Here is a 121,267-nt window from a genome sequence, read left to right as displayed (position 1 = left end):
TGTTGCCAATATGCTACAAGGTTAAGACAGTTAATAGTGGCTTCTATTGCTGCCTGCATAAAATTCAGAACTCTGACACTTGCATTCAAAACCGGAATGAAAACAGCTCCCTCCTAGCTGAACTCTCTCATTCAGGTGTACACTCCCTCCAACCAACAAAAGGCTCCTGATTGAGCCACCACAACAGGTCTGGTCCGTAGCTACTCTCTTCTTCTCTGTGGTTTCCTGGTGGTGGAACAAGTTACCAAACTCTGTTTGATTGGCAGAATCTCTTTCAGTCTTTAACAAAAGACTGAAAACCCAGTTCTTCACTGAACATATTTGCGCTTGACAGACTGCAAAAGAAAAAATAAACATTGTGTTTTGTCTGCACTGCTTGCAGACACCACGGTCCTATTGTCACAGTTGACCTTGTTTTATCCAGGTTGTTTTCTCCTGACTGGATCTTTGCTTGTGTTGTATCTACACTCAGATGTATGTCGCTTTTGATCAAAGCGTCTGCTAAATGAAATTGTAGAAGTTGTACACTGAAAATCCAACATTTCAAAAATTCACTGAGCTATGTGTTGAAATGCTGTTTGCAATGCATGTGAATTGTACTAGCCTTATTAATTAAGTTCTACAATTTCATTTAGCAAACACTTTTATGCAAAGCGATGTACATCTGAGAGTAGATACAACACAAGAAAAGATCTAACCAGGAGAAAAAACCTGGATAGGAGCCATAAAATAAGTTCAAGTGTTCTTCAGTTTTGTAGACAGTAATATTTGGGTCCGAACTGCGATATTTTAACTCGTTAGGTTGTAATGTTAATGTTCTTCTTTGCTGATGAGCACTTTGGTTCAGTGTCTGTTGTTTTGAATGCTATGCTATGTAAATAACAATGACTTGACTCATTGTGCTCTGTGGTTTTGCAGTCTCTTAACTGAGCATCCATAGGCAATTTATATCCAAACTCTTGTGTGGACTTGACCTCATGACCCATTCCACTGCATTTATAATTGCATATAATTTCAAAGGGCTGACTCTCCTTGCTGGCTGCATTTGGTGACAGCTGACATTGACTATTTGACCTCTCCAGTAAACTACAGGCATTGATCCATATTAAACTAGCAGTCATATTGGAATAGAGAACAGTGATTGCGCATCAGAATGGCCCCCGTGGTGAAAGTGAAGGCCTTTATCCCATTTGTTGCTGGAGAATGGAGGGTTGAATGCTTTCACGTGAGCTTGACTCGCAGCCTTTATCAGTGATGATTATACAGTGTGTTGGCTTTGTATCGTGGTGTGAAAGCTGCCATTCATCATGACAAACACAGCAATGATGCAGTTCCTCCAGACAAATAAAGCGTTAGGGTATCTTTCAGCTCTTTGTTAATTAATTATTACTAAATATATATAACTAACAACTAGGGAAGGCATCCAAAGAGGAAAAGCTGTCACTCAATAATATCATTTAACCTATAAAATGTAGGTGTACAGGAAAATCGTTTTTTAAGCTGGTCATTCTTATTGTGTACCATTTTAACTACACAGTAAAATGAAGTAGATGGGAAGTATTATTGTTAACTGTTTTCCCATTTTTACTGTTTAACCCACCACACAAAAATGATTTCATGTTTGAATTATGTACATTTTTCACTTTTTAACAGATGTTATACATTTTGATGATTGAAAAAGAAGAATATTACACAGAGCAGCAATAGAAGAATGTCAGCATCCATTTTATTGACATTTTTCCACTCTTTTCCACCAACTATTGCTGCTCTCCATCCCTCCAAGTCTGTGCATTGCATCACCTCTTTTATGATATTGTCAGTGATAAAGATATAGTAGTAATACAGATATTATAATTTATTTGAAAGTGTAAAAGATCATTTAAAAATGTAAATGGAATGATATGAAAAACATGTTTTTGAGGAATAGCTGGAAAATGGAATGATAAAAGGAAGAAACGTTTTTCTCCAATTTCTGTTTTGTTTTCCAGTTCTGTAACCCTTCGGTACTTGATAAAAATTCTGAGAAATGTATAATTTGCTTTCCTCTAAAATGCTCCCCTTATTCCCGTAGACGTGCTTTCTTGCACTGTATTTTATTGATCCCTGATTCACAAAACTAAACAGCACTGTAAATGTTATTGTCCTCCCAATTTCCCTTTAGAGCAAAAAAAAAAAAACCCAAAACAAAAAGATCCTTGCTTTTATTGGTCGAGGTGTTTGATTATTTCCCCTTGCCATTTTTAATTTTATTTTATGATGTATCTTTCTTCGGGTGACGGTAGTTTTTGAGGGCAGCGCATGTGAGCTAAAAGAACACATTTTCTGTGGGATGGGTGCAAAGTGATAAATAGGATAGTATAGAAGTGAATAGTATAAGAAACACACATGCTCAGTCACACACGCACAAACACAGTGGGACATACTGTGGTGGCTCTGAGTCAGTGAGCACTTGTTAGCGGTCAGGCTCTTTCCCTCCAGTTGGCACAAGCCTCCAGTGACTCAGGGAGACTTGTCGAGCCAGAGCGAACAGCAGTGTCAAAATGCACCAAAAGCTGTGGGAAGAAAACGCAACTTGTACTGGAAGCTTTTCCCAGCATCACACCAAACTGAAACCGAGTCTAAATATTATGCTCCAAAGAAACAAGTGTGTCCACTGTTGACTTCCATCACTCTCTTCCGCGGCTCACCTCCACCACTGTATTGAGAGATTCCTCTGGTGGTGAGGAGCTCTGACAGGTTGTTTTGAGTCTCAGCTTCGGAGTTCATTTACAGCCAGTCAGGCAGGAGTCCTCTGGGAGTCTGATGATTTTTGACACCCGGACAAGCAGATGTTCAGAGGACATGAATAAAACATGCAGCCCATCTGACCACGGACCGGAGGCTTTCCGAGTGTTTAATGAAATCTGAGGCGTGATTTCAATTCACAAAGAAAAAGAAAAAAAAAAACCTTTGTCAGATAAGTTTGATGCTGCATGAAATATGTATGACCTTTATGTAGCCTGACCTGATTGGCTAAGCAGGGTTCAACTGTCGTTATGACAATCAAAGCCGAGACAGGTTTGTCAAGGAATTTATGTGGTGAATGAGAAGGAAACTGAATGGACCTCTCATAACCAGCCAGGAATATAAACAGAAATATTATGTGACCGATGACACCCGAGCGTTTATCAACTGATAAAACAGCGTGTGTGCAGAAGGGGGCCTGTGAGAGGATGCATGGCCCTCAGCAATTTGTCACATTCTGCTCTTTCAGAATTTGGGTGTTTATCTTTCTTTCCCACAGAAGAGCCGGTGAAAAGGCTGGACTCGACAGTTCAGCTCAGCGGGGGGGTAACCGAGTGCGTTCCCACACCACCCACTCAAAGCTGGTCCTGTACTGTATTTAAGATGGAAAAGCAGTCACAGTTGCCCTAGGTGGGACTGTAGCTGCACACTTGAGCGCAGGGCTTTTTTCATTCAAGTGCAAATCAAAGTGTGATTGCTTTCTTCGATGTTTTTTCTTTGCTTTTGTATCATTGTCCTCCAGTTGACTGGCTAACAACTGCTTTAAAAACCTGTTGGAATTGTGCACATGTCCTCGTGTCATTGTGCTACAGTGTTGTTTCCAAATGTTTTATTTCACCAGCAGTGTAGGAGGGAATGTTCTCAATGTACTCAGTGGGTGTCCTTGCATGCACGTCTGAAATAATACACTGAATTCAGATTTGTGCATGTATAAAAGCACTAAGGAAGGTCTCAAAATACATTTGCAGCTCATGCCTCCCACAAGTGGAAAATAGGAAGAACAGGGAGACTGTTCAGACAGAGCTTCAAGCGCACTTTGGGTCAGAAAAAAGAAGTCCTGGATGACAGTTCATAGATTACACTTCAGAACTCATTAATGGAGGGGTGCAGGGTGGAAACTCTTTCAGCTGTAGATATTGTAGCTCTGGGCAGTACAGAGGTGCAGTGGTTAGCGCTGTCGCCTCATAGCAGGAAAGTTCTGGGCTCAAACATGCAGCCACAGCTTCTCCCTGTACCTGTGTGTGTTTCCTTTCGGTGCTCCAACCCTCTGCAGGATAAAGTGAGTAAAAGTAATTGATGGATGTTCTAGCACCTTCTACAGGCCAGTTTCTGAACTTTCTTAAGATGGGACAATAAGATTTGCAAATTACTTTTCATGTTTTCATTTGGTTTACCTGCAGTTTAACAAAGTGAAAATCTCATTGTGATGACGTATGTCACTGAGGACAAACTTTGCCAAAAGGGCATCACAAACAGGCATAAATGCAAACAGAAGTATGAATCATAAAGCAGTTTAGACAATACGCAATTGAGATGCATAAACAGGTCAGTTCTTTGTTTTAACCGTGCTTTTCATCTGAAATTTTTGTTGTCAAATCCATTTTTTCCTTAACCCTTAGATGCATAAATAGGTCAAAAATGACCCAGTGAGGTTGTTTTTTCTTGGAATGTCTTTGTAATGAAACATTTTCATCTTTTAATTTTCCAGCTATTCCTCAAAAAACATGTTCTAGATATGATTCCATTTACAGTTTTTTTTATTACCTTTTACGCTTTTAAAGAAGTTGTAATATTTGTATTACTACCCAAGCTCACAAATGGTGATGAAGTGCACAAACTAGGAGGGATGGAGAGCAGCAACAACTAGAGGGGTGTGAGTTCCACTAGAGTGGAAAAATGTCAACAAGATGGATGCTGACATTCTTCTATTGCAGTTCTGTGTAATATTCTTCTTTTTCAATTATCAAAATGTTCTAAATCTGTTGTAAAGCGAAAAATAAACATACGTCAAACATGAAATCTTTCTTGTGTGGACAAAAATAAACCACAAACAATAAATCAAATTATTATTCTTAAGCAAAATGATAAAAATGGCTTAAAAACACATTTTTGACCCACCTGTGGAAGAGTCTAGGGTCAAGTCACTCCGTGCATCTAAGGGTTAAGCGGTAAAACAATACGCCAGCGATTTCTGCATGTTTTGTTCGTCGTACTTGTTTCTGATGAAAGTCACCTTATTTCATGTGTTTTTCATTTTATTCTTTTTGTAAACCAATGCGGCGACCTTCCTCATTATTTCAGAATATCGTTCTTTTACATTTTCACTTCTATTTGTGCCCTCACCAGCGATGATACAGAGCCTGACATAAAATAAATGCTTCTTTTGATACAACCATGGTAACAACCTTTTTTTTTTTCTGTGCGGCAGTTCTTCTAAACATTAAGTGGCAAAAAATAAAAAATGAAATGTTTTATGAAAGTGCGGCAAATTACTGATTGTGTTGTTGCACTGATGTCTGCAGCCCTTCATGTTACGAATTCAATAACCGTGTTTGTCTCTTTGCAGCGTCCTCCTGTCCTCCAGCAGGAGCTCAAAGCCAAACATGTCATCATCTCTGAATAAGATGTTGAATCATGAGTTGCATCCAGTGAGAGGTTCAGTAATAATACAGTAAGTCATCCAAATGGTTTACAGAAAGAGAAGAAAATGGTGATGGCGAGAACAGTTCACTTTAGAATATTTTAAAAGTGCGCCAGAATTACTTGATACAGGTTGATGACATTCGATTAAGATTGTAGAGCCTGATAATCCACCTGAGTTGTGTTAGATACCACTTCACTAGAATTGATGCAGAGCTGTCGATTTTAGCTTAAATTTTAAAGGTGGATTGGAATATTTTTTGAAACAAAACGTATCACATATTTTGTGGATATTAACAATGGATTTCAAATTTTTTGACATCATATTAGAACATGGGCTGCACAGTGGTTTGGTGGTTTGTACGTGGAGTTTGCATATTCTCTGTGCATGTGTGGGTTTTCTCCGGGTACTCCGGCTTCCTCCCACAGTCCAAAAGCATGCTGAAGTTAATTGGTAACTCTAAATTGTCTGTAGATGTGAGTGTGACTGTTTATCTGTATCGGTAGCCCTGTGATAGACTGGTGACCTGTCCAGGCCAAGGCGTCCCCTGCCTTCACCCTAAGTCAGCTGGGATAAACTTCAGCCCCCCCACAGTCCTAATGAAGATTAAGAAGTGTATAGATGATGTACGGATGATATTAGAACATTAAAATGTTTTTTTTAATACAATGCTTTCATGCCCCTATGTGCACTGAAGCCATTACTGGTCACTGTAATTGTTCCTCCTGCCAATGATAGCAATGCAGGACAAACTCCCCATTAAGTGAATAAACGCCTCTGAAGTTTAGCTAAAGTTAATATTAGGCTTCGGCAGTCTGAGAAAGACAAATAAGTGGATTTTCTCCAGAGATGTTGTCCTTTGTGCTGCTATCCATCTGCCTGCAGCTCAGCAATAAAACAGTATTTGTGGAAGCACAAAGAGGGAATTACAGCATTGTTTTAAGATGGGACTGAGTGAAAAGAGAAACTAGTCTACACAGTCTCCTTATGTCTAATTCAGAAGGGAAACTCAAGCAAAAATAAGGTTTAACACACAACTAAAAAATGTGATGGGATCAATATGAGTATATTTATTGAATCAATGCACTTGAGTGAGCAAATCTGATCTACTCAACTGAAGTGTTTTAACCTTATACTATGCTTTGTACTTCTAATAATGTCAAATAATGTACTTTTCTCTCCACTACATCCATTTGACAGTATTACTTTTTCTCTGTTGAGTATAAATTATTGCACCACCACTTTAACAAAGTAAATGAAGGGTTTTAATTGCGTTGCTCACCACCGGTGATATCAGAAGTAATCAGAAGAACTACCTCCCTAATCGGCAATGTCTACATACTTAAAGGTCAGTGTCACTAGGTATATTGCAAGTATGCTTAAAATATTCTGGGTTGTGGATATAGTTTATATATTATATAGTGAGCAACACGTAACTGAAAGAAGACGGTTTTTGAGTAACACACTGGAGATGTTTGTCAGTTTGTATCTGTCTGCAGCAGTGACTCCCTCTGTTTCCGGATGGTTTTGATTGCTCTCAATAAAACTTTATGTATTGCAACCTGGAGTGCAGGATTACAACAGAGGATTATGACAAAAGTAAATCCCCAATGCAACACAAAAAAAAAAATTAAAAAATAAGTAGATTGATTTTCATCGAGATGTCAATCGATGCTCTGTTTCGCTGATGGCATCAGAGGGCGGAGTGTCACATTTTCTGCCGATGAGATTGAGCGGCAGTGAGGGGCTTAGTGGCAAATACAATCGAGGAGTGTAAACATACCGAGGGCTACAAGAGGCCGATCAATGGCTGCAGTCTGGGATTGATTAATTACCCCAAGAAAGAGACTGAGGTGTGAGGGCACCAGAGAAACCTGATCAGAACAAGATTTATCACCCAATCTCTGTATCATCACCCCATCCCTCTCACTGTTTTCTCTTTTCATACCCCCCCCCCCCCACACACAGATCTGCCTTTCTTCTTTACTGACTTGAGTGTGCCATGTGTATCAAGCGCGATTGACTCCTTACCATGTTTTAAAATCTTTCTTTCGTAGAGGTTAAAACCAGAAAAGACCCAGGTCATCGTAACCTTAACAAAGGAGAACACACAACTCACACAAAGAGTAGAAAGCATCGAGGAAAACACGAATGCACAATAAGAGCCATGAAAATATACCTCCTACTGTATAATCCTTCAGTGAAGACATGAACATAGCAGTGCATTACATAAGGTACAAGGAAATTATTTCAAACTCACCCAGAAAGGTATAGAAAATAACAGCTGAGGTTTTGGAAGCACAATTTATTTTATTTTACACACATGGATGTTTCTGTCATCTTCCAAAACAATGTGGCAATACCTCCATTTCCATTCAGTTGCTGCTGTAGTTTTCGAGTTCACGATTGTGTGAAACAACGTTCTCTCTCTCGCCCCGTTTGGACACGAATCAGGCTCACATTCAGACACAACTACAAAGGGGGAAAAGAAATCTCTGCCTTTCGTCAAATCTGCAATTACACCACAACTACATGCAAATCATCGTCTTCAAAATAGTAATTGCAACTACTGAATTTAGCTCAAGCTGAAGTGGTAACCGCACGTCATACCATCAAGAAAACAATGCAGCTGTTGATTGGGTTTCTGATGGTTTGTGTGACTCATCTACAGTTCTCACTATGCAGCAGGTCCACTTTCAGTCCATTTTAATGACAGGACGTAGAGAGAAGCTTAGTATCCTGAATACAAATATAAACGCAGTGTGTAGTATTCTGTTAAATTCTATCCCTTCTTTTTAACGTGAAAGACAAAGTATTTAATGTTCCAACACCAACACACTACATCTCAACAGAATGGATGTTTTGAAACAACCAGGTATATTGTAAATGAAGATATAAGGATGGAGAGTGGGATCCTGGTCAAGAAATCACATGTCAGCAACAAATTACACATCTTTGTAGCAGATAAGTTTGTCGATTGCACCCGTATAATGCTGTCCCATGCTTTCTAAAGGGCTCTGTGAAGTTGATGGAAATTTTAAGGAACAGGATCAAGTTGGTGGATGTGATATCCAGAGCTGTGTGAAGGGATTTCTTAGACAACAAATAGTGGAGTTGAGGATGTTTAGATGTCTGACTTTGATCCAACCAAGCTGTAGTTTACCTCATTCTTTGAGAATTTTCTTACCAGCTGAACGGTTCAAAAACCTTTTCTGCACAATTGGCTAAATTGAACCCTTTTCAGGCTAAAACAACAGAAAATGCATTTTTAACTTTTTTTTCCAAGTCTGAAATGCCGCATTTATACTTTTGCTCAGTATATTTTGGGACACTTAATGTTTTTTTTTAGATTCCTAAATAGGCAAATTTGACTTAACTAAACAACAAGTGCATAAATGCATGTAAGAACTCACAAGACAAATCTTTCCTGTTACTGCACTTTACAAATCTACCTGATATGGTCAATGCTCTAATTTGTTCAGAGAACAAACTACTTTTGACAGCTTACAGATTTAAATTTAGATGTGATTTTTTTTAAAGCAAAGGCGTGCAACATATAAAGTGAAAGATGGTGCGAAAGTCAATCAGACTGCCTGTTGTCGAAAGTTAACAAACCCGTGCTTGTCCTTCACTTGAATGATGTTGGTCCAGCAGAGAGGATACAACACAGGGCCCCACATGAACCAACTGCTGCTTTAACATATAATCATATCATTCAGTATGATGCTGCAGTGACCAGTCAAATACACTACCGTTCAAAAGTTCGGGGTCAACCAGGCCCATCAACACCCTCCTCAGTGCTGAACATACCACTTAATTAGCAGGTCATTGCAGTCATGAGATATTACGATGAAAGCTGTTTTTGACAAGTTTGAACAAACACACTAAAGTTAATAAGACACACAATGCCATCCAATATCAGCGTGTAAATATAACTTATTTTCTTTTATCAGGGCTGCCAACTTGTGACCAGACAATAGAGTGAGATTTGGTATGTGTGGGATGCTGACAGGGGGTCTGGGGACCATTCCCCAGAAAATTTTGAAAATTATTGATCCTATTTCCTACATTCTGGTGTAATTTAAGAGCATTTTGCCTGTTAAAATCTTATTATAGAGATAACATTAAGGGATAATTTAAAAAAAAAAAGCTAAACTTAAAAAAACAGAAAAAAACCCAGTAAGGGCAGACAGTACTGAAAATGTTTTTTCTTGTAAAATATGGATGAAAGTTCTGTGGCTGGATGTGCACAACACAAATCAGTATTTTCCATAAATATCTGCATAATTGGAATAAATTCAGCAACCACTTTGTAACATTTGTCTTGGAGGATTTTAATGCACACACTCAACAGCTTCAAGTTGACCACATCAGCCAACTAAACAATAAAAAGTGCTGAAGCAAAAACAAAACATATCTTCATAACTTCAATTATCCATTCACTGAACAGAGTAACAATCAGACACTAAACTCTCTATTAAATGACAAAACGATCCATGTGACGCTAAAAACTCAACAGCTTTACAAACTCTAAGATTAAACTCTCCACAAGGATCCAAAATAAGTTGGACTTCTACATGAGAGCTTTAGTTATTCTTCATCTACATCCTGAAAAGTTTGGTCAATAAAAAAGACAAAACTAATATTTTCAGCTGAACTAAAGACAGACTTTGCGATTTTTATGCTCACATGTTGTGTTGTTGTAAACTTACTCTTTCAAATAAATAACCTCCTAACCCCCTGGATACCAGCGTTTGTCCTGTTCTTGTGTTGCTTCTCGGTGACCCTATACAGCTGGTTGTAATGTTTTTTGAGCAACACACCATACTATGACGTTCTTACAGTGAAGGTTCTACTATGAAACCAGTTTGACATCTTCAGGCGTTCTTTGTGTGAAAACTCAGAGGTTTCAGGTATCTGAAGGTGGTTTTCAACTTTCTTTGTTAACTTTCTGCTTCAACTTTAAACTAAATTTACTTCACTAAGCCAGCCCTCTGGACTTCCAGTAAGCTGTGTTCCTATTGGCTGTCCAGGTGGCTGCTTGGTGTTATCAGGAACATCTGAGCAGCTCAGTGGCTGAATCCCAAACCGCCCCCTACACACTCCCCCTCCACTACCGAGTGTCACTCCAAAAGAAGTCACACTCGCAGCTGTGGAGGGCACCTATTATTGAAGGGGGAGGGTATAAATACGATCGTCAGGAATGGGATGCCCTGTCGCCTCACCGGAAAACGGAAGACGTCATCGCCATGGTAACACAAAGACGCCTACTGTGCATGGCTGTACCGCTGTGGCACAGGTTGCAACTAACAAGGATCTTCCAGAAGATGAAAGCATCCCACTTTTTTTCACTCATATTTTTTCCAATCCTATTATCTGGCATTTCAAATCCAACAAATGAATAAATGAATTCTGTCAGTTGTGTTCAAATTTCAAGGTGTCAGGGGGCGCACAATTAAATCAAACGTCAGCAGAGAAGAAGATTTGTTTCTTTTGATTTATCTTTTTACATCACTCTTTTTGTGATGTTCTGTCAGTGTGAAAAAGGCGTGGGAGAAATAAAGGACGCACGTGGAACTCACATCAATATGTTGTTTCCTCCTCCATTTCGACGTTGCACTTCCTGAAAAAGTTGTCCAGAGTGAGCATCGATGCAGACTCGCTATTTAAGGGCTGAACAGTCCACTCCCCCTCCGCACTACGCGGTTTGGGACGGCCCTTAATATGGAGGACCCTCCACGGGAACGCGCAAACGGAGGGGTAGTGTGTAGGGATAGTGTGTAGGGGGCGGTTTGGGATTAAGCCAGTGTCTTCCTGCTTTATGTCTGCAGTCAAACATTTCCTCTGCATCTCTTCACTGAACTGGGTTTGATTCTGTTGCTTTAGTTTGTTTTTTAGGCGTTGGCTTGCAGCTTCCAGCAGTAAAATCGTCTTTAATATGTTTCTTGGTGAGTTTTAGGGCTTTGTACTGGGTAGTTGTCTTGGTAAATGTGTTTCTTTAGCCACAGTTAGCACATGGTGCTCATGTGTGCAGTGATTAGTGGATTTGGTGCAGCTGAGTTGTGTCTTTATCTTGGCTGTAGTGAGTCTATAGAGGTTTCTGGTCAGACACATTCTGTATTCTTGTTTGTGAACCAGCGTTGGTTGTCCAGAAGGTAAGAGTTCCTGTCCTGATTCTGTGTTTAAAGAGGTTCTCTGGTAGGCTGTAGGAGACTTTAGTGTTTGGGTTGTGCTAGTTTGGTTTTTGTACGGTTTCATTTGGACGACTATCTTGAGGCCCCTCCATGTGGTTTAGTGAGGTTTTCTGTAACAGTTCTACAAAGCAACCTGCAGCAGAAGAGACTTTGAGAGTTTTTAGGAAGTTCTGGAGATCAGACTTGAGAGCAGCAGAAACATTTGTCAGTAGTTTGAGCAGGAGAAGGTGAGACACAACCATCCCTCAGCGCAATAATGCCAGTTGTTTTGGATGACATTATAAACATGACCAGTCAATACATCAGGTTTCCTTACACTGTGGGTGAACAGGCCAACATTAAACGGCAATTTGCAGCAATGTCCGGTTTCCCAAATGTAATCGGCGTAACTGACTGCACTCATGTTGCTGTAAGGGCTGTTATAACTTAGGTATAGGTTCTTTTGCTTGAAACATGCTCCATCTGGACTTTTTGAGTTGTGCAGTTATGCTTTGCTTCCCAGCTTCAAGCAATGCCAATTCTGATTCATTCTCATAAATTTCATAGCCTTCATTTCTTCAGCAAAATGAAGCTCTGAAACTCTGCTTAACCCTTGCACCAAACAGCAGAGGTAGCAAGGAGCTGGTGATAGCTTGTTACACGTAATGTGTTAAAGTACCTCCTGGTGAAAATCTATCAGGTTTGTAGCTGTTGCACTTCAACCAAATGGCTAAAAAACTTTGTCAAATTGGATTCATTGTCAGAGAATTGCTGTAATCCTGCAGTCAATACTTAAATGCTGATAATTTCAAATATTCCATTTCACAGGTACAACTTATGAGTGTTTAAAGATACATTTCTCATCAACAGTTAAGAGAAAAGAGCTAACAGTGAGTTAAGATATTGAAAACCTTTGATGTGAGTTTTTGTGACATTTCCAATGGAATCACCTTTCATTTCCATGCTAAATGTCAGCCAAAGTTAAGACTTCGACCAGACAAAAGGCTTTTACGGCCATCGCTGTCCACACCTACAGAATAATGAACACAATGTCAGCTCACAAACAGCACCGAGTCTCAATAAGCTGTTCCGCTCAGGCATATGAATCTCAGGCTGTACACAGGGAATAAAGACTGGTCATTGTCAAAAGCAGGACAGCCACATGACAGTGGTGAAGTCTGACGCATCACTGTCTCCCTGTCGCCCTACATCCTCCCCCGAACTAATGATGACCTTTGATTCCCAAAAGATGTCAGGAGATGAGAGAAAAACTGCAAACGCACCCAATTAATTTTGGGTGAAGAGGACTGGAACGTGTGAGTGCGTCAAGCAGCTGGAGTGAATTGTGAAGGGCTCCAGGAAAAGACAAAGCTCGGTATAATTAGGATTCAGGAGGCCCTTTGTCAGAGATAATTAAAGCTGACAGCCACTGTGGAGGAGAGAGGAAGAGAGCAGAAAACCCCTTCAAACTACAATCTTCACTTTTAACACACACTCTACGTAGTCTCTTCGTCTCTTTCTGCCTCACACACACACACACACACACACATAAACCTGCGGAACCATCCATCATCCCCACTTGCTCTGAAACTGCATACTAGGCAATAAAAAATGACAGATTAGCGGAGACAACAAAAATAGTTGTGGTATCTACATGTACAAAGCCAGAAACAACTGAGTAACATTATTAGAGGTGACAGTCTTGACCTCACTGTTAGAATGTAAATTTTACCCATTACCTGCCTATTTATCAGTTTTATCTTAACATAACAAGGGCCTACATTACATTTGACCCAATAATCCAAATTTTCCTCTTGACAAATGGATTTGTTTGATTGAAGCAGCCTTTTGTGACTGCTGCTGGCCCATTGAACTTTATTGACTAAATTAAAGATGCGCCTGTCATTAATTTTATATTAGCAATGAATTAAATGACAATATGAGGAATTATCTTGCAGTAAAGGACTTATGTATTATCACTCCACACTAAGCTCTGTGGATCTTTAGCTCACTGTTCTGGTTTTCTGCTCTGCCACTATTTGCATCAACCTTATTTTTTAGCCGTAGGCGCGATCAACTCAAACCAAAAGAGCAGAGCTTACCAAGCAATCTGATGAACACAGAGTTAAATGGACTCTTTGAAGATCCAGATGTTTTTCTTAGAAGTCAATCAAGGCCAGAACAGACCTGAAAGGAGAAGAAGAAAGACAGCTAGATATTAATGTCAACGTGGCTTCATAATAACTGGAAGTATAAATATGTGTTCTCTGAGTAGTGATGAAGAAAATAGCACACCTTTGGTACCATTGTCACATGTCACCCATTCATTCAATGTCCCATGGTTATCCACAATTCCTACATCCTTTGCTATTTGCAAGTATTTACCAGATTCATCCTTTGTTACCGTCTGTTATACCCCCCGTCTTACCTCCTGTTATCCAGTTGCCCTTTTGTTCTGTTGTCTTACCCTTGATTCAACTATACACAAATTATCCACTGCCTACCTTAGTATTTACTTACAAGCCCCCAACCCTTCCTCTGAGATGTTCCTTTTGTCTTACCCTCTGTATTTGCACACAGCCCCTCCCTACCCTCTGATCCACCCTCTGACATCCCTATAAAATGGGAAATCTCCAAATGTTCTGGGTTGGCTTACCTTCACAGGCTCATGCTCTGTGTTGGTAAGCCCACCGTATGCCGGAATACCAATAAACACCCCACTACAGCAAACTTTGCAGAACCAAGAGTGAAATTTTCTCAACAGTAGCATGTGCCTGAAGAACAGGAGGCCCCATTTTCAGAAGCGCATTTGAAGGAAAGCATTATTAGGAGACTTGTTTTTCATGACAACACCAACTACTGAACTGGATCATTAAAGAACAAGTACGTATTGCATTTCTGGCCATTATGTGAATCAAGTTGTAATTGTTTGACATTAAAAACCCTTCTATAACTGCCAACATGGCAAGGACAGTGGGAGTGGTAGATCTTCTGGAAATATGACTTGTATTTTAGGGCAGTCTACAGGTTCTTGTTGAGGTTTAAGTCAGGACTTTGAGGAAGCCAGTCTAAACCGTTAATTCTAGCCTGACTTAGCCATTTCTTCACCACTTTTAATGTGTGTTTAGGGTCATTGTCTAGTTGACAGTCTAGATGATTTTAGGTGTTCCTGAGGAATGTAAAGGTAATCCTTCTTCTTCTTTATTCTATTTACTTTGTTTAAAGCACCAGTTCCACTGGCAGAAAAACAGCATGATGCTCCCATCATACTGCTTGACATTGGGTTGTTGAGGTTAAAGACCTCCTCTTCACCCCTCCAAACATATTTTTGATCACTGTGTCTTAAATTTTGTTTCATTTGACCACAGAAATTTTCTCCAGAAAACCTTTTTACTCCACTAAGGACCGCGGCGGAGTTATGTGTGTGTCCTTCTGTTAATCTGTCTGTCTGTCTTTTTAGCAGCATTACTCAAAAACAGACAAAAGGATCTGGATGAAATTTTCAGGGAAGGTCAGAAATGACACAAGGACCAAGTGATTCGATTTTGGCAGTGATGCAGCTTATGGTCTAAATCCATAGATTTGCTAAAGGTTTCTGTATCATTGCTAAATAGTGGCACTGCATCACTGTAACTATGACAACCAGTGAACACTACATGAGTGCTGATGATCACGATTGTGATCCTACTACAAATCGACCGCTGTGGACTTATCAGGACTTATGTGTCGGAAATGATACAACTGAGCAGCCTTGGCTGAGCACTGCGCTTTCTGAGTGCTTTTCTTGGTTATGCATGTGATCAGAAGCAAACTTCAGTTGAGCCTTAAGTGGCTGCTTCAGAAGGAAGGACTTTCTCTTTGCATGGCAGGATCTCAGTGATGTAAAACATACTTGACACGGTGACACTGACACTTTTTTATTCATTGCAGACCTACTTTTTGGTGATCCACGGTTGACTCTAGACCATCCTGGCCAGTTCCCTCTCAGCAACAGGTGACAGCTTGTATTTTTTTCTGATCATGACAGGAACACAACTATGCCATGCATTTTATTCTTACAAATAAGTGTTTGCACAGATGATTTGAAATGGCTCAAAATGACTCTCCCAGCTTGTTCAAGATTGTGATTCGCTTAATCAGATCTGACTTTACCAACGTAACCTTACCTTCCCTAAGCTCACCTTTAAAATCTTTACCCATTAGTTAGGAAGTACAATAAACTTCTAAAACCGTAACTCAAAATGGGGTACTACAACTGTGCTCTTGAAACTGCAGCCTCCTCAGCTTATATTACAATATATACATTGATTCATAGTATTCAGCTTGTTCAGTCTTCCTCATGTGGTCTAAGAAAGAATAATCTCCAATACACTTACAATGATGACAGCAGTAGTTGACCTGCAGTGACAGTGATTTAGCTTTTTCTGATATACTTGTAAGATCCCCGTTCCTACTTTCCTGGGATCTTTCTCCATGGAGTTTGCATGTTCTCTCTGGGCTTCCTCCCACATTGTAAAAGCAAGCTGAAGTTAACGGGTAACTCTCAACTGTCCGTAGGTGTGAATGTGAGTGTGATTGTTTGTCTCTATATGTAGTCCTGTGATACACTGGTGATCTGTTCAGAGTCTTCCCTGGCTTCACCCTACTGTATGTCAGATGGGATAGACTCCAGCCCCCGCGACCCTCATGAGGATTAAGCGGTGTGTAGATAATGGATGGATCGATGATTTACTTGTTTAATGAAACAATATATATTTGCTTCGATGACATGTTAAATAGTAGAATCCCATTCAGTTAATTGCTTCACTACTATCGGTTACACAGCAATGTCAATCAAAAGTTAAACCTTAAATTACACACAAGCTATGCACAACTAAACAGGGCTTACAGCAGCAAAAATATCGGTGTATTTGGTTAAACAAGGTTGTTTCTTTGCTTGAAATCAAGTTTTCAATCGAAAGAAGAAAACTGTTATCTTTTCTTCCAACATTATACAGCCTTATTTTAATGTAACCCTCCCGTTATCGTAAACCACTCACATCTTCTGAGTGAAACATTCTCCTTTGGCCTTTAGACGATATAATGAATACAGAGGCAAGGATGAAGATTTTGGTGTAGGCTTGTGTTTGACATAAGAATGAAAACTGAGGTTAAGAAGGGTATGTGTTTTCGACAATTTGTTTGCAAGTATTGGACAAACCGATTTCCATACAAGAGAAATTAAGTTAAGTGAAACGTGTTTTTAAAAAAAAGTGTGCTTTGCGACATAAAACACCTTTAGTCAGCGGTGAATGCATGTAGTATAAAGAAAGCCTAGAGCGCTCTAAGAGTATTGAAACAAATGTTAAAGGTCAAAGAAAAAGAAAATGATTTCTCTTATTATAAAGTTTAAAAGGATCTGAAAACTCCCTCCAAAATAATGAGATGAAACATAGACTGTTACATTTATTTTGACTCTAAAAATGATCTTCTAGTGAATCATCATGCAAATGGGTCTATTTCAGCATATTCTCCCTGTCAAGTACAGCCTGCAGGAATGGAATATTTTAACCAGTTATACACGTACCCAGGGTTCATAAGCAGCATCCTTAGTCGTACCTTCTTGATTTAAGCTTAGCATTCACATAATTCAGCTATCTCGTAAACTCAAAAATTCACAGACCTACAATATATACATCCCTCAAAAATTAAACAACACAGGCAACAGACAAAGCCATATTTTTTGTACCCAAACTGACACAGGTCTCTGAATTAATTTCTTCATTTCCAGTTTGGTTTTGTTTTCTGACACAAAACGGTGCCTTGTGAGTAAAGTCCCCGAATGTCCAAACGTGACAGATGTTAAGGCTGAAGTGCGTCATCACAGAGACGCCCTGAGCCACCGCAGAGAAGGCACTTATCAGTGACAGATGAATTCTCATTGGCTGATACTTTTTGTTGTTGTTGGCAAGCTCCTCCTTTTGCGAATGGAGGGGAAACAGATGTGGCAATTTAAGAGTACTGCTGGGTGAACCTCTGGTGGAACTCCTTGACTTTGTCCAGCAGGATCTTCAGTTTGTCTGGCGGTGGCAAGATCGTCATTCTAGGCAGGAGAGGGGGAGAAAAATGAAGGACAAAAATTAACTTGAGTGATGTCAAAAAACAAAACAAAACAAAACAGCAGATGTCTTAGTTTAAAGAGTCACTTGGATTTAGGAACAAACTATATTTTAAGCAGTCAGCTTAGGTTAAAACTATAGCGATCGAATACAACAGTAATGCAATAAAGTCAACCTTTATTATCACTGACAGTTTTTTTGTTTAATCAAGTATTCAGCTGACAGATTATTGTCCTATCACTGCAACCATTAACTACAGTCTCTGAAGCGACATTTACCTGAAATGGTAGGTTCCATCTTTCTGGCCAAAACCACTTCCAGGTACAAGGCAGATTCCTGTTTCCTCCAGCATCTTCATGCAGTAAAACATATCTGGCTCCTGTCCATTTTCCTAACAGAGAAGATAAGAAACATTATATGTATAAAGCTCAGTATTCTGGTGGCATGATACTCACAGTAAGTATCTGATTAGGCAATGAGCGACTTCTTTTTTGATACACTACCGTTCAAAAATCTGGAGCCACTTAGAAATGTCCTTACTTTAGAAAGAAAAGCATTTTGCTTTTTCTACTATAATTTCAGTTAAAACAATCCAAAGAGTACCACTGTTGTTACTTTCGTCTGACAAACTATTGGTGATTATTTTTCTCCATTTGTATTTGTATTTGTATTTATTCTGAACTCCACTAGCTGCAACATGTGCAGCTACTCTTCCTGGAGTCAGTCCAACAGCATTACAAAGAAAACATTTTGCACCTGTTTTTCACCACATAATACCAAAATGAAAGTGACCCCCCCACCCCCCAACCATTCACACCCACACACACCTACTTAAAGATCTTACAAAAGCAAAGACAAAGACAAACAATAACAAATACCTTTGGACCAAAAAATTAATCTAACAAAAGATGCCTTTTTAAAAGAAATTTAAACTGCCGTTTACTGTTTGCATGAGTGACGTCACTTGGCAAAGAGTTCCAATTTATCATAGCCCTGTACATTACACTACTTGTTCCCATATTTCCTTTTACTGAAGGTAATTTAAATTTGCCCTCTGTGGCATGCCTTGTTTCATAACAGTGAACATCGGAACTGAAATCTAATCTTTGATAGAGTATATTTGGTAATTTGGATTCAATAATATTTCTTGTCAAATTTAGCAGTGATGCTTTAAATCTCTCATTTATCTTTAGCCAAGACAACACATTATGCATCCAGTTTACATTCATTCTAAAAGGACATCTGAGAGCACATCTAGCTGCTCTGCTTTGAATTATTTGTAAAACGTTTAAATCTGATGCAGCGGCACATGACCAAATTTCAGAACAGTAATCTAATTGTGACAGCACAAGTGTTTTTATAATATCTGTGATCATGTTCAGAGGTAACATGTGAGAACATCTTCTAACTGTTGAGAGACCTCTGCCCATCTTACGGGCCACAGTTCTAATATGTTTAGACCAGGATAGCTCATTATCAATCCCAACACCAAGAAGTTTTTTCTCCATGACCTGCTCAACAGTTGTATCTTTGACCACCAAATTCAGTTTGGGTTCATTCAACAACATATTTCTGGTTCCAAACACATTATTCAATAGGAATTTTTACATTTTTACCAGTCCAAGGAAACAAAATCAAAAACTGACCCTTGGTCTCATTCAGAGGCTCTTGTATGCAGGAACTATTTTGCTTTAGACATTTTAGTCATTACTGCCAAATCAGAAAATGCTTTACATGATGCATTAATATCTAAGATATAGTTTCATTCTGCACAGCTTCTGCTTCCCTGTATTTAAAAAGTAAAGCTGATATGTATGTATGTAGACAACCGTTCAAAAGTTTGGGGTCACTGAGAAATGTCCTTATTTTTGAAAGGAAAGCTTTTTTTTTCTTCAATGAAGATAATATTAAGTGAATCAGAAATACAGTCTAGATATTGTTAATGTGGTAAATGACTATTCTACCTGGAAACGGCTGATTTTTAATAGAATATCTCCATAGGGGTACAGAGGAACACTTCCAGCAACCATCACTCCTGTGTTCTAATGCTACATTGTGTTAGCTAATGGTGTTGAAAGGCTAATTGATGATTAGAAAACTCTTGTCTAATTATGTTAGCGTATCAATAAAAGTGTGAGTTTTCATGGAAAACATGAAATTGTCTGGGTGACACCAAAGGTTTTAATGGTAGTGTACATATATAAGAGCAGTTACTTCTGGCTATTTTCAAAAACTGTGACAGTGGAGCTTTCATATTAGAAGAGCTGTATGTGTGTTTTTGCCACATTGTTCTCCTTCATTATTGGCCTTGGTCTGCATTATGTTTTTGATTTGGCAAAACAAATTTCGTAGAAAGGATTTTCAATTGAAATAAAATCCATTTAAAAGCTGGACCAAATTAAGGGGAAACTGCTCAATTGAGCATCTCGTTGTAACAGACAGTTCATTCCTGCACTCAGAGAATGGAAATGAATCGTACTTTATTATACTGTGCTACAATCCTGCAAAAACTTCTCGAAACCTCTTCAATTTGTTTTTTTTTGCTGATAATTTCATTCTGCTGTTTCATGGCAACAATTTCCATTTTGTTCATGCTTTCTGTAGTTATTGCAGCACAGATGCCCTTCAGATTGTGCATGGCTCCAAGCAACATATGAACACAATTATTTCAGGAGTATAAAGACAACTGGGGTTGATGTCAACGTAACAATAACAGATGAATATTGATTTGAGGGCAAGTATATCAGGTATAAATCTAATTTCCATAAAACACTTTTAGTATGCTATTTAAGTCTCTCAACTTTAAAAGTAGTTGAATATTAATAATGACATAAATTTGACAGACAGCACAGCAGCTCTGTTTGAAGTGCCAATAGCAATGCTGACGTAAAGAAACCATCTTAGTGTGTGAGCTCTGGGGTAATGCTACAAGTGTGTGATCAAGATGGTGAGCGGAGTCGCTGGGATTGATCAGGTGTCAGTAGGTCAGCTTTACCCTGACCTTATCCCCTGTAAGGCTAATCGGATTCTCAGTGGCTCGGCTCATCCGCAGTCTGTGAAATTCCTACAGAGCAGTCAGCCGTGGGACAGAATTGAAAGCACAAGCTATCGGAAATCATTTGTTCTCTTTAGCAAACAGGGAGGTGGATGCACAATGTTCTGCACTTGTTTGAAGAGCTATTTAGACCAACATGGTGTTATAGTCCCTACGTTGTACTTAACATCATCTCTAATTTGACTTTGTACAGTGGAGCACAACTATTAGTGAATCTTAAGCTGCTGAGGCCATGAAGAGGAATAATAACTGAACTAATAATAAGTGGAAGAAATCACGAGTATTAGATTAGAGAGTGTGTTTCTCTCAGTAGTTCTTTTAGAGCTGCGTCACTCATTTTATTTCTCTCTTCTTGGCTGCTCCTGATCAGCGTATTTACCCTGAAACAATGCAGTGAACCTTGAATCACTGAAGCATTTAAAATTTTTTGAACTGACCGTAGCCTCTTTGACAGCCTTTTCAGGGATGGTTATGCGAGGGAAGGAGTACATGGCACCCTGCACAGGATTGCAGCTGATGCCTTCAACGGTGTTGAGAATCTGCTCTGTAAGTTTGGCCTTCTCTGCTAAGGCACTTAATGTGGCTGTGCGCTCCTGGAAGTGGGAGAAAGAGAGAGAGAGAATTAAAAAAACACAGGCGAAAAAAGTAAGTAAACAAGAGGGGTGTCACTGGAATCAGGAAACACCCACAACAATTGTGATGCTGGGGTTGACTGTAGTGGAATAATTTATCTCGTGCTCTATCGTCAAGCTCAAGGAGAGAATCTAAAGCAGCGTCACAAATAAGCAGTTTTGTGCCTGAAGCTAAAGTCGTCCTCAGTCTTATGTTATTGGAAGACCTTGTCTGGCCTTTTCTAAAAAAAAAAAAATCTGTTTGAATTTTCTCCTGATTTCTCTGAGCTCCATAAGACTGATGACAGGACACACCTACACCGTACAGTTCTATCAGATTAAGCAGAGATCATACCAAGAATGTTTTCACACACAAGACCATTCCAGACCTCCTATATACAGTATATAGACTCTACCAAAAGCTGCTCCATGCATACTTTTGGAAGCACTATTGTGATAAACTGACCATCCTATATACACCACAAGTTACTGAAATAAATATAAAATAAACTTGGGAAACAAACAAATTTCTTATCATGGTACATTTGGGTATAACAAAACATAAACTACCAGTCAAAGGTTTGGACACACCTACTCATTCAGTGCTTTCTATTTATTTGTATTGATATCTACATTGTAGATTCATTCTGAAGATTAACACTTTTCTGTTTACTACATAATTCCAAATGTATTCTTTTGTAGTTTTGATTTCTTCAGAATTAATCTACAATGCATAAAAGATTTTAATAAAAACCAAACTGGTAGTGTAACACGTGTTCACTGTATCAGAAACAAAGTGTACACTGTCTAGGCCATTTTAACTCTCTAACTTCCATAACCTATCAGTGGGTTTGAAAGGAACAACAAAACTAAACATATAGCATTTATCAGAGGAAAAAACTGCAATTCACTGATCTTGTATTAAATATCGAAGGAGAGACGGTGCTTCAATATATTAGTGTTATATTATGGATACTTTGTCACACCACTGCTATAAATGAGACTGTAGATTGTGCTGCAGACTGTGTACCTTGATAAAGTTGTCATAGGAAGGCTCCCCAGGCTGTGGGGGGTTGACCACAAGGTCCATTAGAGCCTGTCCAGGAACAGGACTGCATAGACGGACTGACACCAACTTGATCAGCTGGTCCTTCACCTCATCGTCCATGTTGATGATCTCCATGTAGCCTCCACGGAAACCGCACCTGAGAGAGAGAGAGAGACATGGACGTGGTCGAGTCAAGAGAAAAGAAAAGTACAGCAAAGCAAAAAACAAATGAGACGAAAGAAAGACGGAAACACAAGATAATACTGTATTCACTCTTTCTCTCTATGAGGTCAATTCTGATTAAATTTCCACTTCTAAACATTTAAGCAAGTTACAAAACCCACAAAGTCTAAGTTAACACTGTTTGGACGTGGTCAAATGGATTTATCCACAGCATGGAAATGAGATGACTTACTCTCCCATATAACACTTTGAGGTGGAGTGGAATGATGCCAGTTCCACTGTATCTGAGTACTCAGGCCCCATCTCAAACAGAACCTTCTTGAAAGAGTGGAACTGGCAACCGTCAGCATACACATTATCCTGGTACACCTGGGGGACGGGGACAGAGAGACAGATATTACAGGGTGAACAAGATCATAAAACAGGTAAATCTTTTAAGGGATGCAGAGACATTACCTCATCAGCCATGAGGAAGAGACGTTCCTTAGCTGCAAATCGGATTACATCCTCAATGCATTTTCTGCTCTGAACCTGACCTGTGAAAAAGGAGGAGGCTCATTATAGACAGTTGTGTCATTGTGCTGCCATCTGGTGGCTTTTCTTTGAGTAGTACATGAAATGTATGATTACAGAACTACTGGTAGTAGGGATTGGGAATAAATGGGTATCTCCCACAGAAAGGGTTTAAAATAAATCATTCGTAATCAGGTTGTCATGGAGATCATTGTGGTTGAGAGCATACACCATACAGCCACAACAACCCCCTGTCTGACCTTCTAGCTGGGAACATACACTACCAGTCACCCAGGTAATTTCATGTTTTCCATGAAAACTCACACTTTTATTCATGTGTGAATATAATTGCACAAGGGTTTTCTGGTCATCAATTAGCCTTTCAACACCATTAGCTAACACAATGTAGCATTAGAACACAGGAGTGATGGATACTAGAAATGTTCCTCTGTACCCTTATGTAGATATTCAATTAAATATCAGTCATTTCCAGCTAAAATAGTCATTTACCACAATAACAATGTTTAGATTGTATTTCAGACTAATTTAATGTTATCTTCATTGGAAAAATATGCTTTTCTGCCAAAGTGACCCCAAACTTTTGAACGGTAGTGTATGTTGCATGGTACACCCCTGCTCTCCCTGTGTTTCGTGGATCCATCTCCGTTGACTGACTGGCTAATGAAGGCGTAATACCCCCAAAAGAATTTAAAATAAGCAAGTCATAAGACTAACTGGGAATGCAGCTGTCAAAATACACAAAGTTCATAGCTTTAATATCTACTGGCCTCTTCAACAGACTGAGTTTAGTCAGCTGTGAGGGACACAGCTCAGTTATCACCACATCATGGCAGCTAACAACCATTCTTGGGTCCTGTAATGACAACTGAGCATGGGTCGACCAATTATCGGCTTGGTCTGTTGTTGGATCCGATATTCAGCATTTCTCCATTACCATTATTGCTATTTTTTTCTTTTTTTAATTGCACTAATTTGGCTCTGATGCAGCCGCCTCTCTCTGCCTGTAGTCATCACTCTGTGGTCTTCAGCACTGCCCCATCCACAGCACTATCTGATCTAACAACACTGAAGGATAAAAGTTGAGAAGGTATGTTCTAATGAAACACAACAAAACTATGAATAAACCAAGGTCGTTTGATTAGGTTTTGTGTTGGAGTTTGTGTTGTTTTTTTCTTTTGAAATCAACATTTTTATTTTTATTACAGAAGTATGTCTGGTATCAGTCCCTCCGATTACTAGCAGGACACATCGATATCAAACCTGAAAAAATAATGTCTGTCGGCCTCTACAAATGAATCTTCTTCAACACAGCCAAACAAACTCCAGGCTCTGAGAAAGAGCAGCAGCACATAATTTAGGTGCACCCAAAAGTGTTCACTGCACCTTTTGTCACCACAATAATAAGTGTAACTAGTGGGCTTCTGAGCTATGTAATCAGATGCACACTCCAGCTCCTCTCCCACAGAAGAGCAGCACAAAAAGGGCCAAGAATGTGCTTGGACAATATGTGTGGAGCCAACAGCAGAGACTAGTGGTAGCTTCATCGCTGACTGGTCAACAGTGCATTCATAATTACTGGGGGCTCGTGGCCTACCCCTACCAGATGACAAAATCTGCTGACCCCTCCCCAAAACAAAAGTGACCTGATGCCTCACATGATTTTGTTCAGACATGGTATCAGCATCAACAGTACACAGTGTAACTGCAAGAAACACCCAGAGCAAACCCAAGTTAGCAAAGAAAGTCATCACTATTACTAGAGGGAAGTAAATTCCGATAAAACACATAAAGTATGCTACTTAACTATTGTCACTAAAAAAAAGGAAGTGTTAAAAAACCTTGAATTTCTCCGACAAATCATTATGAACAAATGTCATAAATATACACTGTCGTTCAAAAGTTTGGGGTCACCCATTCAATTTCATGTATTCTGTGAAAAATCACACTTTTATTCATGTGCTAACATAATTACACAAGGGTTTTCTAATCATTAGTTAGCCTTTCAACACCATTAGCTAACACAATGTAGCATTAGAACACAGGAGTGATGGTTGCTGGAAATGTTCCTCTGTACTCCGATGTAGATATTCCATTAAAAATCAGTTGTTTCCAGCTAGAATAGTTATTTAAGACATTAACAATTTCTAGACTGTATTTCTGATTAAGTTAATGTTGTCTTCATTGAAAAAAAAGATTTTCTTTCAAAAATAAGGACATTTTTAAGTGACCCCACACCTTTGAATGGTGGTGTATGCAGATTGCAGCTGTACAGAGATTATAATGAGGCTAAACTAGAATACCACCCTGTGGGGACTCAATCTTAGGTGCCAGTCACAAGCAGTCATAACAATGGCCATACCAGGTATCATTTAAAAAAAAAAAAAAAAAAGTTTACCAGTGGGGTTTCCAGGATTGATGATGCACAGAGCTCGGGGGTTGCAGTACTGTCTGGCCTCATCCAAGGCGCGCTGCAGCTCAGGGATGTCCAGACTCCAGCACTTTTCCTCATTAAGGTAATAGTTGATCTGCACAGCGCCCAGTTCAGCCAGTGCAGCGGAATACAGCGGGTACTGAGGTATAGAGATCATGACACCTGTACGGCTCGCACCTTCACCACAAACCAGCAGCTTCAGCATTGTCTAGGAGAGCAGGACAAGGAGGTTAAAAAAAGACATCAGACACATTTCAGTTCAAACATTTCACCTACTGTATACACATAATTGTATTTGAGAATTACATGCTAGCTTTATCTGCATCCACTTGGAATATACACATGCACTACCAGTCAAAAGTTTGGACACACCTTCTCATTCAGTGCTTTCTATTTATTTGTATTAATGCTGAAGATAAAACTTTTGTTATTTACAACGTAATTCCATATATATTCTTTTCCAGTTTTGATGTCTTCAGTATTAATCTACAATGTATAAAATAACAACATAAAAAACATGAAATGAGAAGGTGTGTCCAAACCTTTGACTGGTAGTGCACATGTAATATGTTATACACAACAAAAGCTGTTCTGCCTCTGCAGCATGGAATGAAGCTTTCAACAAAAAGTGAGTTTTCTTTTTAAATAACACATCATACAGCTTAGGTTAGGACCACCAACAGGATCCTTCAGTAGATAGTTAATGACAAAACATTACTACTGCACAAAATGCTTTTAGACTTTTTGTCTTTTATGAGTCTACAAACTTTCCCTGTGAAACAATGTGAAACTGAATAATCACTCTTAAAGTCATGAGCACATTAGTGATAGAGTTATTAGAAAGTAAAACCTGTCTAACAAGCAAAACTATGTGGGCCTCTTTGATCTAATTTTAGCACATGGTTAGATCTTGTTTAGCTTGAATGCTTCATTGTTTTCACCTGTATTTACTTCCCTGCTCGCTGTAGCTTGTGCAATGTGTCAAATAAAAGACATTACAATATGAGGTAACATCTTTCATTGTTACTGGAATGCAACATTTTCTTTAGTTGTTTTTTTTTATATAAACAAGCAAGGATGATTAAAAGTACAACAGAGGCACAAAGTCAAAATGAAAGAGGTGTTGTACCACAATGCCATCGCTGGCTCCTGTGGTGAGGTAAATGTCATCTGGGTCGCAGGGCACACCGCCATCCCGTCGCTCAATGTAACGGGCAACATCCTCACGCACAGAGTGTATGCCTTGACTGGCACTGTAGGCACCTGAAGGAGATTCATAAGGGGACAATACACGCTGTTACAGCAACTCACCGCTTTAGCACAACAAATCACCACAAGAGAGCTTATAAAGCACTAAGTGGGTGTATAAAGACACTCAAGGTGATAATTAACCAGCACGGTTATATAAAGCTTATTCTGTTTGCACAAGAAAGACGTCACACTCATACAGACCCATACTGCGCCCTCCACAGGACTGCAGAATGCGGCAGGCTCTACTTTTAGCATCTTCTGGGAATGTGCTGTCACTCAGCAATTCTGGGTAGGAGCAGAGGGCCAAGACCTAGATGTGTGGGCATAACGGGGTAAATATCAAGCACGCATTACTACATAAGACAGGAAACTCACTGACAGCGGCTTATTTAAAGAGGAAGACATCAGTTTCGTATACTTTGAGAAGTGAGAAAAAAGCTGCTATATTTAGATGAGAAGATGGGGGAAGGGCTTTAGGAACAGACCTGTCGGAAGAAAGTGATTGGCTGCTGGCCCATGGCGTGGGCATCACCGATGTTGGCCTTTATGACCTCAGCAAAGGGCTTCTTCATTCCCTGGCAAACATAAACACAACATACAGAAAGGTTCGATGAGCACAGAAAAGTGTGAAGGTCGACACTTGCATAAGTGAAATAATGTCATCTTTTTTGAAAGTGACGGTCTGAAGTGTACTGCCAGTTAACAAACCGACATCAGTTTGTCAAAAATAAGGTCGGTTTGACAACCTTGACATCATATGTAAACACATACATAACGAACACTGAGCATGCCTGCCAAGAGGATGAGAGCATGGTAGCTGCAGAGCACACATCCGGCAAGTGGTTTACTCATAACTACCTACATGGATTTATCATAATTTCTGTTTCTTGGACTGAACCAGTGACTTCCCTGCTGATAGAATGCAAAAAGAAAAGAAAAAAAGACATAATTGTCCACTGTTTGCTTTAAAGTCCTTTGGAGCCTTGCTGTATCTGGCAGTGAATGTTATCCTGTCCTGGATTCAAATTTGACAGACATTTTCATGGGACAGAACAGATTTTATGCTACTTTGATTGATGCTGCTCAGCCGCAGGCAAAGCCGCATTATTCGGCACATTATGAAATTTCGTAGTTTTTGAAAAACTCTGACATAATTCAGTCAGTAGTTATTACAGAAGCTTGGTGTTTGGGAGCGGTTTCCTGTTTTGTTTCTAAGCACACACACATGTAACACCGTGCCAGCAAAGGCAAACATAAACAATGCTTGCAAATATTGTAACGTAGCTTTCTAACGCTTTAAAAAATAAGTCCTGGAAATGTTTTTTGAGGAAGTAAATACATCTACAGTATTCATCAGGTGTCAAAGACCACATATTGTGTTTTGGAGAGAAAAAACACCGAATAAAACATAATTTCACTTGCAAAAATAAATGGAATTTCCAGTTTTCTGATTAAATTTCACCAGCTAAATTTTTGTAAATAAAATATAAATTCCATAACAAGTAGTGCACATTATGTCACCTGTTACCTGTGGCATTACTGCATCTCCTCCACAAAATACTAGGCGTTAAGCAAATGTATGTCTACTCTTCATAGGGAACTGGATTTATTAGGGAGGTCAGGGAAGAAACATAAAAAATCTGGCCACGTTGGGCCTTTCTGTTTGGAAGTTGTAGGTTCTCACTGGCTATTTTTACCCCATGTTTTTTCCTGGCAGGTTAATTCATGATTCTAAATGGCTGTAGGTGTGAATGTAGGGATGCATGGTTGGCTCTTTGTGTTTGTACTGTGATGGACTAGTGACTCTCACCCAGTGTTAGCTAGAATAGGCTCCACTCCCCATGACCCTCCACAGAATAAAGAAGAATGTGTCAGTTGATAGTGAGGGCTTATAGTTTTTAGAAAGGCTGAGGTAACATTGTGAGCACAAATAGTGTAATTTATGAACATCAAGTAAGCAACACACTGTGAGACACATACCAGCACCCACTGAAAGCAGCTAGCTGCCTTTAATACCCTCCCTGATAGAGGTGGTCAGCTGGAGGAGCTCACTGCTGGAAGCACAACCACGTGAAGCCCTAACTATTTACACAAAACCAACCCCATATAAAAATGGAGCACATGAAATAAATATTTAAATGAGCACAGACTCCTATAAAAAATTCATTAACATATGCTCAACATAATTACACAAGTCAGCAATGCTTCTGTCTATACTCCCCCTTTCTGACATTGGTTCATTCCAGGAGCTCTAGAGCAGGTGTGGGAGTCTGCATCAGTTTTGTCCCCATGTTCTCCTAATGACACAATCAGAAGGGTACTGGCACTCGGAGACCACAGTACTCCGCCAAGGCTGCTCAGTCATGGTACGATTTCTGACGGAATAAATCTTTAAAGAATTTGTGGTCTGCAGCGCTCGATTTGTAGTAGGATCGCAATCATGGGATCGTCAGCAGGCAGCTGATGTAGTCTTCACTTGTTGTCATAGTTCCAGTCATGCTGTGCCGCTATCTCGTAATGATACAGAAATCTTAAACAAATCCACGGATCCAGACTATAAGCCACATCACTGCCAAAATCTAATAACTTGGTCCTCGACTTTTCTGACCTTCCCAGAAACTTTCATCTACAGAAACAAACAGACAAACCAACGCCGATCGTCACATAACTCCGCTGTGTCTCTTGGCAGAGTAATTAACTGAGCATATAATGGCAGGAAATGTTGGCGAAATTGTGAAAAAGACTACAGTAGATTCATGTTTACAGCACAATATACTGGTTAGAAATTGTGAACAACATTGATTACAACTTTTTTTTCTCAGCGGGCAGAGTGGCCAAACCCTCCATGTCCTCAGTTACCCTATGGAATCTGTCACCACAAAAGAATGTTCCAAAATGTTTGCCCTAAGTAAACAACAACAAAAACATGACGAATACTACGGCAAAATGCAAGGTAATGGCACTTCTTTTCTCCATTACAAAAAGGAACAGCCTTGACGCAGACAGTCTGTGCAAACACACGCACAAAGTTTGAAACTGACCAAACCACCTTATCACTAATATACTGTCAACCTTCTGACACATAAACCCAGAGACACACGTCACACAGAGGCTCTTAACCTTGGGTGTGTAAACTGAAAAGGAACAGGACGTACAACATGAAGTAGCAGTAAGGCAAGTGTCAGAAATAAACAGGAGAGTATATTATTAAAATGGAGGTATTCATTTACTGTCTTCTAGCCAATAACATAATATGTCTGAAAGATAATCTGTTGAGCAGCTGAGACCGCTGACAGCCATGTGCACAAACAAGCAAGCACGCGCATGCTGTGAACACCAGATGTTAGGGACAGCATGACGTTGCAGGAAAGCCACAAGTGGAACATCAGGCCACTCCTGGCACAAATCAAAGCAGCCCGTTTGTTGGATTTAGCCAATTCAGTTGAGATTTTAGGAAACTTGAGTCTCTAGCTCTCATTGGTCACACAGGAGAGGCGTCTCTCAGGCAGAACCAATAACATTTTACTGCGTGAATAACGCCCCTGGGACAGACGAACCACCCCTTCACTATGGGACGTTTTACAAACAAGCTGACCTCTGCTCCTTTGACCAGACTTAAAAGTGCTGTGTTTTTCTGTCATCTATCAGTGATGAAATAGTCTAACACGTGATGCTGAAGATCTGACAGAAGATGCAGAGGATTTTCTGCTTGGCTCCACAATGAACCACGTGAAACCATGTGAAACAGACAAAATCAGACATTACACTAATATAAGAAAATTCCCCTTGACTTTGTTATGTATGTTTCTTTGGTTCATTTATCAAACTTGTGTTATAATAGGTTATCAGTAGGTTCTCATATCAGTGTGTCTGAAAAGCAAACCATTACATCTTCTACAGTGGAAAACTTTTTTTTTAAGATGTTTCTATATTACCTTTCATTCTGGTGGAATATGTGAAAGGCATTTGACAAAATGAATAGCTTTGTGTCTCGGTCCTCATGGCAACTCTCTGAAAGGTCCCCATTCCCAATCAGTTAGCTGTTCATTAAGACAAAACAAAGACCACAATGTGATAACTCCATGTGGAGCCTTTATCGGTGCACTTAAGTGGCACAGTAAGTCAGCTCAAAGCCTGTCGTGCTTCTTTTTTTTGCTTCTGCCCTCTCTGAACAACACATACTTTGTATTAAGAGGGAAAAACAGGAACAAGGTAATACTTGTAATGTAGGCATCTCGGTGAAAAAAAACTAAATGTGTAGGAAACAGGAGTAGGGGATGACTGTGTGCCGTCTTTTGTGTGTGTGTAAGTCTTAGACAAAAGACAGAATACCATTGCGACCCGTTTCCCAGAGTAATCCAACACCATCCAAACCACAGTTCGGAAAAGAAGCTTCTCATAAAATGGAGAAGAGTATGTGTTGCCAAAACCTACAACCACATTTTAGAGTTGTAGAAGCACGGTCCGCTGCTTCTAAAAAATGTTGACTAAGCTGAGAGGACTGTGAATGATTACTTACGGTACATTTCTCCCTTCTGGCTGTGTTACTGTAGTTTACAAAAGACTGGCAGTGGGACGGTGTGCTGTTAGTGAACAAAAAATGTCTGTGTACCCCATCCTAGATGGAAATGTGATGAATAGTTAATTAGCAGTTGCATAAAGTATGAGACTCCTCTTGTCTCTCCCCTAAAAAAGCTCCTATCCCTCAATATCTTTACCGGTTTTTACCAGCTGAATCCAACTGCAATTTCTTCTGCTTTTTGAGCATCTACATATCAATTCAGTCACACTTGATCAAACCCGTGTGCAGCTGAGAAGAAAATAAATGAACTGGAAGAGAACAGAATAAATCCAACATGGAGAGTGAGATCAGCTGCGGATATGCGTCAATCAGAGTAAACAGAACATAAAATCTTTGTGGCCAGTGAACCATCTGGTTAAAAGGTGACCACTGTCATTACTGCCACTGCTGGTCCACGCTGCTGAGTCTTTCACCTGTGCAAGAACCTGTTCACATACTCATCCTTTCTAAGCAAAGCACTCAAGAGCAGACAGTTTACACACCAGACTGCCCTCGGTACACTAACAGCTGGTTGCCACATCATCATAAACAGTGTAAAGGAAGAGATTGAGCAGCACTTTGAAAAAAAAAGAGAAATTCACAAATGGTCAATATGTATAGTGGCAATATGGTGGAAATAGGCTTTAAAGACATAGATTAAAAACATCTATACTATTCAATTTAATTTTGCATTTAAAGTACTGGATACAAAAGCTGAGAGCTGTATTTTTATGTTCCTGTATATGTCCTGACTCTAAAGAGGACAATTAACTAGAAAGGCTACAGTCACTAGGTGGTCAGACAGTGAAATATAGAAAAACAGCCTCTGGTCGATGGACTTTCACCTCTCGGTCAGGATCCTTCCATGAGCAGAAGCAGGAAGAAGTCAAAAACAAATAGAGAGCAGCTTAAAAACATGTTACAAATTAAAAGTGCACATCAGAGGGAAGCGGCTGCTGGATCACACTGGAATAGAACCTGTCTGACATGATCATTCTCAGGAATTAGTAACTTAGTGATGTACTTTGATGAGAGGATGGCATAATTTATTGAGAGGCTTTTGTGGAATGCTGAATGGTAAGACCATTATCAAATTCTCATTGGAAAAACTGATTAAAAAACTGACTTCATTCATGCTTAGACAAATAAAAAAAAAAGATTAAATCATCAGGAAATAAGCCCCCTTTAGCTTAATTATATACACTAGCATTCAAAAGTTCAGGGTCACGCAGGAGTGATGGTTGCTGGAAATGTTCCTCTGTACCCCTATGTAGATATTCCATTAAAAACCAGCCATTTCCAGATCGAAAGTCATTTACCACATTACCAATGTCTAGATTGTATTTCTGATTAATTTAATGTTATACTCTTGCTTTTCTTTCAAAAATAAGGACATTTCTAAGTGACCTCAAACTTTTAAAAAGTAGTGTATATTTTCATAAAGCCCAGTTAAAATTTAAATTCCCACCAGGGTTGAAATGACATGAGCAGAGTTTGTCATGCTGATATTGGCCTACTACAGACAACAGGTTTTAGTGTGGAAATGTAATACAGACAGTTAACACAACCAACACTCACTACACGAATGAAACATGCACAGATGAGAAGTGGGTCTACACAGGAGATGAGACAGTATGGTCCACAGAGATTTAAGCTGGTCCGGACACTCAGATCACACTGCCTGTTGTACAGACCTGAGAGAGCTCCCTTTCCAGCTCCACGGCTCGCTGCACGATGGGCCCACGCACGGCGTACTCCACCTTCTTCACGGTGGGGTTAATGGTGTCGATGGTCAGCACCTTGGCCCGGGACATCATTCCATTCTCGGTCATTTTCTCTTTGGGAAGTCCACGCCGCGTCGCACTCAAACTGGACAGGGCTCTGCCGGGAGAGGAGGACAGAGGGGGAGAGGTCAGTGAGCGGACCCCGGGGCCGACGCCGGCTCGTTGCGCTCCACCACTACCGGCTAACAATTCGTTACGTCGCCGGCTTAGAAGCCGGACGTTTCTGGGCGAGAGCAGCTGCATCCGTGTGGCAGACATTATCGCAAGACTTTTGCTCAACAGGTTGGTTAACTTCTTTTAAAGACTCCGCAGCGAGTAGCGTCCTGCACCACGCCGTTTGCTTCCCTCGGGAGGAGTGAAATCAAAGTGGTGTAGGTGGAGGCACCGGGCGGTCAGACCTTTGGACCTGTCAGTGGTGATGCAGTGCTAATGGGCTTCCTTAAAACTTCTGACTGTGGGGAGCCTGGCTGCCTCCACGCGTTAACAAGGCGGCACTGTGAATATTTTGGGGGTGCACAGAGAATACCATCCCTCCCCTTTGTGTGGCTTCATGACCACCGTTATTCAACTCCCCTCCCCGTCCTCCGTTATCCCCACGCACCGTCGGGTCAGGCTTCTCCGGTTACCGAGCCTAAACAGCTCCACGCTGGTCTGGGACGTGGTGATATAACGGCGAACAGGGTGCAGCTTCCAGCTTTGCTCCGAGCTTCCAGCACCGCGCCTTTCCCTTTGTCCTCAGAGCTCCATGCGGTTTGGGAGGAGGGTTAGAAGGGGACTAAGTACATCTGAATGATCCTGCCCAGGCAAGTTTTCCCATAGAGATGATGCAACATAATGTGACAACTCATACTTATTTTGTATTACCTTGTACTATAACAACATTCTGAAAGATTTTACATGAAGCACACAGTTTTTTAAAGTCACTCTTCTTAGAGTCTCTGTAAAGCAGGGGTGTCCAACTTATTTTAGTTCAGGGGCCACATACAGCCCAATTTGATCCTAAGTGGACCTGGCCAGTAAAATCACAGCATACTAATCTATCAATGACAACTACTAATATTTCCCTATGTTTTAGTGCAAAACAGTACATTCTGAAAAGGGTCACATTTAAGGAACTATCTTTTTATGAACTATTTATGAAAATGAAATTTCTTAAGAAAAATAAATTCAGTTTCAACAATAATGTGCCTCAGTTTGTCATAAACACATTTGCATTACAACTTACAAATCACAGAGAACATTTTGTCACAGGCATCTGGAACTGAACAAACGGTCTAGTATTTTACTTTATGATCAAAACAACCTGTCAAGATCTAGAAATTATGTTAAATTTACAGTTTTACAAAATTGCAACGTGCAGCTGATGTCTTCTTCGTAATTTTTACACTTTCCAAAGTCGTCCCGGGGGCCGGATTGGAGCCTCTGGCAGGCCTGTTTAGGCCCACAGGCTGTATGTTTGACACCCCCTGCTCTGGGAATCTCTGGGGAGGTCAGACCAGGTGACACTGTTTCAAATTTCCCATTTCACTGATTAAACTGGGAGGTCGTGTGAGAATGTCCTGTTCCCTGACAGTGTATCGCCACTCGTTAAAACCTGTACATTAAATACAAAATGAAGATGAAGTGCAGAGAGTTGGATGATGAACCAAGATTAGAAACTACTTACTGGGAAGTTCCTGATCCTCAGTGTGACTTTCAGTAAAAGTCTGTCTTCACACTGAAATGTGAGAAAGCAACAGGTTTCTTGAATTTCCCAGTGCTGGTATAAACAATAAAAAACTATGTAATTACAATCACAATGACTACCTATTCAATAATGGTGAGTGTGTTTTGTTAGCAGTCACTGCATGCCACCATTAGTATACCACTATGTGTTGTGAAATATTGTTTTTGTAATTCACATATTGTGTAAGTTATAGAACAACTCTTGACAGATGTTTCTGCATTTTTTGCAAACGACAATCTATTTTATCCATAGTGTCCACTAACGATAAAGAAAAAACTGTTTGATTTGTCAACTGTTTTAAGACTGTTACTAGCTTTGACTCGCAAGCAGTTTACAATTAAATAAAGAAATCATTTTTGCTTCTTCTTCGGGAAGTGGTTTTGAGGTATTTTTGCAGTTACGTACACAGTTGTTAAATTTTGCAATGAAATACTCAGCCAGCAGTGGGCGAACACTGTCATTGTCACATCAGCAGGAAGAAAACATGTGAATAAATCACTCGGTGATATCAAGAACCAGCAATTAACCAACTATATTTAGGAATAAAAGAAGAACAACAAAAGAATTCACCTTCTTTTAAGCCAGAGCATACAAAATGTCAAAACAACAAACCACAAGCACTTTTTCTTTATCCCAGTGTACCATCTTCACATTATGCTCTATTACATTTTAGATTTTCTTTCATTTTACATTTGTTACAGTGCAGTCCTAGTGATAATGTTGGTATTCATTAAGCCAATCAACTTTCAGTACAGTGACAGAAATGTCCTTGAAGCCAGTAGTGATACAATTGTGCAACAGTGGCTTATCTTTTTAAAGGCAAAACAAAGCTCAAAGCACTTTGGTATAACATGTTCACTTGTTTCAGAATTAGAGCAGCAGTTCAGCAAAAACTGTGAGAGCTTTAAACAGTGTTATTTTTCCTACAGTTCATCTCTTACCATTGGTCTGGTAATCTGACAGCAGAGAGAAAGATGGAAGCTTAATAAATATAATAAAGCCCATATAAAAAAATAATTCGTGAATTCACATTACAGATGACTTCACACTGCCTTCATCTATTATGAAAAGTTATTAAGTTGAAAACTGCTGATTTGCTTGGAAATGAATTTGTTACACTGCTGAGTTAAAACCCTGTGGCTGTAATGATGTCAGAGAGAGTTTGTGTAGCTACTGTACGCAGTGCAAAGGTAGGCACAGATGGTGAGAGGAGCAGAAAGAGCTGGTGTTGTGGTGTTTGAAGTCCATAACTTTTGCACTCTTCTGTAACTAGATAGCACTGTTGTGGTTGGTGGGAGAATCCAAGGAGAAAGTCTTCAGTGTTGCCTCTCTCAGCTCTCTCCTCTGGGGAGACACATAGTGTCTCCTCCTGTGTGAAGTAGCGTGACATGCTGAAGATATAGACGAGTTTCAGTAGCTCCCAGCAGCGGGCCTTGGAGAGTGAAGGAGAGTCACCAGGTGGGTGATAAGTGGAAGTCCATACGCAAGAGACTGAGCGACGTGTTTCACGGTTAATAAGAAGAAGTGCCAGTACATCAGGCCGCAGGGACACGGATCCTGGTAAGCAGCGCTCTCCAACAGCCAGGCAGTCTCTCAAGGTCTCCACCAGCGGTGACCAGAAACGGCCCACCAGTCCAGTCTCGGCTCTGTGCAGGGTAGGTGTAGGACCACACAGCACACACACATCTGCTCCAGGGAGCAGCTGGAAGCGCAGCAGGCGGTGAGCTACATTGGGGCTGCCCTGAGGAAGGAAAACTGGGTAGTCACAAGAAGCTGATGCAGAAGCAGAGAGGGAGCGAATCAAAGCAGAGAGTAGGACAATTTCCTGTGGCGCCAGGCGCCACCACTTTTCAGTTGCTGTAGCTATCCTCCCATGGACAATGAGGCAACCAAACTCACTGTCTGCAGCCTGAGTAAAGCCATCCACAGCCTCTTGAAGAACAGTAGGGTTTGGGGGCACCAGTGAATCAGCACAGTGTGTGAGGTTTCCCAGGATACCCTCTTGCTTCTCATCCAGCAGCTGATCGATGAGGCTGAAGCAGGACCGCAAATCCCTCTTCAGCCTCTCCACATTCCTGACATTGACCAGCTCATCCTGTCCCAACACCAGAACCATGCAGTTCCACACATTCTCCAGGAGGCGTTGTAAACGAACCTCCTCCTCTTTGCTGCTGCTTGCACCAATTTGTCCCCCTCCACTCACAGCTATGAGCATCACACTGTCTTGAAAAACTCTCCACACCACCTTCCCCCATTTTCAGTCTCACAGCAGGACAAAACTACTCCCTGACCACCTCCAAACATGTGAACACCATTCAGGGAGCCGATGACAGAGAAGGGCAGCTGTTTGGAGGCTCCCCTTGTGAAAAGAGGAACCCCGCTGCTGGCTGTGAGGCAGAGGAGCTGTGTTGACCCGTCCTGGAGCATCATCATGGGGATAGCTCTGGTTCTATGTACCGTCAACAAACTCGTCTTTCAGCTGCTGCAGATTATTGAGCCAATCGGCTAATGGGTATCAATGAGCCGATAGTATAAATAGAGTCAGACAGGCAAAAAAAAGACCAGCTATTACTAGCATCCTACGATTGCATCAGCAAGGGTGAGCCGTTAGCATCACATAAATCATTTCCCTGCATCTCACTGAAGATGGTACGAATCACACAAAATACCATGCAGCTAACCTAACTATGATAAGTAGACACATATCCCCGGTTCACTAACCTCTAGCTTTTGTTAGCTAATGGTATTTAACATGCTAGGTTAACAAAAGAAGTTACCGTCGTTTCCACAGTAACGCTGTCCCATGATTCATTCTTCACACTGGCGAGAGCGGTTTCATTCGGCTGGTCGAGCTACAGTTACGAGTTACGAGCTCTGTGGTAACCGCTAAAGGAGCGGGACATGGAGACAGACCTGGGTTCAGTCCCGGAGTTCACCGGGAAGCGTAGTTAGCTCACAACATGGATCTGACAGCCATAACTCACATCTCGCGAGAGAACAACTACAACTAAACCGCGGTGAAACGATCGCGAGATGGCGCTCAGAGTTCTTACTGTTGCTTCCACAGTGCAACGCGAAAATAGATTCCTGAAAATGTACCCATCAGTTACACCGTGTCCCCGTATTACTGCAAAATACACAAATTACTACTAACACCTGCAAACTAGAGAGCATTTTGTTGCCATTACATTTTGAAATACATTCACTTAAAAAGGGTTATTCACAAGGTTTTTGTTACACTCAGATGTATTCCATTACATTTTTTTTTTTTACCAATTGTTGTAATAAGTTGCTGTACAGATCAACATTGTATACACAAAACAAATAATGCTCACAGACTTTGCTAGACTGTAAACAAAGCAATAGCACAGAACTCAGTTCAAATAATATCAGTTGTGCATTAAAGCATCGACAACAAAACTGAGTAAATTTTAAAACGCAAAACATTTACTTGTCATTTGCTAGCCCTAAATGTTTTTTCTTTAGAAACTAATTTTGCATTGTGGTAATTTACACAAAATATTTAAAGAGAACCTTCACAATGCACTGTCAAAACTCAGTTGTTTCAGCATTTATTAAATAAATAAGGCTATGAGGCCAAAATTAATTTCATTCTTTTTCTCATCCTTTTTCTTTCCGTTTCTCCTCCCAATTTTTAAGAGTCCCTTCCATGAATAATGCAAAAAACAAAATTAAAATAGGTATTATCGCCTTCAGAGTAAAGCTCGCTTTTTGCTGTTTCGTTCTTTGTTTTCGGCAGCACCTATTTGCTTTTAATCCCGTTTCCTGTATTGTTCCGATACCTTACCGCATATTTCAAAATAATTCACCGCCTACTAACTCTGGTCCCAGCGTTGACTCGTTTTCTTTGGTCACTATCCGGCAATTTCATGTATACTAAACAAAAAAAGTCAATCAATGCAACCTTGGAGTAGTAAAGAATGTTTTTATTCATTAAATACAAAAAAGTCCAGAACAGTGATGACTAAAATAGAATAGAAAAGGCACAATAATTTACTCAAAAATCACACTGTGCCATGAAAAATAAAACTGTCTCCTTTCTTTACTATGACTGTGGCTGAAAATAGATGATCTTCTTCCTGACATGACTCCAATGTGTTCTACACTTGAGAGATCCCGTGGCAGTATAATGGCTTGGCATGAGGAGCAGTGTTGAGGTCAACTTTTCCCTGTAGCATCAAAATGAAGGCCTGTAGAATGAATAAAAAATAAATGCATAAATAAAACCAGATCTAAAAATGGAAAGACAACTCGTGGGATTTAATTTTGTTCATTTAGGGTCACAGATATAAAGCAGACACAATGAGTACACAAAAAGACAGCAAGGAAGTGAAATTTGCTGCAGAGATCTGACAGGTTGCTATGGATGTTTGGATATTTTCCCCACTGACAACACTGATACTGAAGCTGACCACAGCATCTGTTTTACTGAGGGAAACTAAAAGGAAATCAATATTTACTAGCCACTCAAATTCAATGGTTTTGATACAGTGAACGGGTATCATATCACAGAAAGCACCTTTTATATAACCACAAAAGGAACACTTGTCTCATTCAAAACACATTAAAGAAATTCTAAACTGTACATCAGCTACTTGCCAGATTTTTTTCACATAAAATCTTTCAGAAAATTATAACAATTGCATGTGGTGCTGCATGTGACAAACAACGTGCATAAAAAAGGTTAGTACACTTACCAATGAATGCAGTAGTTTCACAAGAAGGAGCAGACCTTCTGTGGTCTGAAGGGGTTGGTGCTGGAGGACACACCGGTGAGCAGAGGGTCCTGCAAGGCATTCTGCATGCAAAACTGTTGTAGGTCTGCAGCTGCCTGGGAAACCTGGTGATACAAGAGGAATGAAAACGTGCATGAGATCACACAGGTTTCGCTTGAGCAGGAGGGTTAAAGCGACACTCAACCAGGCTTAAATCCACAAAAAAACTGAATCCTAGAGATCGGATAAACAGGATGCAGTGTTGAAGCTGAAATTATTCTATAAATGAAAAGTTTCTGTCTCAATTTGATTGCTGCTAAACTGGAATTGTAGCTATACCTAAAAAATGGATCATGTTCATTTACATGGAAGTACGACGATAAGCGAACATTACAAGCACAGCTGAACTCTTTCAGTGTTTGAATCAGCAAAACCCTCCAGAGCACATCTGCATAGTCACCCGTTTTATTCTGAATACTTAGTTTATTTCACCTCAGCAAATTTCCAAAGTATAGACTGGTGACCATAGACTGTCTATGCTGGTGACCTGTCCAGAGTGCTCCCTGCCTTCACCCTAAGTCAGCTGGGACCCTAATGACAATGGATGGATGGAAGCTCCCAAAGTTGTATTTCCTTTTTTTGCCTTGTGACTTTGTTTTACAAAGTAAAATGTGAGCAATAAGTTACATGAATTAAATGGAGAATTGCGGAAAATCTATATATCCACCAGTATAATGCGCATGAAGTTATTGTTCGAAGACAAGTTAGCAAACAACCCAGAGCTACAAGTAATCTTCGGTTAGTAACTTAAACACACAGTAGCAACAACTCGCTTGAGATGTCGACTTCATCTTCTCTTACTGGAGTGTTGAGTGATTAACTACATTTATGTCACTTTAATACTTCCCCTTCGGTCTAAACAACGCCGTGCCCCGCCTGTTGACTGTCGGCTAACACGCCGCTAGCCTCTGGCAGCGGCTAGCGTTGTTAGCGGATCAGGGCAGCGGTCGAGATTTCTCCGTTATTTGGCAGAAAACCAATGAACCAGTTGATTACCTTCACTCTGTTTATGCTCGCCTCGAAACGGAGCTGCTGTACCACTTTTTTCATGGCTACCAGGTTGGAGGACCCCGACATTCTTGGTGTGTTTATGAAGTAAAATAACCGCTGGGTTGGTTGGTGGGTGGGAGACTATCGGCTGGATGCTGAGACAAAAGCAAAGATGATGACATCCGGATTCCGGCTGTTCACACAAGAGTGAGTGCAGCTCCCATGAAACACAGCAGAGGGCGCCCACTTATAGAGAACATCAAACACCTAATTTAAAAAAATCTTTATTAAAACGTACACCTGCAAAGCAGATCATTATCAATCTAATGTCAATATATTCTTAAATTAAAATCGACAGTTACACTTAATGAATATGTAAACATTTAAAAGTTACTTTCAATATAATCGATATTTAGGAAGAAATTTCCAACTACCATATGTTTAAATACAGCTAGCTAGACACCTTCCCTCTAAATATAGCTTACAAACTGAATTGTCAGTGTTGATCTGTTCATAGGAAAAAGAAATTAACAATGGCAGACTCATAAAGGGCTTCCTTGTTTGATCAGCTTTGGTGTATGATTTGTGCGTGTCCAAAGAAAATTGTTTATTAGTGCTGATGGAATTCAGTCATGGATTGATGCTAAAGTCCATCCCAGTGGCAAAAAAAGTTAAAGGCACTGGAGGTTCTTTAAGTGAGGCTGTTTTCGTCTTCACCCAAAGAGAAGATACTCATGTCACCAGGTCGAAGTCCGTTTGTTGGCCTGACCCGAGTTTCACCGTCTTCGATGTTGCTGCACTCTGGCCAGCGTCCTCGATTTGAATGTCTGGAGGAACTATAAAGGGAAAAGAGAAGATTAATGATTAATGTGCGACACACTTTAAGCAATGAACTGTGATCCTTACTCGTACACTAGTCTCGTACATTATTATCATTCTACTGTATGGTGGGGAAATATAAAGCATAACACTCTAGCTTGTTTGCAATTCCTTAAACTAATCATAATGGGTGGAGGTAAGTGAAGGATGCAACCTCCATGTTCCCTAAATGTAGTGACAGAGGAACTGTCTTGGTGGAAGATTCGTACACAAGGTGGTAAGAACTGTGATTAAAATGGTTATTGTACAGAAAAAAAAATAGCAGTGCTGCCTTACTACACAAACTTTAAATTTTTAGTCTGAAAGCATGCGAGCCCCGGGATTTTTCCACCAATACAAGCTTGAGGGGATTTTGACAGTGGTAACAAACACATGAAACATGCGTGACCAGCGGCAGGTTTACAGCTGTTGCCTACATCCGGTGAGTGACTACTCATACACAAACACAAAATGCATTAGTAGTACTAAATGGTACTTCAGATCTGTTGTCACTGAATCGCAGCATTCCTATGAAAACAACGCTGCACAAATCAGACTCTAGGCCTGAAAACATGAAACACTCAATGCACGAGCAAAGTGACTGAATAATACCTGCTGTCTGGTATCAGGCGGAGTGTCCGGTAAAGTTCAGTTGTGGATGGCACAGGAGCACTCCGTGATGGTCTGGGAGTGGAGAATGTAGTGTAGGTTGATGATTTGGCCAGCTGACCGTTAACTGAAGACATCCTGATCTCTGGTTCACTTCCTGTAAGGCAGGAAATCATAAAAAGGTGTTTATATTCAAATCTTAGAAGAAAAATGCTTCTTTTTGATTGGATCTTTTGTTCCAGCAATACTGTTTGGCATTTTACACTGTCAACTTCTCAAACCATTAGATGCACTCAGTTTGTGCTTTTCTTTTTCATGTCCCTAGGCAGCTGGTAGAAAGTGAAAAATTTTAATTGTGCAACATACTATATGCATTATGAATTGTGTGTTGATTAAAAAGAGGCTTGTAAGTTGGAAAAAAAGTATCAATTTTATTATATTAAATTACACTGACTTACTAATTGATAAGGCACTTTGACCATCAGACGAGGAACATCTCCTACGGTGTCTAAAGGGAGTCATGTTCAAAAACTGATTTTTGAGCCAAGAAGCACGATCTTCCTCAAAGGCCTTTTTCTGTGGAATTCAAATAGATTAAAATAAACAAACTACACTTATAACCCTCACAGTGAACGGTTCATTAAACTGTGGTATCATGTCAGAAGACTCGAGTACCTCTCGCCCCAGGCGAATAGCAGCTTCAGTGAAGTTCTTTCTCTCCCTCTCAAAGTTTCTCTTCTGTTCCTCAAAGAGCTTCCATTCCTCTTTGAGACGCTCTTTCTCTTCCAGTGTGTAGCAATCATTAAGTAGAGCTGCAGTCTCATCATCAAATGATGTGTTGAGTTGTTGCTGCAAAAGCAGAAACAGTTTTACATTGAATTATTCTTTATCATTACTAAAAAATTCATGTCTGACAGACAAGGGTTCATTGATCTAAGCTGAAATTTCATTTCTTAAATTGCACTCATAAGGAGACTCTTGTGCTGGTGTGTAATCTGCAAAGCAACTTTTGTACATGAGACCATTCATCACCTTAGGAAAAAAAAGCAGATACTGACCTGGAGGAGCTGCTGTTGTGCGTGAATGAACTCTTTGCACTGCTGGACTTCACATCTCATCCTCTCCATCTCATCCTCGTGGGTTTCCCGTGGGATCACCTCTTTAGACTCCAGCTGATTCTGTGCTTGGGAAGCTTGGCAAACAAAAACACTGTTGATAAGCTGACCATCCCTATTTGTTTCCAGACTTAATATGTCAATAAATGCTGAAGGGGAACAGTCACACATTTTTTTTCCCAGAACCCAGCTATTAATAACCTTACTTACAGTGAATCATTTGCCAAAGACAAATTTTATGGATCAAAATGTACAGTGTCTAAGACTTAAGAACTTGAGTCATTTTTACAGTACAAGTGAGAGTGCTGCATGTACCTTGGCTATCTAGTCTCTCCACATGGTTCCTCAGTTTCCTCCACTGCTGGCGGATGCTATTGGTGAGCTGTTCCCTAGCATGCTCACAGTACTGGTCCAGGGATTCCCTGCTGGTGTCACCTCCCTTCTCCCCATCCAAGTCAGCCTGTAGCAACACAGCAGAAAGTATAGAATTATTTTCTCATCTCACTTAATCTAACACATATGAACATGCTCACAGGCTAATCAAATTATGCATTTGGTCAGAAAACCACCAGCAGTGCTCCCATCAGTACAGTCCTCAGCTTAGTAAACCCATCTTTCTTGTTTGTTTATTGGCATGTGTGTGATTCAGATACCTGCTCCTGGCTCTCATCAGCAGTGGCTCCTCTGATGGAGGGCTGGCGTGGGCTTAGGATATGCATCATCTCTTTCTTCATCTGCTGGAGAACTTTCTTAAGCTCAGCGTTCTCCAGCATCAAGGACCTCTGGCTCGCTTCGTAGTCACTGAGCAAAGACTTGTACATCTCGTTCTCGTGGCTGCAGATAGTCAGCAATTTACAAATTCATTTATGTAATTATTGCACAGTCTAGGTTTTAACAGGTGACAGGATGACTTTCATAATACCTGGATGTTGCTTTTGTAGTCTTCCAGTGTCTCCTTTTTCCATCTGCCCGTCCCAAGCAATTAAGTACATCGATAGCTGTTTGGGAAAAACGAGGAGCACAAATTTAACTGAATTGTTCTGAAATGATGTACACCAAGATCTACTGAAGACTAACGCCTTTACCGAGTTTCTTATCCTTTCGGTCAACCAGCAGCTGGCTGAGGCGCTCCTTGAGCTTTACAGCTTCTCTCTCTTTTCTCTTGGCATCGTGACTGTATTGTGAGGCACGGCTAGCAATGACACTCTGGAGCTTCTGGACCTGTCCAGAATGATTGAACCATTAGAGTTTGCATTCTCACATAAAATTTATAAATGTGATTAGAGCATAAAGGGAGGCTCCACCTCATCTTTTTCTGTTTTTAAGCAGCTCTGCAAAGTTTTAATTTTGAGTTGTAGCTGCCTCTCCGTTTCATGTAGGCCCGACTTCTCCCTTATGGACAGTTCCAACTGATCCTGAAGGGAAATATACACAATAGAAGCAATTAGTTGAAGGTAAAAGCTACATGAATGGAATTCTGAGCAACCTCCTTCAGTCCTAAATCTGGTATGATCTATTTAAGGATTTATTACAGCAGACTGTCATGTTAGAATTACAGGATGACTTAATAAATCCTCAGATATGTAGTCAATCAGTCTGTCATTTTAAATTATTTATCAAGACACTAGAAAATTATATTGCTGCCAGTCAAATCTTCATTTCTTCATCTATAAGTTTAGACAAAAGAGTTTAACCGAGCAAGCAAATGATATAAAGCAGTGAGACGTCCCAGCACAGTACTTTGTAAGAATCGTCATTTTGTCTTTGTGGTATAGTAATCATACTCATTTCTTGTGAAAGATTAGGGGGTTTACTATGTGCACAATTGTGCCTTCTTTTCTTCCCTCTTGTGGTTGAAAATTGCATTACTGTCCTTTACTCGAGGACAAAAGCTGCAGATTAAACTGTAGTAGGTATGCAGAGCTGGATCCACTGAGAAATGAAAAAGACACCGACTTTGGAATCGAACTAAAAAAAAGAAAAAGAAAAGAGACTGCAGATCATGCATGCCTTGAGTCTGGTGTTGCTCATCTGTACATGCTCCAAGGTGCTGGATTTCCTCAGATGTTCTCTCTCGAGCTCCTCTAAATTGCACATATTTCGTCTGTGAATCTGTAGCAGCTCATACATGGCATTCAGAGCTGGCACTGTGCTCAGACCGGTGCCCCCTGGTGAGATGGCCTCAATACATGTGGAAGAGAGGCCCAGCGAGGCAAGCTCCTGTGAATGAAAGAGGGCTTGTGTCATTGTCCTGTGACTGAGTCAAGTTAAGTCCAAAGAAAATAAAAAGGTCAAGTATAAATCACACACGGAGAAACAGAGCATTAACAAGGACATAAGTGTCAAAATGTTACATCAGTAAAGTTAAGGTCTTGACTGTATGAACAGACTTTAAAACACCACATACTATAAACCTAGGCATTTCCGTACCTGATTGATGTATGAAATACATTGAGGAATATTATCCTCGATGCAAAAGGCACTTAGCTCACTGTAGGAGCTTTTGGAGAAGGGAAAAGAGTACATCGACACAAGATTGTTCCGTCTCGAGGGTGACATTGTCACATGTGATATGCTGGAGATCTCATAGTTTTCTGAGAACAGAGAAGAGAGAAAGGCAAAATATAGCAAACTGTATGAATATCATACCTACCATTCTTCCTCCTGCTAAGAGGCTTGAATTAGGTTGCTGCTCTAAACGAGAACAAAAATGTGGGTCACCTTTAGCAGGTCCCAAAATAAGCATAGCTGAGGGACTGTCTATTCTTGAAACACTCCACCAAATGCACCCCATTAGGTGAGAAAATTACCCATAGATGTCTCAGTTGTCCACCACTCTCCCATATTACCGATGCATCAGGACACAAGGATGTGAGGTCATGAGTTTTCACCAGGGAGACAGATTAGCAGCCAGCCGGTGGATCAGAGAATCCCACAGGAACAGAGCCCTGCAACAGAGCAACAAGCCATGAGATAGACCAGCAATGCATAATCTGGGCCGATGCATCACCCACACGGGATTATCTGTCAGATGTGCGTGTGCCAGTGGGGTTTAGATTGTGGTTTGAGAAGGCCTTCCTATTGGCAGCTGGCAGATAAATTCCTGGGTAGTGAGATGATCTCAGCCGCAAGCCAAAGGATTTACAAAGATAAAAATGAGAGTCCATTACAGTGGGACTGAATCAGAGAGCCGTCTGTGTGTGTTTTTGTACTATTCTGCCTTTAGAACAATCCCATGATATAAAAATGCTCTGGAGAGACAGGCTGGACCAGATAGCAAACTACACCATGAGCCGCTCCCACAACTATACTATGTACTGTTCCTACTTGTGCTCAGGGACTGCCAGGTATATTATGTTGAACAAAAGGGAAAACAGTGCGTCCATGTTCAGTAATGCCTCTAATACAAGCTGGAGTTAAAGTAGAAATAGAGGTTGCTGCTTCTCCGCGTCAATGAGTCTTAAAAACTCTCAATACTCTTATCTAGTGAACCAGAAAACATACAACTTCTATCTTGAGTTGCACTGACTGAGATAAAGTCAAGTGTGTTTTGGTGTAAAGTAGTCTTTTCTGTAACGTTGCTATTTAAAACCCCCATACGTTAGCACGACATTCTTACGTCGAGCAAACTTTGTAACGACTTAGAAGGTAACGTATGTAACGTTTGCTAACTTCAGCCAATTTGCTAAACCGTTTGTAAAGCAAAGGCTACAGTTATGGTGAAATACATTTAGACGTTCAGGTGCTAAACAGTATAACTAAGCCAAATATGTCTGGTTAGTCATGAATTTCATGTTAGCCGAACTGTTTACAAAAAATACTGTCACCTTTTGCGTGTAATTTGCTTAACCTGGACACAAGCTAAGCTAAGTTAACACACCATAAACACACTCACAGGTAGGGCGTGAAACGGGTCAACTAAACTAAATCCGATAGTTTCCGATTTCGGTGGTGTTCTTAAAATTAGCAAAATCCTCCTTCATCGACAACACCTGCAGCCGTCCTGAAGAGTCCGGTCGTCATATTGTCCAAGCAGCACCGACAACTGTCAGAAATCTCACCTATTTTAATGTGAGTGCAGCCGAGCACAAACACACCGACAGATGAGATCAGCCTACCTAGCGCAGCAGCTGTCTGTGTTTTTTGAAGCCCAGTCCTCTGCTGCCGTCCAACCAAACTGCACTGTTATTGGACGCAGCGTTGTTAGGCAACCAGTAAGCGAGCCGTGCATTGGATGTGAACATGTGAATTATGCAAATGAGAAATGCTGTCAGGTGTCCTGCAGCACTGCAATGCACCCCTGTGTGGAGGCAGGAGGTAAGTGCAACCTGTGGTGCTGCAAGACACAACCTCACTGTGCTGTCCCACAACTGCACATGCATGCACAGACACACTACTGCCATCTGAGTGCAATGAAACAACATTTAATTTGATTGACTGTTACCTGGAAATAGGCCCAATATTGGTTCCACGCGTGGTTTGCTGAGACATTTGAGACAGTGTGGGATATAGAGATGGCATTTTGGCTCTTTGAAGGGAGCCGGATCTTGGGGAGCCGTACCTTTCAGAGCCGTTCAAAAGACTGGCTCGTTGTGATATTCATTTTTATTTATTTTTTTTAGAAATCAACCAGGGGTAACTGTTTTTTTCTTTAAATCAGGGAAACAATCACAGGTAGCAGTTATAAGATACGATATGGATCAGAATAATTCAAACTTACACATTCCACCACTATATACTCTATATATACTCTACTCTGAGTTTTATTTATATTTTATATACATATAGTTCTTATTTATTATTTTTATATTTCTATTATTATAGGCTACTTATATTTTTAGGTTTTTATTATTTTATTGTTATTGAACATATATATATATATATATATATATATTGTACTGAGTTTTATTTAAATTTTTGTATACATATATATGTATATATATATATATATATATATATGAATGATGGTGAAAGTTGTTTGTTGACTTGAAAGAGATGCTTCTCTGACAAATATTCCATTGTGCTCTACTTTGCTTGTCATCCCCAGAAAAGTGCATCCAAATACCAGCCAGTTGGACGCAAGTGACGCTCACACTCCTCCTCCTCCTCGAAGTTAGTTGCACATATGTAGCTGCCTTCATGTGAAGGGAGCATGCTGTGGACAACTCAAACTCATGGGGCACGCAGATGACACGCGTGGGCAAATTGCATATACAAACGGCTCACAACCGTGAACCGGTTCTCATTGTTCACTTAAAAGAGTCGTTCATACGACTGACTCGTTTGTGAATGTTACATCTCTAGTAGGAAACAGATTCCTGTTTTCCATAGTGGTCAGTGTACATGTTTGTGATTAAAAGACAGACTACACCAGATTCAAGATCAGTTTTACTGCCTGATACTTAAAAAGGGAATGCAACTCTACTTGTAAATAGTTCTCAATATTAAATAATCAACACAAAAATACACAAATTAATCCATGTAGTTTATATGTTGATATACAGCTGAGGAAGATGATTGCAGCACAAGCTGAAGTGCAATCACAACTATAAAATTTCTGAAGAAATTCTGAGTGTATCAGTGCTCATTCTGCCAGTTGAGACGTCCTGCTATAGTTATACATTAAGTATAATTTGTGTTGTGTTGTGAAAAGGCAGTGTTGTATGTCACAAACCCTGATCAGTTTCTTCTATACTGTATAGAAAAGATGTATTTTAAAAGTGGTATAAAAAGTATTCAGATCCTTCAGTGAAATAAAAGAACCACTACTCTCATTAAAAAATATTCCAATAATAGTTAAAGGCCTGCATGTTCAAGTGAAATATTATTAAAGTGCTTAAAATATAAAAAATAAAAGCACATTTTACGCGTTATGACAATATTGGATGTTATTGTGTGTAAGCAGTCTGTTGTTCTCCATTGTTAAAAGCCTTATTTACAGTTACACAATCAAGTTTAGAACTTCAGCTAATGGTTATTTTCACTGGGATTTATTTTGTCTATTTTCTGGATTGTCTATGTTTTACTTAATTATAAACTGGTAAAATTATATAGAGAAAAACGGAATTAAAATAAATCAGAAATCTGTAGTTTTACAGATTTGTTAATTTACATTTAGTCATAAAATTACACTATTTACTTAAATCAGCAAAACTTTCTATTATACAGATATTTACTGTTATTTTACCGGCAAATTATGCATATGAAGAATGTGAAAGAAAGTGTTTGAATTTTAGATTTTTCCGTTTTTTAAAACCCGTTTGATGACTTCTTACCAAAAGTCGCAGCACAACAGTTCTGATCGAGCAGCACATTGATGAAAAATCAAAAATCACATAGGAATTAACCCAAGATATAGAAATAAGTCACACTTAATGATGTTTTTTTTATGCTGTGCTGCATTCTGGGTTACATTTCAGTGAACTGACTTTGACTTAGAGTTTAAATGAAATCTTGCAATCCAGTGCTTGTAAAATCAAAAAGCCTAGTTACGTTGTTATAGTGCAGTCAGGAGGAAATTTAAAAGTCGCCAGCTTAGAAGATCTTTTTCCCTGTTAATGTTTGAGAATTTTTTCTTAGAAAGAAAAGCTGCCCACTGCTTTTGAATGCATCACTGAACTAAAGCGAAATTGACTCGTATATTTATACAGTATACTCTAAGTATTAAGGATAGAATGGCGCATGGTGGTGGTTTGATCATTCAGTCTTTTAAGCAGTCTTTACAGAGAAAGTCTGACAATTTACATTTCAGCAAGTTGAATAAAAGTGAAGTAGAAGTACTTCTATCTCAGTAAATAGATATTCTAGCATTCTTAAAAGTCATTCACATAATCAAAGCTCCAAACAGCCTATCAGGACTCTGTGGAGCATTCTGCAGTCTCATAGTGCCAAGTCTTCGCTCACTTAGGGACAAGTAGGCACTATGTCCTCTTGAGTTATCCAAAGCAGCCACATGGAGATAAGCAGCAGGTCGATGGATCATCATCAGTCTGGTATCTTCCAGACTCGGGCTGGTCCCTGCACTCTGCAATGAAGGCTTGAAGCTGGGAAAATGGCTCCTTGTCTTGCTGGTGATGCTGGAAATGAACCAATGTAAAAAAAAACAAAAAACAAATAAATAAAAATGAGGACATTTCATTATAAATAACATCTCTGCAGGATAACTGTGTGGCTGATTCAGACTGACCTTTATGGTTTCGTAGGTGTCGGTGATGACAGCAATGAACAGGCTGAGCACCATGTAGATGAAGAGGGAGATGAAGGAGTAGAGGTAGAGTCTGCTGAACAGCCACACCATGTGCGTCTTGTCTCTCATCTGCAGGAAGGTGGCGTACATGTCGTCCCCGTTGATGAGAGAGAACAGACACTCTGTCACCTTGTCAAAGGTTCGGAACTGGAACAAAAAGGTTTTCTTAATATCAACAAGCACCTGAATGCTTCAGGAAACTGATGAGGTCACAGTGCCACTTTAAATGGATGAATATTACTGTCATACTTTGTCATGGTAAGGCCCAAGGACGATCCAGCCACAGAAACAGTACCCGAGGTAGATCATGATGGCACAACAGCAGAATCGGAAGACGTTAGGCAATGCCGCCCTGAGGGTTAGGATTAAAAGCTAAACAGAAACAAAAGGTTTCAGTTCCTCTGGATCTGCATTTGCACCTTACATGTTGGCTGATGCATTATCCTAAAACAGGAAGTAGCTTCATTCTTACATTGTATTTCTTGAAGAAACCAAGGTAACGAATCACACCGACCCAGACAAGCATGGTGGCTGTTCCCAGTAAGATGCTACAGACATCATAGTTTGTCTGGAACTGAAAGCAGAAAGGAGAGGTATACTGAAAGCATCTGCTAATTTTCAAGCATCGTGGATTATGAGTGCTGATTTCAGACTAAAACTGATTCCTGCAGTGAGTATATGTGGCAATACAGTACAAGAACAATAAAAAAACGAACCTTTGCTTGTATTCCGATTTTCAGTACTGAACCAGCAATGGTGAGTGTGTCACTCACAATGATAAGAATATACCAGCCATTCACAAACTCCATGCGGTCTGACCACGCCACATTTTTATTGTAGTAGGCGTGAAAGAATATGTTGAACTCCTGCACAAGAGAAATACAAAAGCAGGTCAGCTCAATAAATGCACACAAACCATGGATTCAGTCCTACACACAGCAGTTGGATTGTTTAATATCCACGAAGAAATGGCAAAACATTTTTAAATGTGAGCTATATGTTTTACTGCACGAGGAGGCGGTGACATTGTAAGGGTTTTATAATCTCCCTTTTTAAACACTAATACAACTACCAACCATCAAAGATGACGAAAGTAACAACAAGAAAAGTACTCAGAGAGCGCTGTCAGCTCTGCCAGCTCGGCCAAGGCTGCTCAGTCGTATCGTTTCCGATGGATAAGTCCTGATAAGGAGGGCTGCACAGTGGAGTAGTGGTTAGCACTTTCGCCTTGCAGCGAGAAGATCCCGGTTCAAATCCCGGGCTGGGCCTGGGATCTTTCTACATGGAGTTTGCGTGTTCTCCCTGTGCACGCGTGGGTTTTCTCCGGGCACTCCGGCTTCCTCCCACAGTCCAAAAATATGCTGAGGTTAATTGATCACTCTAAATTGCACGTAGGTGTGAATGTGAGTGTGCTTGTTTGTCTGTATATGTAGCCCTGTGACAGACTGGCGACCTGTCCAGGGTGTCCCCTGCCTTCGCTCAAGTCAGCTGGGATAGGCTCCAGCACTCCCTGTGACCCTAATGAGGATAAAGCGGTGTATAGAGGATGGATGGATGGAAGTCCTGATAAGTCTGCAGTGATCGATTTGTTGTAGGATCGCAATCATGTGATTGAGCTAACGTAGTGTTCACTTATAGTTACGGTGCTGCTATCTCACAATGATCCAGAAATCTTTAACAAATCTGTGGTTTCAGACAGAAGTCACAGCACTGCCATAATCTAATCATTTGTCCTTGTGTCATTTCTGACTTTCCCTGAAAATTTCATTCAAATCAGTGAATCTGTTTTTGAGTTATGTTGCTCACAGACAGACAAACAGACAGACAAACCAACGCCAATCATCACATAACTCTGCTGCATTCCTTTCGGAGTAGCAAAAATTGACTATTAGGATATTCTAAAAAAACAAGAAAAAGTTTGAAAGAGCTCTCCACATTGCCACAATTTACTTTCTGGTGTATTTGTTGCTTTAAAATAGTTATAGTTAATAATACTAAATCTGCAACTTAAACAGGTCAAAAATGTGTACTGCACAAAATCAGTATCATTCAAAAATACAGAGAACATCACCTGAGTGTCTTCAGCAGTTGGAACTATAGCTTTGCATCAGATTTGTGTGCGTGTTAGATGTCGGGTCAATAATAGATCAAAAGTTGAGCCAGTTGCTAAATGTAGCAAAGATCCCACACCTATGACTTGTAAAGGAAATGTAACATTTAGTTATTGCTCATGACGTAACTTACAAACTGGAGTTGGATGCCGTTGATGACGGATCGTGAGCAGAGGATCAGAGAGGTGAGACAGGCGAGGATGACCACAGAATCAAGCAACAAGAGGAGATAATTGTTCTTCCCAGCTAGAAGCCAGAATCAGAGATTTCAGATCAGTTTGTGCCATCACATTTTTTGTTACTGCTTTTACTACAAAAATAGATACATTTCTTAGTCACACCTGGTCAAGTCAGTGTTATTTATCCAATACATGATCATTCAAAAACTTGGGGTCACTTAGAAATGTCCGTATTTTTGAAAGAAAAGCACTTTTTTTCAATGAAGACAACATTAAATTGATCAGAAATACAGTCTAGACATTGTTTATGTGGTAAATGACTACCGTAGCTGGAAACAGCTGATTTTAAATGGAATATCTTCATAGGGTTACAGAGGAACATTTCCAGCAACCATCACTCCTGTGTTCTAATGCTACATTGTGTTAGCTAATGGTGTTGAAAGGCTCATTGATGATTAGAAAACCCTTGTGCAATCATGTTAGCACATGAATAAAAGTCTTCATGGAAAACATGAAATTGTCTAAGTGACCCCAAACTTTTGAACCGTTGTATAAATCCTTCAAAAAACAATTTAAAATACAGCTTTACATGACCATAATAAACAGAGGATTTATGGAGATTAACCAAAGGTCATGCATAAACAAACATGGCAGAATAGATCACTGTGCCCTCTGCTGGCTTTATAAATAATAACAGCTGCATGCATTTCATTTGTGGATGTCACACAGCTGAACTTACACGAGCCTTCCACGTTCCAGTCTCTGCATTCATAAATCCTAACATCATTTTCAATATCAACCTTTATCTTCCCGCTGTGTGCGCGATTGTCAAATACTATCTGTGTAAAAGCATATGAGAGGATTTGTTAGAAGCATAGCAAAACAAAATGCGCAGTAACTGTCACTTCACTTATTAATTGCTTAGTGTTTCCCCTAAAGCTCAGCTGAGGGTGTGGCAGTTTTCATGTTAGTCACCAACCATTATATGGAAGTCATAACAGTCTGGCAGCTCGTGGTGCCGCACCGTCTGCAGATTGATGGTTTTCAGGTTCAGGTAGATGTTCACTGATAGCAGCCTGGACACACAAACACATATTAGCAGGCAGGACTCTCACCACCTGGCATGAAGCTAGTATTTTCAGCTTAGTCACCTTTTGAAATCTAAAGAGAAGTTGACAGGTGCTGCCAAGCTGCTGTTGTCCAGCAACTGTTCAGGGTAAACGGACATACAATCTGTGAGAATATATGGACAATGTGTGGATTAGTAGTTCAGTTTAAAGCGATAGTTTAACAAAAGAATAATTCTGCAGAAATACCTTTAACCCTCGTGTTGTCCTGCGGGTCTAATTGAGTGTGAAAATGTGGGGGGGAAAAACACACTGTCACAGTGAAATTTTCCACATTTTCAACATTTTTGGGAAATTTTTTGAACATTTTTTGGTGGAAAAAAAAAGAAATGTAAAAAATATTTCTTTAAGAACATTCAGAAAAAAATCAACCAAAATCCAGTGAAATTCGCTGGATTTTGGTTGATTTTTTTCTGAATGCTCTTAAAGAAAATATTAGAGGTTTTGTTGATATATATGTATCACTTTAGATATTTTTAGGATTTCTCTAGAAGATTTTTACTCATTTTTTGAAAATATTTACAAGAATTTTCTTGTCAAAATTCAGGGGATTTTTTTAAAATCAAACTTTTAAGGGAAACTTTTAAGGAATTATTGGAATTTTCTTCCTGAAGGTTTTGAAAATTTCTGGTAATTTGAGCAACTTTTTCGCTGATCTTTTTTTTCAGACAAGGAAACAATAATTTTGGTGCCTGTAAATGAAGACAACAGGAGGGTTAAATAATATTTAGCAGCACAAGCTTCCTCTTTTGGTGTCACATGTAATTCCACACTGTGATTATATCCATGAATCAGCTTCCATAAATATATCCTGCATTAAACATTAAACATGGAAACAACCTAAGGCAGCTCTTACACTTAAATACACAAGTTCCACATGGCTTGTTTGCTTTTGTACCTTTTTCAACATGTGGATCAATGTCAAAGGTGTCATTTCCAGGGTCAATGCTGCTGTTTCTATAAAACACTTGACAGAGAGACAGAGGACTGTATTCGCCATCAACACTCTCGTAGGCAAGATTACCCACAGACAGGTTTTGGAGGCGGGTGTACTGAAAGAAAGAAGAGTGATGCGCATTTTAATGCCACAAAGTTATAAAGGAAGCACTATAAAATCTTCATATTTTCAGTACCCTGTTGATAATGTAGTAGATGTGATCGTACACGTCTGCTTTAGTGTACAGTGCATAGCTTCCCAGCCGGGGATCCTTGTATTCTTTGAGAAACAGATGTCTGAATGTCATCAGGTTTTCATCTTTGAAGGTGACCATCATTTGGTTGCTCAGGCCGAAAGAGACCAACTGATTGGAGAAAAGATACTGCAGATGAGGCAAGCAGCTACCTATCTTCAGTAAACAAAAAAAACAAGTAAATTGTAATCCACTGATTGCTACCTGCACTGTGATGATGGCGATTTTTAAGATTTGTAACATCAGTTTCCATGGTTTCCGACCCCTGGCCCTGTACTTCTCACAGGGGTTCATGAAGAAGTATTTAAGCCTCCGTCTGAAATCCTCCACAGCCTTGGACTCCAGAGTGTGAGCGCTCCATGTGACGTGGCCGTTTGTCCTCCTCTCCTCTGACCTCGCAGCCAGCAGCGTCTCACGGTCCTCCATCAGACTGAAGTGCAAAAGACAAACTATTTCTCCGAGAGGACATTTCTGGTATGTCTGTCTTCGTGCATTTGTTGGACTCACTGTACGTCTGACATCTTTTGGAGAGGAGGAAAGGCCTCTGCCATTCCAGGCATTCTGATGTTTATCAAACTGGTTCTCCTGCATGTATTCACTGCTGCTATCATCTCGCCTGTCTTTCAAATTTTACACTGCGGTGTATAGTAATTGTGCTACATTAACCTACAGTATAATGTCAACCATAAAAAAAAAGTTGGTTCCTCCATAGCTGATTGTAACAGAACTGCCCACAACAGACAATAAATGTGAAAGCTGTTGTACGGATCTCAAATACACCATCAGTAAAAAGTCTGGACACATCTTCTCATTCAAAAATACAGAGAACATGACCTGAGTGTCTTCAGCAGTGGGAACTATAGCTTTGCATCAGATTTGTGCGCGTGTTAGATGTCGGGTCAATAATAGATCAAAAGTTGAGCCAGTTGCTAAAATATGGACATTTCTAAGTGACCCAGTTGAGCCAGTGGAATTACAACATAATTCCACATGTATTCTTTTAAAGTTTTGATATCCTCAGTAGTAATCTACAATGTATAAAATATGTAAATAAAACGCAATGAATGAAAAGGTGTGTCCAAATTTTTGACTGGTAGTGTGCATCATACTGTTAAATGTGTTGTTTTTTTTGTTTGGTTTGTTGTGGAAAAACCAAGACAGCAAAGAGTAACAACCAAGACTTGTACATTTGATCCTATTTTTGCAATCTTAGTGTCATTATTCAAAATGTTCACAGCTTTCGGCAAATTGCATTTATTAAAAGTCAACATATCGGTCTCTCTACATAATAATGATAAGAATAAATGAGTTACCTGCCAACACCTGCTGTGCTCCAGTGATCCAGAGAGCAAACAGTCTGACGCTCGAGGCTTCTCCGCGCTTTATGAGGAGCAGGTGGTTCAGTCACCACGATGACACGGTCATTCCTCTGCGTCATCTTGAGCTCTTCCAGTTTTTCCAAAACATAAGAGCGACCAGCTACAGAATCCCTGCACATTCAGAAGCTGAGAATGTGTTGATGTTTTCACTTTGAATCTGACTTTCTAAATAAGTACTGTATTTCAAGAGATATGAAAAGTCTCAGACACTATTTTGCTTTAAGAATTGCTCATTATCTGATATGCAATTGGAAAAACACACTTTCCCCCCTTCAAATCAACCACACAGCATCCAGTAAAAAACACAGCATTTGAACTTATATATAAAGGCTTTAGTTTGCATTATGATAGAAAACCAGAGAAAGAAGGAGACACAAGCAGGACATGGTGTGCGCTTCACATTACGCGATTCAAGACTTCTGTAGTGACAAAAAATGTGAAGCACATTCTTGTTGACTTGATGCATCGCAGAAAGCTAGAAACCATTTGGTGCTTTGGTCCAAGCAGACCGGCTCATTACACACTCTGAAGCAGTCACTCCAGTGTAAAAAAAAAGTCAAAAGTTCATTAGCACTGCACATAAACCGTAGCTACTGTGTCATTGTACCTGAGAGTTCAGCAGGCTTTTGATACGAGAGGAAAACGCTGAAAATGTTAGACAGGGTGAGCCCAGATTTTCTCGGTTGAGATCTAACCATGATGTATTTTATCCTTACATCTTTACAAACTACTGGGTGATACAGCTTGCATTAAATGTACGCACAGATTTCTAATCTTATTCTCTGATGAGACCATTTCTGATTTAAATATTTTTTTCATATTTGACCTTTAGGGTGTCGCTAAAGTCTGGACACACGGGAAATCTCCAACTATAATTTGTAGAAAAGATTAAATCCATCTGCTATCTTTTGATATGTCCATCCTTCACGCCTGCTGACAAGTAACAGTTCAGCTCTTTCTTCTTTCAACAAAGCAATATTTAATCTGTGGAGGCAAAAAAAATATAGTTAATGACATTTCCTTTGAGTCCAGACTTCAGGGACACCCAGTATTAAAGTTCTTGTACATCTTCTCATTTTTAAACATTTGTTGAAAAGACGTGTTCATACTGTCAAAGCTAAGGGATCTTAACCTTTCACCAAAACTAGAGTAACCAACTGGCACCAGTATGAGACCCTGAAACATGAGCCCAGCCCCGGTGATAACATGTCCCCATTTTCCCTCTACAGAGTTGACTGGTATTGTGGTAATACGTAGTACATCTCATGTGCAGCACGTTCTCGTAAACAGCCTGATCTAAGGCATGGGGGGCACCGAGCAGACAATGAGAGTGTTTGTGTAAGAGCTGAGGGTTCTGCTGGTTCGTCTCTGTAACTGTCCCACCGAGATGTGAACTTAAAAGATGTTCCTGTGTGATGTCGGAGTGAGCGAGCGCGACCGGAGAGGCTGGAAGTTTGGATCTCCTCCGCTGCTGGTGCACCCCGCTGCTCCGGCGTCTATGTTGGAGGGCGATTCCACCATCACCTCGTCCGGCAGCGCAGGAGCTCCGGGGTCTCCGGGCTTCGGCAGGCTGGAAGAGGTTGAGGAGGACGCTGCGGCGACGCTAGCACCAGCCACAGAGGGAGGGTTTCCACCTCTGTGTATCGACGGCAGATTAAGGGACCCTGCTACGTCGGAAGTGGAAGGACTTCGCTCTCCATCTGGGTGGAGCACCATGGTGGAGTTGTTAGAAAACGTCGTGGGGAAGTCGCTGGTTGTGCTTGAAGGGCCGAAGGTGCTGTCAGATGAGGAACTAGAGGCGCCTGCTGTTGAGTTACAAAAGCATGTAGTTAAATGGGGACAAGATTAAAACGTCGACAAGTTGTCACACACGTGAGCTGCACACGGGCTTTGTGACTAACCTCTGCGAGACTCCATCTTCTCGATTTTGGCCTTTTGCACCTCGTCTGTGATCTTGGTGATGATGAAGTTTTGCGCGCGCATCTCCCGGATGGAGTCGATCAGGGCGTCCAGGCCGCGCGGGTTCTCGGCCAGGATGTCCAGCAGCATGGCCGTCCTCTTGGTCTGCGTGGTCCTGCAGCTGATTTCCTCGGCGTCGTCTCGCGTCAGGATCCGGCGAGAACGCAGGTAGTCGAGGTGGCGGTCTGCCTTGATCTTGTCGCAGAGGTAATGCCGCAGTCTGGTCAGCACCTGGAGATCCACAGAGAGGAGGGAGGGGAACAGAGAGAGCGGTCAGGGATGTGAACACTCTGAATGAGTTTGTCTACACTACAACAGGCGGTGTGAAACCACTAGTGTGACCTAGTCTGGTTCTGGACACACTTCTGACTGTATTTACAGAGAGGTTCACTAAACCTCCAGTCTGTTGTGGTAAAGTAAATCTGGAGGACTGGGAGTTGATGTGGTCACACAGAGGGTGTGGTGGGGGATTTCCTCCTTTCACAGGCCTTTAACTAGACAAGGTACAGAGAGTTCATCTGTATAATAACTATACTTCCATTTACCACCTTATCACAAAAGGCTTTATCTGGACACCAGCTTTTGTCTGAATAATAATACTCACGTCTTTCTTTATGTCTGCCATTTCATCTTCAGTGAGGTGAGGAGCATCCATCCCTGTTAGTGTAGTAAAATCCAGGTGTTCCGGGTAACGAATGACGGCTAAAATACGTTAATAACAGTCTAATAGTGAGATAAACCGCACCAATTAATTACCCGGAAGCGTTAAAGAATGAGAATGCTCATTATTTGTCGCTAAAAGGTACCGTATCTACAGCCCATTCAACTTTTGCGTTTCAAGAACCGAAAAAATATCCCCGGACTTCCTGATTGTGTGTCGAGGTTTAACTACGTCGACAAGAGAAGAGAGAAGTTCACACAGCAGAGCGGTTATTTTAACATTTACAGCTGCTTCACACAGCTCTCCGTGAAGAAAAAAGTCTGCATTCAAGCCAAAATCTCTGTCACGATACCGGAAGAGTGAAAACTGTCCAACTTTCCTGGCTTTGGTTGCGGCTGCTTCAGTCCTTGTGCTTCGCAGGTGGAGCGCTGTTCCTGGTGGATCCACTGGGTGTCGCTGTGGCACCTCAACTCACTGTTCACATTAAAACCAGTGTCCGCTGGACGTTTACATGTGATATATTTCAAAGAATTAAATGGTTAAACAAATAGATGTACTCGATGTGAAAACCACAGGAATCAGTTAAATTTAAATCAGCTCAATATGCTTTACTGTCGTGGATGTCAGGGTAGCAATATTGACAGGTATTAATTAAAATAAATAAAATCCCAAAGCAAAAAAAAAAAAAAGAAAAAAAAAAGAATTTATCTAGTGAAATGAGGAAAACAAAGTATTATGATCAGGTTAGCGGTATAGCCAGCACAATAAGGAGGGTGCAATTAAACAATATTTGATGAATTTAACAAGAAAATTGAGAAAATCAAAAAACTAAATCTAATTTGTCTACTAGAATGAGACAGATGACTACAATGATAAAAACAACAGAAGGATGGAAAAAAACAAGGAAAAATAATATGATGCATATTAATACCAAAGTAAGAATATTGCCAGTTTCAAGGATGATGACTGATGTTATATGTATGTTAAAAAATAAACAGAAAATGAGAAAATTGAGTTGAGAAAAAAAACACTATATTTTAGCTGAAAAATGATTAAAAGGATAAGAATAACCAAAAAAGCAGAAAAGCAAGTAGTCACAGCTTCTTGTGTCATCCCTTCCATGTTGCTGAACTGCGGAATGAGCTTGAATATTCTGAATTCAGTGGCATTATCAGCTAAATTTGCTTTTATAAGTAAGGAGAGTGAAATATTTGCTATGCAGAATGATCCATTATTTCTGAATTATCAGCTTTACTGTTGATGAGCTGTAAAGATGCAAAACCAAATTATTCTAAAAAGTCTCTCTGCTAAAAATCAAGCTTTAAAAAAATGTTAAAATTATGTTTGTTTTAGATGCTACGAGAAATAAAAGAAAGTGTTATGCTTTTCTTTCACAAATGGGGGAATGAAATTGCGTTAAAATGTACAAAACAGTGAAATTTATCTTGCCTGGCCGGGCACCTCTGGGTGCTCAGCACCCCTAAACCTTTGATCCTAGAATCGCCCCTGCTGTGTAATATTCTTCTTTTTCAATTATCAAAATGTTCAAAATCTGTTATAAAGTGAAAAATAAACATATTTCAAACATGAAATCCTTTTTCTGTGGACCAAAATATAACACAAACAAAATACAAATTAGTATTTATAACCAAAATGACAAAAATAGTAGAAAAACACAATGATTCTTATATGGGTCCAATCACTCAGGGTTAATGGTGTTTACTGTCGTATTGTGCTGCATTATTTTTAGCTGGTTGGATAGAAGAAATGGTAAATGAGTGTGCTTTGAATGCAACTGTAGACCCACACATGTCTACTGAGCCTGATCAGACCTTTGTGACAGTGTGGGTGCCACACATCATACTGGATTAACATCTACCTCACTCTCCTTTGACACCTGACAAAGTGGAGCATTTAACATCTGTACTGTTCTAATGAAACATTTTTACTGCAATTTGAGGTCCTCATTGATGCAGATTAGTCTCTTTCAGATTGTCATATTTTGTATACTGTGTATCATATGTTTAAGTTATTATTACTGATGCTTCAACTAGTAGAGGTATTTAAATACCGTAGCAGGCTGAGGTGGAGCTGATTTTAAATATTTTTTTGTATAAACTATTAGTTCTTAAGCTTGTTAAGACCAATAGTGGTAGATTTAGTCAAGACGGGTGCTCCCTGAGGAGGCTGTTGTCAGGCTTGTTTTGTCATGTTCTGCAATGTAGGATGTTCTGCTGAAAACACCACTGCACAGCAGAAAGGTACGTTATCTGCAAATCCGGCCATGGCCTTCTGTTGCTCCCTTGAAGATTTTCTGTGTCAGAAATAAAGTCTGTGGTTAGTGTGTGACTGCTGTTGCATCCCAGCAGCTTCTAGAAGAAAAGTGTCTGTGAAAGATGCCCTTTAAATGTCAGGTGCTCAAAGGTCAAACGCTGTGTGGATGGCTGCCTTTACATAACAGGGTTTTGTTAAAAGACCACAAAAACTGACGACACATGCCCAGTGTTTTCCCTTTGAGACTTCATGAAAATTCACATCATTCAGGAAAAAAAGCACTATCAGGTGTGAGTGTCTCAGACGAAGCCAGTGCTTTTGTAAAGAACGAGACACAAAGAAAAGGAGGCGTTTATAGAAATGATGTAATGAACTGGATTTTCAATCACATCCACGCAGCTCCTACGGACATTCCTGTCTGTGCTGCAGAGTCCGACCTGCTCTCACATAGCAGCCAAAACAAGCTTGTCTCACACCCTCTGCGGTACCACTGGGAGGTATTTCTGCCTTTCCATCCTCTGAAGCCAATCTTAATGCCACACTGAATTTCAATCCCATATTTTGTCTATTTTTCTCTGTGTTTATTTTAGCATGAATTTGTGCGGTATCACCAAAAGACTTTTACTATCCGCCACCCACCTTACTCATTTCACCACATCCCATGAACTACCACAGAGATATGAACATATACTGTTTCATTGGATTATGAAGGTATAAGTCTCCCTGTCAGGATAATCTCCAGCATGGGTAATAACCTGTTGCTCTGTAAATTACAAGATGAAAGAAAATGCTGAAAATATGGATGTTTTTGCTTTTCTAGTTATAATCTGTAATTTAACAAAACAAGGAAAATCTTATTTGGTAAGTCACAAATGTGCTGATATACCAGCAGTATGTTTCACTAACACCGTTGTTTCTTTGCCGGTACAAAGCTTGAAGTATGAAACAATCCAGAAGTATGAAACTTTTTTTTATGTTTATGTTTCAGCACTGACAGCACTTGGTTGAGTTTAGGGAAAAATCACAGTCTGGTTTATAACAGAAACAGTTCATAGTAAACTGAGACACAATATGATTAATTATATTTAAAGGTGTAGTCTGTGGTTCTGGAGAAAGATGCTGGTTAGCATATATAGATTTAGTATTGTCTTGAGCCAGATTTATTATCGCTCTCACTGGTTAACCAAAAACTTAATAATTATGACAGAAAGGTCAGAAATGTAACCACACAGAAAAGGCCAGCCATCCAGTGAAACTGTCTTAGGCTGCCGTAGCTTGAAAAAGTTCCAGCCAAAGTACTTCTGTTCAGACGGGCGATGCTGCAGGCCTCCCTGGACCCAGACGCTATCTGCCCGTTTCCAATGCAGAAATGGAGAAACCTTCAGGAGGATGATGATGATGATCGAGTCTTGCAAGTGTAGCCTCGACTGCTCCAGTGCATAATGATATTCGTTATTGCTAACCAAGTGGCCTCTAAACGTAATCCAATCAGCAGTTACCTTGCACCTAATTGTAATAAAGAAAACTATTTCATCTTTCCAGAGACGCTTTTTGGCAAAACAGTAGCACAAATCATGCATTACACATGCGGGAGAAAAATCAGTTCCTAACAGTTGAATTACCTCAAGCATGATTTAACTTCCAGGGGCTGAAGTTAATCAGTTTTAATTCTTCATTTTGAGTTTAACCTTCCTTAACTGTGCTAATTTACACCACCAGTCAAAAGGATGTCAGGAGAGTTTAAACTCTCATAGCTTATCAGCTGAGTCACACCTGCCCCTTTTATTTGTTATATAATGTAAAAAGGAGAAATACATTGCACTTATGAAACAGTCTGATGATACAAATTCAACAGTTGAATTCTGTGGGGGCTGCACAGTGGCTCGGTGGTTAGAATTAGAATTAGAATGGCTTTATGGTCATCATACATGGCATGACGAAAATATAAATAGCTTCCACTGGACGGTGCACAAGAACAAGCAAAAAGAAATAAAATGTCAACATTAAATAATAGAATCAAATGTACATATATGACAAAACAATATTTAAAATGACAACATCTGCAAAGGAGGCCAGATATATATACTCCTCTGCCCATAACCCTAATGAGTATCAAGCAGTGTGTAGATAATGGATGGATGGATGAATTCTGTGTTGCTGCTGATCTCACAGCGAGTAAGTTTGCTCACTAGCTCATTACGGAATAAAATGTTGTCCTTAACATAGGAATCTTTTATCATCCGTCCCTTTTATTGTGATTCCCACCACAGCTTATAGATCAGTCTTCGCATCTGTCTCTCAAAAAGTAAGTGTATTCCCCAAGACCAAAAATGAAGTTGTTAGGCTGACAGCTTCATCAAACTAGTGGCCTATTCAGAGAACTGAATGAGTTCAAATCAGTGCACTGGCAAACTTTTTCTAGCTGAAGTGCCCTTGATTATGACACTGACTGTAACCCTGAGCGCTGACATTCAGAAATAGGAAATGATAATCCATTTTCTCACTTATACACTCTTATTAGAATTCATGCAACTTCAAAAACATTCACATGCTGCTCTGTGGGAACGGAACATGCAAAATCCTCTCCCAAGTCCTCCAGCTGCCTGTTTTATATCCTGTGTTCCTGTTACCTAACATGGTTCTGCAAATTCTCTATATTACAGCTTTGGAGGCAAAAGTTTCCACTCCAAACCACAACAGTCAGCGATTTCCAGGCATCGGTGCATTCACCAAACTCACGCTTGTTCGCTCTTCAGCTGCTTGAGCTGGCGCCGACTCAAACTGGCCTTTGTAACCTCAGTTAGATAAGAAGGAGTCCGTGCCAGTCTGCTCCACACTGCCTCTTGTTCTCACAGGTTATAATGAAAGGAAAGGCATTTCTCCCTGATCATTTTCATTGTTCTTTGATGTGGATGGAAGAGGATGCTTTTTATCCTGGCAGCTATTTCAAAGAAACCTACAATGTTCATCCTGAGAGGAATGTTGCTCTAGGCATTGCTTAAGTTTTCTTCTTTCTTTCTTCTTTTTTTGTGTGTGTGTTTCTCATTCTGGACACTCTCAGTCAGACTGAACAAAGGGTTCCTGAGGTTCAAACATTCCAGGAGGCTCTGCTCTCCTTTTTTGAAATACTGCACTCAAACACTAATCCAAACTCTAATCCATCCACACCCTAATTGGGGACTGATGGGAATTTCACCTGTGACTTTTAACACTGACATGGTTAGAATATACAAACCCTGATCACAGACAACGTGCAACAGTCTAAACACAGCTTCAACCGACATAGAAATCCAGTTGGTCATAGAAGTATGTAGCTTTTCCTCAATATTTATGTCAGAACTTGTGGTGGCCCGATGTTGAATCCCTCAAGGAGCTGTGCTCACATGCATGTGGCTGATGATGAAATATTTCGGGCTTCTTGCTGTTTTTTATTTGCCCTTTTCATAACCACTTACTGTATATTACCAGTAGATGAAATGTCTGTTTTCTGGAAGAAATGTGGCCAAGAATTTAGCAAAGGCCCATTGTTACACTATTGCATTAACAGAAAGATAACCAGAATAATGCATTCATGCAGCACAAAAGAACTAACACTACCATTCAAAAGTTTCGGGTCACCTAGAAATGTCCTTATGTTTGAAAAAAGCATTTTTTTCCAATAAAGATAACATTAAATTGATCAGAAATACAGTCTAGACATTGTTAATGTGGTAAATGAGTATTCGAGCTGGAAACGGCTGATTTCTAAGGGAATATCTACATAGAGGTACATAGGAACATTTCCAGTAACCATCACTCCTGTGTTCTAATGCTACATTGTGTTAGCTAATGGTGTTGAAAGGCTAACTGATGATTAGTAAACCTTTGTGCAATTATGTTAGCACATCAATAAAAGTGTGAGTTTTCATGGAAAACATGAACTTGCCTGGGTGACCCCAAACTTTTGAGTGGTACTGTTCGTATTGTCCAGTCAAAATGCAGGGAGGAATAGAATAAGCTGCAGTATCTGATCTGAGACATGTATTACTTAATAAGTTAGTAGAATGGAATGTTTTGTCTATTGTAGTATCTGACCAGTAACTTGTGGGAAAACATACATTTCCTTTATCCCTATGTAAGGAGGTGGTCTCTGACCTGAGATGTGTTTTTGTCTGGGAATGTTTATGTTGAAGTGGCTTCTGTGCCTGGGAGATCGTAAAGTGATGTGGGGCCTGTCATTGAAGGGAAGCCATATGTTATGTTAGGTTTCCATGCATGGACCAATATCAGTCAGTGCCTTCTGTTATCCTAGAAGAGAAACTCTGTGTTATGTTGATTTAGGGGTGCCTCCTGTTTCTCACCACAGTCGTCAGATGTCGAGATCATATCCTTCACCAGAAGAGTATAAAATGACCACTAGCCCATCATTCTGGGAGATGTTCGTATTGACTGTGAACCTCCACAGGCAAACCATGGGGCCTGTTCAGATGCTGTCTTTTTTATAATAAAATCATATTAAAAGCAACAGTGTCACCGGACGTGTTACTCAACATCGGCACTTCTAAGAGAAACCACGACAAAGCAAAAGAGCAACAGAATAATTCACAATGCAGTCAGCAATAAACAATGAAATCCGTTGCTGGTTCCACTTGATGGGGAGAAAGAAATGAAAATAAAGAATGACATGGTTAAATTGGAGAGACAGTGTTGGCAGAATGGAAGCTGTGCAGGGTGGTTCTTGGCACACTGAGTGAAATAGGAGGAGGAGGGGGGCTTCTTATGGGAGGACGTGTGGAGAAGCATTCCTCTCATAGTTTCGGGACACCTCTTCAGCCTGTGCATACGTCACATCTGCCCGGGAGTGAATAAAAGGAGATGGGGACTCTGAAAGAAGGAGAGCAAGAACTAGTCACCTCCCCGCAGGTCTGCTGTTTGACTGGAAGGAGATTCTTTGTTACTCAGGAAAGATGCAGTCGCTTCTGAAGATGTGGAAAGTCTTCGTCATTGTGACCCTCTTCGTTACACTGGTGAGGAATGAATCACTGTTCATTCATTTGTTCATGTGTGTTTAAGAGTTACATAACAGTTACTTTTGGAACCTAACTGCTGATTAGAAACACATGGTGTTCCGTCTTATCTCAGGTGTCAGCCTTGTGCCCGAAGGACTGCCGGTGTCCCTCTGAGGCCCCAAGATGCGCAGCAGGAGTCAGTCTCGTGTTGGATCACTGTGGATGCTGTAGGGTTTGTGCACGGCAGCTCTTTGAAGACTGCAGCAAGACGCAGCCATGTGACACCGCAAAGGGACTGGAGTGCAACTTTGGAGGCAGATATGGTTCAGCTAAGGGCATTTGTCGAGGTACACTGACTTCTTTTCTCTTTTTGTAAATCTTACTTTTTCATATTTTTTCTACACCAACTTCTTCATGTTTCTCTTCAACAGCCAAATCAGATGGGAGAACTTGTGAGTACAACAGCAAGATTTACCAGAATGGAGAAACCTTCCGTCCAAACTGCAAACACCAGTGTACTTGCATGGACGGTGCTGTCGGCTGCGTCTCTCTGTGTCTACATGAGCTGCTGCTGCCTAAACTGGGCTGTGCCAAACCACGGCGGATCAAGATACCGGGACAGTGCTGTGAGCAACTTATCTGCCCTGAGGAAACAAAGACAGACAGCTCTGATGCAAAGAAGCACAGAAGAAAGACCAGTAAAGGCAAAACATCTGAAGATGAACTATTCAGCAAGAATGAGTTGGTTCCTGTATGGAGAGAGGATTCAGAGTCTTTACCTGGTGAGCAGTGCTTTCTGGTGACATTGTTAAAGCTTCTAAGGAGTCAAATACAAGAAAATGTCAGTGAAGTCGGTTGTTTCATTTGTTCATTTTTCTTTAACCCACTGTCTTTTCTTTTTTTTAATCTGTACAGCTTTTGGGAGCCATCCAAAGGGCCACATGGTCGCCAGAGGAGTTCAGTGTTTGTCCCAAACCACGGCTTGGTCACCATGCTCTAAATCCTGCGGCACTGGAGTGTCCACCAGGGTGACCAACAGAAACACCCGCTGCAAACCAGTGAAAGAAACTCGCATCTGTGAAGTCCGCCCCTGCAAACAGCTGGCCTTGAAGGTACAATACCCTAATAAAAACATATACTTACCATTATTGCATTACTATTTCACGGTTATGTTGTATTATATTGTTATGTATGTACTAAATTTAATACATAGGTTTTGATGTCTTCTCTCGTACAGAAAGGTCAGAAATGTAACCACACAGAAAAGGCCATCCATCCAGTGAAACTGTTCTACGCAGGCTGCCGTAGCTTGAAAAAGTTCCAGCCAAAGTACTGTGGCTTCTGTTCAGACGGGCGATGCTGCAGGCCTCACAGGACCCAGACGCTATCTGTCCGTTTCCAGTGCAGAAATGGAGAAACCTTCAGCAGGATGGAGATGATGATCGAGTCTTGCAAGTGTAGCCTCGACTGCTCCAGCAGCAACGAAAAGACTCCTGAAATCTACAGACTTTTAAATGACGTCCACAAACTGAAAATGTAAAGGAGAGGCTTGTTTAAAGTGTTCAGTGGTTCAAAAAGCACTGTGAGGTTGCAGGCATCAGTTCAGTGAACTCTAGTTCAGGATTTTGCTTCATAACACTGGAGCTTTTTGGATTGCTTCTTTGGGAAGCTACTTTTACATGTGAAACTTCTGCTAAACCAAAACTCGCTTATTTTGTATACATACTAAACTTCTCTCGACAAAACGTGTCACATGACAACAAGGAAATGACGTTAAAAACTCTGGCAGCTATGATAAAAGTCATGATGTAATATGTTGCCATGTTTCTGCTGATTTACTGTACTTATTGATTTTATTTATAATGATTAATGTTTCATATATTGCTAATGTATTGTCATATTTAATGTGATTGATGGAATATTGTACAATAATTTCAGTTTATCATTTTCATTTTTATACTATGTAAAAAAAAAAATTAACCAAGACTGAAGGCTGGTCATATATGGTACTGTATGTAAACTGGTCAAATAACTGCCACATTGTAAATTTCACGATTAAATATTTGTCTAATAAATACAAAGAAACCTGAAGACAGCTTGCCAATGTGTTACCTAATGGAAAAGAGTGAAAATATGCCTCATTGCTGAGATAATCACAAAAACTAGAAGTTCTCAGGGGGCTTTTTTGGTACAAATTTTCAGTAGGAAATGAGCTATACTGTTTCCTCAGCATCTGGCTGACCCACTTCTTAGAGGACCTACATGTCACTGAATACTTGGGGGAACAGCTATAATGTAAACTTCTGAGTGGTTTTCCTGCTGCTGGGCAGATGCTAGGCACAAGCTGTACAATACTGCTTAATGAAGAAGCTACAGGCTTACAAAGATAATCTAAACTTTTCACAGAGATTTATATTATGCAGACATTGAATCACAACCTGAATCCTGAAGTTGTTTAGCAGCAATGAACTGCAAATCTGAAATCTGACTTTGTGCGAATGCAAATAACCAGGGGTGATTTTCCATCTAGCAAAGTTTACTCAGCACTTGGCGTACTGTGAGAGAAAATGTTTGTTTGTTTTTGATAATTGCCTCTGCAGTACTGAATTCTTTGAGGAAAAAAAAACACACAAGTGGGTCATTCAGCTCATTTGAGCCTAATGAGCACATATAAGTTCAGGGTGTGCTCGTCACAGTGCTGATTTGTGATACCAGTCAAACTGCCAAAAGTCAGAGGTCAGATTTTTTTCCAAGTAAACAGCCGAGAAAACCAAACTCCCAAAGTGATCAACAGAGTTACGTAAACGGGCAAAACCAAGAGAGCACGAGGAAAAACAGGGGTTCTGACGCACGCACATATGAAATGGTTCCATCCCCTGACGGAGAGCACAATAGAGCTTTGTCTCGGGGAACTTGAGAGGAGCCCTGCTCACTTGAGGGAATATGTCCACTGCAGGAATATACCAGAGACTTTCAGAGGTCTGCACTCAGTAGTTTATTGCCATAGATACAGTAGAGAACCAAAAGCAACAATGGTGGAACAAGAACATACAACTATGGTTCAGTCTTGTATGTGACTCATGCAGCAGCAGATACCTGAGATCTTGTGTTTGCCCCTAAGCTTCAGTGAGATAACACCTGCATTATAAAAGCATTACAGCCCGCCAGTAACCACGTTTAAAGTGGCTAGGAAATATTCCAGAGTTTTATGTACCTCAGCAATTATATCTGCAACCTACGGGCATGAGCTTCTCTACTGACAGCTGGAAAACTGATTCTCAGCTTAATTCATCTCAGTCCAGCTGAGAATCAGAACATAAGACAATCCATTATACACCACACCTTTTCTACCATCGCGTCAAAAACAGACACAAGTTTGTTTACAGCATCAGCAGGATTTCAATGATATGTCAGTTGGGGTAGGTGATGATTTGAATGGTAGCAAAGTTAGAGCATAATTCATGTTCACATTCAACAGGTAAACAAGGCTGGGACATCAGAGGCGTGTGCTGTGAAAAGCAGGTTCATCTTACACAGTCTATCTGTGGGGTATCTGGCTTCACTACACACAACAACCGCTGTCAGGCTCAGCAGATTCATGAAGCTGGTGATCAACTGGGTCAGTCAGCCCAGGGTTTCCGAGTCTGGTTTATGAGGGCGTTGACACGAAGAGGAGGTGCTGGCACCAGATGACCAAACATGGACAGGTTCAGAACCTCTCACAAGAGGACAAACTATATTCTCAAACCAATATGAAGAATTAAAAACTGTGATACAGGTTAAAAGCAACGCAGCTGCTGCAGCAAACACCAGGGAGAAAAGTTGAGAAATAAGTGTCGACTATGTGAACATTAGTTAATAAGCTCATCAATATCACTGTCTCATATAAGGCAAGATCTGTAATATGTTTTATAGATGTAGGTTTTATAGTCAACTTTCTTAAACCACCGTTCAAAGTTTGGAGTCACTCAGGCAAGTTCATGTTTTCCATGGAAACTCACACTTTTATTCATGTGCAAACATAATTGCACAAGGGTTTTCTAATCATCAATTAGCCTTTCAACACCGTTAGCTAACACAATGTAGCATTAGAACAGAGGAGTGATGGTTGCTGGAAATGTTCCTCTGTACCCCTATGGAGATATTCCATTAAAAATCAGCCATTTCCAGTTTGAATATTCATTTACCACATGAATAATGTCTAGACTGTATTTCAGATAAATTTAATGCTCTCTTCATTGAAAAAAAATGTTTTTCTTTCAAAAATAAAGACATTTCTATGTGACCCCAAACTTTTGAACAGTAGTGTATATAAGACAAGAATGTATATTGAAATCACAGATGTATTCCCTTTATGCTACTCACAAAAAAAATCAAGTAATAAATATAAAATTATTTTTATGGTGGTGTGGAGAGTGAATTCAGTAATCTCACGGTCAATGTCCATAGAGATGTTGCTCAAATTTGGGAGCAAGTACAGAATAAATATAGAAAACAATATTAAACAACAATATAAGAAACAGTATGTGTGCTTACTGTAAATCTTATAAAGTCAAGAAATACAAAGCTGTACTCTCATTTCCCCCTCTCGCTACCTGCACAATGACTCCACAGGATCTTTCAGGAATGATAAAGCCATATTCCAGTCAGTAGGTGACGATTTCATGCAGGCGATCTATTATTTGGACCATAACCTGCTCTGGAGTAGTATGGAGCAATAGGAGTGCCAAATCAAAATATAAATAAATAAATAAATGTGGAAATATAAAGAGAAATAAATAATTAAATAAATAAATGTGGAAATATAAAGAGAAATAAATAATTAAATAAATAAATGTGGAAATATAAAGAGAAATAAATAAATAAATAAATAAAAGGAAAAAACAGAAAAGGTAAAAGCAAAGACAAAATTTTCCTTTTTATTTATTTATTTATTTATTTCTCTTTATATTTCCACATTTATTTATTTATTTATTTCTCTTTATATTTCCACATTTATTTATTTATTTAATTATTTATTTCTCTTTATATTTCCACATTTATTTATTTAATTATTTATTTCTCTTTATATTTCCACATTTATTTATTTATTTATATTTTGATTTGGCACTCCTATTGCTCCATAGAGTAGAGGAGGTGTGCAGTGAAAATTACCACAGCAATGTACCTCAGTAAGAAGGGAACCACCATCATTGTGCAAAAAACACAGAATTGCACCTGAAATTACTTCACTAACCTCAAATCCTCCCGCTTAATGTTGGGTTTTCAAGCACCACTAATATCGGATTACAATTGCTTTCAGAATGTTTCTACATACAAGTGTGAACAATAAGACCTGACAAAGGAGCAAAGCCATTTTCCTGTCTGAATTTAGTGGAAAATGCAAAGCTGCTTTGTTAAGGCTTCTACAGCAAACTAAATATTTGCCAAATTGTTGAGGGGGGCGATCAGCTCATCAAACATAGAGCTATTACAAGGAGGTCTTTGCCATTCTGAACTCACAGTTAAAAAGGGAACATACAATTAACAAGTTCAAAAGCTAAGCTTGTCCTAAACAATACGTATGCAGCAGACTATTTGTCTTATGGGTAGCACCAACAGTCCACAGTCACAAAAGCTACATGTAATTGTAGGTATAACCCCAAATCTATCAGAAATCTACTTTTTCTTCTCCTGAAAGTTCTTCCATCCCAATTCATGAATAGGTGTATTAAATTATAAAAAATACAAAAACAAAGATTGAAAATCCAAACCTTCATCATTTTAGAAAGTATGATGATCCAAAACCTGAAGTTTGTAGTCCTTCATCAAACATGGTTTTATACGAGTTTTTGAGGAAATCAACATAGATCTGAATGCTTCGTTTGTGGCTCTCTGATTGGTCCAGGCTGAGCTGCAGGTCCTTCAGACGCACCTCAAACTGTTTCTCCGCCTGCAGAATGAGAGACGACGATGGTTTTCCTCAGATTTACTCTTCTCATTATTTGCTTTTTGCAAAAGTTCTCTCTAGTCTGACCATGTACGCTCCAGGATATTCCTCTGTATTTCAGAAAAGCATGACACTCACCGTGAGCTTGCTCTGACGAAGAAGTCTCAGCTCGGTGTCCCTTTTGCTCTTCTCGGCCTCCAGCTCCAGGATTTTTGTCTGAAGGGCCTCTTCTCTGGAAACAGCCTGGTCTTTCACCTTACTGACCTGGACACATGGTGAAAAATGTGAAATGTTAGACAAAGTGAGACACATCACTTCTGGTGTATTAAATGCTCTTTCTTTTTGACACATACAGCATCAAAGATTAGATGTGACTGGCTGCTGGCTGTTCATAACAGAAATATAAATGGAAAGCTGGGGGCAAGTGATGTGTTTCTTTCACAGCGAAAACAGATTAACAGCAATAAAGACAACTGAAAATCAATTGGCAGTAAAAGTAAAATCTTCATCTCAAAATTTCACTCCCCAAGTAAGCTTGTGTTGAAATGCATTCAATTGTGGAAGAGAGAACCTTTTGACATTTATCCTTCAGCGCTGACAGGATGTTACTCATGATGTTAACCAATCAGATAGTGCTGTAGGCGGGACATGAAATCATTTCTTTTGGAATTTGATTTTAAAAGACAATATTGGTAATTAGTAAAGTGCGGAATTGCAAATCTGATAATTGGCTAGGGCCATATCAGTGGACCCCTAAAAGAAAATATAAAAAATCTAGGAAACTGGAGACATAGAGGGCCCGTTGTGGTGTATTGTATCAGCTGCTGACACAGGGTGGCAGAACAGATGCACAAATGATTACTTTGAGCTGCGGTAAAACACTAAAATTGGTCCGTGGACATGACTAGACATGTTTTCATGGTTTAACACTATAACGTGTGTGGAGTAACTGTCATTATGCCACATTACGCCATCAGCAGGAGTTATGTTACACGTGTATTTGTGACCACTGGTGGGTGTGCAAATGTCCCATTCTGTGGGTCTGCAGCTACCATCAAGAGAAGAAACAGCAGGTTTCACAAATGGAAGAGCCACAGTTTCCAAAACTAGACAAGGCAGATTAGGTGAAAGTACAGTTTTAGTGTAATCCTAAGGGTTTCTGAAGGATTTCACCTGAATGGTGACACCACTGTGTGTGAGTGTAACAATGTGCTGTGCACCCAGTCACAATGCAGTAATTTAAGTTTGTATGCTGTTTCTAAACCTCTCCAGACAACAGTAAGGAATACATTTTGAAAAACAGAGATAAGAGATGCTTAAATTGCATGAACTTCTCTCCACACCCTGCTCACTAGATTTGGCTTCCAGTGGCATCTTACACCTAATCAAATAGAAACTGAAGCCGAAGGATCTTCATTTGACACAATTTAAAGGAGTCAGCACAAATGATGCTTAATACTATGTAAAATGTGTGGAACATACACTACTGTTAAAGCATGAGGTCACCAAAGTAATTTCATGTTTTCCAATGAAACCCACTCTTTTATTCATGTACTAACATAATTGAACAAGGGTTTCCTAATCATCAATCAGCCGTTCAACACCATTAGCTAACACAATGTAGCATTAGAGCACAGGAGTGATGGTTGCTGGAAATGTTCCTCTTTACCCCATGTAGATGTTCCATTAAAAGTCAGCCATTTGCAGCTATAATAGTCATTTACCACATTAACAAATGTCCAGACTGTATTTCTGATTAATTTAATGTTATCGTCATTGGGGGAAAAAGCTGCTTTTCTTTCAAAAATAAGGACATTTCTAGGTGACCCCAAACTTTTGAACAGTAGTGTGTGTCCTGCTGTTGATCACAGAGTGTCACATGACATCCTGACTGATGACAGTTACTGCTTGCACATCTGCTCCATGCAAACATGCCGTGTACAGTCTCAAAGTCTTTTTGATCAACCCTGTCTGTTAAGTTGCACTGTCTTTCTTGATGATGCAAGTGAATATATATTTGCGTTGAAATGATCTGGTCAAATGATGACATTTTACCATAACCTGCTCTTAATCTGCTCGGCAGTATCAAAACAGTTCCAAAAGATGAGATGCGTTCTTGTTGTTTGGTGGTGCCAGTGAGTGCATTTGTGCTTCAGCTGCAACTTAAATCTGACTCCTTCTTACAGAGACATTACTAGAGGACTTCAGAGATGTACCTGCTGTCTGACGTCTGATAAAGCTGCCTCCAGCTGCCGGCTGAGGGCCTGACACTCTGATGAACGATGGTCCAGCTGCCGGTTACTGTAGCTGAGAGCTTCCTCCTGAGCTGCGAGCCTCCGTACAAGCTCCAGGTTCTCCTGCTGCACGTTCTCCATCTTCCTATGAAGACACATGGCACATATAGTCAAACAAGTAAATCTGTACAAAGGAGACAAACTTTTCATATTCAGAGTCGTACCTTCGGAGAGAATTTATGCTTTCTTGCAGCTGTAAATTGTTCTCATGAATGGACTCTTTCATCTCCATGGATGATCTCAGCATTTGGGCTTGACTCTCCATCTGCACATGTAAAACGTAAAGTTCTAAAAGCCTGCAGTGCTTACAGAAAATGGCGTAGAAATGGTGAATTCACATCACATGCAAAACTGATCAGCAAGTTTCCAGGATAAAAAATATTTCTTGTAGAAACATGTGGCTGACTGAAAAGGACTCACAGCACAAACAATCACAAACGTGTACAGATGATTACAATCTAGATGTTGCACTGCAATCACATTATTTATCACAAACATCAAAACTCACAGCAGGGCCAGAACGCTAGATGCACCAGCAGACATATTGGGTTGTACTACCGCCTAGTGGTCAGATGTAGAAAAATGACAGCATTTTTACATTGATCTGACCGCGACAGCTGGAGTTGCACACCTTAACCTGCAGTTGTCTAATGGACTCTGACTTTTCTGAGCACTTCCGCTCCGAGCGTTGCAGGTTCTCCTGGCACTCGAAGAGACTCTGCTCAGCTGCACTCAGTAACTCAGGATAAGACTTCAGTTCGTCCACACGCCCCTGCAGCTCCTGCCTCACCTGGGCTCCAGAGGACGGCAGAAGGAGTGAAGTGTTGGGGAACAGACACAGTGTTAACCTAGAGATTCATCACACCTCTCAAAGAGGAGCTCACAGATGAGCAGAATTCTTTAAGTGGGCAAAACATGCCATTTTTTCGTCTTAGACCGGGAAAGGATCCTGCTACCCAGAGTTGTTTGTAGGTTAGGTTTATGAAAGCGCATGCAGCTCCAGGTGCAACAAATGTTATGCAGCTGCAAAAGAAATCTAACAGCACACTGACTGGCCATTAAGCCACAGGAGAAACAGCACTGCAGAGTCAGATAACACTTGGAAAAACTGCACCAGTGCTGTTAGTATGTGTTGTCAACAGAACAAAAGAGTTAAATTCACCAACAGGTGGTCATAAGAATTCAAAACTCTCATAAAGTAAAACGTGGGTACCTTCTCAACTTCTTTCCCTTTTCCATCTTGTGTCTCCTCTGTTTCTTTTGCAAGATTTGCATATTTTATCCTTAAATTGTCTCTCTCAGCTTGAAGCTCTGCAACCTAGTGGGGGAAAAAATACAGAATATTATAATGAAACCTGCTGTGTCCTTCCCTACAGTCATAAACTGCAAAGTAGTGGTACTGCTGAATCATTCATTCGACGGTCTCAACAGACCACAATCATTGTTGGACATAAAAGGCTCAACAGAATGTGCAGATACTTTGTAAAGCTCTTCTTAAGACATAGCTTTCCGACAGCTCCAGGAAGTAGTGCTTAAAGCTTGAAAGATCGAGTGAAAAGAAATAACTAAAAACAGCATTAGAAGACGGTTTATTGCATAAGAAGGAAAGCTAAAGGGAGTAGACATTGCCTGGAAATCAAACATCTACACCAAGACTGTTCATTTCCATATGGCATTGTCAGAAATGCAGCATGTTTTTTTTTTCTTTTATTTTTATAAATGCAGCATTTGCTTAATAGTTATTGATGATCAGAAATCACAGCAACATAGAATGTGGCCATTTAATACAGATGTACCCACAAATATAAGTATTTGTGTAGTATATTTAATGTCAGAGCCGTACATCATAAGAGTAAACTATGAGTCAGTTTTCAATGTTAGCTTACACTTTGTTTGTGTCACATATCCTGTCATACATGTATCCAAATGTGTGTTGTACGTTCCTTGCTTTCCCACCCCTCCCTCTCCTCCCATCCCTCCCCCTTGCCCTCCTCTGTCCCTCTCAACCCGCCCGGCCAGCAGGCAGATGGGTCCCCCCTATATAGAGCCGGGTTCTGCTCGAGGTTTCTTCCCTGTTAAAAGGGTGTTTTCCTTGCCACTGTCGCCTTTGGGCTTGCTCTGGGGGTCAGGCATATGGGTTCTGTAAAGCGTCTTGAGACAATTTGACTGTAATTGACGCTAGATAAATAAAATTGAATTGAAAATAAAATAACCTTTCCTGAGCACAGGTGTGTGTTATGCATGTGTGCATTATGTACAGATACAGAAGAAATATGTAGTGGGCTAGGAAATTGATGGGAAATACCCCCACAATTTAATCAATTGTTACTTGTATCATTTACAATGGATAAGTACTGATAAATCCGCAGTGGTCGATTGCAACTCAGCAGGCAACTGACGTAGCGTTTATCAACTTGTTGTCATAGTTACAGTGACACCGTGACGTTATCTCACAATAATACAGAAATCTTTGGCAAATCTGTGAATCCAGATTCCAGACTATGAGCAGCATCACTGCCGTTTTTGAGTAATGTTGCGGACGGATGGACGAGCGGACGGACGAGCGGACGGACGAGCGGACAGTCAGACAGACAGACGTACGGTGATCGTCACATAACTCCGCCACGTTCCTTGGCGGAGTAATAAAAGGCTGTCATTATTTCCTGACAATCTACATGAAGAAAACATTTACATATTGCAAATCTTGGTCTACAAAAAAATACAGAAAAAAAAAAGAAAATAAAAAGTTCTATGACAAACCTGATATTGGCACTGTTCGGCTTTATGTTTCCTCTCCTGAGAGACAATTTTCTCCTCTATGAGGGCAGACTCACAATCAGCAAGCTGCTGCTCCAACTGAGCAATGGATGCCTGCAATCACACAGTAACGTCATATTAGTGACAGAAATAAGATCAGCAAAACACTGCTTTGCCCATTCTTAATTATAGGGCTGATGTGCAAAAACATGGAGCTTCAAGCGAAAAGGATTCTTTCATTGTTATTGCAGAGTGTATGACTAAATTTAGTAGGAATCCTGAGTGCGAAATAATAACATTGTAAGCTAGCAGCAGCAGCAACCAGCAGCCTGTGAAATAACCATTGATTTTACACTTCCTTCTAAATGACTGTGCAAATTACCACAGGCAACACATTAATGCTAGTGTTTTTATGCCTTCTACAGTACAGTTTGTACCTTGAGTGCTGCATTATTGACGCTGAGGTCTCCATTGTCAGCACTGAGTTTTTCAACGCGCTGCATCACAGTTTCATTAGCTGCACTTAGCTCATCCTTCTGCTTCTGCAGCCTCACTGTCAAGTCTGCAATTTGACTACAATGGAGGTAAACACAGACAGTTCGTTAGTGAAAACTGTTGGCAGCCACATGCGCATACTGATTTCTACTCAGTGGTATGTGTAAGAGAAACAACCAACCTTTCCAACAGTTCTATATGAGCAACAAGTTTGTCTTTCTCATCTGTCATCTGCTCCTTCTGTCGTCTCCTGGAGTCTCGCTCTGAATGGGCTTTGGACAGCTGAGCATCCTGATGCCAAACAAGAGAAGGAAAGTCAAAGTAAGATCCTGAACTGAATATAGAAAAGGAACTACTTCCAAATAAAAGTCATGTTGACTGAACACCTTTTCCTTCAGCTGTGTATAGCATTTCTCAATAGCAGCTTCAAATCTCTCAGCTCTCAGTTTCTGTGCTCGTGTGGCTTTCTTCAGAGATTCTTTGTCCTGTGCTGCCTTTTCGGTCAGAGAGCTGACGGACCCTTTCAGATCATCAATCTCCATCTTCTGCTCAGTCAGAGTTCTCTCCAGAGTCTGGAAGCACCATGAACCCACACACATACACTACCAGTCAGATGTTTGGACACACCTTCTCATTTAATAGTTTTTTCTTTATTTTCATGACTGTTTACATTGTGGACTCTCACTAACAGTATCACAACTGTGAATGAACACACATGGATTTATGTAGTAAGCAAAAAAGTGTGAAATAAGTCAAAACATGTTTCATATTTTAGAATCTTCAAAACAGTCCCCTTTTGCTTTGATTACTGCTTTGCATGCTCTTGGCATTCTCTCCATGAGCTTCTTGAGGTAGGGACCTGAAATATTTTTTCCAACAGTCTTGAAGGAGTTCCCAGAGATGCTGAGCACTTGTTGGCTCTTTTGCCTTCACTCTGTGGTCCATCTCATCCCAAACCATCTGGATTGGGTTTAGGTCAGGTGACTGTGGAGGCCAGGTCATCTGACACAGCACTCCATCACTCTCCTTCTTGGTCTAATAGCCCTTACACAGCCTGGAGGTGTGTTTGGAGTCATTGTCCTGTTGAAAAATAAATGACGGTCCAACTAAACGCAAACTTGATGGGATGACATGTCGCTGCAGGATGCTGTGGGAGACATGTTGGTTCAGTATGCCTTCAATTTTGAATAAATACTCAATAGTGTCACCAGCAAAGCACCCATACACCATCACACCTCCTCCTCCATGCTTCACGGTGGGAACCATGCATGTAGATACCATCCATTCATCTTTTCTGTGTACCACAAAGACATGTCAGGTGGAACCAAAGAGCTCAAATTTGGACTCATCAGACCAAAGCACAGATTTCCACTGGTCTAATGTCCATTCCTTGTGCTTCTTGGCCCAAACAAATCTCTTCTGCTTGTTTCTTTCCCTTAGTAGTGGTTTCTTAGCAGCTATTTGACCATAAAGGCCTGATTGGTGCAGTCTCCTCTGAACAGTTGATGTAGAGATGTGTCTGCTGCTAGAACTCTGTGTGACATTTATCTGGGCTCTAATATGAGGAGCTGTTAACTTGCCATTTCTGAGGTTGGTAACTCGGATGAATTTATCCTCACCAGCAGAGGCGACTGGTTCTTGCCATAATATGGATTCTAACAGTTGTCAAACAGGGCTGTCAACTGTGTACCAACCTGACTTCTCACAACACAACTGATGGTCCCAACCCCATTAAGAAGGCAAGAAATTCTACAAATTAACCTTAACAAGGCACACCTGAGAAGTGTAAACCATTTCAGGGGATTACCTCATGAAGGTCATGGAGAGAATACTAAAGGAGGCTATTTTGAAAAATCTAAAATACATTTTGACTTATTTCACTTTTTATTTACTAAATAATTCCATATGTGTTCATTCATAGTTTTGATACCTTCAGTGAGAATCTACAATGTAAATTGTCATGAATAAAAGAAAAAACATTAAATGAGAAGGTGTGCCCAAACTTTTGACTGGTGGTGTACAATACAAGTTTTTACACATTTTTCAACCAGTCTACAGAGTAGCAGGCTGATAAAGGTGTTTTTACCCGTAGCTGTACAGTCAGACGATTGTTTTCAGCTTCCTTGTTGCGCAGCTGGCCTTGCAAGTGAGCGCGAGTTTCCTCCGCAGCCTTGGACATGTGAACTGCACTTTTCATGTTCTCCTGTGGAACATGCACATGCTTTCAAACGCAATAGTTTCATTCATCAAGACACCTGTATCAAAACTTACTGCTGCACTTACCTGCTCTTCTCTCCGCAGATCCATCAGCTCCTTGATTTTTCTCTCACTCTCATTAAAATCTTTTTGTAAATGCTTGCGGAGAGAAAAGAATCCAGTCAAAACATGTTAGAGAATGTTTTTAAATTTAGCTTTTTTGCATTAAAAGTGCCTTCTTGAATATCCTATATTTCATACAATTAATTTCTTTTTGACATGTCTTTGAGTTATAACAGTACCATTGTGGCTGTACATTCATTTGAGCAGCTATTATCAACGAAATCATCCAAAACTGATACAAAGTTAACCCAGATCAACTGTTTTTACACATCTTAAAAAACATTTTTCCTTTGTGTCATTGCATTAAAGTAATAAACACACCTCATTTTCATTTTCAGCCTGTGTGATCCTCTTTAGTAAGACGTCAATCTGTTGGTCAGTATCAATTCGACCAGCCTGGGGAAAGACAAAAGTCACATAAAACAAACTGAGAAGATATGGAAAAAAACAAATCCTAACATATTTCTAAGAGTCATCAAAGTCTTAGTGTTGCATTTGCTGTCATGAACTTAAAGTAACTCGGAATCTAGACTCATTACCCGACAACTTATATTGTGTAGCAGTAACCAACCTCTGCATCTTGGAGCTGTTTCAGCTTCTGTCGCACAGATTTATTTATTCGTCTAAAATCCTCCAACTTCTCCAGCAAAAGTGATCTTTGCCTTGCGGCTCGCCGCTTGTCTTTCACAGACTGCCTCGAATCCTTAATTGACAGAAAAATAGGTTGATAGGTAGGAAATGTGAAAACAAGCTTAATATAGATAGCTCATAAAAGGTCCAAGCTTGGACCCAACTTGACATGTGCAAAACTGTTGCAAACATACAGCAAATTCATCTTCCATGGCATCTTTAAAAGACATGAGCTGTATTGCTGCAGAAGTGGCAGCTGCTTCTGCATCCATCAGGATTTTCAGGAAAGGGCTCCTTCTATCGGTTGAGTCTCCGTGGCTACATGGAAAACAGGAAAGAAAGAAAATGTATTACCGGTATATCAGTTAAAGTGTGAACACTGTTGGGTGAACTTTTAGCTCAACAGATCAGGTTACATATTCAAATGTTCATGCATCACCAGATGATCCCAGACTCTGGGGTTCTTGTTTGGTGGCTGCTCCGTGCCCTGATCCTTCTCTCGGGAACATGACTGCTGTCACGACTCAGAGTGAGATCAGAGCTGAATCCAAGGGGGGGACTTTGGAGTTCATCCTCTGGAGACATGCCTCTTACTACAGACCCAACAACAGACGGTGTAAGTCAGTGTTCAAACACAGAAGCGCTCAGGTAGTCCACATTAATGAGTCTTTAAACGCAGTATATACACACTACACTACACTACACAGCCCAGTTAAGACACTAATATAAAAGCCTAAAAGCCAGTCGTCAAGCAAGCTACCTAAGCTTCCTCCTTAGCAACAGACAAGGTTAAGTGGCTGCCACGCTTAACGTTGCACTAAATACACTGCAGGAATTTTGTAAATCCTACCAAGCAAAACCACCGGGATCTTCATTGTGATAACTGGAGCTGAAACCTGGTAATACTTGATGAAATAATGCCAGTGAAAATGCAAATATTACTTACGCTTTCGCCTTGTGTCTGCTGTGAGTAACGCCACTCCAAACTGGAGAGCCTCCTCTTGAATGTTTGAACTGGATTGGTTGGCTTTGAGGCAACGTCATGACACCAACTTATTTTCTCGCTGCTGATTTGCTCTCTAAGACCAAAATGGGAGGGACTAAGTTTGATTATAGAGACAAACAGCCAATGAACAAAAGAAAGCAGAGCGATTGGTTGAAACCATAGAAACGAAAAGGAAGTTTACTGCCACAGCAAGCTCTTTACCCATCCTCTGTTAATATCAATTTGCGATTATTATTTTGTGCATTTCACTGTGTGAAACTCAAAACTCAGCGTATTGTTGTTCATATATTCTCTGCTAAGACTGAGTGACTGTTTTTTACCTCGCTGTTGAAGTATAGCATTGCATTGCCAGACGTCTACAAACGAAGTTAGCTGGATAGCTAATGCTCGACTTCTTGTGAGAGGAAATGTTAAAAACCAAAATACTCTTTGTTGGTCCTAATGAGGTAAGCAAATGCCCGTCTTGTGGAGTTTGCTGTTTTAACTTTCACATGACAGATGTGAAATGGTCCTAAAAACTGAACGTTACATTAGTCACGTTAGCTAATGCTACCAGCTATGCTCGGCACTCCATAGACAGACTGTTGCTTTCAAAGAAGCGAAGAAAGTCAGCGGAGGAAATATTCATCGTCTTTATCGTTCAAGCTCAAGCCTATTTGTAGTAAAAAAAAAAAAAAGGTTAAACACAACTAAGATTAGTGTAAAATGGTGTGTACAACCGACAAAAAACAAAAGTGGTGTGTGTAGTAGTGGAATTTCACTACAATTTTACCCACACTATGTACCCAGGTACAATTTTAAAGCACTTGTACTCACATTTTCTGCCACCAGAGATGTTTTTCTTTACTCCACTACAATTATCTGATAGTTGTAACCATCATTGCTCTGCAGGTTGCATTTTGTAGTAAACAACATCTGATAAACTTAGGAGGCACTGAATTCAGTTTTTAATATAGTGTCAATTCACAACATATGCCATCTCACAAAATAAGGTGAATATCTTATAAAATTATAGAGACAAACAAAAATAATTTCAAAGGTGTCATGTGCATAGCAAAGAAAATTTATGCAGTATTTCCTTATATAATGCCTAAGGGGAGCATGAACAAAGTAAATACTATTTGTCTCAACACAGAACCTTGTGGAACGCCATAACTGACTCTGGTGTGAGTGGAAGAATCCTCATTAACATAAACACACTGGAAAGATAAAATACTACATTCAGAATTTGACTGCAACAAAAAAACATTTTAATCTGTCACAAGAGGAAAAGGCACAGGTAGAGCTGACAGAATTAATACTGGCTGCATGTTATTTGGGATTCCCAGTAAGCCATGTAATACCAGGTAATACCAGGGCCCTGGAATAGGAACATGTACAGAAAATAAAACACATCCATTAATTATTATTAGTAACATGGTTGCCGTTCCTGTCATGACATGCCAGTAAAGTTTTGTTGCGAAAGAGAACTATGCACATTATGATTTTTAAAGACACAAATTGCTCACTCTATATAAAATACTGGCCCTTTTTGGAGTATTTGATCAGTGAACCAACATACAAGTGGCATGCAGCACTGTAGTTTACACAGGCAATGCTAAATACTTCAGACAAGTTTTAAATACACAAAAGCACGTCATATAAATTACTTGCAAAACCTTTATTTGCATAGTAAACATGAACTACAACTTTCAGACAAAACTAGTAAACTACAACAGTCTCTCAGATACAGGACTGAGTTCATTTGAAGTGCAATGTTGCAAAATGTTGGAAATAAGAATTGCAGAAGTTCCTCAAAGCTGGATTTGATTTGCTTGCATAAAGATAATTTGCATCTATGAGCTTGATTTATGTGTTACCGTTCTAGCATTGTAACCGATGTGACTAAAGCCACATTTCTCTATGTGTTTCAGAGTGGGAAAACGGTTCTTGCAAATTTTCTCTCAGACACAACAGAAAACGTGGGAGGTGAATACAGACCTACTGAAGGAGTCAGGTACAAACCCTCACATGATACCACAGTTTACTCAACCACCTAAAAAGCCCTGAGAAGATGGAAATAATGTCCTCTAGCACAATTTTTAAACTGTGAACTTGGTGTAAAGTCAGTCATCTTAATCTGTTGATGATTGCATATGTGTATTTCCCTGAGTAAAATTAGCTTGTCAGTTTATGAAACTAAGCGCAGCTGCTTTCTACTGTTTGAAGAATACTGGAATTTGAATCAGCGCCTGAGGGGAGTGGTGACAAGACGTGTGAGGTTGAACTTTGGGACTGTTCTGGGGATTTCAAGTAAGTAAAATATCATAAACAAATTTTTGAAAGGCTTACCCTTTTCCTTCTGGTGATATTTAAGAAACGTCTTATTGCTTTACCTATTACTATTGATGTAAAATGCCTGGATGCAGAAAGTTTTTTCTCTTCAAACAGATTTGAATCATGCTGGCCTGCGCTCATGAAGGACTCCAGCGGCGTGGTTATCATTTTCAATCCTGACGTTCCAAGTCACCTCAAAGAAATCGAGACGTGGCATTCGATGTTTATCTCCTCTCAAGGTTTGCAGGATGCCCAGTGTCTACTCATAGCTCACCACAAGCCTGGCAGCGGAGTAGAAGACGGACGGCTGCCTTTAGGTAACCTCACTGCAAGGCCGACCACAGCTGTTGTACGAGTTATTACTTTCCTGGGTTAACATACTCACTCTCTTTGATGCAGCGTCACATCTGAGCAGACTGCCACTTATTCACTCCAACCTGGAAGACGAGCCAGAGGACGTGAGACAAGCGTTCTGCAGATACTTGGGAAATGTTGTAAATACGATGTCAGAGAGTCGAGAGCGAGAGGAGATGTCCATCATCACATAGCAGGGAAATCCATTAAATATGCAGCTTGATGAGGACGTGTTTTGTTGGCAATACTTCGTATTTTAGGTTATTAATTATACATCTTCACTGTCAATCAGCTGTGCATGAATTATTACAAACCCCATTGCAAACTTGGATATTTTCCTACAGTTCGGTAAGTTTATTTTTGGTTTCTTTTGTGAAATAATATGATTCATTCTGGATATTAATACTCAAGAGACACAAAAAAATGCTTCTCTGTTTATAAACGTTTGTTTATTTGAAAATTTGGTGCAGGTTGTAGGAAATGTGATTATTCTAAGTGCAAAAGGAGAAAGAAAAGTTGAACGTCTAGACATTCTATCCAATAATGCCTCCCTCGCCAATACACTCGCCAATGTAGAACCACATCAGCACCTCAGTGGTCACAAGTCCGTTCCTTAAGCCATCCTACAGCACGAAAACAAAGACAAAGAACTTAAACTCAACACATCTGCTTAACTGACAGTCGTCAGAGAAAGACGTGACGGTTCATGTTTAAACGAGGTCTTGACAATGTGACAAAAAACAGTGACTATAGACTGCAAAAATGAGTTCTTTTCAATCCATTCAAACATCAGCTTCCAGACACGGAGCACCTTCTATGAATACACACATCAACTGAACATTCAAGGTTGTGCATGAAATTTGTGCAATTGTTAACTTTTATATCGTCTGACGATTCTGCGACATGTTTTTCCATTTCTGTTCTATTATTAAAAGTCACAACACATTGTCAACATTTCTTTGTGTGTTACTCAAGGTTTACTTGTGTTATCTAATACAGTTCAGTCAGTCATTTGTGTACATTGTGCCAATAAACTCAGCCTCACAGCTCAGTGTTCACATCAAGGTTTATTTACGGCCTACAATTAAGTGAAGAGTTGATGTAATAGTCTTGGTGTGTATTATGTTTTGTGCTGCCCGATCAGAAACTGTTTTTCTACTCAGGCTTACATTTGCCAACATCTGCTTTTTGTCTGGACACCTTCAGCATACAGTTCTTCAGAAACTCTCCCTCGGTAAATGGCCTGGTTTGGCTATCTCTTCTGCCACAATAAAGCTTGCTTTCACAGCAGCTTCACTTTGTGTTTTCGCTCTGGTGAAAAACGTCTGCTGAGATGTCAGATTCTTCTTTAACTCTTCTACTTTCTGTAGCTTCTGGTCTGCATGCAGGTTTTTCAGCTTCTCATGATGTTTTGTGTCAAAGTGCCATCTTAGATTAAATTCCTTAATTACAACCACATTAGCTCCACAAATAAGACACACGGCTTTACCGGCAATGTCAACATACATAAACTCAGCCTCCCATCGCTTTGAAAGGCTCTGTTTGCAGAATCAACTTTTCTTTTTGCCATTGTTAAGGGCTAGCTTTGATGTTACAATAGGGTTGCAGACAATAGCAGACGCTTGACTTAAATGACGTGAAAATGTTCCCAGGTAACCTCTCATTCGGCAAGGCAGCTGTTGCGCTGCATTATGGGATCTGCAGTTTGTGTGTTATCAGCGCTTCATATCATCTGGCCATTAATAACAATAATAATAAATCAATGTAAAATGATCTCACGGGCCCTGAGTTTGACACATGTGCTCTGGATGGACGTGTATGACAACAGGATCCTGTCTGTAAAAATGTCTGCCTTATAACCTCACCAAACCCTTCAGAAATAGTAGGACAACATTTCACAAACCAGCATCAATAGGCTGACTGACTTGTGACATTGACCCCAATCTAAATCTTCAAATAAATCATTTACAGTACTCGCTCATTACTCATTTACTTGTTTTTTTATGACATCCATTCTGCTGAGATGCTGTGTTTTCACAACAAATACACACGTGGACAAAATTGTTGGTACCCCTCAGTTAAAGAAGGAAAAACCCACAATTCTCACTGAAATCACTTGAAACTCACAAAAGTAACAATAAATAAAAATTTATTGAAAATTAAATAATCAAAAACAGCCATCACTTTTGAATTGTTGATTAACATAATTATTTAAAAAAACAAACTAATGAAAGAGGCCTGGACAAAAATGATGGTACCTCTATAAAAGATTGAAAGCTATTTGACCAGAGTGACATGATTAACTCAGGTGTGTCATTTAATTGACATCACAGGTGTTTCCAAACTCATAATCAGTCAGTCTGCCTATTTAAAGGGAGACAAGTAGTCACCCTGCTGTTTGGTGAAAAGGTGTGTACCACACTGAACATGGACAACAGAAAGCGAAGGAGAGAATTGTCCCAGGACATCCGAAAAAAAATGATAGACAAACATCTTAAAGGTAAAGGCTATAAGACCATCTCTAAACAGCTTGAAGTTCCTGTGACAACAGTGGCTCATATTATTCAGAAGTTCAAGACCCACGGGACAGTAGCCAACCTCCCTGGACGTGGCCACAAGAGGAAAATTGATGACAAATTGAAGAGACGGATCGTTCGAATTGTATCCAAAGAGCCCAGAGCAACCTCCAAAGAAATTAAAGGTGAACTCCAAGGCCAAGGTACATCAGTGTCAGATCGCACCATTCGTCGCTGTTTGAGCCAAAGTGGACTTCATGGGAGACGACCAAAGAGGACACCACTGCTGAAAAAAACTCATAAAAAAGCGAGACTGGAATTTGCAAAAATGCATGTTGACAAGCCACAAAGCTTCTGGGAGAATGTCCTTTGGACAGATGAGACCAAACTGGAGCTTTTTGGTAAGGCACATCAACTCTATGTTCATAGACTCAAAAACCAAGCATACGAAGAAAAGAACACTGTCCCTACGGTGAAACATGGAGGAGGCTCAGTAATGTTTTGAGGCTGCTTTGCTGCATCTGGCACAGGGTGTCTTGAAAGTGTGCAAGGTACGATGAAATCTGAAGACTATCAAGGCATTCTGGAGAGAAATGTGCTGCCTAGTGTCAGAAAGCTTGGTCTCAGTCGCAGGTCATGGGTCTTCCAACAGGACAACGATCCAAAACACACAGCCAAAAACACCCAAGAATGGCTGAGAGAAAAGCGTTGGACTATTCTAAAGTGGCCTTCTATGAGCCCAGATCTGAATCCCATTGAACATATGTGGAAGGAGCTGAAACATGCCATTTGGAGAAGACACCCATCAAACCTGAGACAACTGGAGCTGTTTGCTCATGAGGAGTGGGCCAAAATACCTGTTGACAGCTGCAGAACGCTCATTGACAAATACAGAAATCGTTTAATTGCAGTGATTGCCTCAAAAGGTTGTGCAACAAAATATTAAGTTATGGGTACCATCATTTTTGTCCAGCCCTATTTCATTAGTTTGTTTTTTTAAATAATTATGTTAATCAACAATTCAAAAGTGATGGCTGATTTTGATTATTTAATTTTCAATAAATTTTTATTTATTGTTACTTTTGTGAGTTTCAAGTGATTTCAGTGAGAATTGTGGGTTTTTCCTTCTTTAACTGAGGGGTACCAACAATTTTGTACACGTGTGTACTTATTCCCCGGTGTTAAAAAGAATGGAAAGAATTTAAGAAAACAATACATGCCGTGTTTACATTTTTGTTCCATTTATTAATCAATATTCATAATTGTTCCATAGAGTTTTCGGTTGCCTGAGTTAATGATAAATCAGCCCTTAGTGACTTCCAGTAGGGTCATTCCGTATGAAATCAACCAATTTTAAGATTCAAATGTCAATATCAGAATGTGGGATAGGTGGTATCAAAAAATAAAAGACATCATGTGAAATTACAGGAATTTCCCTAAATTTTGACACCAAGCACAACTTGCTTCTATGTTTAATGTTGACATTTGAATCCGAAGGTCGGACAGATATTTTTGATTTTTAGCTGTTCATATTTCATGCATTACATACCATAGCACTTTCATTTTGTACATATCCAATCCTTAGATAGCCAAATTATACCACATAAAATTTTGAATGGATATGATTAGTTTTTGTGTAATGGGTGGCCAAATGTAGCAGTTTAGAAGTTCTTGATGGATATAATCACAACTTTGTCATTCTCTGTAACATGAAATTATAAATATAAAAAATATTTTCACATTTCTGAGGACTATAGGTCACTGTGAAATGATTCTAAAAATTTCAGATCTCTATCTTTTGTTGTTCAGAAGTTATAGAAGTCTGAAAATGGTCGAAAATTTCAAGTCTTAATTTTGGCCGCAATTTTAGGGTACCCTCTACTTACTTCAAATGGCCATAACTTTGAAACTAATGACAATAAAGCATTAAAATTTTGGATTTTCCCATCATATATAATGTACTAAATGTATGTAAAAACTTGGCAAAATCTGAGAGGGTCAAGTGGGGACCACTGGTTGAAATGATATGAAATGACCCAGTAACTATTTTCCTGATCTCACACAGCTCCTAACAGCAAACTGTAACAACAAACAAGAAATTTGACTTGTTTTTAATTAATGCAAGTCTGCTTTCTGTAGATTTAAGCCAGTCAAAGAAGTCAATTAATATATTATAAATTGTAAATATCACACACACACACACACACACACACACACACACACACACACACACACACACACACACACACACACACACACACACACACACACTACGTTTTTCTATCATTGTGGGGACTTACCATTGACTCCCATTCACATCTAACCCCTAACCCTAACCCTAACCTTAACCAAACCCTAACCCTAAAGAAACGTTTTTGCACTTTTACTTTTTTCAGTAACAACAACATGGCCAAGAAAACACAGTTTAAACTTGTGGGGCCCAAAAGATGTCCCCACAAGTGACGTAGTTTTTGGATTTCCTACAGTTGTGAGGACATTTTGTCCCCACAATGTAGCAAATGCTAAAACACACACACACACACACACACACACACACACACACACACACACACACACACACACACACACACACACACACACACACACACACACACACACACAGCTACAAAAAACACAGCCCTCAGGCTCACCTTTACTGTGGTCTGTCCCAGCCGTCTGGACTGGAGGCTCCTGGCCAGGCCTGAGGCGGCCTTCACGGCTTTGGGGATCTCAGCAGGGGTCAGAGGGACCAACTCCACCTGGGCGTAGTGCCAGAAGGTGGCCAGCCAGGGTCTGGAGTATGTGACAGCGGTTGCAAGAGAGACACAAGCTACCTGAGGCAAAGAGTCAGAACCAACCGATTCATTTCGCAACAACTGTCTGAAAATAAAAATGGAAATTTTAGAACTTTGTGAAGAAAACCTGCGGTGTTTGTTTTGACCCCTGCAGGTATCCGTACGGTCTGTCACAGTGAGGCTAGCTATATCTAGCTGATGTTGTAAAGTTTCCTTCGTTAGCTCACATTAGAATCAGAATAATAGAATATCTCATTAGAATAAGATAAAGTGAACCCACCACCAGCTAAAGCGGGTACTTTAGCAGCAAGCTTCTGAACAGCCTGAGCCATAGTTGAGACTGCTTAGGACACCAGAAGAAGAAGAATTACTTCCGGGTCACTGATTTGGAAACAAAACGGAACGTCAAGATGGCCTGTGTTTTTGCAAATAAAAGGGCCTAAAAGTGAAATGAATTAACCAAAATCGGTATCGTCCTTTAATCACATAATTTATTTGTTTTAAACATTTGTAGTGTTATTGTAGTGTAGCCTTCCATCACACTCGCCCCCCAACTCTAACAGTAGCAGTAGATCCAGCCACTATTTCATACAGTGGCATAGCAATTCATTTTGTAGTATAATATTTATTATGCAGTCTATGCTCTAAACAGAGACTCGAAATGCTTTGAATAAGGGTCCGAGTATCAGGTACAGAATAATTTGTAATAAATTTGGAATTTGGAAATGTAAAACATTTAAATCTGTTTTGTACATATGGACAAATATGTACAATGTCAACAGTACTTATGCATATTTTATTTTATTTTTAGCGATGCCCCTATATTTTTCGCACCATCCCCTTTGCTGCTGCAATTTTAATAAATCAAATATTACATAAAAAACAATTTTATGTCATCCCATTACATCCGATCTTAACTATTTCTTTTCACAAAAAAACAAAGCAAAACTAGAAAAACATTTCAAGTGGCATAATCAAACACACAATCAAACCAAACAAATTGGATTTTTAAAAATTCTTTCTTTTGTTGTTGTTTTTTGTTTGGAAACCAAAAAATGTCAATCTATCAACTGTTTTATGTAAGATTAGTCCATCTCCCCAATCAATTGAAACCTAAAAACCTCTTGTCTGTGTCAAGGTTACATATTCATTTTTTGTTTTGCTTGTTTTTTTTGCATGAAAATAGTCTCTTTCTGGCCTAACATTTCTGATATGTGGCCCTACAGTATTTCTTATACACACACATATATAAAGTTCCTGTCTCTCTCTTTTCCCCACTCTCTATTCCTGCTCACTGCAGGTGGAGCACACCAGCTCGCCTGTGTCTCTGCTCCAACCGTGTAAAACTTCTGTACACATCATTATTGTAATTTGCAATATTGGAAAAATTGAACCATGTATGTTGGAACCAGAAACTGATTTTGATCATTTCTAATGATATGAAATATCCCTCCTTTGGTTGTCAGAATTGGTTCTTCTGGTTTGTTAATATGAAACTCATATTTCCCTTGTCATCTCAGCCAGTCCCTCTCTACAGCAAGAAATCAACATCCAGCTTGTATCAACTCAACTCAAATTCACAAAGTCTGCCAGAAACTTGGGTGTCATGATTGTTGACCAACTAACCTTCAAGGCTCATGTGGTCTCTGTTGCTCAGTCGTGTCGATTCGTCCTGTACAACATCAGGAAGATCAGACCATTCCTGTCTGAACATGCAGGACAACTCCTGGTACAGGTTCTCGTAATATCACGCATCGACTACTGCAACTCCTTACCGGAAGGCCTCCCCACATGCACGGTCAAACCTCTGCAAAAGATCCAGAACGGAGCAGCACATCTGGTTTTCAACCAGTCAAAACAGCACATCACCCCACAGTTGTGATTTCTTCACTGGCTTCCAGTCGCTGCCTGCATAGCATTCAAAACTCTGACACTTGCATACAAAACTACAATGAAAACATCTCCCTTCGACCTGAACTCTCTCATTCAGGTCTATAGTCCTTGTCGACACCAAAGTCCTATTATCACTCTTGAACTTGTTTTGTGGCACTTATCCAGGTTGTTTTCTCCTGAATAGAGTCTTGCTTGTGTATTTACTGTCACATGTACGTCGTTTTGGATAAAAATGTTTGCTGAATGAAATTGTAGAATTGCATATTTTTAAATCTGAACATGCGTTGTCGAGACTGCCATCAGTAGACTGTAATTTTAAGGTGGAAATTCTCAACCATGGTGTTGATTGTTTATTACATTCATGACATGCCTTCCGTAGGGACAAGGTAAAAACTTTGATTTTTATAGGAGAAGTCTTCACACATATTAAATATTTACAATGATATGCTTCAATGCTGTATTTTTCAGGATTCCCAAAAACTTAAATTCAAAATTAACTCACAAAATGGGTAATTATAGGACTTGTAATTGGTTGTGTGAATTATGCCAAAGTGATGGAAAGAAAAGAGTAAAGGACAAAGACAAAATGTGTCAAGCTTTTTATGTGTTCAGTAGTGCATGTACAGTTTTTTGTATTACAGGAATGGATAAATTATTACTCAGTCTAATCTGACTCACCCTGTACACCTCAAAAGTGCAGTAATAATGTACGAGCAAGAATGAAGGATCGACCTGCAATCCCTGAGTGAAACCTTGCACCATCTATTTTATTCAGTTTTTAAAAATTCAACTAATTTGCTGTAAACCTGCAAAATTACTCGTACATACAAGAAGATAATGTGATTAATGTCTCCCAGAGCAGTGAGAATATCTAAAAATTGGATATAAACAGTTGTAAGATGGCTGTTATGAAGCAATTAAAAAAGCTCAATGACAACTTCCAGAGATTTTCTTACAAGGGAGTACATGGAACAAAGTTGAGCGAGAGAAGCTGAAGTGCAGTGTTGACCATGAGAATAGAGATCAACAGAACAGGAGAATGGGTCCACCAAGACCCTGAGCTATATTGTGTTCTGCAAGTGGTGAGGTGGGTGGTTGCGCATTCTGGTATTTTTATTAGATTTTTATGAAAGCCCTTTAATATAACATAAAGCACACTGCACAAATGAAAAGTGCTCTACATTAAATTGCCTTGCCTTGCCTCATGGGGGCAGTCCATCAACTCCTTAAGTCATACATTAGATCCTTTGGTGGGTTCATCATTACAAACTCATATTTCACAGACTTACTGCTGCAACCCACAGAACTTTATTTGGAGTTGAATTTAAAACGTGGTTTCCAGAAACACTAAATACGTCAACCTGAATTACACCGAAACACCTTCAAATGAAAAAAAAAAAAACTTTCAAAATGTATTAGGAATTTTCATTTCAGGCAGCTGCGGGGATGTCACATTAGATTTCTTTCAGTGGGAGTGTGAAAGCTGTTGAAAGTTGCAGAGGAGCAGAAGCACAATTCAAGCAGGTGTGCGGTGTGGTCAGATAGTGTGGAAGAATGTTTCACTTCTAGAACATTTCAGAACAAGTTTCAGTGGACTGTCAAAGTCACAGTATTAAATAATGTCTGCGATTGACTCTAGTGCATGACACAAACTGCATATCATGCCACTGCCCTCACTAAGGGAGAAATTTGACAGTAAAATATTTGATGACTTTCCTGCCAAGAGTTAGAAGATAGACACCAAATAGCTCTGACATTGATTTCCATTGCTATGTGGATCAAACCTAATTACATGTCCCGGTAAAGCCTGGTACCACAGATGCATCATCTGCTTCACTGAGATACAAATTCGATGTCCAAAAATGTCTTGCGACTGAATGACTCCAGATCAAAGGCAATTATTTATAACTATCCCCCGTGGTCCCAGTGCTAGCATCCTTAATAATCTGTCCAATAGGCTGGATGTCTTCTCTAATATTCATAAGGACGTCTGCAACCTAGAGGTTATTTTTAGCTCTGATTTGTCCTTTGATGCTCAGGTGGCTAAAGTTGTACAATCTTGCTTTGCCCAACTGAGACTGAGGAAACAAGATCAGATCATTTCTTTTCCCTGCAGATTTAAAAAAGGTCATCCAGGCTTTTATCTCTTTGAGGCTCGACTGTTGCACTGCAGTTTACTCTGCTACCAACAGATAAAACATCCAAAGACTCCAGCTGATACAAAACACTGGTGCCAGGCTTTTAACGCAGAAGCAACCACACCACACCAATCTTTGCTGCCCTTCACTGGCTACCTTTGAGTTTTAGAATTGATTTCAAGAGTTTATTGTTTGTTTTGATAGCCTTGAATTGTCTGACCTCTGCCTCTATCTGGTATGTGTTAACTCCCTCTGTGCGTCATCGTTGCTTTTGATCCTCTCAAAGGGTTTTACTTATGGTTTCTAATTGTTGTCTTGTCACAAAAAGTGAGTAAGGGACCAACTGAAAAGCATTTCTGGGAAGAGGGACATCTGGAACGCCCTGTTTACCCTGTTGCCACAGCGAACTGACTCCTGATGAGTGCAATGGATGGATGGATGGATGAATGGATGGATGGATGGATATTATCATTGTGATTGCTCTCGTAAAGTCAGATTCTGCAGATGTTCAGCGGAGTTTAACTTGCAGCTAAACTGGAAGTAGGCGTAAACTAGCGAAAACACTTACCAGCACACAACCCATAGTTAAACCGCAACTTGTACTTTTAGTTAGTGCCGGTCAATGATTAAAATTTTTAATTGTGATTTATTGCAAAAAATCATGTGACTTAATCGTGAGTAGTTCTGCTATATGAACAGAAATGCAATCACATTTGGTTTACACATATATTAAACAAATATAATGCTTTTTAACAACAGTATTCCCTTTACACAGTAGCAGTTAAAATATTTCTTGTGAATCTCAACCTAAACATTAATTTAATAAAAAAAAAACAAAAAAACAAAGACAAAGCTATTTGCCACGGCAGGGGCATTAATGTTTTATCTGGTTTGTTATAGAAAAACAAGTTACCCTCAGAGTCCAGAGCCACCATCATAACATTAGAACAGGAACCTTCCCAGAAACAGTATTTATACATTTGTATTCTTATTTTTTCTGAAAAGATACCAGCAGAAACATTCTATCTTTAGTAGCGGCTGTCCCTGTTAGAGTGAGCTGAAGTTGTCCAACACAAAAAAGTAAACAGCTGGGACTGACTGTGCAGAAGACTTTTTAGTCTGTGAAGTCTGTGTTTGTACTTCTTTTTTTTTTTGGCCATTTTAGGCTTTATTATATAGGACAGTGGAGAGTGATAGGAAACACAGGGAGAAGATCAAATGGCTGTGGGTCGGACCTGAACCCATGACCGCTGCGTTGGGGACTATAGTCCTGTTTTATAATTCTAAATCTTCTAGAGACACAAGTTTAGGCTCATATGTGTTGTTATTCATTGTGATCCTAAGAACGTTTCTCAGACCGACATTTTCCACAAAAATAATTGGAATGCAGTCTAGAGCTAACTACTTCACCGTGACATCTGTTAGTTTATCTTGATTTAGTTTACCTCTACTTCTCATACACGCTGCATCCAACCAGTCTGCTGAAGCCTCCCTCCACTGCCAATTTGAGTGAGGCATGGTGAGCCAGTGAGCAACAGACTTTCAAAATAATAAAAATTTTTAAAAAATGCAATAACGTACAATAAGCTAATTGTCGGTGTCAAATAATTAATGCGGTAACATACCCAGCCCTACTTTTAATATTACAGTTTTTCCTTCTCGAACATAACCAAACTATGTCTTCCTGTTTCCTGCCTTTATTCCAATCAAAGCTAATCAAGACCTGTCTCAAGCTCCATAGCTTATGCTATCAGTTTTCTCACTTTTGGTAAGAAAGCAAATAATCATTTTACCCAACACCTCAAAATATTTCTTTCAAGTGAGAGCATGATATATTTGAAGACAAAAGTTCGCTTTAATAGTCACATATATCTTGAGTCAAGGGCTGAAAATTAAGAATGTTGATATTGGAAGAATTAACTGAATTTTCCAATTTTAAGGAACATATAAGTCTGAGAATTCGCATTCTAATAATTTTCCTGAGACCCATGAGCACAGTGTTCATACAAGAAGGATAAATTCCACACAGTGAGACACAAGTGAGCCATAGAAACAGATGCAGACAGACGGACAGAAATACGCATAGACAGGAATGGAGGTCAACACGAGCACACACATTTGCTGACAGAGCAGCAGCACAGGCCAGTAATCAGTCTTATTCCTTCAGGCTATGAAGACAGATAAGCACCTCATCCAGGGCTGTGTGTCGATCAGTGGAGAAGTGTAGCGTCGACTGCCAAGACTGAGGTGATGACGTCATTTGTTTTAATCTCATATGCAGTTAATTCAGAGTCTGAGACACCAAACAGATTGCTTCATTGCACAACTCTTTCTCTTCTGTCTAATGATAATCGTTTTCCTATCAGTGTTTTTCTCTCCTTTTCGTCTGTCTGTAACTGTCTCTTTTCTCTCTCCGATCCTTTTCAGATCTACTATCGGCTGTGTGCAGATAATCCATCAGAGACGGTCTGCAGTTCACAACTTGCATACAATTTAATCTCAAACACACTGATTGGATTTTGCTTCCCTGCTTGCAGATTTTATCTGTGCAAATCTGTGGTCATATAGCTTCAGAGAAGGATTATTGTGTGTGTTTGCATAGTGGATAAAACTGTAAAACTCAAAATGAGGAAAAATTTTAAAAGTTAGACGAAAGATTATGACACGGCACTGTACCTCATGGCAGGTAGGCTGTGCTTGGCACATCTGTATGCTCTTCCAGTTTCACAAAATTGCCTTGGCATGTCCCCATCAGTGCACACAGGGACTTATTTCACAGTGTCCCTGAGGAGAATCATTTTATGGAAATCTACCAGTTTCTGTCAAAAGTGAAGCCTTGTGTCAAAGTCTGGTTTCCACTAGAAGTCTCTCTCTGTTCTAACCAATATTACCACAATATCATTCAAAAGTTTGGGGTCACTCAGGCAATTTCACGTTTTCCATGAAAAATCACACTTTTATTCATGTGCTAACATAATTACACAGGGGTTTTCTAATCATCAATTAGCCTTTCAGCACCATTAGCTAACATAATGTAGCATTAGAACACAGGAGTGATGGTTGCTGAATGTTCCTTGTACCCCTATGGAGATATTCCATTAAAAATCAGCTATTTATGACTAGAATAGTCATTTATCACATTAACAATGTCTAGACTGCATTTCTGATTACTTTAATGTTAATTGAAAAAATCATTTTATTTCAAAAATAAGGACATTTCTAAGTGACCCCAAATTTTTGAATGATATATATGTATTGCTGATGCTTTGATTCACTCTCACAACTCTTACTAGTGCTGTTTCCAGCCACAATACACTAGTGTTTTCAATGAAAAAGCTGTGATAAACCCACTGGGCCCTGCCAAACTCAAAATGCAGACATACAAAATTCATGACCAGATGGTGAACACAATGTATAATGCATTTAGCAGTCAGATAATGCTCTGTGGAAATAGTGGAGAAACAACAGAGCTCCTAAGAGAAGATAAATTTTACATCATCAACTGGCCTAAATGAATTCTAGTGTTGGCCCATGTCTGCTGAAGTTTTTACATTGCAGGTGTTTACAAAAAAGTTTGTCATATAAACTTAGTCATAACATGCTGCTTCCAAATGACCAGAAAAATTCAATTATGCTACATCTGAGTCACCGAACCAGAACTTCTTCCTGGGCCGTAACACCCCATAAACCATGAGCAGTTTCGAAGCCTTTTTATTGACTGTGGGCTCAGTTATTTCTGCAATATAAAGTCCCACATCTCTGTGGAAACAACCATGACAAGAAGTAGGCAGAACTCAAACCTATCATTTGCATAGTATGGCAAAGTTAAAATGTCACAAATCATAAGTTTGTTTTCTTTGTTCTATTTTACAAAAATTGTCAACAGGTGCTACCAGTACCGAAAAAAAAATAACAACATGGTGATTCTAAATATTATAACTATTTTGCTGCCTATAGTTTTAAATTGTTTCCGTGTGTTTTTCCATTCTGCTTTGTGCAACACAACCTGCATGTTAGATTTGGTTTAATTTCCTGATGAAACTAGAAGTCACAAATGATGTTTTCAAGAATATGCCAACTCTTTCTGTTTCGACAGTTTTTGGTTTTAATATATATAGTAGTTTTAGTGATTTTTTTTGGATGTTTAGAGGGTTATTACAGTTGTCCCTATCTCATGTAAAAGACACCAGCTTCAAGGGAGAACCACATTTCAGACGGGGAGGTCCCCACTGGGTTTTAAACTGCTCCAGCAAATATTGGTAAGCGGGCCAGAAGCACGTCACTATCGGAAAATGGCAGATATCCCAACCTAATGTCAGCCAAACACTTTCCTAAATGAGATGTGTTCTGTCACCAACACAAAGACAGCAGGGGATAATGAATTCTTATTGTAGTCGAGCAGCATAAAGGAACCAATTATGGCAGGACTTCCACCACTGGATGAAATGCGTTAGCAGCAATAAAGTGACCATTATGTCAGGTATTAGGAGTTATGTAACTCACCACATGGATCTTGATTTACAGATTCATCTCTGCTCTGACTCTCACTTATGCTCCTGGTTGAATTAGTTCCAATGATGCCTTTACACAGGACGGCTGGCCTCGATCTCTGTGAAGCTTAGCACTGCAAAAAGGTTCTCAGAATTAAGTCATTATGAAGTGAGCCTGGTGATGTGGAGATTATGTTTAGATTGTGGTTAGAATATATTACATCCCAGTACACTGAAGGGGACTGATGTACTCTAACACTGACCAGGTACAGGTACAATACAGGTTCATGGATCAGTGGAGGACTGTTGCTACAAAAAAGCATGCACCAGTCATCACAGTTCCAAACTAAATGCCTGGCAAGTAAGCTAGCTTATTTGCGACTGATGGACCGTGCTACTCAGGAGACACAAGACAGAACAGTGTTACCTCAAGTAGATAGTAGCTAATACGACATGATAGCTTTCTTTGTTTTAGATCTCCAACACCAACACATGGTTTTCGTAAAAAGACAGTAAGAGAAAATGAGCCAAGAAGTACTTTCAAGCTCTCACACTATGCCTCTTTTCAGCAAATCAATGAAACTCTCACAGATCCCAGGGATATTAACAGCATGGTTCACTTCACCGTGAATGTATCACCCCTGGTTTAAGCCCTGTTCTAAACTAGCTGTTTCAGTGTCTGCAGCTTTAAATGCAGATGAGCTGCTGCTGTCCACAGCTGCTTCAGGAAGAGGACTCTCTCTGCATCTGTGATTGACAGCACAGAGCAAAACAGTTGAACCACAGCAGCTGACATAGACAAGACTGTGTGTGTCAGACCAGGACTATACATAGCTTTTAACTTTCTCTCTTACATGGAAATATCTCTGAATTCACATCACAGCGGTTTGTCAGACAGAGTAGTTGAGTGGTGCAGAGTCGCCATGCTTATGAATTGATAGTCTGTTAACAAGGAATATTAATGGGCTGTGGATCCATCACTTTTTCACACTTATCCCACGGTCTGACAACAGAGACACTAAAATATGTAAATGAGAACAGCTTTATTGGGAATTTGGCTCTATAAAGTACAGTGTATGTGAGCACAGAGAAAAGGAGAGAAGCACAACAGCAACATAACACAATAAACAACAGTCCGTCCTTGTCTGTTGCTGTTGAAATTGGTGAAAATGTTTTCACCATCTCTGAATGACCACTAGCCTTACAGTTAGCGTACTCTGACCTAACACACACACACACACACACACACACACACACACACACACACACACACACACACACACACACACACACACACACACACACACACGTTTGTACTTCTATCTTAGTGAGGACATCCATAGGCGTAATGCATTTCCTAGAGCCTTACCCTAACCTTAACCATCACAACTGATCGCCTAACCCTAATCCTTACCCTAACCCTAACCAAACCTCAATTCATACCTGTTCTCTAAAAACAAGTCTTCACCCTCAAACATGGCTGTTTCAAAGTGAGGACCGGCCAAAATGTCCTCACTTTGTAAAAATGTCCTCACTTTGATAGTTAAATGCAGAAAATGGTACTCACAATGTAGCAAGTACAAGAACACACACACACACACACACACACACACACACACACACACACACACACACACTGTGTTTTTCTATCATTGTGGGGACATACCATTGACTCCCATTCATATCTAACCCCTAACCTTTACCCTAACCTTAACCCAGACAAAAATGTCCTCACTTTGATAGTTAAATGCAGAAAATGGTACTCACAATGTAGCAAGTACAAGAACACACACACACACACACACACACACACACACACACACACACACACACACACACACACTGTGTTTTTCTATCATTGTGGGGACATACCATTGACTCCCATTCATATCTAACCCCTAACCTTTACCCTAACCTTAACCCAGACCAAAACAATGCCTAACCCTAAAGAAACGTTTTTGCACTTTTACTTTTTCAGTAACAACAACATGGCCAAGAAAACACTGTTTAAACTTGTGGGGACCGAAATGAGGTCCCCACAAATGACACTTCTTTTGGTTTTCCTATGGTTGTGAGGACATTAGGTCCCCACAACCCCTATAATTACCCACCCACACACACACACACACACACACAGATAGAAGATCATGAAGTAAAACATGTATTTTAGGTGTGAAGACAAATCACAGGCTTTGTAGAAAAATGAAATCTGGAGTACTCAAAACATAATGGTGTATACAATATAACTTGTAAAAGAGTTGTATCAGAAACATAACAACACTTAATGGTGTAAAATGCATGAAGACTGTCATAAAAAAATAGGAGTGAGTACAGAACAGAGTCTGAACATGTTTGGGCATGTTCTCTGTAAATCATGACCTAATAGATAGATAGATAGATAGATAGATGGAAAAAATTACCAACTCACACAGCATACATATTTAGGTCATGCAATTTGGTGTCTGTACATAACGATTACATGCATAGCAGACGCATGTGCTCAGCGCAAGATCATTTTGTTTGTGGGTACATCTATATTAAATGGCCACATTCGACATTGCCATAATTTCTGATCATCAATAATTAATAAAAAAATGCTGCATTTCTAAAAGAAATGCTGCATTTCTGACAATGCCACATGGGTGAATGAACAGCCTTGGTTGAGTACTGCGCCCTCTAGGTGCTTTTCTAGTTTGCATCTGTATTAGGTCATGTTGTCCCCTGGACACGACCGGCTGCAGTTCTTGAGACATGACCAGACCACCAAACACCTAAAGAACCCTGGATCCTGATTTGAGTAGCACCAAGTCTGGCCTTCCAATCCAGTGGATGCAACTCAGGACTGGAACCATTCCAAAACCCGTTCAGCTCGTAGAACGAGGTGACATTAAAGCTTGACAACGGACCTGTCGTTATGGGTTTGATTTATAGTTTCTGCGCCAATCTTGTTGTTGTATAAGTATAGTATACTTGCTTAACTACCTGGTAACTGGGGCACACTTAGACACTTGAACGGATCTACAAACAAGCACTCAGTGTTCCTTTGCTTGGGAAAACAAAGATCCTGTCCCTTAGATCTTTAGTAGGTGTAGTAGTAAGGTTTTAGTTTAATTTTTGGTTTCCTTTAGGGAAAGTGTTGAGTCCTTCATTGGATATATTCAAATTTCAAATCCCTCGGTTCATAAATAACTTTATTTTACAAAGAAAACACCCAGTAATAAGCTGGGATATAACAACTGGGCATCATTAAACGACTTCTGATGTGGTTTGCATTCCTTATTTCTTGATCTCTATTTATTGTTTTCATTGCATGCAGCTGCTAAACAAAGCAGGGCAGGATGTGTCACACTGGTACTCATTAGGCAACAATCTGTTTTATTTGCTTCAAACAATAAAAATGCTTTTCTTGATGCAATTAGCTATCTGGTTATGCTGCCATTGGTTAGCACTGACATTGCCAGAGCTAACTGAAATGACCACAATGAGTCAAACTGGGTTTCTTGTTTTAAGAGGAGTCCAGCAAAGTAAACCTAACAATAGGAGAGCAAATGTCCTTTGTGAATTTCTTCAAAGTACCTGATGCCACTGCTAACGTTACCAGGAGAGAAGAGGCACTGAATTAGTGCTGTCAGAGTCACCACATCATCGATGAATCAGAGACTCAACCAACAATAGCAGGTTTCTGTGGAACTGTCAAATCAGAAGATCCCACTGCTCTCTACAAGTTAGTATAATTACTTTAAGTGGATTAAGCACATTTATAGATGCTGTCTTTTGTAATAGTGGTAATTTTGCCCAGGTTAGTGTAGAATATTAATTGTGAGACATGGATTTAGAGACTGAAGAATCTCAGCCAGGTTTCTTCTACATGTTAAAATATCAAAGCATGTGATTTTGTGCGTATGCACCAAATAGCAGAGGGACTGTGCTAAATCAAATGTATGGAGGTGCTGAGAGCACTATAACATTTATGAAGACAATTCATGATGTTGGCCAAGCAGTGCATCCTCACAGACACACAGAGAAGGCTCTAAATGATGAGACTAGTGTACAGATTTTGCTTGAGGTGTTATGTTCATTTGCGATGGCATTCTTATGTTGCTCCACATCAATCTATCTGCACCTCGCCAACCACACGGTTGAAAAATAAAGTAACTTAATCCCAAAATAAATTTTCCATAAGTTACTTTTTGTTTTCTTGAATAGATTTTTACTCAAATAATTCTATTTTAGCACAAGTTTGTCATGGTAACATTATTGTCATTTTTACATGCTGAGACTTGGGGAAGTATCACATTCCTAAATCTCCAGTATAATTAAATCTCATGTTTTCCATCTTTCATTTTTCTGCAGCTTGCCAAAAACAACCAACCATAGACAGAATTGGTTTACCTTCAGCAGATGGTGAACTGATAGGTACCTCACTTTTCTCCTGCTACTTTGGGACTATGTTTCCTGAATGAAATTTCACCTTTTGTGTGTTTACAATTCTTATTACAGGATATTTTTCTTATGATTATAATGCAAGAAAAGCAAAGATGATAACTTGAAAATCAAAATTGAAAAGGATGTTTTGTTTTGTACATAATTTGTTTTTTTAATGGAAAATTGTTATATAAGACATGCAGACTGGCATGGCAGGTCACACATTAGTTAGTTCAAGGGCCATCAGAAAACTGAAAGTCCCATGATTCTTTGCATATTAACCATATCTGGCTCTGATGAATGGTGTAATTCTGCTGATTCTTCAAAGACACATTAAGATCATTTTTCAAAACCACTGGTTGGTTTTGGAGTTCAGAGGTTTGGATCATTTGATGGATTCTTCCAAAGAAATTGCATGCACACTATGTTTTCATATATTTTTTCCCCATATTTGTAAGAAATATGAGATCAGACTAAAACACAAACTTCAAAGATGTACAAGCAACCGAGTAAACACACAGAGGTCAAATGCACGGCACCCTGCTGACAGAGCAAAGAACACCAAACTTCACGCTTGCACACCAGCACAGGCCAAAAGGCACATTCAGTCTCTGAGTTTAGAGATTCATGCTGGAGCCAACCACACTGGAGCCAATTAAGAATGTTTAAATTGCTTCTGATTGCATTTTGCGTATGTCATATTTTATCTCAGCTGACTCAAGGAAGAGTCAAAATGCCATATCTGGGCATTCCTTCAGTCAGATTAATTCCAAAAGTACTCTTCATTTTCACATACAGTATTAAACTAAGCTTGGATGCTTCAGTCATATGACAGATGATAAAGTAAAGAGTTTACTGCAAACTGAGAAACCGCTTCAGATTAATCTCATCAGGTTTGTCCGAATTCCTATTTAATAAACTAAAAACACAGCAGGTTTGATGCTTGACTGTTTGGTAAACCTACATATATCACATACAGTCGTGAAAAAGGTTTCGGACACCCCATGCATTTGTGAAATATCACACTCAGAATTGTTCTTAGACCTTCAAGTGCAATTTCTTGTAGTACGGTCACAGGCAAAATACTAAACAAATCCTTAAAAAAATCCATTAAAACTTAAAATTGATTGGTTCCATAAAAATACATAACAAATTTTGAATATTGGGTCATTTTGGTTGCAGTGATCCATTAATGAAGGTGGCGCTTTTTATGAAAAGAAGATTCTGTGGTCAGATGAGTCCAGCTTCCAGCTTTATCTTCCTCCATCTAATGTGAGGGGATGCAGAATGCGAAAGATGAGGCGTTATCTCCAGCATGTACAGTACCTACTGTCAAACATGGTGGAGGCAGTATCATGGTTTGGGGATGCATGAGTGCTGCTGGTGTTCAACTCTGCCAAGTATTGTGACATTCTCCAAACCCACATGCTTCCTTCTGCACATGCACTGTTGAGGTCAAAACTGGATGTTTCAACAGATAATACCCCTTGCCACACACTCAGCAGAAGTTGGCTGTAGGAGTGCAGTATCCAGGTCTGAGAGTGGCCAGCTCAGTCAATAAGACCCACTGAAAATCTGTGGTGGATTATCAAAAGATCTGCTTCAAAGTGTAAACCAAAGAATTTAGAAGAATTAAAAGCAGTAATTAAAGAAGAATAGGACAAGATTAGATCAACAGTGGGAAAGGTTCATGGGGAACATGGCAGCCAGGATTAGAGCTCTACTGTGTGTTAATGACAGAACTACTGAATATTAATTTGACGATGTGATGGTTTATTTATTTTTTGTTCAGTTTTGACCACATCCTGTTATTTTTGCCTTTGATGCCGACAATGTTGAGAACTGACAAATTGGAACTGCCAAGAATTTACTTTTGTTAATTTTTCTTGTAAACAATAAACCAAAAAAAATGTATTTGTTTGTGTCTAATGCAACCACACCTTTTGAAAGACAAAAAAAGATTTTTCCACAAATATTTCATGATAATATTTGAGACTGTGTAAAATTTTAAGGGTATCCTAAAAACAAATTCTACCTCTGTATGTGAAATAATGTAGAATGCTACCATTTGTGCAAATCAAGCTGGTTTTAGAAAGGGCTATTCTACCAATGATCATATTTTTCTATTGAAACAAATAATAGATCTCTACCAATTCAAGAAGAAGAAGTTGTTCTGTGCTTTTATAGACTATAGAAAAGCATTTGACATGGTGTGGCGAGAAGCCTTGTGGTATAAGTTGTTAAAAACGGGCATAAAGGGTCAGTTTTTGGCAGTTGTTAAAAGTATGTATTGCAATATAAAATCATGTGTTTATTTACACGGGGTGAAGTCTCAGGCATTTGTTAGCCTAAGAGGAGTTAGACAGGGAGAAAATTTGTCTCCCCTGTTATTTGCCCTATTTGTGAATGATTTGGAGGAATTCTTGTTAGAAAATGGATGTCAGCCTGTTGACATTGGTGGATCCTTAACAGATCTATACATGAAACTTATTCTTTTGTTGTATGCAGATGATACTATCATCATGTCTACAACTAAAGTGGGATTGCAAAAGGCACTGAACCACATGTGTGAATATTGTAAGAAATGGAAATTAGAAATTAACAGTGATAAAACAAAAGTAATTGTGTTCGGGCATAGAAAGGTTAATACTACAAAATTAAATTTTTTATGTAATGGGCAGGAATTAGAAATTGTTCCAAGTTTTAAATACCTTGGTCTTTTGTTTAGTTGTAATGGCTCATTAAAGAACGGATTAAAGGAACTCCATGTACAGTCGACAAGAGCAATGTTTGCTGTAACCGCTAAGTGCAGGAAGTATGATTTAGCAGTTAATGTTGCATTGGAACTTTTTGATAAACTTGTTTCCCCTGTCATGCTCTATGCCTGTGAGGTTTGGGGATTTGAAAAAGTAGATCTATTAGAAAAATTGTATCTCAGATTTCTAAAATATATTTTAAAAAGTAAAATGAGCACTTCCAATAACATGGTGTATTTGGAGCTTGGACGTTACCCATTGTCAATAGTGATTAAGAAAAGAATGATTGGATTCTGGGGAGGGATAGTAAAGAGTGAGGATGCTAAATTAAGTAAAAAGATATACAATCTTTTGTTTGATATGTATTGTAAAGGGGAATACCTGTCTCCATGTCAACTGGCTTAAACTCGCTGTTGAGCGAACTTTGAAAGACCAGTTCATACAAAAGTGGTTCAGTGAATGTCAAGCTATGTCTTCCTGTGATGTGTATGTGTCTTTCAAAACAGTGTTTAAGTTGGAGAAATATCTACTGTGTGAGAACGGACACTATAGGCAAGCCATTTGCAAATTAAGAATCGGTAATAACAGACTTCAAAAAATTGTTGGTCGTTATAAAGGAATAGATAAAAAATTTCGTTTGTGTACCCTTTGTGATGAAAGAAAATTCGGAGATGAATTTCATTTATTGTTTGAATGTGTGAACCCTGATGTCGTGCGTTACAGGACACAATACCTACCTAATTTTTATGTAAGGCATCCTTCTATGGTTAAATTTATATATTTAATGGAGAACGAAAATACAAATATTATCTGTAGGCTCGGTGCCTTTTTGAAAAATGTCCTACCTCTGTTAAAGTAACATACTTTGCCATGTTTTGTTTTGTTTTGTTGTGTAAATGTTTGTGCTCCAAACCAAAAATGGTCGTGAGCCTGAAATTAATAAATGAAATGAAATGAAAATTCACCTGTAAAATGTAATGCAAGAAAAGGTGTGCGAGTCACTGAGTTTTCCTGGTCCAAACTGGGGTTTGAGGGTGACTGACCTTATCTGATAGAAACTTGTCCAATTTAATGTTATTTCAGATGATTTGATAAGCAAAAATTTCTTTTATATGTGAATAAATGAAAACTTAGTGAATAAAACTGGTTTAAAAATGCTTTCAATTCATATCATGCTGGTGATTTTCCTTTGGTACTGGCTACGACCTCTTTGAGAGGCACAAAAATATCCTTGAAATGTGAAACGTCATGCTGGATTTGGATTTGAATCCGTCACAAACAAGCCTGACACACACTTCCAAATGATTTATTTTCATATTGAACACAGATTGCCCCCCCCCCACACACACACACACACACACACACACACACATACACGCAGCTGCTGCTGTGGTTTCTCTCAGATAGGGAAGATGATCTGTTGTCACGCGAACTGGCTTCTCCACCAGTGTAACATTACAAATGTGTTTTTGCTGAGATACAAGATGTAGGAACAGTCACGCCGGTGGTAAATGAATGATGTGACGTTGCAAAGTCAGAGGACAGAAGCAGCCTTGCAGCGTGTGGTCGGTGTGCACATTTTCGTATATTCTTGCTGCAGCACTGTTTGAGCTTGTGGGAGTGGGTATACCTGTGGAATATTAAGCGTTACATAAGAACGGAGTCAGTGTGGATGTGGCTTTTAAAAAATGTGTATGTGCTCGCATTAATGTGGAGATTTCCTGTTTCTGATACAGCAGGCCAGATGACAAACAAAAAACAGCTACATGACTCATAATTCCAGATGGTGAAACAGATCCAGGATGAGGTGAGAAAAAAAACTCACATCTTGTTCTTCTGCAGGTGAGACACAACACCAGGAATATAAAAAACAACATCTTTGAAACATCACAGAACTGTCCAAAGAAGCTCTTTCATGATGTTTCATTTTCTAAATATTAAACAGAGCTTAGCTAGTATCCAGGTGAAACAGCGCTTTAAAAAAATTGTATCAGCTTTGATGTGGTGCCTAATTTTTTGACTAGAGAAGGAAATTGTTATGTGCTTGCAACAGACAATGAAGAAATACAAATTTGGTGAAAAATGTCTTTCTTATATTAGCTAAATTCACCTTTTAAACTAGATTAGAAGAAGTTTAAATTAAAGTGTAACCAAACACTGATTATTCAATCGGTTGTTGCTAGACGTACGGACCCGTACCCGTAGCCTGTGGACTACGGATACGGCACTTGCCATTTGCCAATCAGATACGCGAGATCTGGTCACGTGACTCCCGGTAGACGCTAGCTGTACGGACCCGTAGCATCGGTACGACAGGTACGGACCCTAAACCTGACCCTAACACTAACCCTAACCTCAACCTTTGCTTACCTTTCAACAGTTTGCAGTGGTTAGCAGCTTCTTGACTCGCGAGACTCGCGTACGGGTCCGTATCTGTCTGGCAAATGGTTAAGTGCCGTACCCGTAGCCTGTGGGCTACGGATACAGACCCGTATCCGTAGACACTACCTATTCAATCAGCTATCTGTCTCAAGTCAATATCTTGCAGATTGTTTGCTGCTGGAAGGATTAGAAGAATATCTCACTAATGAAACACAGTCTGACAGTAAACTGTGTGAGGCCATCAGCGTCATAACCAAATTCAAAGAGTTGTCGAATAAGCAACACTTCGCCATTTAGCGGCAGCAGTAGTCAAGAAGCGGCACATTTTTTGTCCAAGAGATCACATTTGTGGTCTTGAATGTTTCAGCTGATCCCAAACTGTTTTCTCCAGGTACTTTGGCTTCCTCCCACAGTCCAAAAACATGCTGAGGTTAATTGGTGATTGTAAATTGTCGATAGGCGTGAATGTGAGTGTGATTGTTTGTCTCTTTGTGTAGCCCTGTGACAGACTTCACTTTATAAGGCTACAATAGGTATGTCTTTCTGATTTGTCTAGGAAAATAGTTAGCATGTGTCAGATCCCTTTCACTCCCGCTGTTGCTTTTCTCCCCTCTAATTCCGCATGGAATGTGCAAGTAGTGTTGTGTGGATTGGTCCAAGTCACTTTGCTTGTTTCCCATTTAAGGAGCCAACACTGTATAAAAAAAACATTACTTTTTTTTTTTTTTTTTTTAGCACTGGCACAGAACAAACCACTTCTGGACCAAAAGGAGATATTCTCTGACTTTGACAAGAACTGTACTGGATTAAAATCACCTACACCTTCTGCATCTAAATACTTTTAGATGCAAAAATAGTCAGAATTAAACATTATAAAAATATTATCAGGAAAACGTACTTAAAGTGTAGTAGGTAAAAAGCTATAGTGCTTGTGCTGCAGAAAATGGCCACTGTGATTGATTGTACGGTACTGATATTAGGATTTTCCTGTTCTAGATGGTTGCATTGAAGATAGCTTGAATTACTTTCACTGCCTGACTTTAATCCATAAGGTGTGAGAGTCTTTAAATAATAAATGTGGAAGGAAAGAATATTTTTTGGATTTTTCTCTGGCCTCCTAGGCTGGGAACCACTGGCCTATGTATCAGACCACTGCAAATTAATAAATGTCTTTTTATATATGCTATAGTGAAAATGAATATACTTTTTTTTTTACATTCAGCCCCTGAAACAAACAGTAGCAATATTCAGGATGTGACTGTTATTGTAACCTACCTGCATCAGTCTTTTTTTTTCCAGGTTTCTCAGTAACCTGCTGGTAGAAGTCCAAACAGAAGTTGGATGAAGGCACGTCAACTAATTATTGAAATACTCTGCTTGTCATAAATGACACCCAAAGGAGTTTTCCTGGAACCTTTGAGCTGCAGGAGGTGGTGAATACAGCTGGAAAAACTCTGCTCCTGTGATGTTTTAGTAATACCAAACCAACAGAAGCAGATTTCCTCCATCACAAGCTTTGCAGTGTGAGGTTTAAATTCAGAGAGGATGTGTGGGTACATTTATGTGCTTCCTCCGCTCTGATTAATGGATGATTGCACTCCGGCTGCTTCTTGGAGAATGGTCTTGATGAGAGCTTATGGGAAAAATCTAATCACCGTTTAGAGGAGTAAAGAAAAACTGACGACCAAAAAGCCATCAGAGGAAAATAGAGAAAATCCTTCCTTATTGATAGAAATACAGTAAAATATACATGACAAACACTAATTCCACATGCAGATCGGTGCTCTGCAAAGTGTGGCACCCTAAATGGACTCGCCAGTTGATGCAGTTGAGTTGCTGTTTCTAGAGGGCCTAACTCCGGTTCCTGCTGAACTGAGCCAGTGCTTGTTTAACAACTGTTATCAGCTCAGTAGGCACAGGAGGTTGAGCCCAGGCACCTGCACCACCCTGCTGCCACCACAAGGGGAAGCAAACAGCCGATAGAAGAAGTGTGAACTTACACAGATAGAAACCAACAAAAGGAGCATTTAAATCTTACTTCAAACAAATTACACCAATAACTTAACAGCAGTAACTTCTCTTTCCAGAAACAGGGTGCACATTATTTTGAATAATCAACAGATTTCAATATAAACAGTTTAACTGGGACAACATACAAGGTTGGGATGAGTTTATATGGTACTTTATTTGAATGCTGTGAGTGCTCAAAATTTATTTCAATCTCACAGCTCTTAAAACCTTGGGAAACTGAACTACATACATAACCAAATACAATTTTCAATAATTGAGAAAATAAGATTATTTCTTCTGTTTGTTTTTGTTGTTGTCCTGAACTGATCATTTAATTCACAAGGTTTATTTAATGTATTACTTCTACTAATGGGTTTAACAGTAATTTTTTATGACACTGTCAGAAAAATGGAAAAGAATGTTGCTCTGTTGGCTTTAAATGTTGTTAATTTAATACGATTATTATTATTATTATTAGTAATAATAATAATAGTAATGACAATAAGAGTATTTTCGTGAAGCCCTTTTAAAAACAGAAAATTCTGAAAATACATTTGAACAGATAGGCTATAATAGGCTTTTAAAAATATTTTATCGTACATTTGAAAATGAAAATTGAATTCATAATAGCACTATAATTTTCCACATGTGTCTTGTTAAAGGCATTTTTCATTGAAATTCAAAAAGGCCTCAGACTTTTGCAACTACATACAGATATTACTATGCTGATTTTTAATCCAAATAAAAATAATACTCACTTTAACAACGAAATGAGAATGAAAGGGGCATTTACCATTTGATTTTCAAAGACTTAACACGGTCTACAACAGATGATATTTAAAAATTAAAGGTGGAACAGAACCCCCATCCTACTGAATTTACATTTTCATGTTATCACACTCTTTTGTGGTCAAAATGAAAATAAATTATTAGTTGCAAAATGAAAAGGAAAAGGGCTTGGTCTGCTCAAATATAAAGTCCATCATAAGTTTTCTTATGCAACAATATCAAATTAGAAGAATAGAACACCTACATTAGAAATGAAATACAATTAAAATCGCAAAGTAAATTAAAGGAAACAAAAACAAAAACAGAATAAAAAAACGGACTGAACACATATTTTAAGATTCTTGCATCAAAAACCAAAAGTGATGTTAGTATCAGCAGGAAGTCTGTAAAGCATACAATGTAACTCCACCGAAAAGAGTTCTGTACTGTTCAACGCTTATTAACTTTCAGGAAAAATCCTCAAATCTCAAGATTCCCCAAAAGAACAATGTTAATAGCACTGTGTGATAAAGAGTTTACTTTTAATACGCACACACAGATACACACACAATCAGGGCTTTGCTTTCATGGCCACCCAGACAGTAAATGAGCTCAGGGTTCACAATTGCGTTGCTACTTGTTTTCCCGATGGGACATTTCCTGCAGTTCCTTCCTGTATGAGTAAGTCCTCCCCTCCCAGCCTCCTGTTCTCTTCTTACTCATCTCTCTTTTTCATAATCCAGATCCGTGTCTTCTCAGAAGATGCACCAAATAGTGCTGTTTCTCCTCCATCTGCTGTCAAGAAAATGTAAAAGAGATGGTGAGAGAACACAGACACTGCTTTGCTGAATGCCTTTGAGACTCTCCATTTACCACATTGTAACAGAGAGGTCTGAAATTATGAATACATCTAAAGAAAACTGTGTGTTCTGATGCATCTGTTACACAACAAGCATTTGTCTGTAACGTCAAACATTCTCAGTATTGTGCGTAGGAAGATGAAATAAAACGTCCAGCAATATTTTCTGTTTATTTGCTTGAAAATAAGCTCCTTACAATGCTGGTAGTGGGTTGAGGTGGCACATCACTTCATAGAAACCTTGTTGTTCTGTCAGTGGGAGTTAGATGCTGGACAGGCTTGTGAGGAGCGGAACTTAGCCACTGTGAACACAGGCTTTCACTGAACTGTTCACGGAGCGAGCTAAGTCCTCCACCTCCATCAAACTCAAAGGATCTGGAGGGCATTGCCTCGGCTTTGCACATTTTCCAACACAGAGCGTGAGCAAGAATCAAGTTACATGAAAGGCAGCTTTAGTGGAAATATGCTTATTTGCTTTCCTGGCTAGAATTAAATGAGAAGGTTGATTACCACAAGCAGCAAGCTAGCTGAACAAGCTAAAAGTGCTAGTCTGTCACTCTCCAAATCTAAGAAAATCCACTTAATACTGCTAAAGCTCATCAAATAATGGGACACACCTCATGTAAAAACGTTTGTATAAAAGTAAACAAGAAATATTTAATTAAGTTCCTGGGCCAAGAAAGCACTGACTTAATCTCTATAATACCACAATAGGCGGCTTTCCACTGCAGGAACGGCCCAGTAATTGGTCCATTCAGTCCAAGGTGTCAGTCCGACATATTTAACTGTGATGTTAACTCTGAGGGTGTCAAAACAAACTCAAATAGTAGTTGCCATAGTAGCAGTCATATGGCGTGATTACAGTTACGTGACCATGTAGGAGCTAGAGCAATGGAGAGCATTTTAGTCCACGTTGTGAATTTCATATTTTTGATGTTGTTTGAGAGGAGAAGACTGCTACTCAATAAGGTAGAATAACAGTTGCTGCCTTTTTCGAGTTTAACTGATCAAAGTTCATCTTCTCCAAGTTAAACCAATTAGCGTTAAGACCTGTTCATGAGTTTTCTCAGTACCGCTCAACTACCCACCCTGGAGTAGGTACTTTATTCTCGCTCAAAATCGGCACCTAAAATGTTCTACAAGTGTGGTTCTTGCAGTCAGAACACACTAAAAAAAACTGTAAAACAACTCAGAAGTTTCTGCGGTGGAAAAGAGCTCTTTGTGTACTGCCTTTCACTATTAGTGGCCTTCAGGGGTGGTGGTAAGAAGATATTTTCACCCCAGCACAGATCCAGACTAGCTGCTTTCCTTGTCTTTAGTCTTTATGCTAAGCTAATTAGTTGCTGGCAGTAAGTTGACACGAGAGCAGAGTCCGTTTTCACATCTCACTCACAATATAAAAGCAAACAAGCATATTTCCTAAAATGTCAACCAATATATTTAAAACACAAGCAAATTTTAACGATAGGTATATTTTGCTGAAGGATGTGTCAAAGGATTTCGGGTGCTTTTCACTATGCTAACTGCCTCTTCGCAAGCCTCACTTGCATCTCTTATTTGAGTTTTAGTTACTTACTCTAAGCCCATCCTAAAGCCTCCTAGTTCTTTGTCTGCTTGAAGTGCATTTTAAAAACAGAAAGATCTTCCATGATGACGCAGGAGGAATGACTTCCAGGCAACGAGAAAACAGAGGGCACGAGGGCGTGAGGGGAAGCTTAAGTTAGCATCATGAAAGCACCCACAGTGCAGGAACTTCATGCTAATGGGGATGTTGCAAAGCAGCCATTAGGTGTTTGGAGACTTGCGTGGGTTTCAGCTGTAGCTGGTTGGAAATCCCTGGCAATGTGATTTATATTACATCACAACCAAATCACTCTGCCAGGAATCCCTCCAGCTCAACCAAGCATTCGGTATCCTGTTTGGGAAGACAGATGCAGAAGAGGAGGAGGACGGAGAAGAGGGAGGAGAGTCGACAGACAGAAAAAAGAAGAATGTTGTGGTGAGAGAAGGTCGCAGGTGAGGACAGAGAGAGAAAGAGTGCAGACTGCAGGTGTCTATCTGAGTACACATCAGCATGGCGCAGCACATTTACTCCTTCATCACTATGTAATTATGGGACACGCACTTTTAAATGGTAACACATGCTTGTGGTGTGTGTGGGTTGATGGAGTTTTCTTTCAATGACGCACCTGGACAAACAGGACTGTTTTTAAATCTATAGGCTCTCGGTGATTGTAGGCACAAGGACAGGTGGGTCAACGAATGCATGTGTGATTGTAAGTAATCCGTCAAACTTGTGAGCGTGTTTTAGAGCTGTGCAGCACTGTGTTGGTTCAGTTGTCAGAGTTATGCCTGATATTTCTATAATCTCAGCAACAATGTAAACCTGTATGGAAGGCTGAAATCAATAAAATGACCACAGTAGCTGATTCTTGCTGCATACCATGCATGATGACATGTTTTAAAGCAACACGAGACATTCCAGGAGTCGGAATTTCCTCTTGAATTTAGGTGTACATTTAGTATAAAAGGACCAAAAACAACAACAGGGCCTCATAGGTAAAGGGAAGATTTGAGAGATTTTATCTTAAATTGCTGGGTTAAGGTTTGGTAGAGCCCTGACTCTTTGCAGAAAGTGCTTTATCATTATCATTTATCTAATTATGTCAAATCAGCCTTTAAAAATATTATTGTTCAGATTCTTTTATGCGTAAGTCACTTTACATTTGTCTTGATTAAACGATTCATGGCTTACAACGAAAGTAGAAATGTTTCATGCAGTGTATTGTGTTCCTGCATGTGTCGCCACGAGCTTCCTGTAACAAAAACACTTGAGTGAGCTGGTAAAAAAGAGGAAAAAGAGAAGTACCACAGAAGACCATAGCAGTTAAGCAGCTACAGTGTCAAATACAGGAAAAGGGCATCTATCATTACTGTTTTCAGCAGAGACAATCAAATATTAAGCACATTTAAGTAAGCAGTTCTTAAAAACAGGGTTGAAACCATCTTTACTGTGTAACTGTATTTGATTGTAGAAAAAAAAGAAAGAAATCGCACTAGCAGCCTCCTTCTCCAGGTACTAGAGGACATGACGAGGCAGAAAATCTGACCCGACTACAGGGAAACACTTCTGATCTGCTGCCTGATTTTGCCTCCCAGAAACAGGAGTAAAGGAATACGTGAGGGTGGCCTTTGCAAATATTTATCTCAACACCGTGTTTGATAAAAGAGGAAATATGATTGACCGGTCCAGAGTAAACAGCAGCCTTCCTGTGCCTCCGACAATGATATTCTCAGTTAAATGTTCCTGTGGCTGTTGGCCATAACCTTTGGAATTGCAGATGCAGATCCATTCAAACTGATGGGGCGTGTGTTAATCTGTGCACAGGGCAAGGAGGTATTTAAGGATTGACGTAAATGAGTCTACTGAAGAACCAGCACATCAAGAAAAGAATAAACTGAACATCCTTTAAACTTTTAAACTGATACAATCAATATTGGAAAATTAGCAATAGATCAAACCATGATGTGTACAAATAATTACCACCTGATTATACAGCATCCTCCAACCTTATGTAAGCTTTTTGCTGACCTTGCACTGCTCACATCAGCGCCACGTCCAGACTTGGCAACTGTTGTCCACAACAAAATCAATAAATTAATTAAATATCTAATATAAACAAGGTTAGCAACTAGCTGGTGATCATAGTACAAAATTTAGCTGCAGAATATTGGGCTAAAAACCATTCTAAAGGAATGATGACATTTCTCAGACACATAGGAACAGTTTTCTAACAAGTTCACCACATCAACTTAAAAGGTCAACACTGTGTTCACAGCTTGTTTTTTCAGCCTCCGGCATGACAGGAAAGACAGTTTAATCCTGTTTAATTGCTTTACTTATGTGTAAATAGTTGTGGATGTTTGCACATCCAGTGCTGCTTTAATTCTCTACTCAGAAACCCTCAGCTCAAACTTTCTCGTCTTCGTCTCGTTTATCTTCACAGCTGGCTGACAATAGTAGCCGCTAGCAGATCTGTTCTCTGCTCAGGTTTGACAGCCAGTCAAGGTAAGTCAGTAGCTAGGTGCTGTTTGTCTTTTTCCACTCTGCTTCCATCTCCCTCATGCTCACACCTTCACCAAGCTAGAGTGATGTCTTTGGATGGTGATGTGTGCTGACGCACAGCTGCCGTACTGCATTAATGCTGACAGTGACTAGCCTGCACACTGGGTCTGCTGAGCCTCTAGCTTCATTTGCAGGGTTTGACTGGACACTAAGCTAAAGCAAGACATAGCAAGGTGAAGCTAAAAAAAACGGCAATCCAAATTATACCCCTCCCCAAACAGTTGATCATGTGTCTCCAAAAACACCCTCACATGACAGCATTCAAATAAAGTCTTACATTTCAACCAATGTGAGACCTATTCCGTCCTTGCCTGTGGCTGCCTCTCGGCTATGGCTGTTTGACAGCTAAATGAGTAACAATTGGCCTGGCCGGGCTCCAGACCGCCTGAGCTACTCAATAACAGCAGGAAGTACGTACATGACTAATACCCTCCACTCACACTCCAAACTTTTTTTCTGTTCTCTCTCATTTTCTGCCTTTTGTTCTTCTATTACAATGAAGACTGAAGGGGCAACTGCTGTTCATCCCATGAGCGATACATAGGATGCAAGAATAAACTAATAAGCTGCAAATGAGGGAATTTTTACTTAATGACAGATTTAGTGAAATTGTTATGGGGCTCTTTATGTTCAGTCGAGGGTGAAATCTACCCAGTGAATGAATGGTCTTTGGGTCTTTAGAGTTTAAAGCTTGAGTCATCAAATGACAATTACAAGCATTTATCTGAGACAAGTGATACAAAAGAAAAGAAGGACATTCATAGTAGCTACCATCCGTTTCTGCACTCTAAACATTTTCCACTTCACTAAGTTCACTGACAATGTGGGTTTTTGCAGCAGGGTCTGAAACTGTCTTAGTAGAAAGCATCAACTGAAACCATATATCCACTAGTGACAGTTGTAAAGTTTGCAGAAAATTGTTTTTTCTCTCCCTACTTTTATCAGGTAGAAAAGTATGCTTGAAACACAGAGTGCTGCTATGGCCGCCCTAAAAGTGCACCCATTTCTGAGGCACCCAGACATCAGCAGCTGCCACCTCAATCTGGGAATGCATTAACTCAACACTCAACACATAGATGGACCTCATGCTAAACAATCTCTGCTCCTCTCGGCTTACCTTTTTCACTCTCTGGAGAGCTACTACTCAGAGCCTTTCTTCTTGTGATTAGCCCGTGATTTTTAACAGCCTCAGCTGTGCTGTTTTTTGGCTAGACGCTTTTTTTGGGACCTGGCCAAGGGCACACATGATTGGTCGGGGTCTGTCTGGGGCTTGCACATGGTTGGTTTATCCTACGTTGGCCTGTGGCGTTCAGTAACCTGCACTAAAATAAAGCTGCGGCTACCGAATGATTAGATCAGTTCTGGCAAATTGCTCATAATGTTCAAAGCTCTGGATGAGGACTTGGTAAGTTTGTTCCTTGCCTGAAGGAGGCGTCACACCAGCGTCACAAGTGGTAGCTGCTGCTGTCAGTGTGGACAAAGAAGGCATTGCGTTACTGGGAATCTACAGGAGGGTTTCCTGAGCTGGCAATACAGTTGGCTTTGTGCTGTTAGTGTAAAGACAGGCGGGGAGAGGGAGGGAGGGAGAGAGTGGCAGAATAGAAATAGAGGCAGACACAGGAAGAGGGAACAGAGGGAAGTCAGAGCGAGGAGACATGACGTATGGGCAGACAGTGAGAACTTTAGCAGGAATGAACAGAGGAGCTCCAGACAGTGAGAGATTTAACTTCAGATAGCCTCTAGCTACTTTTCCTCAGCAGATTTTAACTGTAGGACCACTAATATGCAGAGCTCACTGGGACTCTAAGACTTTTCAGTGAAATTAGGCAATAAAATACTCACAAGCAACGTTCTTTGTGGTGGTATTAGCATATCATTTGAAGACAGAAGAAGCCCCGACTTCAACAGGCTTCTTCTATACGATCAAACACATTTTGTATCAGTTACTTCTCTCCATTTTTAACCATATATCCACTGCCTTTAGCTATCTATTTCATCTTTTTAGTAACTGCTTTGGGCTGTCTATTTATGTCTTTGACAGCGCAGTAACTCTGTGGAGATTACAGTATTTAGCAGAATAAACTGTGCAGAAATGTCCTTTGATCTTTTATGTTTTGTAGGAAAAAATGTAGGTTTTTCTGACCTTAACTTATTATTAGTTATTTAAATCAAAAGTTGACAGACTAGAGTTTCATGATGTTTATACTCCAACTGGAACAGAATGATTTCGTAATTGAATACATGTTTAACGGCTCCTCTGGCATTCATTTGAAGATTTCCAAACACGACCTGGAATATATGTCTTTTTCCAGATAAAGTCTCAATCGTGAACATGTGTGTAAAACTAAATGAAACAGCCTAAAAATAAGCCTAATTACAGCCCATGAGATGGTTTACATTTGCCTGTGAAATAAATCAACAAAAATAATTTGGTTGAGGTTTGGCCACAGCGACCAAATCACTTCTGCAGAAACTCGTTGCCCACTAAATCTCTTACAGACCCAGCGAATCTGGAGGCTCAGACGCCCTTAAAGAGCCCTTGACTTTATTTACCTCTCTACATGGTACTGGGGAACATACGCCTTTTCAGCTTTTTAAAGGGCCCTCTGTGGACTCAAAGTCTTGAATCAGGCCTCGACTGGAAAACCAAATTACCGCTTTGGGTGCTTAAAACCAAACAGACCCTTTAAGTTATGCAGTCCAATACATCTGCAGAAGGAGGCGTTCGGAAATGCTCAAAATGACGACTACTTATGCTACGCTAGCTTTGACCTCTGTGTATTAAAAGCAAATTAGATTTGCAACTTTCTTTTTTTTTTTTTGCATTAATGATGAATTTGTTTCATTCAATAATATTTTAGTAAATAAAAAATAAAATGTTATTTTGAGGGCTTGAAATTTAATCGTCAAATTGCTTTTAAAAGCTAAATATTATTGAATTTACAGTGACACAAAAGACAGGACACCTACAAATCATCATTTTTTATTAACTAAATGTTGTAGCATTAGAAATATCACTTGGAAAGGACCAAACTGTTAAACATTATATTAGTAATTCATTTTTTCACTTAAATAATTTAGCAAATTAATATATTTTAGTATTAAGAAAGTATGCCATATTTTACATTTTGTGGATTCAAAATATTTGATTTTGAATCCCTTAAAGTAAAGTGTTTAAAAAAACCTGCACACTGTGTGTTGTAAGTGTTACAGTGTGTTAGTCAGAGATTAAAACTCCTAATTGTTGTTGAATCGGTGACCTTAAAAAACCTGACAGAAAACCCACAAACTGGTATTGTAAAGTGCATAAATGCCTCACACACACACACACACACACACACACACACACTGACGGTTACACACACAGCACAAATCCACACACTGCCAAATGAATTCTTCATAAGGTGACGACTGCAGTCAACCTGCAGCAAGCGTGCAAATCTACTTTGACGAAACCCCACGATGAGACCAACCTTGAGCCAAGCAGCAGCAATCATAGTTTCCCACACATAAATGAAGGTATAGGCAGTTTATGGGCCTCGGAAAAATGCAATAAAAAGCCTTTCTGTGAATGCAGCCATCTGTGGAACTTTAAAAGAACTTCCTGTAAACAAGACTGAGGAGGACAAATACTCTCACACTCTTCCAACACGCCACTGCCGCCTAGAATAAGCCTTTCATCTTTGTTTTCGTCCATTTTTCCCTTCTTCGCTTTGCTTTCAGCCTTGGATCTTTAAGCTCGCTTTCTCTCTCTTTCACTTCTCTTTGTCTGTGTCGCTGCTGCTCTGTCTTGTCCATTTCTTTCTTCCATAACTTGTCTTCACAGCACCTTGCTTACGTAAATGTGCCTTTTTTTCCTAAATCGGATCTGTTAAATCTGGGACGCTGGTTTAACTCCAGGTTTCCAAATTGGGGGAATTACTGAAAGTTTATTTGACTATTTAGGATAAATATGATAAATTACAAACGATAATGTCAGATGTTATAGTTACTACTGGTTTTGGGAGATTTAACAGGATTAAAATATGCTACAAATCCAACATTCTGAGCAGTAAATGACATTTAGTTGAATGTAAAACAAACTCTGGACCTCTTCCTTACTTTAATCTGTGTGAATTCTTGCTGGGTTCTAGTCACGAATATCTACAACAGCGTTTTGTCTAAATATTCAACTGCTTCCAACTTTTTGGAGCTGCTGTTTATAAACAACAAAATCCATAAAACAGCCTCAGGACATCTTTCATTTGAGTGTTTTCCCCAGTTTCCACTGTGCACATGAAATATCAGTCCAATAAAATTCAATCAGCAAGGCCTGGACTCTGTCTCAGCACACCTCCACTGAAGTCAGTTTTATTAGATCCAACAAGTAGTTTTACAGCCATGCTGTAGACAAATTGCATGAAATTCAAGTATTTTCCTGTGATTTTTTTTCTGCTTCTCATAGGTTAAAGTGCCATTAAAAATACTATTGAAGCAGCAAAGCAGAAGTGAAGTTGTTTAAACTTTTGGTTTATTTAACATTCAATTGTGATTACTCTACTGTCCATGACACGATGGAAAAGAAATTCGCCAGTGTAACATCACCACTGGCATGAAATCTGTTTTTTTTAAAAAAAAATCACTTTTCATGCTTTTATAAATCAATAAGTGTGAAATATTTCACACGTTACATGAAAATCAGATCAAAAACAGCTGCAGACGCTCTGGGTGCAGACTTATTTCCGACGTATTTTCATGTCAACAGCAATTTGTCACAGTGACATGCTACTGCTGCTGCCAGTCCTTTGTTCAGTGCCTCAGTTTGCTCAAGACGTTAAACCACCTCTGGACTGTCTCAACATTCTCCTCTGACATATAGACTGAGGCAGGTGGGTTTTTCCAGGGAGTGTTAGATATGTTTTGCCCTGCTTTTCTGGACAGTATCAGTTGGATTTTTTTTTTTTTTGCTGCTCGTGAGGAAACCCAGATAGAATAGTAAAGCCAACTGGGTAGCCAGTGAATTGGGGGAGACTGGTGTGTGTGTGTGTACTTGTGTGTAATCGCAGAGTGATGTCAGGTGGAAAAGACTGGCTACTTCCTCCATCTGTGCCAACTTTCAACGTATGGAGAGGAGGAAGGAAGACAGAAAGAGAGAAAAAAGACAGAGTTGAAAACCCGCATGGTCTGAGGTTTATATTCTGCTTGCTAGTTTTCTTTCTGATTATTCAGAATTGACCAAATAAAAAACTCGGTAATGTTTTATATATCTATGTATAAATATACGTGAATCTGATCCCAAGAAAAAGTGATTAGTAGCTTTGGAAAAACTTGTTTGTTGATGAGGAGAGCTAAGGAGGGCCACAGAAAAGATGAATGGAGAAGCCAGCTATTCTCCCGCAAGTACAAGACAAAGCAAATTTTACAAGTCTGACCGAAAAAATAAATGCAAACGATGGATCAACACGGCCCAAAAGACATTGGTTTGAATGCAAGAGCTGTTTATGTGAAATTTTTACGAAAAGACGTTCAGTAGCCTTAATGCGGAAACAGTATAATAACCCAAAGCCCACCATTTAAACCAAAAATCTGATTATTATTAACTCATTTAGTGTGGTCACAAACAGCAAAATGGGCCTCACTCATGCACGCTTTGATGCTCCCTTTGTCA

At 39.7% G+C, this 121,267-nt stretch overlaps 9 protein-coding genes across 17 annotated transcripts; 2 read left to right on the top strand and 7 right to left on the bottom strand.

Moving 5' to 3' along the window:
* Positions 1–16,320: 16,320 nt before the first annotated feature.
* On the bottom strand, positions 16,321–37,877 carry gpt (glutamic--pyruvic transaminase). Of its 4 annotated transcripts, XM_051953232.1 has the most exons (13): positions 37,658–37,877; positions 34,821–34,871; positions 33,065–33,251; positions 27,295–27,384; positions 27,011–27,119; positions 26,688–26,821; positions 25,523–25,766; positions 23,050–23,129; positions 22,826–22,962; positions 22,393–22,567; positions 21,189–21,344; positions 17,975–18,087; positions 16,321–17,680 (listed from the first exon to the last, which is right to left on the bottom strand). In XM_051953232.1, exons 3-13 carry the CDS (start codon positions 33,200–33,202, stop codon positions 17,590–17,592), a joined length of 1,467 nt encoding a protein of 488 aa, XP_051809192.1. In that variant the 5' UTR covers positions 33,203–33,251; positions 34,821–34,871; positions 37,658–37,877; the 3' UTR covers positions 16,321–17,589. The 4 variants fall into 4 exon arrangements, with proteins under 4 accessions (XP_051809192.1, XP_022046841.1, XP_051809193.1 ...); XM_022191149.2 differs by lacking the exon at positions 34,821–34,871; XM_051953233.1 differs by lacking the exons at positions 34,821–34,871; positions 37,658–37,877 and adding an exon at positions 33,756–33,890.
* On the bottom strand, positions 35,389–37,651 carry fuz (fuzzy planar cell polarity protein). The gene is given in 2 exon segments (XM_022191151.2): positions 35,389–37,130; positions 37,133–37,651. Coding segments are annotated over 2 exon segments (1,305 nt in total). The 5' UTR covers positions 37,314–37,651; the 3' UTR covers positions 35,389–36,006.
* Positions 37,878–38,806: 929 nt separating the features above from the next.
* LOC110949239 (guanine nucleotide-binding protein G(I)/G(S)/G(O) subunit gamma-5-like) lies at positions 38,807–40,860 on the bottom strand. The gene is made up of 3 exons (XM_022191155.2): positions 40,673–40,860; positions 39,599–39,741; positions 38,807–39,091 (listed from the first exon to the last, which is right to left on the bottom strand). Exons 1-2 carry the CDS (start codon positions 40,751–40,753, stop codon positions 39,616–39,618), a joined length of 207 nt encoding a protein of 68 aa, XP_022046847.1. The 5' UTR covers positions 40,754–40,860; the 3' UTR covers positions 38,807–39,091; positions 39,599–39,615.
* Positions 40,861–40,937: 77 nt separating this feature from the next.
* ssx2ipa (synovial sarcoma, X breakpoint 2 interacting protein a) lies at positions 40,938–47,430 on the bottom strand. 3 transcript variants are annotated; one of them, XM_022191154.2, is made up of 14 exons: positions 47,367–47,430; positions 46,059–46,196; positions 45,679–45,842; positions 45,259–45,468; positions 44,553–44,663; positions 44,334–44,469; positions 44,171–44,246; positions 43,902–44,082; positions 43,564–43,708; positions 43,192–43,325; positions 42,809–42,982; positions 42,592–42,709; positions 42,137–42,290; positions 40,938–41,502 (listed from the first exon to the last, which is right to left on the bottom strand). In XM_022191154.2, the coding sequence occupies exons 2-14, from the start codon at positions 46,090–46,092 to the stop codon at positions 41,358–41,360; spliced, it is 1,782 nt and encodes a 593-aa protein (XP_022046846.2). In that variant the 5' UTR covers positions 46,093–46,196; positions 47,367–47,430; the 3' UTR covers positions 40,938–41,357. The 3 variants fall into 3 exon arrangements, with proteins under 3 accessions (XP_022046846.2, XP_022046845.2, XP_022046844.2); XM_022191153.2 differs by having other exon boundaries at positions 47,310–47,426; XM_022191152.2 differs by having other exon boundaries at positions 47,144–47,412.
* Positions 47,431–49,936: 2,506 nt separating this feature from the next.
* mcoln3a (mucolipin TRP cation channel 3a) lies at positions 49,937–56,665 on the bottom strand. The gene is made up of 13 exons (XM_022191156.2): positions 56,415–56,665; positions 55,306–55,531; positions 55,045–55,212; positions 54,810–54,963; positions 53,936–54,017; positions 53,764–53,860; positions 53,524–53,623; positions 52,739–52,851; positions 51,211–51,360; positions 50,967–51,068; positions 50,744–50,866; positions 50,435–50,641; positions 49,937–50,324 (listed from the first exon to the last, which is right to left on the bottom strand). Exons 1-13 carry the CDS (start codon positions 56,597–56,599, stop codon positions 50,184–50,186), a joined length of 1,848 nt encoding a protein of 615 aa, XP_022046848.2. The 5' UTR covers positions 56,600–56,665; the 3' UTR covers positions 49,937–50,183.
* A 125-nt stretch (positions 56,666–56,790) lies between these two features.
* bcl10 (BCL10 immune signaling adaptor) lies at positions 56,791–59,534 on the bottom strand. The gene is made up of 3 exons (XM_022191157.2): positions 59,044–59,534; positions 58,382–58,670; positions 56,791–58,285 (listed from the first exon to the last, which is right to left on the bottom strand). Exons 1-3 carry the CDS (start codon positions 59,092–59,094, stop codon positions 57,876–57,878), a joined length of 750 nt encoding a protein of 249 aa, XP_022046849.2. The 5' UTR covers positions 59,095–59,534; the 3' UTR covers positions 56,791–57,875.
* A 6,632-nt stretch (positions 59,535–66,166) lies between these two features.
* Positions 66,167–68,453, top strand: LOC110949214 (CCN family member 1-like). The gene is made up of 5 exons (XM_022191113.2): positions 66,167–66,380; positions 66,496–66,709; positions 66,794–67,144; positions 67,278–67,474; positions 67,600–68,453. Exons 1-5 carry the CDS (start codon positions 66,321–66,323, stop codon positions 67,900–67,902), a joined length of 1,125 nt encoding a protein of 374 aa, XP_022046805.2. The 5' UTR covers positions 66,167–66,320; the 3' UTR covers positions 67,903–68,453.
* Positions 68,454–69,333: 880 nt separating this feature from the next.
* Positions 69,334–81,836, bottom strand: LOC110949242 (outer dense fiber protein 2-like). 4 transcript variants are annotated; one of them, XM_022191159.2, is made up of 17 exons: positions 81,733–81,836; positions 81,226–81,379; positions 80,981–81,104; positions 80,728–80,859; positions 80,478–80,552; positions 80,121–80,192; positions 79,924–80,040; positions 78,224–78,409; positions 78,019–78,128; positions 77,780–77,915; positions 77,346–77,456; positions 75,799–75,903; positions 75,217–75,375; positions 74,750–74,850; positions 74,508–74,670; positions 72,430–72,555; positions 69,334–72,294 (listed from the first exon to the last, which is right to left on the bottom strand). In XM_022191159.2, the coding sequence occupies exons 2-17, from the start codon at positions 81,369–81,371 to the stop codon at positions 72,121–72,123; spliced, it is 2,037 nt and encodes a 678-aa protein (XP_022046851.2). In that variant the 5' UTR covers positions 81,372–81,379; positions 81,733–81,836; the 3' UTR covers positions 69,334–72,120. The 4 variants fall into 4 exon arrangements, with proteins under 4 accessions (XP_022046851.2, XP_051809405.1, XP_051809406.1 ...); XM_051953445.1 differs by having other exon boundaries at positions 81,637–81,736; XM_051953446.1 differs by lacking the exon at positions 75,217–75,375 and having other exon boundaries at positions 81,637–81,736.
* A 107-nt stretch (positions 81,837–81,943) lies between these two features.
* ift22 (intraflagellar transport 22 homolog (Chlamydomonas)) lies at positions 81,944–85,416 on the top strand. The gene is made up of 5 exons (XM_022191114.2): positions 81,944–82,238; positions 83,706–83,788; positions 84,001–84,084; positions 84,223–84,425; positions 84,508–85,416. Exons 1-5 carry the CDS (start codon positions 82,200–82,202, stop codon positions 84,654–84,656), a joined length of 558 nt encoding a protein of 185 aa, XP_022046806.1. The 5' UTR covers positions 81,944–82,199; the 3' UTR covers positions 84,657–85,416.
* Positions 85,417–121,267: the final 35,851 nt, after the last annotated feature.

The sequence above is a fragment of the Acanthochromis polyacanthus genome, chromosome 9 (assembly GCF_021347895.1).
Source record: "Acanthochromis polyacanthus isolate Apoly-LR-REF ecotype Palm Island chromosome 9, KAUST_Apoly_ChrSc, whole genome shotgun sequence".
NCBI classification, from domain to species: Eukaryota; Metazoa; Chordata; class Actinopteri; family Pomacentridae; genus Acanthochromis; species Acanthochromis polyacanthus.
This window is presented reverse-complemented; position numbering and strand designations above follow the sequence as displayed.

Excerpts from the sequence above, each read along its gene's own strand:
- gpt (XM_022191148.2), bottom strand. The coding sequence starts at position 33,412 with ATGTCTGCCACACGGATGCAGCTGCTCTCGCCCAGAAACGTCCGGCTT. Across the intron at positions 26,822-27,010 it reads CTGTGGAGGGCGCAGTATGG|GTGCCTACAGTGCCAGTCAA; the intron begins GTCTGTATGAGT and ends AATCTCCTTCAG. Across the intron at positions 22,963-23,049 it reads TCTTCCTCATGGCTGATGAG|GTGTACCAGGATAATGTGTA; the intron begins GTAATGTCTCTG and ends CCCGTCCCCCAG.
- LOC110949239 (XM_022191155.2), bottom strand. The coding sequence starts at position 40,753 with ATGTCGGGGTCCTCCAACCTGGTAGCCATGAAAAAAGTGGTACAGCAG. Across the intron at positions 39,742-40,672 it reads CGAGCATAAACAGAGTGAAG|GTTTCCCAGGCAGCTGCAGA; the intron begins GTAATCAACTGG and ends TTGTATCACCAG.
- ssx2ipa (XM_022191154.2), bottom strand. The coding sequence starts at position 46,092 with ATGGGAGAGTGGTGGACAACTGAGACATCTATGG. Across the intron at positions 44,083-44,170 it reads ACTACAAAAGCAACATCCAG|CCACGAGAACGAGATGTACA; the intron begins GTATTATGAAAG and ends GACTATCTGCAG. Across the intron at positions 43,709-43,901 it reads CTGATGAGAGCCAGGAGCAG|GCTGACTTGGATGGGGAGAA; the intron begins GTATCTGAATCA and ends GTGTTGCTACAG.
- mcoln3a (XM_022191156.2), bottom strand. The coding sequence starts at position 56,599 with ATGTGCAGGGATTCTGTAGCTGGTCGCTCTTATGTTTTGGAAAAACTG. Across the intron at positions 53,624-53,763 it reads GTTATGACTTCCATATAATG|ATAGTATTTGACAATCGCGC; the intron begins GTTGGTGACTAA and ends GCTTTTACACAG. Across the intron at positions 51,361-52,738 it reads ACGGCATCCAACTCCAGTTT|GAGTTCAACATATTCTTTCA; the intron begins GTAAGTTACGTC and ends TCTCTTGTGCAG.
- bcl10 (XM_022191157.2), bottom strand. The coding sequence starts at position 59,094 with ATGGATGCTCCTCACCTCACTGAAGATGAAATGGCAGACATAAAGAAA. Across the intron at positions 58,671-59,043 it reads TGGCAGACATAAAGAAAGAC|GTGCTGACCAGACTGCGGCA; the intron begins GTGAGTATTATT and ends GTGGATCTCCAG. Across the intron at positions 58,286-58,381 it reads GAAGATGGAGTCTCGCAGAG|CAGGCGCCTCTAGTTCCTCA; the intron begins GTTAGTCACAAA and ends GTAACTCAACAG.
- LOC110949214 (XM_022191113.2), top strand. The coding sequence starts at position 66,321 with ATGCAGTCGCTTCTGAAGATGTGGAAAGTCTTCGTCATTGTGACCCTC. Across the intron at positions 66,710-66,793 it reads AGCTAAGGGCATTTGTCGAG|CCAAATCAGATGGGAGAACT; the intron begins GTACACTGACTT and ends TCTCTTCAACAG. Across the intron at positions 67,475-67,599 it reads GCAAACAGCTGGCCTTGAAG|AAAGGTCAGAAATGTAACCA; the intron begins GTACAATACCCT and ends TCTCTCGTACAG.
- LOC110949242 (XM_051953445.1), bottom strand. The coding sequence starts at position 81,661 with ATGAAGATCCCGGTGGTTTTGCTTG. Across the intron at positions 78,410-79,923 it reads GTCTGACTGTACAGCTACGG|ACTCTGGAGAGAACTCTGAC; the intron begins GTAAAAACACCT and ends TGGTGCTTCCAG. Across the intron at positions 72,295-72,429 it reads TTCGTCAGAGCAAGCTCACG|GCGGAGAAACAGTTTGAGGT; the intron begins GTGAGTGTCATG and ends CTCATTCTGCAG.
- ift22 (XM_022191114.2), top strand. The coding sequence starts at position 82,200 with ATGTTAAAAACCAAAATACTCTTTGTTGGTCCTAATGAG. Across the intron at positions 83,789-84,000 it reads AGACCTACTGAAGGAGTCAG|AATACTGGAATTTGAATCAG; the intron begins GTACAAACCCTC and ends TACTGTTTGAAG. Across the intron at positions 84,426-84,507 it reads AGACGGACGGCTGCCTTTAG|CGTCACATCTGAGCAGACTG; the intron begins GTAACCTCACTG and ends TCTTTGATGCAG.